The sequence below is a fragment of the Trachurus trachurus genome (assembly GCF_905171665.1).
Source record: "Trachurus trachurus genome assembly, chromosome: 15".
NCBI lineage: Eukaryota > Metazoa > Chordata > Actinopteri > Carangiformes > Carangidae > Trachurus > Trachurus trachurus.
Window position 1 is genome coordinate 22,562,388 of NC_139906.1, and position 114,804 is coordinate 22,677,191.

The following is a 114,804-nucleotide window of genomic DNA, read 5'->3' on the forward strand; positions in this document are numbered from 1 at the left end:
ATCAGCCTGGAAAGCCACAAATACTCCTTTAACCGGTGGAATGAGAGTTTGCTGTAATTAAATGTACAACCAGCACAGTGCAGCAGTGTGGGAAAACCTCAGCTTGTAATCACTGTAACAGTGAAAGTCAAGGAGACACACCTTGTAAACTGATCCCTGAGAATCCTGATGTTCATGCTGAATGCCCCTCCCCTCTCTCTCTTCCCTGCACATTTAGCAAAGCAGCAGGAGAAAGTGCTCCCTCCCCCCTCCGCTCTAAACACCCCAAAACACCCATCTCCACCCAAGCCTGGCCTCTCTCTGCCTTGCCTGTGCTACCTAGCACAAACTGTCACTCCTTTAGTATGTCACAGTAATTCACAGTGACAACAAACAACTGGCTATTCTACGCAGTACCCATGATCCCTCACAGGACACTGAGGGGTGGGGGTGTTGGGGTGGAGAGTTGGACGAAGAGAGGGGGCAGAAGGGGACATTTAGGAGGGGACAGAGAGAAGAGAAAGAGGGCATAGGGTAGGAAGACTAGGGGAAAAAGGCCAAAGGGGAGGGGAAGCTTTTGTCATGTATATAAGCACATTATCTGCCATATCTTCTCAAAAGCCACTTAATATTTCCTTCCAGGTTATGACACCCTGCTGTGCTGCTACACAGGAAAAACACACAGTTAATATTTTTGTGATATGGCTGATGTTATTCGGAAAGGTCACAATGAGTCTGACAATCAATATGGTCCTGTCAGAGGGGTTGATAGGTTAAGGAATAGTAGGCTGGTGACCTCTGACCCCGACGCAAAGAAAAAAAGACAGAGGTGGGGTGAGGAAAGGGGGAGGGGGGGGGGGGTCGCAGTTTAAGTTTCACACCCTTTCTCAAATACAGCTCTTAGTTCGATGTTTTGTACAAGTGTGAGGAGAACTTTCTTTCCTTAAGTACTTAAAAAGTAGACAAAAAAGCCAGGCAGAGAAATAGGAGTAAAGGGAAGAATACCAATAAGTAGAGAAATAGGGATTAAATGGAAATAGGAGGGAGGAGGAAAGGCTGTGAGAAAAAAGAGGAGGAGAGAGAAAAGGGAACATGACCCAAGGTTCAGATGAAGACAAGGCGTAAATCAAAGATGGTGTGAAAACATGGCACCTTTGGGCTCTCAGTTTTTCCTTTCCAACCAAGGAGCCAAATTGTTCTCTGGCAGGGTGCAGCCACTTCTGGGGTTCAATGTGCCAATAGTAATGATCAGTTGTTGTTTGAATGGCATTATTCAGAGAAGCCCAATCAATCAGGGTGTAAATATTAACCAGGATACAGAGAGCTGGAGGGTGGGAAACTCTTTCGGGGAGGAAAAAAGAGGGAATTCACTCACTACATGGTATGACACACAGGACAACTTCTCAACCACAGTGCAAACAGTGACTGGAGAAAGTCATTAACCCTTAGTGCAATTTTACAGGCAGTTCCCACAGAATATGGGGAGCTGACTAAATATTTACAAGGTGTGTAACATGGTTTTGTTCATGTGGCCTATTACCTGGATCTCAAACGAGTCTCTTTTGCAACATTTACTTTGACAAAACCTTTGGCTCCGTCATTTGTAGCTGTTCTCATCATGCTAGCACACCAGTTGTGTATGTGGTGGTCTGTATGCCATGTGTTTTTGACTGAGCCTCCTCTGTACTCAACCATCACTATACTATTATCATACTCCACAACAGCAAGAGCACAGGGATTAAAACCAGCAAACTCTCCCATCTGTATTATGTTTCCTGTGGTCAGTAGTGACTTCCAGCTTCCCACAGTCATACTATTGTCATGACACTTATTGTTATGTGTTATGTTTAGATGTGTTTTAAAAATTCAGAGAAGAGAAGCAGAGTAGAGTAGACAAGGGCTAAGTAGAGTAAGTAGCACAGAGCAGACTAGAGTAGAGTAGACTAGAGTAGAGTAGAGTAGAGTAGAGCAGAGCAGAGCAGAGTAGAGTAGAGTAGAGTAGACTAGAGTAGAGTAGAGTAGAGTAGAGTAGAGTAGAGTAGAGCAGAGTAGAGTAGAGTAGAGTAGAGCAGAGTAGAGTAGAGTAGAACAGAGCAGAGTAGAGTAGAGTAGAGTAGAGTAGAGTAGAGTAGACTTGAGTAGAGTAGAGTAGAGTAGAGTAGAGTAGAGTAGAGTAGAGTAGAGTAGAGAACAGCAGAGTAGCACAGAGCAGAGTAGACTTGAGTAGAGTAGAGTAGAGTAGAGTAGAGTAGAGTAGAGTAGAGTAGAGCAGAGTAGAGTAGAGTAGAGTAGAACAGAGCAGAGTAGAATAGACTTGAGTAGAGTAGAGTAGAGTAGAGTAGAGTAGAGTAGAGTAGAGTAGAGTAGACTTGAGTAGAGTAGAACAGAGCAGAGTAGAGTAGACTTGAGTAGAGTAGAGTAGACTTGAGTAGAGTAGAACAGAGCAGAGTAGAGTAGACTTGAGTAGAGTAGACTTGAGTAGAGTAGAGTAGAGTAGAGAACAGCAGAGTAGCACAGAGCAGAGTAGAGTAGAGTAGAGTAGAACAGAGCAGAGCAGAGTAGAGTAGACTTGAGTAGAGTAGAGTAGACTTGAGTAGAGTAGAGTAGAGAACAGTAGAGTAGAGTAGAGTAGAGAACAGTAGAGTAGAGTAGAGTAGAGTAGAGTAGAGCAGAGCAGAGTAGAGCAGAGCAGAGCAGACTAGAGTAGAGTAGAGTAGAGTAGAGTAGAGCAGAGCAGAGCAGAGCAGACTAGAGTAGAGTAGAGTAGAGTAGAGTAGAGTAGAGTAGAGTAGAGTAGAGTAGAGCAGACTGGAGTAGAACAGAGTAGAGCAGAGCAGAGTAGAGTAGAGTAGAGTAGAGTAGAGTAGAGTAGAGTAGAGTAGAGCAGACTGGAGTAGAGTAGAGTAGAGTAGAGTAGAGTAGAGTAGAGTAGAGTAGAGTAGAGTAGAGTAGAGCAGACTGGAGTAGAGTAGAGTAGAGTAGAGTAGAGTAGAGTAGAGTAGAGTAGAGCAGAGCAGAGCAGAGCAGAGTAGAGTAGAGCAGAGCAGACAAGAGTAGAGTAGAGTAGAGTAGAGTAGAGTAGAGTAGAGTAGAGTAGAGTAGAGTAGAGTAGAGTAGAGCAGAGCAGAGCAGAGCAGAGTAGAGTAGAGTAGAGCAGAGCAGAGCCATAAGTTGATCATTTCCAGAGGAGTGCGGCTCCTCAGTGATCAGTGAAAACAAACAGTGAACACACTGATGAAGGACGAGTTGATTTCATCTCTGTGTTCACATCAGAAGGCGACAGTGAGCAAGCAGCTGCCATCTGGGTGTCAGGCTGCTTGGCTGGTGGGTGAACTGTCTGCCTGTGGTGTGGGGGTCTGTCGGGGGCTGTCGGGGCCATGTGTCCCCTCTGAGGGGGGTGGGGGGGGGGGGGGCACAGGGGTCCCAGTGGGTCTTACAGCCTGTGACCATGATGCCTGTTCTCCTGACCCAGAGCAGCACCCCTCACCCCAAACAAGACGCACGCATCCAAACACACATATTCACAATACCAGGTCAATGGCCACTTGCTCGATCTATTAACACGGTGTTAGCTTTTATATGAGCTTACAATGTTATGAAAAGCACATGTTAGCGAAAGACTGCGATACAATGGAAAAGCTGGTGTCTGGATTCACACTCAGTATCAGTGATATTAATATGATGAGACTCCAATAAAGAAAGACACCACAGAAACACCATCCTAAACTCAACTCAAACACAACATCACTGCAGCTAAGACATGTTAGGAAAAATATGATATATTCAACAGGAGATCAGTAAATTAAAGTCAGCCTTTTTTGTCCAGAATCAGAACAACAACAGTCTGAATTTGAGAAATCCATCACAGACAGTTGAGGTGTGTTACATTTGCAAATCAATGGAAAAACAGGGTCTTTCTCAAGAAAGTGGAGGTTAAGGAGTATTTGAAGTTACTTAAGACAGCTTAAAACCCTTACACTCTAGAAAAAATAGATTAACAATGCACCACTCTAAGATGTATATGAAGGGGACAATGGTACGTTACCACAAGTGCATACATAAGTGCATATACACAGGGCTGTAATTGGGTTTTGAGAGTATAAGAGCGAGTTTGGGCCCATCTGCCGCTGGTATCCGGGCTCTGTGTTTGGGGGGCCACGGGCAGACTGCTGCTGGTGTGGAGTCTGAATAGGTCGGCAGCTGAGCTAAAAGAGCTGTGTGCACATGGCCTCCATGGCTAATCTGCTAATGTATTCCAGAGGTCAGTAGGGTTTCGCACCAAATCAATGGAGGGATTTACACAGCTTTCCTCTGGAATGTGCTCCATCCGCACTCTGCTTCGGGGAAAACATCTACCTCTGCTTTGCCAGGCCGTCCAATTTTCCGCGGCATTTAACTGCAAAAAAGGAAGAGCAAATTTCTAAAAAAGAGAGAGAGAAAGAGAGGTGATCCAGTGAAGCACTCTCTTCCCACACATCCCATCTCTTTTATGTGTTCACAACAGAAAAGCAGCAGCAGTAGGCACAGCTTTGGTGCTGAGATATTTTAAAGCCCCTGAAAAGTAATGACGACTTCCTTCTTTCATCTCATGTTCACCATATACAAACCCATTTATATTCAAGGGTTCACTGACACAGAGATGACTGAGCAGTGATGTAAGGTAGGCTCGAGCCTTTACAGTGCGTATCGGGGGAAAGGTGAAAAAACAGCAGGGAGGGAAGAAACACAGAGAGGAAGGATCTAGAGTTTCTGAACTGCATCTTCCTTGATCCAAACTGACTGTAGTGGAGCATCAGCATCTACAGTCTCTTCACTTTCATTACATAAAGCACGATGGCTAAAAGGCCTCCTTCTCCCTGCAGCAAAACCTACTTGGAGCTGTTAAAACAGCCTTAGTAAATTTTAATATATATAATTTACCAGTGAAAGCACACTGTAGAGGGTTGTGGCGTTACTAGAGGGGAGTGGAGGTGGCTCCCTCTATACACCCTCCCTCCATTGTGGGAGATATTTCTATCTCCTTATCTGTTGTATGTCCGTGTGTGTTTTGATGCAAATGTGTGTCAGTCAGGGCTTGTGTGCGTAGGAATGCACCGATGTTATGCGGCACTCGATCCCTCCTCTCCTCTCTGTCTCTGGCTGTTGGACCACGCTCGGCTCAGGTCATAAATAAGCCAGCATGGATAGAGGAGGACGCCCAAAGCCAGACACCCAGACGCAGAGTACAGGGGCCCAGGCCTTAAATCCAGACAGGCCAGCTTGGACTAAACCAACCCAGACACACACATGTACACACACACACATACAGTACATGCAGAGACAGAGAACCAGGGCGGCTCACTTTCACTGCCCTTAAATTCGGTTATAGAGGTCACAGGTCAGCTTCATATAAATGTGCTCGGCTCCATACACTTTGAAAGGGAGATTGATGTTAAGCTCCACAGCGACTTCTAATGCTATTTTCTCACATATCTGTCTTGGGATGAGATATGCTTTGTGTAACTCCCACATGGAGGGTTGATAAAGAGCAGCGTTTTGTGTAAATAATGGATTCACAGTATATAGATTTTTGGAGGGATGGACCATAAAAGCAGATAAGGATTAAGATCTTTTCGCCTGATATTGCAGATCTTTTAATCTGACAAGCACAGGCCTCACCTCACATACTTGACACGCTGCATTTCATATCACATCATTGTTTTTCTTAAACCACTGAGCACAGCATCACAAGCATTTGCGAAACTCTTAAAAATGCTCACTCTCTCCCCCTCCCACTTGCTAACTGTTGCTATCCTCCTTATCATCGAGCTGATCTGTCTGCAATGGCTGCTGCAATGCTACATGATCTGTTTACCAATACTGTACTTTAGCTGCTGGGTGGAAGGAGAGAAATGACAAAAGGCTGTTTTAAGGGGATCAAAACTGACTTTCACAATTAACCTCAAGCTCAGTTTCAGACTGCAGCAGGCAGGTGATTTGATTTCAGGCGATGGCACTTTTAAACACAAAGTAGCACAAGATATAGCCAGACTCTCTCTGTAGCCTATAGAAATATGAAACACAGTCCTTACTGTATGAGTCACTGTGGTTTCTGAACAAATCAGTATATTTTAGCTGTGCAGCCCCCCTCACTAGTGACTGAAAGGATCATTGTCATCTTGACTGTGATATACAGTATGTTCATCTCATGTGACATAACTTTCGTGAATAGCTTTACAAGTGATGCTTTGATAGCTGTGTCACAGTCTTGTGGTGACTGATGTGTTCACTCACTGATGTACATACAGAAGTGCATCTGAACAATGATGCTATTGCTTAGTTTAAGAGAAAGTTGCTGCATCAAGATTGCTGTTTCCTTTGGCTCCCAGTCTTTTTGCCAAACTAAGCCAAGAAACCTATAGGTTCATATTTATCATACATAAGAGACATCTGATCTAACTCTGAGAAAGAAACATCTGTTGAACTATTCCTTTATGTGCTAAAGTCATTCAAATTGCTCTGAGCATCATCGTCATCTCTGAGTCTCATCTCAAATCAAGTTCATCAACAATCCCCCCATCTTGCTCATCTTCCCCTCTCCACATGACTCACCCCAACCCTGCCTCTTGCTCCAGGCCCCATCCTCCTCATTGACATGATCTCTCCATTCATGTGCCAGAGCGCTTCCTGTGTCCTGGGTGGCAGGGGGTCAGCAGTTTGATAAACCCATAAAAGGCCCCCATGTTAGCCCATGAAGGCCCCGGATGGCCTCTGTCACCCGTTCCCACAGCCCGCCTGTCTGTCAGCCCCTTCTGACTGACAACACCGTCACCCCACACTCTAACATTCACACCCACTCCAACGACATCCACCCCCATCCCCCACCTTACTCCCCAAAAACACACACACATTAAAAATCATTCAGTCTTGCCTGCCACTCATTAAGATGACTGACAAAAGCATTAGCCTCACACTCTTGTCACTTGTAAGTCCACCAGTGGGGCAGAAGGAGGAGGGGGGAGTGTGGGCATAGTGCCCAGTGACTCCACCTTGTCCAGTCATGAATAGGTCTCTTTCTGTCTTTTCCAGACTCTTTGAAAAGGAAGAATGCACCATGCTAAATCTGCCCACAAGAGACGGTGGGCGGTGTAAAAAGGTTGACACTGATGCCACCCTCCCTCTGGCACAATGACACAGATGCTCCTGGCAGGAGTCGAAGGACCACAGCCCTCTGTCTCACAACATCACAGCATATTTGGCATTTCAGACCAATTTGGCTGTATTTCCAGTAGCAGGCTCTGATGTCTTTTTAAACTTTTAATTTCTTATTAAATAACGCAAGTTGGATGAAAAGGCGTCATGTGCTTTTCAGTAATGGCTCAAGGGAAAAGTGGAAGCTCCAAGGATACCATGGACCTGCCAGTTGCAACCAGACTATCTTCTTCTGGAGGAATTTAAGGGGTTTGGTAATTTCCTCAGCGGCCAGTTCAGCAAATGAGCAATCTGCTTACTTTACTTACTTCATTTACTGAGTGAAGTAAGTTACCAAGTGAGGTAATTTAGTAAGGCTATGTGGATTTTGGAACAAAGATGTCTGTCTCAACCAGGGATGTCCTGGCACCTGAATTTTGGTAGCTGAAACCAAATGCAAATTCTCAGTGCGAAATTGGGCACAATAGCAAAAAAACAGTTAGCAGCAGATGTGCAAATAACACGTCCATTCAAAACTGCCATATCTGTCACTATGTAGCCTAAATGAGCTAACATTATTGTGTGTAGGCTATACTGTAGGGTTGTTCAGATACCAGCTGAATATGGTGATGAGTTAACATATTGTTAAAATAAAGTTTACACATGAAACTCACTCACCTGTGTACAGATCCAAAGGCCTGTCTTGGTTGTTTCCATCTCTGGCATCACTTACATAATGGCTCTTCACTTGCACCTGATGATCCGCATCAAAATATCTCCATACTGCACAAGTTGCCTCCTGCCTGTTGCTTAACTGCACCAGCTCTTGCCGCTGTTATCTCACTGTACTGCTGCTTCTTCTCTCTGAGTATCACAACAGCTCAGGATGCTTGTTGTGAAATACTGCCCTTGTCAGCCCTTAAGAATTACATTACATTAGACAAAGACAACCATCACATTTTTAGATTTTAGCTATCATCTAAAAGTTTACTCGACACGTATTTGTAAAGTGTGGCATGGAGGCTGTTAAAGTCATTTTGAAATAGTTGACAATAGAACTCAGTGAATTAAAAAGTGACCATACAAGGGTCCCTACTAAATAACAGGTCACTATTGGAAAGTAATGGGTTAGCATGCTAACTCCAGTGGAAGAAAATATGAGAAGCAAGAGTTAACAGTACCATTCCTTTTAGCTCTTTGTGAGTAAGGTAATGAAGTTTAATGCTGAACTTGCAGTTCCTCTGGGCTGGTAGGTAAAAGGAAAGGCTGTTAATGTTACTTACACTGGCCACTGATGATATTAATGATATAAAGCCAAGAATAGTCCAGGGAGTTCAGATAATTCTCATATAAAAAGGTTTAGCTAAAAACTGATCTCAGTTAACCTTTGTTTTCTACAAATGAGCCACTTAGATCCATTAAGACAATCTTTAGCATTATCTAGCATGCAATGTTGTTTTCACTGCTGCGTGTAGAATTCAGTTGCAGTTATAGTTTCACTGTGCATTTGCCAACATTTTTCTGAAAATGAACTGTTTTCTGTTTATGTTGTGGTCAGGTTACTCATTATAATTTCCAGTTCCTAGGAACATTGTGTTCAGTGTTTTATTTAGGACTGTGTGACTGCATATATTTCAAGCTTACCTTGTTCCCAAAAGGTTGTCTATATTTCCATCAGGGTGGCACTCTACACCGTTCAGGCTCCCAACCACAGCCCGGTACCAAATCCTTAAATTGAGCACCGGGGGTTGGGTCACCCAGTTAGCCAGGAGGCCGGTCCTAGCTGTCTCCAAACACACATCAGTGTGATGGAAAGTCACCTCAGCAAGCCAGGAACTCAGCTCACCCTGTCTGAAGCCAGCTGCTTTAAAGAATTATGAATTAAGGGGAAAGTTATGGGAGGGAGAGGGGAGCCTTTCTGTCAGAAGATGAGATAATCTGGAGGGTCAGCCTTGGACACACACACACACACACACACACACACACACACACACACACACACACAGGTTAATGCAGTGGAAAAATCACAGCAAGAAGTGTACTTTGGAAGAGCCACATGGGGTGTTATCTTAAAAGGATAATAAATATGTCTTTCCCTGCGAATGAGGATGAGTTTCAGTGTCTAGTTTGTGATGGTAATTTCCATAGCAACAGCAACCTTGTTCCAGTGTGGTGACTAGGGACAATGCAGGTCATGCATGACTATCTCTGTCTTTTTCGTCTCTCTGTGTCTTACTCCATCTGTCTATCCAGTGACAGCAATTAATTTTTTTTTTTTTTTTTTTTGGGGGGGGGGGGTAGAAGTTAAATACAAAGTTTAGATAGTAAATCATATTCCAATGTGTATTCTGGTATTTACTGATTTATTTTTTTGTAAAAGACTAGTTTTCCAGCCTCAACTTACTTTACAACTGCACCCCACCCATACAGCCTAGCTTTCTTGCTCCTCTGCTCCCTCCCTCACTTCTAGCTGCTGTATCCTGTGTGGTAAAGCTGGCACCAGGCTTTGAGTGCTTTCCTGAACAGACGTTTTTGATTCAAGCGCTGAAGTTTTTTGGGTTCTCTACATGTGTGGCGTAGACCATCTTCTCCCCTGCTCTGTTTACTGAACAGTAAAATCTGGAGGCCACAGACCGACGCGGGCTCCTCATTCCCACCAGAGAGGAACCCATTTCATGAAGAATAACACTAATAACGTGACCAGAGCCCAAAACACTTCCTTTCCCGCAGCACTGCAGATCAAGTTTTTGTTATATTATTTTTTTGTGTTACAGTTCTGGCCACCAGAGTGCCTCCTCTAAACACTAGCCCAAAATCATCAAGTGCTTTTTCAAAGTGGTGCACTTAGGAATCTCAAGCTCATACCAACAGTATAATTTATTCTAACCCCAAAACAGGGTGGATTAGCCCCTCTCTGCAGCACGTAGAGGTGGGTTAAGGTCCTGCAAGCAACAGATCTACCTTGAAAATATCCTCAGGAGTACAGACAATGGAGGGAACACATTTGAGAACAAGGAAAGGAGATGATGAAAAGTAGAAAAGTATTGATGTAGAAGGTGAGAGAAATGGAGTGAAAGAGATGAAAAGAGAAAGAAAAAGAGGAAGGAAAGACCTGGCTTTCTTTTCCCCAACTCTGGATTCCTGGTTAATGACTGTAATGGTGCTGAGCCTCAATTCGCCAAATGAAACAAGAGGCCCAGCCAGCCCGATGATGTTTATTTCTCTCCATTTTTCATCTTTCCCTTTTTTTCACTTGTGACATAAAATCATACATACACAATCTGCATTTAATTTGTAAGGCAGCTCAATGTTTTCTTCCATTTTTCTCATCTTGCATATTCAGCAAAGTCCTTTGGCTGGAGCGGGGATTTGTGGCTTGCTAACCAGTGAAGGGGATATTTTCTGAGAAATCCCCTCTGCCAGCAACTTTCTTCACTGTGGCCTCATATGTTGACCTGATCAAGCGTCTGTTGAAACACTGTTGAGAGACATTTTGGCCCTGCCATGCTCTTTGTTTGCTAGTGACCAAGAATCCAATATGGATGCTTAGGAAGATGTCAAAGAAAGGAAAAGTGAAATCTTTCTATTTAATGTGGCTCTACTTTGACTTGGATGAGTTCTGGTATGAAGGAGTCGTCAGTGAGTGAATCCCTGATCATGCATCAGCAAAGTCAGCAATAAACTTGCAGAGAGCACTTTAAGCCAGCACATGCACGCACATCCAACACCCCCAGTGGTGTGGAACTGTTTGTGTTCTGTGAGACTGATCAGCCACTGATGGGCCTTGATCCAGCGGCCACAGTGGCTGGATGAGAGCTGGCCAGGCTGCATGCCACGGGGGATTTCTGGGATCAGTGAATCTCTCCTTCTATCTCCGTATGGCTCGGAGGCTTCAGCTTTTAGAGTGAGCATGATTTCTGGCCACGGCCCTTATTTGGTTCGATTTACGGGCGCCATGTAGCTACCGCAAAGTCAAAACCCAGACATGGATTCTCACTCTGCATGCGTACACTGTCCAGGGGAACCACATCAACCGAAGTATGTAATACAATTGTGGTTTATATTGATGTATTGGCTGTTACCTGAACTCTCTGCACTTGACAGTTTTAATGGTTTTGCATATTGTACTGAAGTGTGTTTTTGAGTGTTGACCTATACATTTAAAATATTTATTTTAAAACTCAAAATAATAATAAAATCTACTCACAGTGGGGTTATATTGTTTTACTGTGTATTTACATCCTAACTTATCCTACATAATATCATAAAGATGGTCATCAAACTGTATGCAGGTTATGAAAAATGCTACTTTCCCAACTGTAGTTTTTTTCCAAGCTCCATTTCATAAAGGCACTGTGCTCCACTACCCTTTCTGTCCCCCTCTCCTCATCCATCTTCACCTGGCACCTCCACCAGTGTCCCCACCCTCTCCCACTGTTGTGCCCACTTTTTTTTGCCAGAAATAAAAACATTTGTTCAGTTAAGTGTTTCTGCAAACTGCCCTATGATCTCAGGAGATGTTGGGCAACTGGAGTTCAGATGGACTGATTTCACTTCTGCCATCTGATTTGGAAAAAAGACATAATTTAACATTCTGCACATGAAGGCTAGCAGAAGCTTCCTGAGGTTTCATCATCCAAACCAAACAGTGGCCCCATGGCATGCAGCGCCTCCCCTCCGAACCCCTCGGCTCCGCGGCCCTCTGCCTTTATCGGTCCTGTACGGACGTCTGACTGCACCAGTTGAGCTGAGACAAGGCGCATGAAACATTTCTGACATTTCTCAAATGTGTGGCTAATCAGGAATGGCTGCTCATGTGGGGAGGATTCTCTAAGTGGGGGAGAAAAGGGGGAGAGGGGTGGGGGGTGGGGGGGTGATGCTGTAGAACTGTGTAACACTTTAAGGCCAGAGCACACAATGTCGTAAATGATCTGCTGATGATTGATATATTTTGATAGGTCTGTAGCCTGTTTGTATAATGACAATATTAGTGCATGGGTCATTCTCTGAGTACAACTCCATTATTCTGCATAAGGTGTAACAAAACCTTTTTTGGCCATTTTGGCAATTGAGTACCTACATTATGAGTACTTACTCCATACCTAATCATAAAAAGCATTGTTAGTAGTGGGGCAAAATGGCTTATTAAGATATTATAGGCTATTAGGAGGAAAGATTGTACTCTTTATTAGACAAATCTAAGCGCCAACTGCATTTAGAGCATGAAAAAAGGTGTGAGTAAAAGAGGAAAATGAGAGGCTGGGGATGAGGTGCATCTCGTGCAGACAAGGGAGACTGGGAATACTCGTGTGCTTTTACAGTGAATGCAATTAGAGAATTCATACAAATTTGCATGTTTCACAGACAATGCAGGAAGAATACTGTGAATGTAAGATGCATGGAAAGTATTTTCTCTGTGTGCGGGTGTCTTATACGACAGCTCCATCAAGAAAAACACCATTACCGAGAAACACGATTCAGTTTTGCTGTAACGACTTCTCTCACCCCACTGGAGCTCTGTAGCCTGCATAGGCTGTAAATATCAGCGTTTTTATAATCTTAATTATAGAGACATTTTTCTGTTCTCCTCCATGGGCCAGCTCTCCCTCAGACCCAGCAGGTTGCCGTGACAATGCCAAGCACTCCCCTCCACAACAACAGCAGCATTCAACAGGCAAAGATTTAGAGCTCTGCAAATATTGGCTGGGTTGGCTGTCATGGGCCAGGAATGGGAGGGAATGGGAGGGATAGAAATTTAGTAGGGGAGGGGGGGGGCTGTGTGTTAGGGTTAGGTTGCGTCTCTTACCTCTACCTTTTCTAAACGCCATGAAAATATATTTTCCACATGCAGTAGAAACTACAGGGGACAGGCGACAGGGAGAGGGAAGTTTCCCTAGTGGAGTTCAATGAGACTGAGGCTGAGAGAACAGAAGGGGGAGAGCGGGCGAAAAAAAGATTTAGGTTCCCTTGAAGAGACAGCGCACATGTTGAGAGGTGGGTCGACTCCCACCACCACCCAACAGCTTTACTCTATTCACACTGACACATTAGTATTCTAATGCCAGTGGGAATATGTATGACTGCCTCAGAGAGAAAGAGATGCACAGGACTGTGCCAGAGGAGCAGGAGAAAAGACAATGAAGGAGCACGAAGGAGGGGTAAACAGAAGAGAGACATTAACGCAGTCAAGACCTGGAGGGGAGAGAGAGGAGAGAAGCACTTACACATAGATGGGGTTTTAGATGATGACAACATTTATCTCCCCGCATTCATTTTCTGTGTCTCCATGCCTGCACAGCAACTCTTGAAGACCGGAGGAGCTTTTTTCTCATGCTGGTGCACCCTGGTTCACCTTTACAGTCAGACAATGAATTAATAATAATTAATAATAATTCATTACCACAAAACCTTTGTTCTACAAAAGGTATTTAGGTATACAGTCACCTATTTAAAACGGTTTCACAGTTTTACTCAAGTTCCGCGCTTCAAGAAGCAAAAGCACTCATTCTGTAGAAATCTGACCTCCAAGACTGATGTATTACTATAAACTGGGAAATTAAACTATAACTACTGATGTATAAATGTATAAATAGTATTTTATTGTTCCAGCTGGTTAGGTCAGTCCACTGGTTTCCAACTTAAAGTCTGGTAAAATGATCGATGGGGTTGTGAAAAAGAAAAACCTAAATGTGGTGAACGTAGATTTACTGATTTACAGTTTTTTACTAATTAAACCATTATGGATGTTGAGAGGGAAAACTGCTAACAACTTATAGACACCTGAAATGTGACAGAGGCTCCAATCTGCTTCACTGTATTTTTTTTATGGAATCACGTGGTCATGGTTGTATTTATTTATTTCATTTATTAGCATACCTCTGCATGTGTTTATTTGGTTTCGTAAAATCTTGAAGTATTAAAAGTATTATAGCTGTCAATAAATGTAGGAATACACAGTAAAGCTACAATATTTCCCTCTGAATTATTAATTGTATATTGTACCTATGTAACCTATAGTAAGAGCCAACCACTGGGCATAATGTACAGTAGGTATTTGATATGGAAAGGAATAGAAATTACTTTTAAGAAACAGAAAAACAGTATTTGAGGCTGCATTTGTAGATATCTGTGTAAGCTCTACTTCACTGCAAAGCAAGTAACAATCAAATCTGTTGAGATGTGTTCATTTATGCTTTTGTTCTATTAAAATTCCCCTCCTTTTAAAGTGCACATCACTTTGACAGTCCTATTACACAGGCAATGAATTTAAACTATTTTTCAAATAAATCAGATCTGTTTCAGTCCGTAGGAATGCCTCAACATATGTACACAACAACCTGATGCTTGTGAATATTTTCACCATGTCCAACAGTGAGAGGGATCAACTTAAAGCCCCATGTCAAAATGCATTTTCTATGGCCCCTTAATAACTCAGGCTAATCACTTTAGCATTGTCTCTGGGGGGCACAATGCCTCCCCTCATGTTCTGTATCCTAGCAAGGGGGCAAGGGAGCGGTTTGGTGATGCTGTGTTGAATTTGGGTGACAGGGCCCCAGTGGGAGTGGGCGCCCCCCTGTCCCTTAGATAATCCCCAGGAGAAAGGGCCTGCATTTAGGGTGCGATACGTTTAATCCGGGGAGACCCTGTTCACAAAAGAGCCCGGCACTTCCTCTGGCCTGGGAGCTTCCGCTGGTCCGGGGGGCCTGGCGTGGGTGCCAGTACAAACATAGGCCAATAATACACGTCCACATTAACAATGGAACAAACAACAGATATATAGACACACAGACACATACACACACATGGTGTATGGAGCCGTGAGTATGGCTGGACTCATAAAAACAAACTTGTAAATTCACACTGTCCTTACAGGGAGCCAATCCAAACAAGCAGCCCACGCACACAACGGCCAGCACGAGTAAATACACACACACACACACACACACACACACACACACACACACACACACACACACACACACACACACACACACACACACACACACACACACACACTGTGGGCAGAGGCAGTGTTTACATTCTGCCCCTGGGTACAATGAAACAAAGCTTGCGTGTACTGTAGAAAGATTAGCTCAGTGAAGGACAGAAAAAGAGAGAGATCAAACAGCTCGCTGCCTACAGATAGTTTCGTATTTACAAACAGGAAGACAGCGTCATGTAATAGCTCCTTCAGATGCTACACGGAGTCCCGCTTCACTCAGACATAGTAGATGTGATCAGGGGATGCTGGTGGGTGACGTATTTTCTTCAACTCTATCCCCTGGCAGCATTTGTGTTCCTACTGTTAGGGAAAATGAATATTTAAAAGAGATAAAAATCTGCAAAACCCTTTTTCTTTTTTCCTAAACACATTTTTACCACAAGAGCAAATAGTACTGACAAGGGCAGCATATAACATTTAGAGACATTTATGTAAACAGCTGAGGGTTATTATTCCATATTTCTCTGACATGATTCCACATGTAAGTTTGGATTAAATGTTTGGAAAAAAAGGGAAAACTTTGGGCATCGTGTCTGTTTTTCCTGGTTTCAGACTTGCTTTTCCTTCCCGTAGTATTTCACGGTGACACATCCTCCTTCCTCTGTGGGTCCACTGGCATTTCCATCTGGCCACAATACGTCTGTGCACAAACTGCAGCAGATAGCACTCACTCGCATGGGAACCAAGAGGGGGAACAAAAACTGCTGGTGAATAAAAATGAGCTTGCAGCTACTTACATGAAAACTGAGACTTTGACCTTCACATTTTAGGGCATTTATGTTTTTTGTTTAAACTTTCTAGATCTTCCCATTTTAAATGTTGAACCCCTTCTATACAGTAGGTTAGGGTTAGTCCTTTAGATTGAAGGAGACAATAAATGAACATGGGTGCATCGTTTGCAGTCGTTTTGTGTCTCTTGCATGTCAGCATTGTCATTCTCAGGCTCTTTACTGTGTCTTTGTGTCTCTTTTGTGTTGTTTCTCCTCTTTCCATTTGTTTTGTGTCTCTCTATGATTACGTCTCATGTGTGTCATTGTTTCATTTATGGTCATTTTGTGTCACTTTATGCTGTTTTTTCATATCCTTGTAGTTATTGTGTGTGCGTTTGAGCTCATTTTATGTCTTCTGTCATTGTTTCATGTTTACTGACCTCTCAGGGTTTCTAACTGCACATATTAACAGTCAGTCCACACAGAAGCTCTGACTCAGGGGCCCAAGAGATCAGGGCCCCTTTGATCCCTCAGACTGAACCAGTCCCGGCCACTGTTTGGGCCAGTGTCAGGTAGGCCTGTTCAGTCATCTGTCCTTGCTTACAACAGGGTCATACTCTCCTTTCTCAGTTTTTTGGACATCTGTGATTTCCAGTTTGACAAACTCCACCCATTTGGCACCAACAGTCTAAAAGAAACCACCGAGAGTATTTAAACCATCTCTGTGACTCGGGTCTGACATGAAAATAAAACCCTCTCTCCAGGCCCCCTTATTCTCCAAACGCTGACCTTTGGCTGAACAGTCTTTGAGCAGCAGTGCATGGTCAGTACAGACCTCATATTTAATAAGAATTATGAGCAGTGACACAGTCATATATCAGAGTAATGCCCCGACCCTCCCATGCTGTGTCCTGCAGCATTACAGACTCATTATGAAATAGCCAACGGGTCCAGGCCACTTTCTGTTTTGACAGAAAGAGGTCCACCACAGCACTGGCACATGTCCTTATGCACGGCGTCCACCAAGACTAACTACTCGTGACAGTGCCAGGTGTGTGTGTGTGTGCGTGTGTGTGGACATTAAGTCCGAGGGGAAGCATGCCTAATGTGGGAGAGAAACAGTGAATCCAACATGGCCACTAGCCAGCATCAGTGTTCCCTTCTTGGAGAATTAGCCTGTCAATCCGGTCTAATTTCCGAAGACACAGGCTGCTCTTAAACCAAGGCTGAGTTTAAACTGGACAGACTGACTCTCTCAACTGTTTTCTCAGGATTAAGTGCAGACAAGCAGAGTGAATGTGTGGCAGGTCAGGCAGGACGCACTGGATAGCAGAGCTGCTGCACAAATACGAGTCTAGTCCAGGGTCAAGCTCACATTCTGCTCCTCATCACAAAACTGCATTTGTCCAGCCAAGATCTTAGGGAGCAGGATGTTGACCCAGCTGGGCACAACTTGGCTAAATACCTCAGAAATTAGTTGTTCTGAGCAGGTTTGGGGCTTTGTGTACCTGGAGGTTTCCTCGTCCCCGGTCTGCTGATGATTTTATACCTCATCCTGACATACTGGCATCAACTCGAGGGTGCTTACGGGCAGCGTGCGAGCCCCTAGCATGAATTCCTGAGGAGGAAAATAAGCAACAATGAAGGAATGAGGATATGGCATCATTTAGGATTTTTAATGTTGTGCACATGATGCTATTAGTCATCAGTCACCATGATTAAATTTGATGTGTATGGTAATGTCTTAAAGGTGCCCCGTGGTGTTTTTTGTTTCTGTTTACATTCATTGTTACTCACCAATGTGCATCGTGCATATTCTTAGGGTCTAACAAATGTGTTAAACGTATTTCCGTTCCCCTAAATTGCTTACAATGTTTGAAACCTGCATTTCGTATCCGTATTTGCTCGCCTGCAGTCTTCTTCATCACTGCCTTGGATGGAGTATTTGTTTGCTTCTTGTCTTCTTATCGCCACCTTGACATTTGTGGAATAGTCTAATATCATTAACTCTGCCACACACACACACACTCACATGCACTAGAGCAGGAACCCACCACTCTAAACACTGTCACACTGGAACTCCACATAGAACATTTATTTGAATAATTATCAAGATGAGAGTTTTGAGTGTTTGTTCATGTGATTTCTACCTTAGAGAACCTGGAAGTAATGAGGGATGGTTACTGTGTATGTGATGTCTCTCATACAATAGCTAAGCTGGTTAGACTGAGGGGTGTAAAGCTGGTTGGATCTCTGATGGCATCGAGACCTCTGCTTTCGGTCCGCTCAAATTTTGCAAACATCATCCAAAGGCACGTTAAAAATGACCAAAATCAATTCAAACAACTTAATGGGGAAGCTCCATCACAGTCCTGAGCTGCTGCCACGATCACTTCGACCTGTGTAGTTAAAATATGTAGTTGAAAGCTTGCATGTCTGTGCTTTGAGGCTGGAGGCCTGCCTGCTGACACCAGGACTCGCTTGGCTCAGCCGAGCCATTCCCTGGCTGAGAGCTGCACTGCTGTTGACACTATGTTTGGGGGCCAGAGGCCATTCGCATTTGTGTTCTGCCAGCTCATATATCTAACACCTGTTGCTTGGCCCAGTTCAACAAGTGCAACAAGAGCACTTATCTCTGGGCGTGCTTTGGGAGACATAAGCTTACTACCGTATGTGTAAAAATTTACACAGTTCGAGAGAGCACTCCTGATGATTCCCAGAATCCGGCTGCCTGTGGATTCAGGGTTTGTGCTGCATAATTTACATGCAAAGGAAAGTCACAGGTCCAAGCAGGGAATATGTAACCCCTTTACTCCATTTAACCAAAAAATAACAGTGTCAATATTAAAAGAAAAGCAAACAAAGCTATACGTATTACAGACAAAAACATTGAAAACAAGTCATTATTTGCTTTAAATAAAAATCTTTACAATGTCGTGCTGTGGTAAGAGTCAGTCTGAAGTTTTGGGATGCAATGCAAGCAACCAAAAACCTTTTAGAAAAATCACTGGACATTCAACAGAGAACATGCTCTTCAATTGGCAATGCTGACATAAATCCAAAACCGAGTCTATTCTGAGGCGAGCCGTCACCTATGTGTAGATAAATGCTCCTTTTCAGCTTTGTTATTTAAACACACAGGACTGATGAGGTGCAAAAACAAAAAAACCATGATACCACAGATGATGTGGTATTAAAATGACACACAAGGGTTCTGGTCCTCGTATGCAGTCAAATAAAGCAAAAAGAAGAACAGGAGCTAAACTGAGAATGGATGCTACAGAGTTGAAAATAGAATAAATGCAAATGTGAATCACTGAATGGTGAATGGGTATATACATAGGGTAGATGGCTACTACATTGTTCCAGCCTGTGTAGAGTGTAGCATGGTGAGACTACTAGAGCAACAGAAAGCACTTTCACAGATAGTGAGGGGACACACACAAATACAACAACATAAATAGAAAAACATTGCTGGGAGGTGTGTATTCACGTGTGTTAAAAAAAAAAAGGTGCAGTGGTGTGATGCCGTGTGTTTAGGCGCGGTAGAGCAAGATCCTCTCAGCACAGTCCTGGCCAACCAATCCGGCGTACTGCTGCACCTCCGTCTCGTCGCTGGAGCCCTTGCGTTTGCGGGAATAGGCAGCGTAGGGCATGACGGCTCGTTTGTATAGCACCAGCGCTCTGCCCACATCCTTCAACACTCGAGCATCTCCTGGACACAAACAGGCACACATGAGAACATAATAAGGACCAGTGTAGACACATCAAGCACAAACATTGTCCTTTTTTTTTTCCCTTGCTCATTTTTAACCTCTGAGTGACTTGGCAGGGATACGCCATTATTCCGAGAAGCTGTTGGAGGAGCAGAAAGCATTTTTTCCCCTAAAAGCACTAATTCCAATATGCCTTAAACCTGGAGTCACGGAGGTGCATGAGCAGGCTAGCTCGTTGGCCTTGTTTATGGGGCCTTGCTCCCTCGCTGGCGGGCCAAACTCAGCATCTCATTAGGTCTTGTGTCATGCACTGCCAGCTCCCATCAGACCAGTGAAAACACTGCTAATCTCAAGTGTGCGTGTTTCAGAGTTTCAGAGTGGTTCAGAGAGCTGGATGGAAAAAAAAGGTGAAAAACGATGACCCTCGCGCTGCTGAGACGAAAACCGCTGCCTCCAGCAGTGAGAGGTAAAGCCAAGCTGCCCACAGCTGGCGCCAAGTGGATGTGCAAGAGGAGCACAGCAGGGAGTACGAAGTGAGCCAAAATAACCCAAATATAATGCAAGTGGGTCTAAAATCCATAGTTAACACTAATAATTTTCAGAGGAGTGCTTCATTTGCTGTCATTCACTGGAACTTTAGTAGGTACCGCATGTCTCTCCAGTGAATAACATCCCACTTTACTCACTCTAATTGCCCTCCTTTAATGCCATTTTAATCTCTCTCTTTAGCTCTTACTCCACATCTTTTCCGAGCATTCAGCTTCTTCACCCTTTGCAAAATGCCTAAAATGTAAAATTTATATCGTGCTGCCAAAAAAAGCACATCCTCAACGTACTATGCACATAATATTTCATCCATTCAGCCTGTCCCGTCTGGAGCAATCCTGGCCTGAGAGGAAGCAGATGAAAACAAACCCGGGGCCAGGCCGCGCAGCGGAGTGGACGAGCTTGCCAGGCCTATGGCGACACATCAGTCAAACAGGAGCGGGTTAGATTTGGTATTAATAGAGCTCAGGGCCTCCTGCTCACCACTACCGTTCCCCGTGACAACAACCCATGTGGCTCGCAGCTGAACGCCCAGGTGGTACGAATGATATGCACGTTTTTCCCCTCTGCCTATTCCCTAAAATATTAAGTATGCCGCCAAGTGCCGCCAAATCCCACCTGATCACCCAAACAACTGAGAGGGCAAGATAAGAGAGAAATTTAAATTGGGAGAAAAAAGGTCTTGTGTCCTGTGCCAGATGTTAAAAGGATCGCCCATTTACAGAGCACTCTGCTGCACTCCGACTGGACCCTGAAATTTCATGAGCTGAATGAGATCAGTTAAATTGTTACAGACCTCAAGTATCACTGAAATTGACAATGACTGCATCGGGACAGCAGTCAATATTTGGTCAGGGCAGATTGTCCCAAACGAAGACAGAGGAAAGAAAAGAGCTGGGTATGAAGATAAAGCCCTGAAGCTCTTTACCTCTCACACTCTCCATCTCCATCAATATATTTTCATATTTCAACCAAGATTTTCAAGCCACACTGTGGATTCATGTTTTATTTATTAGGCTCAATTCCCTGCACAGTAATGCCCTAACCACTCTCTCTAAAAACTGCTGAGTCATGCAGCTGAAGAACGCTTGATACAAACTTTTAAATGAAGGAAATCAGCAGTATGTTAAGTCTCACCATGTGGGGAAATGGATTTTAAAAGATGCAAATATGTTATGTAAGTTCCACATGGCCATAAGTTTGGTCCATGAAGAATTAATGTGTCCTGATGGGAAGAAAGTGAAAATATTTAAACGTTGGACGGATGCTTCCTTAATCACTTAAGCAGCCTCCAGTATTAGTTCTATAGTCTCTCCAAGCACCATGTGTCTCCTCGTGTTTTTGGCTGGAACGCAACAGCAGGGTCGGCTCTATCTTTGCAAATGTCCGTGACTGACCGACTGACTGGCTCACTGACAGAGTTCAGTGATAATAATTACATCATTGGTCATCTGAATCCTATGTGACCAAGAAAAATTTCCCATTGGCCGTTGCACTTTCAAGATGAACTGGCACTCGCTTCTAATGTACCATGACCATAGAGTTCGTCATGACCTATTTGAATACAGTATTACTAATTCAAACAAATGAATGCAAACCACTCAAATGCAGTTAATACAAGTATAGCATCAGCCATCTTCTTTTAAGTGAGAGCTACCTGTAATCCAAAACAGTAAAGGTCTGAAAGCTGTTTGTTTAACAAAGACTACTAAATGTGAAAGCACCCTAATGTTCTGTCTCTTCTTACTTCCTTCTTTCAGTCATTTTGTATTGAGTTGAGTTTTGTTTATTTTTTCTGACCATGTCTCAATTACAAAGAAGATCACTTTAATAAGAAAGTTTGTCCACATTTCGGACTGGTACTGAGCGTGCAGACAGAGTGAGAGAGAAGCAAACAGATGAAAAGCTGAAAGGAGCTGACACCGGACAGAACGCAAAAAGCCTACGACGTGGTCCAGCTGCACGCTACATTTTGACCTAGTCTTGTTTATCAGTGTGTCAACCCACTCAAACAACAATTGCGCAAAGTTGAACTTTTCCACTCCAATGCGTGACACTACCCTGAAGCACCGCTGTCCCCCTGTTAAGATATTAAGTAATGAACATTTTACAGACCACTGTGGACAGCAGCGTGTAGCTTTAAGATGGTCTATTAATCTTAACAGTAAAACTGAGCAGAGGCCTGATCTGCTTCTCGATCTCTCTCTTAGTCAAAGCAATCCAAACATCCGTTCCTCACATAAACAACTTTCCTTTTCTTCTTCATTCACTCCGCTGTGCCCCCCTCCTCATTTTGAGGAGCTGCAGACCCTGTTTCCGTCAGGCCCGCCGGATGCTCAGTGACACGCCGCTCTGAGGTCACAGCTTCTCGGTGTCAGGGTTCAAGGGTCGGGGGGAAGAGGAGTGGTGAGGGTCGGCCGTGGAGTGAGAGGGTCAGGGCCGAGGCTAGGGGCCTTGACACCTCGCCACGCTCCTCTCTCTCTTCCCATCTATCTCAAACTTTCTAAAAACTTGCTTAACACCGGATGCTGGTCAAAGCCAGGCCATCGGGTTATGACCGCTTACTATGACCTGGTGTTGCAAATCAAAAATAGGGCTTACTTTTGAAAAGAAAAAGGCCAAAACCATGGTGTGTAGAGTAAAAAGACCACTCACTGACTGAAAGACCTGGGTTAAAGCCCCTGTGTTAGCACACATCCGTCTGGCTGACCTTGAATCTATGTAGCTGACCATGGATTTTGACCCAATGAGTAAAGAGAACAAGAGAATTCCTCTACTTTATGAAGGATATTATCATTATTGTTATTAAAATCAAGCAAAGATTCTTCCACAGTGGGAAAAATGCAGCAGATCTGGAGGGAAGAAAAAACCTGCCTCTGCATTAAAACAGAAAAGACAGAGAGAAGTCATATCTGTCAACCCTCCCCTCTGAATGGGAACATTAGTGCACGTCAGGCTAAGGAGCAGAAAGCCTAGTGAAGAGCACGGCAAAGTGGCTGTGACAGTGAGACAAGATATGAAAGTGTATAATATAAAAGATAAAAAATATAGTGGAGAAAGCAGGTGACGTGCAGGGAAAGTGGTGGATGCTGTCAGGCTTTCTCCGTCTCCTCCATCTAGTCGTGTTTATGTTAATGTCACTGTTGCTGAAAGCAGAGATACTGAGCATCTCAAAGTCAATCAGCTTCATGAGAGATATTTATCTCTGAATGTATCTTTTTAAATGAGACTTGAAAGAGAGACTAAGAGAATGGGATCATTCTGTTCAAACATTTCTGATAGTTCACTGAGTGCTGTTCTAAGTGTGTGTAGAAAAAACACGTAGCGCTGTGAGTCTTCCATGGCGCCTCCTGGACGCACTTTAAGTCCGGGGGTGACTATTTGTGTCACACAGTTTTTCCAAGTGTTTATCCTACTGAACGGGCAATGCCCCTTCTTCTGTCTCCATGCAGGCTGATTATAAGTGTGTGCAAGAGAAGTTACATATGTGCCGGGTAGAATGTGTGTGTGCCTGCGTGTGTACGCACTGTATAGACATTTGTGAGAGGCCACAACAAGGCCCTCGGGAACCTCGATGTGTCAGCAGCTGGCATGTAATCAATGTGAGCCTGCTTTGGACAGAGTTGTGTAAACTTTAGATTAGCTGTCTTTAGACACCTCATTAGGACAGCTCTGTAACCCGGTCACCCTGACAGCCTTAACACCAAACAACACGGCAGCTCTCTTTCACCCCTGGGTGAAGCTTTAAGTTGAAATTAATGGGTGGTTTTAATAAAAACAGGAATTTCTTAAAAGATCCAAGTTTCTTTTGGCTTCTTTTTTTCCAGATCAAGCCCCTTTGTTGTCACTGTTGTTAACATAGTTTCAAAATTCAAAATTCAAATTATTACTGTTTATCAGTGGCTCTTTGAAAAGCAGCCATACAATACATTTTATATATATGCTGAATACTATATTTGTTCAGTTACCATACATCTTAATTTTGTGGCCACTGCTAAATAAATAAATAAATGAATGAATGAAACACCATTGTAGACTGATAGTTCCTACAGGATACATGGGAGTTTCCAGCGCTGTTGGATGCAGCCAGGACTTCCCCAGGACTTAAAATCACATCAAAACAGCCTTTATTTAGACCAAAAACAAGCCACACACTCAGCAGTGTGCCATGCTGATGATGACACAGGCCAGGCTGACCTGGTGACTGACTGACCACTGGACATATTTCTGGACAAGTCCACGCCACAGCTCGTCTGGCAGCGGCTGTCTTTAGCTGCAGCTCAACCCCACAAGCTTGGCAACAGGCCTGAGGGCCGACCATCAAGACAGCGAGCACTGAAATGTAATGACACTGCGTTTGGACAGCTCAGGCCTGAAATAATGTCAGACACCGTCCAAGATCAACAGTCCAACGCTGGAACGGACGCACCACAAGAGCCACAGACACACAAACATACACCGGCCACAGTGAAAATGGCACGGTCTGAGACCGCCACTCTGTCCTCAGTAATTTGTGCCTACTCAGGGATTAAGGCTATGACTGACAGGAAAAGGTCAGACCTACCACTGGCTAAACTGTTAATGGCAAAGTTGTAAATGACCAGTCTACTAATGGTCTTTTAAATGCCCTCGATTCTTTTGGGTGTGGTGCTTTCAACACCATTTGAGTGAATGACACGAGCGGGCCAAGAAATTACAGAAAAGGGTATTTTTTAAAGACATGTGTTCATGTTTAGAGTCTAATGGCTAACTTAATACCCACAATTCTTAGCTCATGACACAACCTGACCCCTACAACAGGCCAGGGGACAGAGAAAAGGGGCATGAGTGTTCAAGAAGGTTTTCTTTCATTAAAGCAGATATCAGCTTCACGGCCGTTTCGGCTAATGCTGCGTTCAAGGCAGGCTTTTGAAACCGTAAGTTACAGCTTCAAGTCACAACTACGACTTGGTAGCGTTCCAGGTAACCCGTAGCTCGTGTTTTTACCATCCTGTTGTCTGTGAAAGTTCCCTATAACGGCCACTCGTAACTTCCGACCCGTGAACTCGTACCAGATCGAACTGGTATATGACTTCACAGGAAGGAAAAACACAAAGTACGAGTTTCTTTGAACGCACCATGAGTTAGCAGCCCCCGCCCTTGTCAGGCATCAATTGGTCCTCGTGCTACGTCACCACATTCACGCGCATCCCTTGGCTGCACACACAGCCCTTCATGCCGTTCTCTCTCCTCATTGGATAACACTTGTATCCCACAAGGAAAATTTTCTCCTCGGGTTACAGCAGAGCAGAGTGACGGAGAGACTCGTGTTTAGGCTGAAATACTTCATGTAAGTGATTGCTGACGGAAAATAGGACTATTTAGGACTTATATTAACAAAAACATTCCACTGATATCTGCTTTAAAGTTCATCACATGTGCTGGTTTTTACCTTTTACCAAGTCCAAGTATGACCTCACTGAAGCAAACTCTTAATCTGCCTCTCTACTTTCATGTATTCCTCCTTTGTCCTCCACCTCTCTGTCAATCTATCTCTCATTTTATTGTACTTCTCTCCCCTCTGGTGCCAGCGTACAGCCACCAGCCTGCCTCCCTTTCACTTCCCATTTAAATAAAATCATTTTTACCACATCTCTCCCTTCTCCCCCTCCATTTTCTACTCTACCCTCTCTCTTACCCTCCATCTACCGCTCCCAGTCTACTTGACAATCAAATTCTTGTCCTCTCACATCTCCTATTACTGTCTATCAGAGGCTTTCTCCTGTTTGGTGATGCAGATTAATGGAGAAGAGTAAACAGGAGATGGCCGGTCCTTGTAAACTCAATCATTCAGGTTACAAGCACTGGCAAGCATTTACAACCTGAAACCACCTAAGGGACAGAAATGCAGAGTCGTCACAGGAGGGTGAACAGAAAGAGATTATAAAAATATGGAGTCAGAATATGTATCACCGGCCATTTACCTCCGCAGAAGAAAATTCAAAACTCTCCTGTCAAAACTTCCAAACTCACATCAACTCTGTCTGGCCCCTGGCTCTAACCCTGACAGCCCAGACGATGGGCGTCTGCCAGTCTACCTTCTGAGTGCGGTTTAGCACCACTGATATCACTATTCATCTAATGACAGCATGGAACTTCCATAACGACGGCACTGGCCCTGCTCTGACCACAGTGAAGGATCATGGGGGGAGAAGACCGTGCGATCAGAGCTGCTGGCCCTTTGTTTACCCCTGTTCAATGTCTGCACACTGCCCTTGGTGCGAGCCCACATTTTTCAGCACGCCATCACGGTGAAACCAGATCAGATGTTAACACAAGGTTCACGGGTTCATCCGGAGCAGCGTGCACCGATAACTGGAGGATCCAAGTCTCCAAAATCCGAGCAGCAGGACAGTATGTTAGTAATGTAATAAACGGAGGCAGCTTCATAAGATAAATGTGCGAAAATGTTTCCTTTAGAGGTATATTGTGTAGGAATTACTCCCATCTAGCGTTGAGGTTGTATATCGCAAGCAACTCAGGGTTTCCCGCAGCGCTTTACTGTTAAGGCGGCCACCTTAACAACAAAGAGCTGCGTGGTGAAAGCGAAACTTAATACGCCCCGATCCGCTCCCCCCCTGCCGACAGGACAGACACCACCTTAACTAACTCATTTTCTGGGGGAAACACTGCAACTCAATCGTATTTTTCATTCTGCATTCACGTGAAATTGGGCAGACAGCAGACGGATGACAGCCGCTGCACGTAACGTTATAAACAAGCCTCTATGTAAACAAGTGGTCCGTCAGCACGAGGCAAAACAATGGCGATGTCGTTTTGTTTACCTGACCCACGTTTTACCGGCTTTCTCTGGACTTCTGTGACTAAAATGACATCTGGTTTGTTACCGACGGCCGTCTGCCCGACTGCAGGTGAATGCAGCATCAGTGTAACGCTCCATTCCTCCTCACTGCGTTACCGCGGTGACTTTTCACAGACGCCACCTCGACCTGAGCCGACAGCTCCGGTGTCTCCGCTGAGTTTCCGTGGTTTCCTACCGTCACGCTGCCACTGAACGTAAAAACATGGCGACACGACATGGCAGCCAGCACCGAGCTTACCCGCTCCATGGAGATATGAATGATATGAACGGCAAATTCAGAGCTGAAAGGAACACTTCAGTTTGTTGATGGGGGCGATTACTAATTAATGAAAAACATACTTTTGAACGAAATAATCGATTTTCATGAATAGATAACAGGAGAAGTTACACAGTGTCTGTTTAAAACAACAGAGTGGAGTGTAGCACAATTGTACCTGCATCATGATCTTGGTTGAAACGGGCATAGCGGGAGTTCTCCAGCTGTAGTATACATCGCTCTATTGCTACCCAGGCATAGGTCTCCGGGCACAGGAGGTCTGAAGGCCGGTACTGCCCCTGGGGAGTGAAAGAGGGACAAAGAGAAGGGGTTACACCTCTAAGCAAATCAATAATCGATAAATCAATCCACATAAAATGCTAACAAGTGTGTTTTATCTGAAAAAAAAGCCAAACAACTTGTTCATCACAATCCCGTTAATGTTTATTATACACTTTTTTTTTTAGTTTTTCACTGTTTGGAGATGTTGTCTTAGGTTTTGAGATTTACGAATGTTTTCTGACATTTAAAGGATAATGTCATTAATCTATAACCCTGCCGACAAATAGTTCAGTGATGATAAATTATCTTTGTCACACCATGTTCACACCACACTAATGATGCCTCGGGGTCAAAGGTTTGACAAGTTGTAAACTGACCTCTGGGTCAGAGAAAGGGTTGAGACCTGGATCAAACTTTGCTCTGTTTAAGTTCTCCGCTTGAACGCTATGCTTCTCTATAGCAGGAGTGTTATGTCGTCTGCAGTGTTGAGCAGGAAATGTAAACACACATGCGTATTGTAATGTGTGCTTGTGAAATAGGTGCAAGTCTGTATTTGACCCAACTTTTTGGATGGAAAATAAACCAAGCTGAACAAAAACAGCTGCGGGGCAAAGAAAGAAAAAAAATGAGACAGGGGTTGAATGAGCAGAAAGGAGGAGGAGGAGGAGGAGGAAGAGCCTCCATTATCAGAGACCTGCGTTTTATCACATGACTCCAAACAAATACAAACTGCTGAGGTCGCTCTGTAAACAAGCAGGCGCCTGCAAAAGCCCCCCTGCACTGTTTCGACATACACAATAATATTTAAAGTTTATGAGACATTAAACTGTTTCATGAGGCTACTTTTTATACACAACTGAGGTCATAAGTGCTGGGTGATTAAACTTGCAACTAAAAGAAAAAAAACAACAACAACACAATTGTCACAAGAAAATTAACAGTACACAAGACAAAGGAAATACCATTCCTCTTCACAGGCACTCTGACCACGACCCATCTATCAGTGTAGGCCTATATGGAAAATATGCAGCCTGCTTTTACATGCAGGATAAGATGCCATGAAAAATGAAAAACAGAGGAATGTGAAGGATACACTGATCTGTCAGGATTTCCCCCTCAAGTTGGGCTCCTTATCTAGAGCCACTCTCTTTCCCTCCCCCCACAACCCAGTCAGGTAAAAGGCCAAAAGGTATTCATACGGTCATATGAAACGAGCCTATACCGAGTGAAGGGAAAGGCTGTGTCGAGAAGAAAGCAACTCAGAGTGAAGCAACAGACGCAAAAACATGCTTTAAGTGCTTCTGCTAACAGATGGCTGCTAGTGGAATGCTACCAATCCGTAGCTGCAGTGGACACACACATTGATCGGATGTTCTCCGTGTCCCAACAACCTAAAGCCTTCTACAACTGTCAGCGCAGTCAGCTTGACACTCTCACACTCTACCTCACCTCTATGCACTCCTTCAACACTGCAGCCAGACACTCCTCTACATATGCGGAGCACACACACCTGCTCACACACATATTTCCTGCCGTGGTCCCCCCCCCCCTGCACCCTGACATTACACCTCAGTTCAACCTGACTGTGCAGAGGGAGAATGGAAACAACAGAAACAGAGGTGGGAATGAAAAAAAAAGAGAAAAGGCAAGGACAGACCCTTGGATAAGCTACTGTTCCATGAAGAAAAGCTGGCGCATTTGTAATAGAAATAAAGAGGATTCCTGTTTTCTGGAGGCCTGTGTTTTGATTCTACAATCCACAATGATATATGTAGTGCTTTGCTGTAAGGTTCCAGCAGAAAGAGAGGCCGATCTAACCAAAATGAGACCCAGAGTCTGCGTATGGCTCACACACACACAATTCCTCAATTCTCCCCCCTGAAAAGAAAAAAGGACAGAGTGGGATGAAGAGTATGAAAGGACACAGCTATTAGTGGTCTGGACAGAGGAGAGAGAAAAGAAGACAGAAGGGAGAAAAGAAAAAGCTTGACTTGCCCACTACCTATCTGTCAGCTTCTTTTTTTTTATTGCACTGAAAGTAAAGACTGAGTTCACCACTGACTTTTTTTTTAATCTTCCCACTTTTTTTTTTTTTTTTTTTTTTAACTTCCCCCAGTTGGCTTGGAGGCCCTGTAATTCACAGCTGCCCCTGCTGCTTCCTTGGCTCATCTTCAGCTCTGTGTTTTCTAGTTCTGCCTCCGTTTGCTCACAACATCCATCTTTCTATATAACAGTCACTGATACCAAACAGAGAATGCAGTAATGGTTTCCCGAAACTGATAATCTTGAGACAGAGGACTGATGAGAAAACATTGGGATTGCTGGAAGTGACACCGCGCTACTTCTACAAATCTCTGTTAGTGAGTGAGTGGAGAGGCCACAGGAGGTGATAATGGGGTAACATATAAATGGCTGTATAACTATATGATAAGGACTTTTGTTTTTTTAATGTGTCCACTCAATTCTATGGAGGACTAGTCGACAGTTGAGGCTTTCCAGACAAAGGTTTAGTCCTCCTCTCATCAGTGGTTCTCTTCCTCCCTTTCTAAACGCTCGGAGCCTCCCCCACCAACCAATCCGTCACCATCCTTCCCTCCTTCCCTCGCTCGCAAGTTCAGACGAACACGGAGGTGACTGCCGATGACTGACAAACGCTGAAAGGCTCGTTTAGAGAGACAGAGGAAGGAGATGGACGACGAACAAATGAGTGGAGAAAGAAGGAAACATGTACAAACTTCGGCGGAGAGACCCGGCCGCCATCAGAGGTGTGAGAAACGAGATGGAGATAGGAAGTAGACGGGGGGAAAATTAGGTGCAGATGAGTAAAGGGACGGTATTTAACGGCAATAAGACATAGATGGAGGAGAGCTGATGGGAGTGATAGGAGCTGACCGAGTGCCAGCGCTGAGAGAGGATGTTGGAAGCGCAGGATGAAGAGGGAGGGTTTGGAGAGAGACAGAAAAGGGGGTGGGGGGTGAGATGAAGACGAGAGGAAAAAGTAGATGAGAGGAGAAATAAAAAGCTGCATTCAATGACGGCCACGTAAAGAAAAAGCGACTTAACAAAATGGAAACTACATTTACAAGTGTCTAGTGTTTCCTATGTGCTTGCTAATGAAGGTGCAGAGGTCACCGCTTATAGGAAAGCAATTTCCTACAGTGCTGATTTCCCAATGAAGTGAACTTTAACAAGACAAGAGAGGAAAATTGCTCAACCTCATTTGAATAACAAGATGTCCCAGCGTAAACAATTACACAACCAGTCAGTCATCAGAAGTAAACAAACCTACACAGGGCTTGACACACAGTTACACAATACTTTGCAGATCTATTATCACTCCGAGTCCCTTGGTGACACGTTATTTTCAGGCCACACAGACTTCACTCTCATACAGATAACTGAGGCGCTGCTGTCAGAGCAAACTTTATTACCAATTCATTGACTCCAATATATAACTGTCACCTTGTTCCTTTCATTCATTGTACACCATTCTCCCTGTTTCTGTCTGGTTTTCTCACACATCTCGAAGTGGAAAGGGATGCCCCCGGCCCCACACCTATGATTTATAGGAGAAGCAATTAATCAGACACATGAATCGGGTTTTGTTTTTCTTTCTTTTTTCTTGCTGCAGCCAAGAAAACCTCATGAAAACCTACACGTCTTTTGCCTCCTGCTTCTTTTCTTCCTCCCTGTCTGACCATGAAGCAGACATGTGAGGTCTGGTCTGCGGCGAGCGGAGACAACTCTCATCAACCGAGACTATCAGCCAAGGCGACTTGAGGCTGTCCAGAATAACGCACAGGTAAAAGTTCAGTCACAGCTTTTTATCAGTTCAAAAGTTAATTAAAACTTTAACATTTTGCTCCGGTAAGGCCATTTTTTTTATTTTTTTTATCAGAATGCATCCTCTGGAGCATAGGAAATGATATGATTTTGCCTCTGGCAACAACAAAACAGGTCTGTGTTGAACAAACAGAGGAAGAGCTCTGCAGTTAGGATGAGAGAGAATTTATTTTGAAAGCCCTTTGAAGGCAATTTTTTATTCTCTGGTTTTCGACTATTAACTGGATAAAACAACAATTATAGATGATATTCTGAATGAATATATATTAATCTACATGCACAAAATAGAAAATGTAAGGGAATTTTTAACCAGCGGAATTGGTATCAATTTAAAGGGATAGTTCAACATTTTGGCAAATTGGCCCAATTTGCCATAATCCCTATAGTTTTAGGAGTAGGTTTAATTGTCGGTGCAAGCTGTTTTTAGAACGGCAAAGCCGAGCCACGAGCTGCTCAGAGCTACGCTATGGAGGCTAATGGGATTTCTTGGTTTCCCTCATCAAAAACACAATCCAACAACTCCAAAACGTTTGTGACCTGCACATTCACCCCGCTATGAGATAATAACGGAACATTATGAGACGGAGTTGTTTTTGAGGCAAATGCAGAGACTGCTTGCCGAAAAACTGCCCCTGACGGAAAAGTGCATCAGCGGTTTTGCATGAATTTACCTTGAAAACAACTCTGTCTCTCATAGCGTGGTGAATGTGCAGGTCACAACTTGTCCACGAGAGCGTTTTGGAGTTGTTGGATTGTGTATTTGATGAGCTTGATGAGGGAAACCTAGAAATCCCATTAGCCTCTGTAGCGTAGCTCTGAGCTGCTCACTACTCTGCTCCGCCGTTCTAAAATAGCTTGCACCGACAATTAAAGGGTAACAAGCCTACTCCTAAAACTACAGAGATTATGGCAATGGGCCAATTTGCCAAAATGTTGAACTATCCCTTTAAATATTCTTTAAAAATCCATCAAGCTAATTTGACCGCAACCTGCTTTCCCCTGTAGTTTCTCTAGCATCTGTTATTATTTTCTATAACACAATTAAGCTGTTATCTTAGGGTACAATTACATCTTCCATTTAAGGATCTCACTTGGTTTTGCAGCTACACTACAGTGTCACAGTTTGGAGTCGTCCTCTCTCTCTCATGCTTGGTGGAGGAAAGACCAGAGGACACGGAGGTGGACTCGTTGTCATAGTGACAGGGTTTCCCTGCCTCCATCTGCATTACTTTACACTCCACATCTGCTGCTGATTTCCTGCTCATATCTCCAGTGGAGTTTTCACCCACCCTACCCCTCGCTGATGTGTCCCTGTGTATGTGTGCGTGCACAAGTCAGGCACTGTACATAGAGTCTCCAGCAGTTTCAATGAGTCTATTCTTGTTAACACTATCAGTACAGCTCAAATCTCCCCAGGAAAGAGCATTGAGTAATACAGTAATCTGCTGGTCAACTGAACACCTATTCCAGTGTGAGACACAGCGGCTCCATGAGTGTGACGTAAGGCTGGTTGTAGAATAGATGAGGTCACCAACGTTAGACTCTGTTTGGCTCTGGCAAAACATATATTATCCAAAAATAACATGCCATACAAAAAGAACTCTGTTTTATAATATGGGTGGTCAAGCATGAACACAATAGTGAATAGGATATTATGGATGTGTGTGATATTGAACATTGTTCAAGCACACTCAGGGAGAAATGAACAAACAGATGAATATGGTCACCGTACTGTATTTGTAGTCTCTTCATTGTATGTTATTCACCTGCTTGTCACTCTGGAGTCATGTGAGCTGGAAGGGCACACAAAGAGGTCTAGTGTGACCCAGAGCGAGGCAGACCTAACCTAGACCGGCCCGGGCCAGCAATCTGACCCAGGGTCACATTCAGCCAATCCAACTCACAGACCAATAAACACAGGCCTTGATCCCTACATCTGTAGTCTCTCTCAGACATATAGCTCTCACAATGCTCCCCCTCTAATGTCTTAAGACCGTTGAAACACACACATTCTGCCCAGACGCGGGGGCACGGCCGAGGGGCCTCTGGCCGCTGACGGACACACGTAAACAGTGCGGCTCACACAAACACAAATGCAGCTAGACAAATAACACTAAAAACCAAGCAGGGTGGACAGAGGGACAGCACCAGTGAAAGACATGTCCAAACAAGCTGTATCTCAGAATAGTGGCCCACACAGACGCACTTTCACCACAGTCTGTGACAATATGTACATATGCATTTGTGTGTGTGTTTGTGTGTGTTTGTGTGTGCGTGTGTGTGCCCCGAACATGTCTGGGATCTGCGTTTGGGGAGATTTACGCTAACTGCTGCTGTTTAAACACTCGGGGCCCACCAAGGCCTTTTCACCCTACTCAACACATTACCACAGGACGACCTTCAAATAAAGCTTCTAGACTGGTAAGTCTCCCCCTTGGGCCCCTGACAACCCCCACAATCCACCCCACTCTGTCCCAGCACTCCCTCCTAGCCTGGCTATGCGTCACGGCTCCACGGATGACAGGTTAATGAGGAGAAAATATTTTTACAGGATCGCATTTCGACTGAGCCCTGAGAACCAATGGCAGCGCTTTTATGGGCATCAGCTCACAGACTGGGCACTTTTATCTCTTTATCTCCTCTGGCTTTACGGGCAGGCGAGCTGTTACGCCTGTCTGACACAGACCACAGCTTACTGACTTGCCCTTAATCTTGGTCTTAAAGGCCCACCTCAAACTTCTAACTGCAAGACCAAACCCGAGGCCTTTCACCCACACACTGAATAAATGTCTAGCTGTATTTGTGAGACCAGCTCAGTCAGCCCAGCAGTGCTTATCAAAAATCTTCCATCAAAAGCAGAAACTAGCCATTTTTTTCAGACAAAGTGGCGCAGCTGCAGCAGGTTTGAAAATAAATAGTGGCCAAGTTAATGGCAAGGCAAACACCTCAGCTTGGCAGCTAGAGGGCTCTGGATCAGCTCAGCGTGACACCATCTCTAAACTCTCGTTTTTACCCTTCTGACCTTCACACCTCCCCCTTGCTCTCGCACTCCTGCTACCCGCCTTCACCCAGCTCCATCCTTCCACCAGCAGTAAGACTGAATCATCTGACCTGACCTCTTGAACTTTGCTCCCTGAGACCCTCACCCTGTCAGCACTCCTCCTAGGGGTGCCAAGCAGTGGCTGCCCTCAGACCGTGCTGTAGCCTGTTAATGATTTGTTAAAAACACAACCATGGCAGGACAGAAGGAGGGGGGAGAAAAGAGATGATGAAGCATAAAAGAGCGGCAAAATTATCAAAAACTTTAAACAAATGTTTCTGCTGAGAGGTGCACTGTTGGTGGTCTCCTGTCGAGCTAAATCAAACAACACTGTTTCTGTCAGAAAGGCTTTAATTTAAGACAGGGGGGAGGGGAGCGAGTTGGAAGGTAGAGAGAGAGGGGTATGCTTTAGCTTATAAATTTCAGAGAAAGGGAGAAAATGAGCCTGGTCGGGTTTGATCTTATTTTGATGGGCACAGGTTTTGATGGGCACATTGTTGGAAGGTAATGCTCCTGGCATGGCAGAAAAATGCCCTCTAAAAACAAACCAAATATTGCTTCATCTGAGGAAAAAGAGCAGTCTAGAGAAACAAGAAGTGGGATGGTAAGAACGTGAGAAAGGCCGGGCAGTTCCAACATGGAACAATGCACTCACCACAGTAACTTTAAACCACCTCTATGTAAACCATAGTGCATCTTAGCATGCAGCTATGACAATTGGAGGAACAGTATCAGGGTCAGTCCCGCCTCCTAGTGCAGTTATAACTTTAGACTAAATCAACAAAACGTGTTGCCGCGTTTTATCTCCGAACGGAATCAGCTAAAGTTTTTTTAGCCCGATCCCTTCTCTCTCTATCAATCTTTCATCCCGACCAGCATGGTGGTTTACTTCTTGAACAGTTGCTGAAAGAAGAATGGAAACAAAAAGAGAGAAAAGGGCTGGCTCTACTGTGCCTGGACCTGCAGGACCTGTGAGGCATAAACCCACTGGTTTCACACAAACACTGTAAACTTTCTCAGTACGACTCATCGAAAATCTATCAACAGGTTTTAACGTTTATACTGGAAGAGCAACAATAATCAGCAAAAAACGCAGAAGAAAACAATGTGCTCATCAACAAATCTAGTGGGATGGCGCACAAACAAACCCTGTAACCTCTCTGGGAAACAGTCACCTGTGGATGCCTCAAACTCACACACTGTCACTCTTAATCTTCCCTGATGTACAACAAGTGACACGCAGAATGTGAGGTCACACACGTACACATAACATACTGTCTGAATGGGCCCCTTCAGTGAAAATAACATGCATGCAGACTCCTGATAGCTGTGGCTTGGAGCCTTTTTAGCATGTCATAACCTGCCGCAGCGTACCAGGAGAGGAGTGGGGGGGGGCTCATCACATTAACATACGCTGCTGCTTATTGATGGCACTGCACTGATTCTGAGTGTCGCTTCTCTTTGTGCATCAGCTGGATCGGGACTGATTTTACTGAGCTGGCCTCAAATCAGTGAGAAAAACAATGAAGGGAACAGGAGACTTTTAGAAAAACACGTGTGTGCAGGTACGTACTTGTGTGTCCTGAGTAAATGAGGTCCGATGCACACGCCTGAGCTTGGGGGCACACTGACATGTATAATGACGTCATGATAATTAAGTTCTTGAAGCAGGTGACAGATGAGCCTGAAGGCACGCACTGATTAAAGGGATACGCCAAAAAAATTTTTTTTCATGTCTGGCCTCACTCCCGAGTCTATGACAAGCAGATAGACACCATCCTTTCGACTGTGCTTGCAGTAACAAGGGAGATACGGGCGCACCCGTAATTAGCTTAGCTCAAACGCTGGAAGTGTATAGGTAGTGTTAGCCTGCCTCCTACCCGAGCCAAAATCAGCATTCAGAAGCTGATTTCATTTTAGCTCTAAACTCTGTAAATATATCACTTTATCAACATTTCAAACATTTTAGGCGAGAAAGTACCCGTTTAGAACAGCAGTGTGTCATTAATTTGTCTAAATACCAGCCGTTTACAATTTTGTTCGGACAGATTCAGCGCTACTCAAGCTAGCCGCTGTGACCAACGCACTTCTGGTTACTTTCACAAAATAAAACACCCGTTGGCCTTTACATACAGAAAACCATGACGATAGAATTTGTGCTTTTACTTTGAAATAGGAAGCTAGCCTACCCTCGATGTAGCTAGCTTGAACCAAAATAAACCGTCTTTGCTTGAACCCTCCGTTTTGACCGATCTCGTCCCGTTACCGGCATTTGACCGCTCAAGATGCCTGACTGGAGAGTTTTGTCAGCTCTGAGACGAAGATCGACCCGCCGGTTTCCGTTTAGAGTTGCTGAAGAGTTTCTCTGATGACTTTAGGTGCAGGCAGGCTAAGACTACCTATGCACTTCCAGCGTTTGAGCTAAGCTAATTACAGGCGATACGGGCTGTATCTCCCTTGTTACTGCACGCACAGTCGAAAGGATGGTGTCTATCTGCTTGTCATGGACTCGGGAGTGAGGCAAGACACGAAAAATAATGTTGCCGTATCCCTTTAAGGCAAATATTACCACAGCAGCGACCGACTGAAACCAACATTAAATTCCTTCAACAGTAGTGTCCTAACAAACTTTTTTTCCACACAGTGGCTGCTGACACCTCGATGGATGCGTTTCAGGGCCGCTGCATTCAAAATCTTTGGCCATGTGGAAACCTGCTGGCTGTTGCTAGAGAACTGACCAGCTCTGTGTCACTGTTTGTTGTTTGTCGGCGAGGAGGAGTTGGGGTTGAAAGGGAACGGAGGTGCAGCTGCTGCGAAAGGGCTCTTTAAAAGTCAGTGAAGTACCACCGGGAAACGAATAATCCTTTTCATCTCGCCTCCTTTTCTCATTTGGCACACATTTTGTCACTCCTGTTTTTTTTTTTCTCTCTCCATCTGCCCTCTTCCTACTCCTTTCACTCATTTTGCTCACTCCTTCATTCTTCCTCTCTGTGGAAAATTTAATGGTTTCCTGGGCTCAGAGCGAGACATTCTTTCACCGTGAACAATAATAACAAGAGTAAGAGCCACTTCACGTAACTCCCTCACTCCCTCACCAAGTGGGTAAAACTGGGTATTCTGTCTGTGTGTGTACGTGCATGCATGCCCCACTTGAATATTGCTTCATCTGTTTGGACCAGGTACTGCCGACGGGTAAAGCCAAGTGGGTGACCGCCTCGTTGGATATCATCAAAGTCTGCTTATTCACTACTTAAAAGTAACTGACACAGACAAGTGCTCACACATACACACATCTCTGTAAAGAAATGGAAAATCACTACAACGTGGCATTAAACTATTACTCTTTGTTCTGTGCAAAATAAAAAGTGGAGACTTATAAAATGAAAGCTAATGAAAGTCTTAAGTGCGTTTTGCGAGCTGCTGACGCTGGACGGTGGGGTTACTGGAGGACAAGAGAATAAGATATTAAAATATAAGAAAAGAAAACTTGAGTTCAAATTCAGGTTAAGGCAGTTGTTTATGGTTTAAGAAAAACATCCTAACGCAGATCATGACAAGTTTTAAGAACAGCTACAGGTATATAAAATATATAAACAACAGCTGCATCCAGATATAGGCCAAATGAAACATGTGGTGATGATGCCAGAATATTTCTGAGCATACAGGTTCTTTCATTCCCTATTTGCTTATATTTGACCACAGTCTTTCCAAACAAGCTACAAATATGCTGCACGACATTTCAGACAAAGATCAACAAGCCAGAGAATCCAGCTCTCAGCAAACCACAAAGTCTCAGTTACTCTGTCTGAAGTCATGAAAGCGGTTAATTCAGATGACTTTTAGCTGCACATGAGAGAGAGAGAGAAAGAATGGCAGGAGGGCCAAGACCTTTGGTCTCATTTAGCCTCCAACAGCTTCACCTTCTGCTCTCTGCAGCTCAACATCAGAGGGACAGGCAGGGCCAGGGAGGGCCAGAGGACCAGGGACAGGAGCCAGGGGCAGGATGTCACGTCTAACCCCAAACCCACCAGCCAAACCAGTCAGGCTCTGTGGGACGCTCCGTCCCAGCTTTGGGAACAAAGAGGAGGGTCTGACACTGGCCAGGCAGCGCCCTGTTCCTGGCTGGACTCCAAGTCTTCTAGGACCCTTTAAGGCTGCTCTGCAGGACCATGTCCAGGCTTTGGCACTGCTCAGAAGTTTTCAACCCATCGCACATGGAGCTGTTCCCCTGGGCATGCAGAGATGTGACCCGGCAGAAAGGATTTTCCTCCCAACACAGAACACAAGAATACACTGAGATGGAAACACAGATAAGAGTCAGTCAACTCTTAAACTGTAGCATCACACAGCCCAACCACAGAACAAAGGAACAGCTCAGGTTGAGGCTTAAAGTGTAAGCTTACTACTCATTTTGAAAACTGTCCAGTTCATCTATCTATGGACACTATATGGAGTCACCACAATACGACTTTAACAATGCTGCTGGTATCAGTTACATAAACAATGCAGCCATATAACTGCTCAGCAGGGAATGAGAGTACTGTATGAACAATTGTGTGAAATTAATTTTTTTAGTATTTCTCTCAGTATATTGTGTCATTTCAAGCTACAACTAACTTGACTAGAATCACAATTCTTGATCTTTTCTGTCCAAATGAATTGAAACAATAAATAATTGTGCTAAAGAACATCAGGTTATCATTGACCAAATATACAGCAGTCCTTTTAATCTTTCATTAAATGATTTGAGTTTTTTCAGATTTATCCAAATTTGCATGCATAGATGCATAGATGGTCCGAATGGATTGTTGTTGTTGTTGTTGTTGTTGTTTTCAAATGTATCCACATTATCTGGGACACAGCAGAGAGTGATGGGTACAGGGAGTTCCCAAAGAAGTTCCCAAAGAAGTGGCAAGTGGAGAGGAGGGGGTAGGTGGGTAGAACGAAGAGGGGGAGTGGTGTTGAAGGAGTCTGAGTGGTGTCCAGCGGGGTTCAAGTACTGGTGTTTTGGTCCTTAAAGAGGCAAGCAGCAGGACTGAGATCCAGAAACCAGTAAACCCCCTACACAATGACAGTGGAGTTCTGTGGCTCCCCATCTTTGAGCCTTGAACAATTCCACAGTATGTCTGTGCATTAATGAACTACTCAGGCTCATATGCAAATCAGACAATAGAGTTGAGGCACTGTGCATGCGCTGAGAGCGCGGGTGTGTTTCTGTGGGAGTGTGAGAGCCCAAAGGTGGGAACTGGGCAACCTTCTCACCCTTGTTCTGTGTTCCTCCCCATGGGCAAAATAGGAAGAAGTGGGGAGGCTTGCGAACAAGATGCCGCAATGGCAAACACACAAAAACAGATATGGGGGGTTGGGGAGTAAATGCCAGTGCAGGGGGTGTTAGGTGCTGTGGTAACAGCGCTCTCAGGCAAACAGCGTGATCAAGATTCAACACACAGACGCATAAAGTGAGCAAACACGTTCACATGCATTCCATACACAGACTCCCAAAGTGCGAAAATGGGCGTTGCACAATGCAAACTCTGGAACAAGATGTAAATGGAGAGATAGGTGTGGCACTTTGCCATAATCCCCAAAAAGACATCACTCTCCCATGGGCACGGACAAGCTCTGGGAACATCTAAATGAAATGACTGAGAAATAGAGGAATTAGTAGATGAATGAGAGAAAGAAGGGATGAATGGTAAACCTTGGCAAAACTAATGGACTTGTTCTCCGTCCTCCTGGAGCTATAGATCTTTAAGTGGTGCTTGGTGTGAATGTGAGCATATCCGTGCAAGTCTTTACTCCTGCGTTCGTGCCCATACATGTACATTTATGGAAAAGTTTCCACAGTACATCAGTTGCGCTTAAAAAAAATATGCTGCTATCTGTGCATGTGTGCCACACACTTCTCGCCTCCAAGTTGCTGTTGCAGCATGACCTCTCCCTCAACCTTTAATGTCTTCAGCAGCCTTGCTCTCTCTTCCTTGCCTCTGCCTTTACCTCCGCTCCATCCCTTTTTTTCCCCCTCTCTCTTTCACTCTGCATCTATACTGGGACTCACTCTATCAGATCTACTGAAGTTTCTCCTTGTGTTTTAACCCTCCTAACTCAAGGTTTACTGTGGATCAACCAGCTGAGAGTATAATGCAGATGGTGTTTATGCCGGAGAGACAAAACATCTCTGGCAAACAGTCTTCAAGGTGAAGCGCCCTTCATTTAACACTATGCCCTTTCATATATTTCACTAAGCTGGATATATTTATGGACAGCTAAATTCAAAACTGTAATACATGAAAAATTATGCAGGTGTCGGCATTCATGTGGAAAGAGAAAATGAAAAGAACGTAGGTAAGCCCCTGTAGAGGGCTTTGCACCTATGATAACAAGAGTAGAAGAGGAAAAAGGGAAAGGGGAGGGTTCTTCCTCTTCCTTTATAAGCAGCCAGTTGGGACTTTTAATGCCTCTCAGGATGGTAAAAGCCTATATGAGATGCAAAAGAAATCGGAGGAGCACCACTTTCTTCCCTTCCCTAGGAGGAGAGAGCCAGTGTGCGGAAGGAGGGGAATAGACTGTGAAAGAGATACTGCATGTAAAAATAGTGTGAGAGAGTGATCAACACGTTTCTTGAAACTGCTGGAGCATCATCCTGATGTGCCAATAACAGAACAGCTGTACTTAACTGCATTACTGTCCAAACCCATTCGATTAAGACAGATGGCCGCCCACCTTGGGCCCAGTTCTGTGCCCAGAGGATTCTTCCTGGTAAAAGGAGTTTTTCCTCCTCCTGCTTAACACTTTGTGGGAACTCTGGTCTTAACCTTACCACCTTAACATGAAAAGTGCTTACAGATAATGTATATTATGATTTGGTGCTACATACTGCACACAACAATGCAGTACAGAATGGACCGTGTGGTGAGGTGAGGCTCAGTAGTGTGAATCATTTAACAGCCACCACATGGAGCAGAAACATTTGTCTCACATAAAATGGGCTTGCACATCAGAATGTTAGCTATACTGTAGATCACTGTGGCATTTTGGGGAGTGGTGAAGGTTTCAGTGAAATATTATAAACAAAGCATGGAAGTACAACATCATTAAGCTTAGTGATGCAGCTAATCCATTCAAACAGGCTGTCATACTTGCAGAAATTAGATTTGTTCTTTGACAGACAAGTAAAACAGACAATTTTCTGTAACCAAAAAATGTAATAAAACTTCAACATTACAATAAAAAACGAAAAAAGAATGAGCATCTGAGCCATTCAAATACCCACCTTGTACCGCATCTTGGGGCAGGAGTGAATGTAAAAGCCCAGGTAGTAGTAGGACAGCTTGGGGGACTGTTTCTGCAGCTGCTTGGTGAAAGCAATCTCCCTGTGGTGGGAAACACATGGACACACCTTTTAAGAGATGTGCTGCAAAGAAAAGCTCATGCTTCATGCTTTCACAAACAGCACACATACTTGTAGACTGATGTTTATTTCCAACAGTGACAGCCCACCCCAGCAACACTTCCCTGTTTGGCAGTCAATCCTCAGCACACATGCACCGCAGTAAATTTCAGGTGGTTCATAATGTTGCATGTCTGTTGCATTTACATTGGACTTTTTTAAAAACTCAAATTCAAGTTCAAACATCTGAAGCTAAGTAGTTTTCATTGTTTTAGTTGCAAATACATAGACATGCAGTTAAGGCTGTGTAAGCCAAAAATGACAGACCAGAACTGATCTGCCGTTTAGAGATGGTTTTCATCACCAAAGACTCCAAGCCAGACAAAGTAAGGGGTAGTTTAGATTATATCAATTTATATGAGAATATTTGAGTATAAATGAGGGTATTGAGAACTAAAATAGGGACTAACAGCTCCGACTAGAGCAGTGCCCAAGCCGAGGAAGTAAACACCCACACTCTAAAAAGGCAGCTTTTCTTGGTCTCATTTCATTACACAAAAACAACTGCCTTCTCTCTATCGGCATTGAGCCCTTGAGCAGAAAAGGAGGTGGTGAAAAAAAGAGGGAGAGAGCGTGTAAAATAAAGATTTAGAACTTGGAAGATTTATACAGCTTCTTCAAATACAGTAAATGTCTTGCTTGCTTTATTTTTCCCCAATAGTTTCTTCCTTAATTGCATCCTTTTACTAAAAGCCTATTTTCCTCCTTTTACCTCCACCGTTTCCTTCACTATTCCATAACTAAATTCCAGGTCCTCTTTCTTCTCCCTTTTTGTTTCACTCTTCCTTCCACCCCTCTGTGTTTCACCCGCTCAAATGAAGGGGGAGAATTCTCTTTCTTACAATACTTAAGAGAGAGAGAAAGAGGCCTTAAAATAAAATAGATGCACTGAAAAATAAGACACGGGACAAAGCAGGCCAAGCCGTGGAGGGGGGGGGAGAGAGGGAGAGAGAGAGCAAGGGGAGAATATAAAAGAGGGGGGTCAAGAAAGAGAAAGGGAGGGAGAAGAGAGGCAGATAGAGCGAGGTGCTAGAAGGTCACCCGCTTGCTGCCAGGTTCCTGGGTTCCCATCCCCTCTCCACAAAAGGGCCCGGCAGGCCTGAATTGGGGGAGGGGGGTCAAGAGAGGCGAGGGGCCCATTCACAAAAAGCCTTGTGCCCCCCTTCACTTGAGGCCTTCACACCCACACCTCCACCCCCATGGCAGCAGCTTGAGTCCGCCATTATCCCCTCTTCAGCCATCTGACACTCCAGCACAAGCCAATTATCAAGCCCTCTGCTCCTGCACAGCTTCGCTCATACTGATGTGCATACACATACACACCCAGACACAAAGAGCCCATAATAGCGCGCACCACGAGGTACTTACTGCAGCCTCGCATGCATGCGGAAACATTTCATTACCAAACACTGCAAGAATAGTGTTGATTAGCCAGATATAAAATACAAACTGAGCTACTTGTGGTGGGAAGACACAGAAGCTTATAACTAAGGAAATTAGCCTGGACTCACACAGAACATGTATGTACTCTAGTACATAAAACAACTACGTGGGATGGCCCGAAAAAGTGTGCAGGATTGAGATGGGACCCATCCAGGCCTTTCTGATGGATAAGCAATCACTAGAGCCCGTTCCATTTCCTTTCCCTCGTCTGTTTGCTCTGGCAAAGGCAGCTGTCAAAAATGCTCCACCGGGATCCCTTAAAAAACTGGAAGTGTACAAAGTTGGGAGCAGGTCAAAGCCAAATGAATTGAATAGCACACAAAATAAACAAAGCAGCAGCCTGCAGTTCCAATCAATGATGCGAGAGGATGCAGCCGCGAGACATCCATGTGCACAGAGCCTCTTTAGGTTGAAAAAACATCTCGCTTAGCATCTGCTCGGTTTTGCAGGTGCAAGATACCTGTAAAGACTTGAGCTTAAACTGCATTTTTTTCCTCTAAATATTATGAGAAACTATACAAGATATAGTAAAAAATTATTAACAAAAAGTTATCACGTATTTTAAAAGCCACCAACCCATTTACGATATGTTTTACTTAGTTTAATAAACATCAAGACATATTGGACTGGAGGCCACATTAACAAAATGCTGAATGTTTAGGACTTGGATCAGAATCAGTAGCAGCACGATACAATCAGGAGGATCCTCATAAGAAAGTGATCCAGGTTGGACACCAGCTGTGTTCCCTACACCATGCTGCAGGCACCTCATTATATGCCTCTTTTCTTCTCCTCCTCCTTCTTTCCTCTGAGCCTGAGGCAGAAGGAGCTGCACTTCTCAACAACCCCCTCTCCTGTTCCCACTGCTGAATAACACGTATACGCCGCACAAAAGAACACAACACACACAGTGCTGTGCTTGTTTTTGTACGGCCGGACACATATATTTAACCCAAACTGTACAACACTCTACACCTGTTTTCCCAGATGACAACAGGGAAAAAGAAATACCCTACAAATCAGGTTTCCCACTGAGGTTAGGTATTTGTGTAAAATCCCCCAATCTTTCCATGTCTTCACATAACCTTTCCATTGCTGCTCTATCGAGAAAAGTAAAGTGAAGTTAAGTGATTTCTGACTGCAGTTTCTTAAGTTCTTTAGTTCACTTGTAAATGGTTGAAAAACTCATGTTCCAGTTCGTTCGAGCCTGCTGTGGAGAAGCACAACTGTCTAATGTAATGAATGTTTGCACAAGTTCTTAAAAGTGTGTGTGTGTATGTGTGAGTGCGTGTGTTTGTGCATGCATTCTGTACAATAAGTCTTGGACAGAGTCAGCCAGGCCAAGCAGACTAGGGAGTGTCCAGACCTGATCAAAGGCCTGGGTTCTGGTGTCTGTAAACAAGCGGGAGGATTTCAGTCCTGCTGGCTCCCTTCTCCAAGGCCTCCTCCACACACCGAGCGCTCTGTTACTCTTGGAGTCAGACTCTTAAAATAATAAGTGATGAGGAGCTGTGTTGCTTGCGATGACCAGGGTGTTCCCTCTATATGAGCTGTCTGTTCTAGCTGCAGCAACGATGCACACATACGTGAACGCTTGCGACTCGCACACAAAACACCTGTACACGCCAACTTTAAAAGCAGAGATCACCCAGTCTCACAACTGCACACATCTGTGCAGAAATATTTTTAAAAGCCTTTCTCACATTATTGGGTTACATTTTACAGGAAACGCCAGATACGTGTGCCTGCAGTCTGTGTGTGCGCTCTCTTATTTCATCTTGGCAGAGAGAACTGTCGTCAGCTGAACCACAAAACAGAGCACTGCCTCGGCCAATCAACTGCAAAGAGGTATTTTTCTCCAACCTACAGTATTATGGCACTTATAGTATACAGTTCTAAGGAGAGATAAAAATTTGGGAGGGGCTGAGAAGACCAAGAGTCAGGGAGAGAGCAGGTTAAGGGGAGGGCAAACATGAGGGAATGAAAAGAGAAGAAGAGGAAAAGAAAGAACAAAGAAATTAGACAAAAAAGGAGAATGTTCAACAGTGGGACCCCTCTTTGAAGAAGCTACATGTTGCATTTGACAAATAAGAGTGTGAGTACTGTAAACAATCCAGATATTGGTAAGAAACAAAAAATATGGCTTGGTTTTATCAAACATGAGCAGTGACGGTGTCGCTGTGAGGGCTTCTCTTCCTCCACTTTATTGTCTAAAGTCTCTACGACGAGTTATAAGAGACCTTAAGGACCAACCTGAGAGCAGAGTAGGAGCCCAGAGACAGTGAGGCAAATTCTGGGTGGTAGTACAAGTAGACGGACGACACACAGGTGGGCAAGATGTCGATCACGCCCACAGCCACGATGCGTCCGTCCAGCCAGTACTGCTGATGGAAGGACCCGTAGCCCACCTCGGGTCCATCCGGAGAGAATTCAGCCTGTGTGGAGGCAAAGAGCGAAAAACAGTTAAAGAGAAAGCGGTTACTGGTGGTCAAAACGGTAATGGTACTCTTGTGTGCAATACAGGTTGTATGTGAAACATATAAATCACAGCAGAATGAGAATGTGGTATTTAAAAGGATTGTTTTCACTCTCTTGCACAGATCTGCTTTCTCTGCCTTATGTACACACACCTGTACTATGGTGTATTATAACCCCGGCTTTTTTCCCCGCCAGGCCTCACGCATTATGTGTGGGGGTGTACAGTAGCCTCGCGTTCAGCCTGCTAATGGCTCCCAAATGTGGAGCGAGAGCGAGAGCAGGAGCAGGGTGGGGTTGGGGGGGGGCGGGGAGGGACTGGTCACAGAAACACTCCGGGAGAGGACTTTTTAATAAAAGACCCTGCATGAGCAAAATCCATTTCACCAGGCGGTGGTGGAGTGTTGCCAAGCTTTCTCCTATATATGTCTGTGTCTGCTCTCTCCATGAGGCATGAAAGAATGTGGGCGTAGGTGTGCACCCGTGTGCCTTAGTCTACCCCATTAATAAAACAGTTAAGTGTTTGACACACATTGAGTTTCTCATAGGGATCCACATGCTGGGTTTTTCAATCAAGTGGCTTGAGTGCTTTTATCACAGAGGCTTAAGACCAGAGGCTTGGGGTTAAGGTTAAAAGTCACGTTAAGCTAGGGTATTGGCTTATGTTTGTGTGTGTGTGAGTGTGTGTGCACGTGTATGTGTGTCTGTCTTCAGTGCATGAGTAACAGGATCCTTCTCTTTCACCAACTTTCATCTGGACCCAGTTAAATAGCGCAGACACTGCTAGTTATCACAACACCAAGAGAGCTGGCTGTCTTATCCAGCGCTGCAGTCTGACCAAACTAAACCTGGCCAAATCCAAATACACACACACACACACACACTCCCTGCAGCTCTATGACCCCAGAGGGCTGAACATCACCAATGGGGAGACTGTGTGCCACATTCCTCCTTAGCACCATGTAAGGTTTTGTTAAGTCGAGCTGGTAATATAAACAAAACTATATCCCTCTGGCTCAGGCGCTTGGACACCCAGGTCTGATTTCCTGTCTGACACAATGTATAGTAGAGTCCATTTATTCTTTTTTTTTTTCTGTGTGGGAAATTGGGAGGGGAGGGATGATTACATCGTCTAAAATGCTCCTCCACATCACAGGACATATGATATGACACAAAGATGATGTGGGTTTACTACACATTAGCTGTAAATGACTGGCAGACTAAAAGGCTAAAAGGAGGGAAGAATCTATGATAAAAATGAAAAGTTATGGGGGGGGTGTAGAGCTGAGGGGTGCTGAAGGGTGACAGACACCACATCTGGAACAAGCACTCTATGTGGCTGTGTGTGCGTCTATGTGTGTGTGTGTGTGTTTGAGAGGCTGGGGGAACTGTCCGTCTGTATAAGCAGGCAGCCTGTTATTTCTTGGCAGCAGCTCTCCCAGAAACACTGGAGGCTTTGTCAGAGGCCCCTCGGCATCATTTAGAGGTTGTAAGTAAAAGGAAAGCAAGCCGAGCTGGTGATCAGTGTGTGTAAGAGAGGGAGATTTTTCTTACCTCACCCTCCACCGTATATACGCTTGAGCACAATTCTATCAGCGCGGGCGCCCGTGCCATTGGAGTAATGGCTGCCTCAGTGTGCATGTTTGTTTGTAAGTTCATACCAAGTCCAAGGCTGATCTTGTCTAACTGACCCGTGCGTCACCCCCAGACGACAACTTAATGGTTGTGTCCTTGCCACTGTGACAACAATCCAAACATTCTCTGGAGCACATCAAATCACCCCAGATCTCTTCCACTGCAGCCCCAAATCGCTCTCATATGGCTTAAATACAGGGCCATTTGAGCAGGGAGGTGGTGTGCTGTATGTTGTTTCAGATAGACACTTATCGGAACAACTCATTATGGAAAACTGTCTGAAACAAGGACCTAGTATAATACGCATGGCAAAAATACAGAGACTGACAGCTCAGAGCTCAGGTATTTTAAAATAAATCATCTAGCTGAAAAAAACCGTGACAAAACTTTAACGGCAACACAAATGCTGTTGTAATCATGTAAACCGCAAAGGGCTGCAACATTTTTCACAGATTATTTCTGCGGTTTTGACTTGTCTCCGGTGTGACAGTTCTAGGACATTATTGTATGTGGCTGAAAATCACACACAAAGAAAAAAAAAAGGGAGATGTGTCATTCAGTGTAATGAAAAAACAGCTTTTTATTTTTCATTGTTTTAGGATTGGCTTTTTTGCTTAGAGCATTTGGACGTGTCAGATATTGAAACAGATTTTGGGAATAGCTGTGACTTTATCCCATTTCCTCACAGCAATCAGTGAACTAGCTTTTACACTGATTTTTATATCATGTTTTTCTTATTTCATATTTCCTTGTACTCTTTCCATCTTCTTGTATGATTAATTTGGCATGTCTTTACTCATTAGACTTTTTTCATGTGGCTACTAAGCATATTATTTTCAAGTAACACTACAACACTCTGCAGACTGGCTGTGATTTCTGGCTCCTTGAATCAGTTGTGCTGAACATGATTACAGTACCACAGTTAACGGCTGTAGATAAGCAGCACATTGAGTCTATTAATTGCTCAGTTGTTATTAATTGCTTGCGGATGGTAATCAGTCACCGTGGGATGAGTGCTTACCACCATGTTGCTACTTTCTTTTCCGCTAGACCTCAACTCTATGTGACTCTATTGTTAGACATGCTGTAGCAATTATGCTGTTATGAATGTGGCACTGACCATCAATTGATGGTCTGAGGTGTAAATGGTATGTGTTAATATCATATTTCAGATAGATATTGTGATGATTTTAGTTGGACAACTAATTTTTACACTTTCACAGTGAGTCATTAAATGCTGGCTCTATTTGCAGGCCTGGGTTGTCACCACAATGCTTCATTTATAGTATGTAAAATCTACCAAAAAGAAAAAAAATTCTGCACCTGATCATATTGTAACTTCTATGATATTTAGAGTCATTGCTCATCACTATAACTAACACATTGTAAACTTGGCCCTCACAATTGTGCATCCACACACAACCACAAATATGCATGGAGCAAGACCTGCAAACAGGCTGCAGATGTAGCTGCACCTGTTATCATGACCATGCAGCAGTGCTCATTTCTCCAATGCTTAAAAAGGATGGAGTGAAATTTGTATTAGTATTTGACTCATTTCCAGGAGTGTCTATTGTTTCATTCTTGATGCAGCTAGTAGACCTTTTCCATTTTTTTGGGCTTATAGATGCAGCATGTACAGTGGTGTCTGTGTCTTCACTAGTGTGTAATAGCTTCCTGCTGCTGTGTATTTCATTTACTTTCCCCTCATCTCCTTCCCCTTCGGAAAGTGAACACAGGGATCGCTGACGGACAGGCAGAGTTGCAGAGGAGTGGCCAAGGGCCTGGGTCCATAAAGAAACAAAGTGACTAATTGGCGAACACCTCTGTTAATGAGTGTTTGCCCCTTGGTTACACATTCGGAGGCTGTAAAGACAAATAAATAGAAACAGAACGAGTGCGTGAACCCCGCACAGCCCATAAAATCCAGAGTTTCTTGACCTCAAGTGCAGCAAGAGACACCTGCATAGCTGTTGCTCATGCTTGCAGGCACTGATATGCCACTGTTTATCAGACAGTACAAATGTGTTTTTACTTCTCTGTTTGTTTAAATGTATTACAAAAACAAAAAAAAACAGGAATCAGGGGCAGCTGATGTTAATTATGAGTTTCAGCACGAATCCTCTGCAATTTTGGTAAAACCGAGCACAGCAACAAACAAACAAGTCAGACAAACCTGGCTCCTAATTAGCTGCAGTTGCATTTTTAAGTATGCTGTTTGCATACATTTGTATAAATGCTGGCTTACATGTGAGCTGATCAACCACACAGTATGCAGGTCCATGTGGTGAGTGTCTGTGTGTGTATTTTAATAGCAGCCTGATTGGAGACAGATGGAGGCCAACACGCAGAGGTAGCTCAGAAAGCCATGCATAACAACTCTGAAATGGAGAGCATTTGGAGAAGACAGAGAGAGAACGAGATCAGAAAAAGGAATAAAAACAAAGTTGGGTGAGAGGAGGCCAAATGAGTGAAGACAGCCCCCGAGCCAGGCTGAGAGGAGGGGACAGTGAAGGCAGAAAGATATGTGAGGCCACGGTACGTGTGCATACGTGTGTGTGTGTATGTGTGTGCAGACCTGTGTAATTCACTGTGCCTGGACGCCTGCCTTGACGAGGTGATAAAAGCTTGTTTCCTATAAACACTAATGATGTTCATTAGTGAAGACCTGAGGGGGCCCACAGGGCAGCAGAGTGACTGTGTCTGTGTGTCTCTGTGTCAGTCAGTATGCGTGTGTGTGTGCTCTTGGACCCCAATCCTGTTAAAGTGGCTGTTATAAGTGCCCATCCTGGGTCTAATTGCTGGTGTAATTATCCTAACCCAACACGTCCACTGGTGTTTCTGAAGGCAGCAGCTCACTGGGCCTGCTAAGTGCTCAGTGATGCCTGACTGCACCTACATCTCACTCACCCTAACCCTCAGTGACCACAGGCAATATGCACATCTTAACTAGGAATCCTCTTCCAGATCGCCATCAACATCCTTTGTATTATAAATAGCTTTTTTTTGTATGTAAATAGATTACCAGGAAGATTTTTTATCAATTAATGCATCAGAAGATAAAATCAAACCTCAAACTTCCCATGGAGTACTTCTTCTTTTTTTTTCTAACTAGGCCAATGGCCATCTGTTCGTCACAAACTGATGCCCATGAAGTTGCCTCATCAGGCTGTAATCTGTACCACACCACACAAAGTGAAGAGTGTGTGGTGTGTCCCATTCTGTCAAGGGCAGAGGAAAAGGACTGATCTGAAGACCTTGTGCTGAACACAGACGCAACGCAATCTGGACACCACATTTCACCATTTCCCTCCCTCAACACCCCCCCCCCCCCCTTTCACTTCGATGGGGCTAAATTAAAACCCCTCCAAAATGAAACAAAAACCCCCTCCTGAATCCCTTAACCCAGCTCTCAATCCAGCTGGAGGGCTCTTGAAGAGATAGAGCAAAGGTGGGTGGGTATAGGTATGTGCTGCTGGGATCTAGCGTACATTTGAAGGAGAACTAAATACTGGAAAGCTGGATATTTTTAAAAGCATTATCTTCATCTATGACAGTGTTTTCCCCAGGGGATGACCTTGTCTTTGTTGGAGTAAATCACTGTGGGTAACACATATGGATGAAAAGAGACATTAAAAAGGGGTTTTATTAAACTGTCAACAGGCCAAAGGAAATACATACCTCTAGTGGTGAATCACAGAGAAATCTCCGGAACTGTGGAGAGAGAGGGGGGGGGGGGGCAGAGAGAAAAACAGTTAGTTCTCTGGGTCACCAACCTTTTTGAAAAGGCATAAATGAAAACCATACATGCCTCCATTGCTGTCCTACATAGTTTATCCCTCTCTGTTTTCTCCTTGCTCAGGTGTCACATATCAAATCCAGCCCCCCACTCACAGAGGGGCATAAAAAGGAAGATTGTATTTTCACAAATGAAAACATTTAGCCTATCAACCACAGCTCACAGTCCAGGGAGGACATACTGACAGCTTAAATATGCAGCATCACTGATGTCAAAATAGCCTATTTCTTAATACACTTTAAAATGCACATCAGATATCAATTACCGGGGGACTTTACGTCTGTGGAAACATTAAATCTTTCTTCCATTCTCTCTACTATTTCCTGTGCTCCTTCTTTTTTTCACGCCAGAGTTGAGAGCAGTGTGTTTACAGATGAGCTGACCAGCAGGACTGGAGGACAAACATAGCACGCTTCACTGTTTAGGGCCAAAACCATTGTATAATGAGAAACAGGCGCAACGGAGTAGTGATGGACAGCTTTACTCAGTCTATCTCACCCTCATGCATGAAATAAATGATGTAAAATGGCTCATAAAATAAGAGGTTGCATAATGACACTGCTTATTAACCCAATAGCTTCCATTAATAATGTGTTGCTTTTTTCTTGGTTTACCTCACTCAAACCCAGACTCCAGCTTGGATTTGACTTATACAGGCTTATTAATGGGAATATATTTGACAGAAACTGCCAATAGTTGATACTTTGAACAGATTTGAGGTATTTCATGACCTCCCCAAAGTTCTACTAATTCACAGTTTGTTTTTTCCTGGAATCTTGTTCTTGTCACAGTGGAAAACAGCACTTTGGAAAGTTAAGATCTACATTTAACAACATGGCGGAAGTAAACTAGATTCAAATGTTGCATATACAAAGCTGGTTTGGGGTTTTGGAACGCAAAGTGTTTTCATACTACATTTTACATGAGACTCCGCACGCACTGTGAAATTCTTGGACCGGCGCAAGACGGACGAAAGCGAAAACATTTGCCAAGAATGTTTTCATTGATCAAGAATGAAAGTCGGGGGTTTGAAGACGATACCATAAACGGCGATCCGGCTGCGTTATTCCCATAACCCGCCGGGCAGCGTCCGGAAAACCGAAAGTAGTAAATGCTGGCCGAGCCGACCACTAAATAATAATAACAAAATAACGATAAAGACAAAACGATATATTTATCGAAAATGGACCCATTAACAATGTAGATTCATCCACATTAATATGAGACTCTTTTATAACCAAAAGCAAACTCCTCAGGGTCTCTTTAAGTCAAATTATAAGAGATAGCAATTAATGTGGTGTTTTTTTTTATTTATTATGCTTAAAGCAGAAGTAAGCAAACCGGTCGTTTTGGCTAACTTCGTTAGTTAGCAGCCCCCGCCCTCGTCATGGATCTATTGGTCCTCGTCCCTACGTCACCACATTCATGCGCATCCCTTGGCTGCACACACAGCCCTTCATGCCGTTCTCTCTCCTCATTGGATAAAGCTTGTAGGATACAAGGAAGTATACAAGACGTTTTCTCCTCGGCTTACAGCAGAGCAGAGTGACTGACAGACCTGTGTTTCGGACCAAACACTCTATGTAAGTGATTGCCGTCGGAAGATATAACTATTTAAGACTTATATTAACACAAATATTCCGCTTACTTCTGCTTTAATTTTTACTTCATGTAAAAATTGTGGGGAGACATGTATATTTTGGGTGTTGGGGGTGTTATGTATGGGTGTGTACTCTACAGGCATGCAAACGCACATCGACATGTGGGTTGTTAAACTGTTCTGCAATTAATGTTACAGTTGGTATCTGCAGCAGGACTGTACATAACGATAAATAGACAAGTCTAAGTTATGTGTAATGCAGCTCTGTACTGCCATATAGTGGTGTGGCCATTCCCTCTCATTACAACAAAGATGCTGGAAAATCCCACAAGCACACCAACGTCCCATGTGTATGTGTGTCTGCGTCTGTACACAGCAGTACAGCTAGTAATAGTGATGACTGCTGAAGGCATGGTTCACTGGGTGGGACAGTCCTGGCTTAGATGCAACTCAAAGTCCTGCCAGTAGCCTGAACTCATCCAAAAGAGTGTGTTTCTCCATTTGTCTGCCACAGCTGATGCGTGTGTTGGTGACACTAATACAGTGTTCTCCAACACGGGGGTTGTTTTGGCAGACGTGAGCTAAAGAATGATGCACTGTCATCTGTCATTTCTATTTTACCTTTGCCTGAGGCAAACACCCAAACAACCTTTGCCTGAGGCAAACACCCAAACAGTTTTCACTGCCTCTTCAAACTCGCCCACTCCAGTTGGATTCTCATCAGAAAAAATGACTGAATCCATAAAATATTAGTTAAGCTACAGTCATAAAAAATAAGAAAATCTATAAAATACAAGGTTCGAACGCAAAACTTGCAGAACAAAAGAAACGACTGGTGCATTGCAACAGTGCACATAGTTCTTGCTATGAGAGGTGTTGTGCTGAGCTGCAACAGACTGCAACACACTGCCTTCACCCCCAATTCAACCCCACACCTGGATGCAGAGGAGGAGAGGGAATAGAATACATACATATCATTTAATGTAAATGTATGAAAATTACATTCACCTGCTGAACAGAAAAAGATTTTGCTCAAATTTCACACTTTTCATGACCAATATGGAAATCAGGCTGACTACATCTGTGAAGCCGACAATGATCCTTGCTCATGCGAAAAAATTCTTATCGAGTTCTCCACCTGTGTAACCAATGCCAGTAAAGTGTAATTTTCCACTCCTAACTCTGCAGTGACTACTGCTTTGCCAGTCAACAAATTACCAACAGCAAAGCCTCCCAATGTGCAATACTGCTGAGGGGCACAAATGAAACTTTTGTTTAAACCTCTCTCTCAAAAAAAAAAAAAAAACTGAAAAAAGTGGTTTACCAACAGCTGCAGTTATTAGATGACATCATTTATAGAGGCCGTGCTACGACACAGGCTGCTGAGAGCCTCCTGTGGACTTGGTAGTAAAGCGTTGTGTTATTTGATTATTTGATTAGTAGTCTACAAGTGTGTGAACTTCAGTGCATGTGTCATGATACGTTTTGACACCTATGAGGACCATCATCATCATCATCACCGGGGGGGGGGGTGAAGGGGCTGCTGGGTAATCGCACGTAGGGGAACAAGCAGTGGAGCACGGCAGCCCTCCACTGCTGCTGTGTTAACCTTGCTCTGCTGGGCGAGGCCGCTCTCCTGGAGCCTGGCAGAGTTGACCCCTCTCTGGTCACTGACAAACAACAGACCACACAGTTCTGACAGCCTGACACAGACACACACACACACACTCACACTCTGCAAGACACACAGACAGTCTCGTATAGGCACAGTCACTCTGGAGCCAAAGACAGTGAGAGAACAAACATGCGAATACAATCTCAGCTTCCTCTCTCCCTCTATCTCTAATACAACAACACATATGCCTGTAAACGGAGCCGAGGCCAGAGTTCCTTCTGGAACGCTCTCATCACCAACACATGGAGTCCATCACTTCCTCTCTAACTCTCCCTTTCCTATAGTAAACACTCATCTGTGTACGATTAGGAGGGCAAGCAGCCGTTTCATACACACACACACACAAACACACACACAGAGACAAACACAAGCTGTCGTGTCTTCACTCACGCACAGTACAGTACATATAAACGCACACATCTGCTTAAACCTAATTGCCACTTAAACCCCTCGTCACTGTGCACTTTACTTGCTCAAACTGCTGTGCTTATTTGAGCGACAAGGTGCTTGTATTCAGTCTCACATTATAAAACAATAAAAACAACCCTAATACAGTGTTTTTTTCTCTTTGGTAAACTTCTGCTGACTAATCTTTGTTTATCTCAGAGTGTATAAAAGGAGTTTCAGGAACCTAGCTGCAAGCAGATCTACAGTGATAAAGCTGCTTACAGAGGCTGGTATTGAATTTTTCATTATTGTGCATAAGCATGTTGCAAATAGCTTGAGGATAATCTGAGCCAAAAGTTATTTTTCCATATACTTCTTTCCCCCCGTTTTTCTTCCATGTGTCTTGGTTGAGGCTCTAGCCATCAAGAAGAGTAAATACAGATTTAACAGGATTTGTATTCCTGAAAATGAATGCCACATGTGCAGGAACTCAGAGTCACGGCTCAGCACAACAGTTAAGAACAGTAAGTGTGAGTGAGAGAGAGATAGTGTGTGTGCGTGTGCGCGTGTGTGTGCGCATGTAAGTCTAAATAATTGCATGTATGTGCTTCAGCTCTGTCAGGGAACCAGGATTGGTTTGTGGAAGGAATAATGTCTGGCTCTGTTCCAGTCATGGTACGACAGGAAATGCATGCATCCTTAAACAAATAAGGCCATTCCGCTGTAGGACATCATACTGTCTAATGATAGTACAATTTTGGCAGGGTTATTCAACTTGCACAAACACACAATCTCTCCTTTCACCTGGCTCGGAGCCAGGTCGATGGTATCCCACTCTCTGTCCCAAGGTAATACTTTAATAGATTAATAAATACCTCTGTAAATACTACATGACCCAACTTCCTAGGTAGCTGCAGCAGGCCTAGAATGGCATGGCACCAGAATGTGCCATCACCACATCAACAATGTGTTTCCCATTTCTTTATGGATGCCACAGGACAATAGGGGGGAGGGGAGGGGGGGTTTGAGCTTCTGGGAAGAGAGCAGGGGTGTTCACCAGGAGCTTGACGGGTAAGAAAATAAAATCAGCAGCGTTTACTACTGTGGGCTGAGGCATGGATGTCATAGTCGTGAGTCCAACTAAGGGAAAAACAATAAGGTTACATTTATTTGAGTGGTAATAATTAGGGCTCAGAAAAGTATTTAACTAACCACAGTGATCATGGAGAGCAACAAGGGATCTCTGAGTCTGATTTTTAAAGTGATACAACTGCAACATGTTGTGAGGCTGATGCCAGGAGGATAGACTTGATAATAATGCTTGAACTGTATATTTGTATCATCTTTATTAAGCCCTGTCAAAATGAAAAGACAGTGTTACACTCATTTCTCTATACCAATCCCTTAGGAAAAGACGTCAAGATGAATTACAACGAATGTGCTCACCTGTAAAAGTAATGGACCTTAGTAATGGATCTTAATTCACTGTGCTTTATAACTACACTACATTCAGTCAGTATCCAACCTGGAAAGACCATCAATAAAAAAAAAAAGAACTTTACTTTCTGGCAGCGCAACAGACAGCACAACTGTTTGTGCAGCTCCACACCTTTTTATTTTTTTTAGATGTTATTCCTCTAGTTCTTGAACCCATCCAATCCCAGTACAGTTATAAACCTAAAGCTGAAACTGCACACAAACACCCACAAACACACTCCCTATTAATAGAGGTGGTGTTATGGCACTAGGAAAGAATCTGCCACAGTCTGCCCAATCTGACAGTTTTTATTATTTATTAATTACCTTACTTTTACAAGCTGGAGAATTCAGTAATTTACTGAGGCCTGCTGGCAGGAGGCTGGAGAGGGAGGTTGTTTTTCCAGCCCTGAGGGACAAAAGGCCCTCTCAGGTTAGTAAGGATGTCCAGCAATTCTGCATCCTGACTAGACTTTATTTTCTCCTCTTTTATTTATATATATATAAACACCGGAGAAAAAGAAATGTGTGTGTGTGTGTGTGTGTAATTTTCGATATTATTTACTGGGCGTTATAAATTAAACCAAATGGCTCTATACTTGGTTACTTTCCGTTTCCTGTTCCCATTCATTCCCACAATAAGTCTTATTCACTAGAATAAACTAGTGAATATGTTGTTATATATTTTACAAAGTTTACAGTTGTGGTTTTAACATTACAAGAAATGAAGATGAAGATGAAGATTACAAGAAAAAATATCAACTGTGCAGTAAAAGCATTTTAATGATCCTATTTATTTACTATGCTTATTAAGCGCTACATCCAACACTCCAAAACCCAAAAGATTTTACGTCAAAACAACATAAAACCAAGAGAAGCAGCAAATTCTCATGTGTACTAGGTTGGAAAATCATTGCAGTGCAGTGTAGTGCAGTGGAGCCCTAAAGTAGGTGCAGAATAATAATCATGCAGTACCTCGCTCTCACTACATTCGCTGGGGTCATCACCATGAATGGCCATCTGGTAGCGGGCGTACAGTGCCACCGACTGCTCAAAGGATGCTGTGAATTGAGGGTCCTCAAAGCTGACCGGCACTAGCCTCACCTTCAAGCACAGGTTGTGGAGGTAGAGGGACGGTAGGGTGGAAGGAGGTTTTATTAGGGTTGACAATGAATGCAAAGACAGTAATAAGAAAATGAATATAAAAAGAAGGGGAGGAAGGACAAGAGGCTCCAATGAAATGGACAGAGCAGGAATCAGTAGGAGAGGTTTTACACAACACTGTTATTCAAGTGTTTTGGCATTTTAGGGATCACATCAGTCTCCTAGTCCTCGGGCCCAGCTGGTAACACAGCTGGTCTGTTTTGAGTTGGAAATTTGATTTAGTGATTTTATCGGATTGCTGTACAAGAAGGACAAATGAATGCAAGAAAACAATGGGATTCTAGGAGACTGAGAGCGTGTTTTTAAAAGAGTAAGATGAGAGGCAACTTGAGGATGAGGCTAGTGCACTGCCCAGCTTTTACCACAGATCACATGGAGAGGACTGAGAACTTACGATTCAACAGTCGTGCGTGTAAGGTCCGGAGCAGCCGAAATCCAGACTCTGAAGCGTCTGAATAGATCATCTCAGCTAGACACACAGACTCTTCTCACACTACAGACTCCTCGAGAAGGTAAACAAAGTCAAACAGACTGCACGCACAAAGACAATTAAGATCTCGTTACCATACCATCTAATCCTGAAATGAAATGAGATTCCAGTTTACACAAAGGGGGCTATCATGAGGGTAGGGTGATTTGGAGGGGGGGGGGGGGGGGGGGGGGGGGGGGGGGCACACAGACGAGGTAAATGTGTGAAGGCCGGGTGGGTTCAGCTGACGAACTGGCCCCCCAAAATTCAAGACTAACAACCCTGCTGGCCGACTGAGGGCCAACTCTGACACCTGGAGAAACACTGCTCTCAACCGTGGCGTATGGAAACATTTTCCCCTCCATTTCCTCTGCCTTTGACTCACACTCTTATACACATACACTCTGTTTTATACTAACATGTTAACGCTTTTTTTTTTATTCATACAGACATTTTGGTTTTTCCCCCCTGAGGCTTAATGTTGCAAAGTTAAAACACCAATTATTTACCAGTTTTTTTTTGTTTGTTTAGATTAGTTTGTTTTTAGTTTGTTGTGATTCAATATTTTTCCAAAGTAAAAAAAAAAATCAAACATCAATGAATTAAAGCATAACTTAATGAGTAATTGTAACTCGATTCATAAAGAACAACTGAAAATAAAGCAGACAAATCAAAAAGTATTACTATGTCTGTTGCATTTGTTTAAAAATATTTTTTAAATCACTCCTAGCACTTAACAACAAAATTGGATCAATGATAAATTTGAATCTATTGTATGATTGAATGATTCAAGTGAGATGACATCCTTTTGATGCCCCTGTGGGTACCCACACTTGTCAGCCCTCTCCCTCCCTCCCTGGGTGCCCCTAAAGCAGGTTGACCTACGCGCCCCCCACCCTCTGACCTGGCTCTCGGAGGGTTTGTCAGGAGGGTCCTTGTGAATGGCCATCTGGTAGAGTTTGTACACCTGGTAGGAGGCGTCGAAAGAGGCTTTGAACTGCGGGCTAGGGGGATTGGAGCGCACTAGCCTCACCTTCAAAAAGAATATGGGCAGACAAGGGTTAATATCAAAATAGAAAAGAAGTGCTGAGAGTAACATAAGTGGAGATTCAGAAAATGAAAAAAGAGGAACAAAATCAAAGAGAAAAAAGGCGTGAAAGAACTGTGAAAAAGGAGAGAGACTGACATAATCTCACCCTCTTGTAGCCAAGAGACATGGAGAGTTTTAACCATTTAACATACAAATTAAAAAAAACATCCAATTAGGTTTATCATTTCATTTTTAGTTGAGTGCTCGTTTTCACTGATAGCAGCGTTATCTTGATAAAACAACAATACAATGGGGTGAGTTATGTCCATCTCCATAGTGACATAAAAATGTAAAATAAAAAACATCTGTTGTCATATAGATTGTGGTAGTTGTCAAAATGCAGAAATAGTCATTAGCCTATTTACTGCAGTGTGTGTATGAACCCATTTCCAGTGCTTCACCATGTCATATGAGGCTGAGGCTTTATCCTTCATCCTGATCATGTCCAACAGAAACTGGAGTGTGCTAATCTGCAAGTTGCCAGATGGATGAATCCCCACATAAATGTTAAAGTCGCATGACAGATTTGAGGTTTATTTGTACCATTTAGGCACAAAGATACTCATGCATTTCTTAATGTTGTCCATGCAGTGCTATGATCAATCTTAAGGCGGATCATAGGAGAAGCCTGCGACAGAGAGAAAATCTGGCTGAGTGTTGCTAATGTCACAATATCTACAGAGGAATTCAACTTTCTCATCCTCTGGCCCCATTTAATTAACCGTCTTCTTCGTTTGGAAGCTTTTGTTGGCCACAGAGGCTTTGCCATATGAATCCCCTGGACGGACAGGATAGAGGAACTGAACCTGGGGTTTGTTTGAGTTGGAACTAAGTGGGTCTCTCTCATATGACCACTTGGCATCCACATCCTTTAGTCAAACAGAGACGTCGGGCCTCTCACAATGAAAGGACAACGCTCAAGTTCGGTCTCTTTAATTTTGTACTAAAGCTAGAGATATATTTTGATAGACAGAAATCCTTTTGGTGAACCAACAGTGCAGAAGATAGTGGACAGCATTGAAATGAAATTTTTACAATTCTCATAACAGTCTTGAAATGCAACACCGGCAGTCTAATGCTTAACCACTTTAAGAATGTTCACATCAAGCCTCATCATACCAGTAGCTTTTGTTTGGCTTTGATTAAAATGAAAGATCATGTTTTCCCTCTTTGTCTTTAACTGAGCCGCGTGCTTCGCTGAACCTAAATCTTTCACTACACCATTATAAAGTAATATAGCAGCAGAGCCGTTGTGATAATGAGAAAAGTGCGGTGACAGTAGACAATACACATGAGGAGAACAGTGGGTGAATAATTCCACTCTCTCCTGAGGCGCCTGAGGGGCTCTCAATCATGTCCTCACACTGCCCCCTGGTGGTGGACAGTAAAACCACAGCTGCATTTAAAGCCCAGGACAGAGGTAACTTCAGGACTGTACACACATCTGCACCAGCCTCACCTGCCACTGTCGCTCATCTCTTTGTTCTGCATTTTAATTACTTCATCAGCGTCCCAGAAAACGGATTTTACAACAAACATGTCATAAGAAAAAAATTGTAAGTGAGCCGTTTCACAGTAAGGTGAGCCTACGGCGCCACCGAGGCAGAGAGATGCTTAATCACCGAGTTTCCTTTTCCTGCCTGTATTTGTTTTCAAAGATGTCACAGGTTATCTTCTTCTCATCAGTCAAATCGTGTGTGAAATATGTTTAACAGATGTGCTTATGGTGAAACTGAGCTACACTGCATTTAATTGCTCTTGTGTAAACATCCATGCTGCGGTGCTGGTGTGAAAGCTTCTTTAAAACGCAGTCAACAGTTGAGAAAGCCAAGACTCAGCATCACACATAGACTGATTAAGCTGCGTATCATCAGAATTATCCTTTTGCCACATATTCTTTAATAAACGCCACGTGCGTCATATGCAAGCATCTCTCAACTATTTCACTGAAAAAATATATAATTAACCTTCATTTGCAAAGGATAACCTTGTGTTTATGCCCACTTAAGTGAAATTGAACCATAATTGCAGGCAAACAAATTAATCCAATTGAAAAGAGCTGACTGGGAGGAAGTGTTGGTCTAGTCTCAGGGGCTGGGGAGCGCAGACAGACACAGCCTGGTTCATCACTGCATCTGGCTCAAATCTTGGTAAAGACCAAGAATGACGTTACACTACCAACCTCAGCTTGAGGCTTTCGCCAAGGATCTTTCTACATCATTCTGCTTCCTGCCAAAAGTTCATTTCCATGTCCTCTCTACCGGCTGAGCTGGGAGCTGTGGTTTTAATGTCATCAGCAGGGTAACGCGACCCAGTTTGTGTGGTGTGCCTGTCATTTGGTTGAGTTCGTACTGGGAAGGGGTGGTTTTTCCACTCTGCCCTGGCCAGCTATCCTCTCAGCACATATAAACACATGGTGAAGTCACTGGGACTAGGGAAGAGGGCTCTGTGAAACCAATTTTTTTAAGCTGACTGAATCCAAACATTAAGGAGACAGAGAGCTAACCCAACAACACCATCTCTTAATGAAAGCTGGAATCGTCATAATTGGCTAATGTTTATTCCAAGTCAAATAAGAGGAGAAAAGAAAGCGCTACTCTGTATTTCTGCTCACCTCAAGGCAATGTGAGGAGTCGTCAGGCAATGACTCATCGATGAAATCTTCCAGGGTTTTGGCTTGGTTGGCCTGGGTGGGAGTGCTTGGGGTAGGAGAGACAATAGAGGGGACCCCATCCACGTGTTGCCTCATCTGCTCTTTCTGAAGACGTCGCTCCTTCCTTAAGTCTTTGGCCTTCCGACATGGTGGACGGCTAGGATCTGCTCCCATCCCTGTAGCTCGAGAGAGAGAAGCCAGAGGAGGAGGGGATGAGCGTGTCTGTGAGGTTGAGAAATTCCTGAAATAGCTCATTAACCACTTTTAGGATGTGAATAAAAACTTTTGCTTTTATGCCTCCTCCTAAAGGAGACCTAACACAGCGGTATGAAAAGTGGTAACTTCAGCTTCTGGCATTGATGAGTCACAAATTCGGGACAGATTTTGCGAGCCTTGCACCGTGGTTCTGATGGATTTTTCCCCTACCCCCTCTGGGCAAAATGGGCTGCCATGTTTGCTTTAGTGTACCCCCTGCCGAAGAAACCAGTCTCAACAGGGAGAGCCCTATGGAAGTCATTTTCTTGTTTCCCTGCCCCAATAGTCTTTACATTACATCATTGCTTAGGAGGCTATAAAACAATATGGTCTGTGGTAGTTAAGTCCAAGCAGTTAGCAGCTAGCTAGTGCAGATTTGTGAAAGGAAGAGAAGAAACAGGGGGGCAGAAGACATAATGAATCCAAAGGTGTCTCATGGGCATTTGATTTGGTAGCTCTGCTCGCCACAACTCAGGTTGCTCCTGACAGAACACACACTATACACTTCTCCTCTTCTCCTCTCTCAACATTGCTAACACCAGCATACAGAGAAGTAACTCGGTCTCTCCCGGTTTCCCTCTCTCAGTCCCCCTCCTCATGCTTCTGCTGCCTCCTCCTCCACCACCACCTCCTCCTGGGCTCTTGCCAAGCCCTCCAGCTCCCCGGGCATCCCATGTCAACAGTTTACACGCCCACATCCTGTTTGGAGCAATAAGGAAACGAGAGCCATTTCCTGCTTGTCCTATTGCCAGCCACCACCATCAGCTCACTGACTAAGTCTCTCCTCCGTCAATGTCACAAGGAAGAGAGGGACACCCGGTCCTGACAAGCGGAGAGGGAAACTCTGGCACTGGCCAAGGTTCACTGGCAACGCTCTGCTTCAGCTGACTCAAGTTTTCGGACCTTTATTGTCGACCCGTAAGGCAGCTCCTACCCCTGTGAACAGTGGGACAAAGTTAGAGAGCTGTGCAGATTTTATTTCAGTAGTTATTATCGCTAGCGGTTGAGTTTGAATTTTTTAGAAGGACTTTGGTTTGATTCTCGCTAGATTACTGTATCATATTCAATAGAATAAAAAAGCTGGAGGCCCTGAACAAGGGAAGCGTTTCCCAGATATAAACACACAACGCTGGGAGTTATAGCTTGGTCAAATGGTTTTCCTGTCAGAATAAACACAGCAAAGTCAGGAGTAACTAGTGTCTGGACTGTGTTCATCACACTGACTTGGCCACAAACAGATCCACCTTATCCACGATCAATCTGCCCACGTGCCTCTCACCCTGTAATCACACGCTCGCTACACACACACACACACACACACACACACACACTTCTCTTTCTCTCTCTCTAACACTCACACAGACACAGGTACTCCTGAGGACAGCGTATGCAGCCATGGTTAAGATAAAGTGTGACAGATCAGTTCCTGTGGAAGACAGATGCTCCCGCTCCAGCAGTTAGCACTTCATAAAAGCTATGACACTCTCCCTCCCTGCTTCCCCAGGCACAAATATGACTCTCACAATCAGAGTAAACTGGCTCCAATTGTGACATACTGCTTTCTTGCATGTAAACACGCAGAGTCACAAAACTAATTTACCGTGGGAGGAGGATGTCGTTGCCTATAAGCAGCCGCTGAAATACTAGCATGAGGTGGATGCAGTGACATTTTATGAGAACGGGACTGTACGCCACCAATCTGTCCACTCAGCTGACTTTAAAATACCATCACTGCTACCATTCTGCTTCCTACAAAACCCACACATTTGGCTCACCCGCCAACATGCCCCCACTTAAATCAATACCACAATCTGCACCAGCAGCATACTGATGAACACAGTTTTTACTTTTCCAAAAAAAAAGCCTGACAAAAATCAACGTTTAGTCCATCTGTTGATTCAACAAAATGAGTCCCGTTTGGGCAATTAAAATGTTTAATCTTGTATTTCATGAATAAATAAATAAATAAATCCAGTTCCCTGGATTCATCCAGACTGATCTTAATTTCAAGGTGGACTACAAATAAATCCGTGCAGGTTTCACCACTTTTGATTTACCTACAAAGCAGACCCCGACACACCTTCCCAAAACACAATGCTCCATATGTCCTTCTGTACATGTTTACCTCTGGCTTTATGTACGATATATGGCAGATGGGGAGCCATGTTTTCTCAAACTAGACCTGGAACCTGCCCAAAGCTATAAAGCGCTTCAGTCATAAAACGACAGGAAAGATATGTCCAGGTGTTTTCTGTTGGAGGTGAATAAGGGGGTGTGGAGAACCTCTGGCTCAACACTGTAAATCCTCCTTGCTTCCTCTTTGCTCGCCTCCTAAAACAGCCTGTTATTTCTGAATGTCTGGGCAGGAGGCGTGTGGTGCTGATACAGGTGGAAGAGCAGAGCGACACTGGCACTGCTGAAATTCTCTGTACAGTATGTTTATACCTGTATCTTGCCTGACTTGTGCCAGCACTGAGCTTCCTGCTCCAATATACAGCCCGTCATTGTCTTTTGACTGATGAGCACGGGTCCTGTTCTCATTAGATGTTTGAGAGGACAAAAAGTGGGTGAAAAGTGGTTGAGGAAACATGAACATTTGTTAGAAGTGCTGCTTCCTGTCTAATGGGAGTTTATTATCTCTTCACGACGAGTGTTATTAATTCATTACTGCGAGTTGACTGTGAGGATATCCTGTACTGGAGAGTTAAGAGGAGAACATGACAGATAAACCCAAACCAGGCACACTCCTGAAAATACTGAGGACACTGCAGCCTCATTCACGAACCTGCTGCCCAGCCGAGTCTATTAAAAGGTGAACAGTGACACCCTCTGGCAAACAATGGTCCTTTAGTTGTTGTAGAGAACTATAGTGGCAGTTTTACAAGTGATTTTCTTCAATTTCACTGAAGCTGCAGCGACAATGTTTAGAGTCACCCTTGCTACACCTTTACAGAATATCAGATATCCACAATGAATAATTTAAAAAGACAGCAGCCAACAGCTACCATGAGGCTACTTGGTCATAGACTCAGGATGGGAAATCATAGAATAAATTCTGCAGATTTCATTGTGGCTATATAACCTGCCTTTTTAAGGGGCCGTTTCTAAGTTGTGGTATTGTAACATAACCAGCATAAGGATCAATAGCTGTTTACTTACAAGTCTTGCCAAGAGTTTCAGCGATTATGTCTGTGCAATTATTACAAGACAAGAGGTCATACACATCTGAGTAAGGCTACGTCTTCAGTGCAGCCTGGGTGCTACAGTGACTCGGTATCGAAAAATTGACAAGACAGTCCAACCGCTAAACTGGAGGAAATGACCAAAGTAGAAGCAAACCACCTCTGGAGACAGTTTGTAAGTGAAGGAATGAAGTTTGATGCTTCTCTCTCACAATGTTTCTCCTAAACTGGTGAGTAAACAGCTGTTAATGCTAACCTTAGTTACCCACCATCATTGTATGAATATACTGTTACCCTTTTATGATCAACATCAGTAATCTCAACAAAATACTGAACGCACCATTGGATAATTGATTTAGTGTAGTTGAGTAAAACTGTACATTAAAAGCTCCATCTGTTACTAGATACAAGACATTTACTAAAATAACTATGTAGTAAATGATGCATTAAGCATAACACCTGGTTTTAAGAATCCTATAATAGCCTCCTCCAGAGAGATTAATAACACTACTGATGATTGGTGTAAGTATTCAAAGCTGTCATTTGCCTACAACTCCATTTATCAGCTGACCATCATGTTCTTGGGACATCTTCTTTCTGCTCTAATAACTCATTAATCGAGTGATATATCATGTGAGATGTCATGTTCATAATGAGGCTGCATGAACCCGCTCTCATTTGCATAACACTACTTCTTACACAGCTGCAACTTAAGACTATTTTCTCCTAAAATCATGATTTTATCACATTACCAAAGATGAAAGCAGACATTTTTGCTTGTAAAATGTTGTTGAGGGATAATGAAAATAGCTTTTGATTATCTTTTTAATTGACTAATCACTGCAGCTCTAATACATTTATAATCATATGAAGAGTTTTCCTAAGTAAGATGATAGTCAGGGGTGGTGTATAATAATCAGTGCATCATTAGCAGGCATTTGAAAGGAAGTAGATTTCTTACCAGGTTTAGGAGCTGTGGCTGATGTCCTTCCATCTGGGACAGACGCTGAAACCTTTCTTGGTGTTTCTGAGTCTGTGGGCGCAGCACCAGCTACTTCCTTCTGAACTTCCGTGATAGTGGGACACTCTGCTAATTCATTTTGAATGTCTGTTACAGCAGGACATTTCACTTCAGCGTGACAGACTATATTTGGTTCGCGTGGACCTGATTCTTCACACACAGAGTCCATTGGTTCCCCTACAAGGCAAAGAAATCAGTATTGTTTACACCAGACAATGTGTTCTACAGAACCACGGTACCATCAGTCTGTGCCCAACACCAACTCTACTTCCAGCCATGAATTTTGATGCACATGTTGATGGATTATCTATCAATGCAAATGTGTTGACAGCTGATGCAAGTTGATTTATTCTTTTTTTGTGGGTGCTTTGGGAGCTAATACAAAGACAATGACCAGACAATGCACACGTATAACTGTCATATGAAAAGATACCATCATCCTGTCCTGTTGGCAGTTCCCCTTTGGAAATGAATTTGCTCATCTTCTTCAAGATTTTCTTGTGGGATTTGGAAGGCTGGAATTTCAGTGCATGACACCTTGACACAGAGCACAAAGGTAAATGTTAACAATGCAATATGCATATTTATGCTGTTACACAAATATCTCATTGACATTTATCATATGGGTCATCTTCATTTGTTCCTTGTTATTTGCTCCTCTCAGTTCTAAATCAAAGGTAAAGAAATTCTGATGGGTAAAATACCATTACCTGATGGTATACTGTGGACAGCATGTCTTGTTCATTATGGGCTTGTAGACATATTTCCCACTTCTGAAAAAGGACACATGAACCCTTAATTGTAAAAATACATTAGCAAACAAAATTTAAAAGGTCCTTATAGCCAGAACACGGCTACTCACCTCCTCCATCCTCGATCTATGAGGTCTTGGTAATCTTGTACTGTCATGGTGTGAGACCACATCCCTGTAGAAAACAAAACACAATACAATATGGGATGGTTATTGCTAAGAAATGTATTCTTAACAATGGAACAAAGATATATCCCCAAGTTTTGAAGCCTGGCTCACAGAGCTCTCAAATACCTTATATATGGAAAAAATGTGATTTGAGTTTGATTTGAGCCATCAGACAGATTCCATCAGATATAGCACACACAGCGGAGAGGACCCTCATGACACCTCGATATCCTGACTATGTTTGAATATTTATTTGTCTGTAATTTTTTTAAGTATATTTTATACAGTCACGTGTGGCCATAGAAACTGTTGTTATAGACTATAGAGTACAGCTTTCACCCTTTGTTTTCTAACCTGCTTTGGGGGAGGGGGGTGGGAAGGAGGGGGTAATTGTTTGGGTTGTTATGTACCTTGATGTTTTGAAAATGAATAAATAAAGTGTTAAAAAAAACACCATCACTGCTTTAAAACATCAAACTGATTACACTTACAATTCTTTACTTATCATCATTATCATTTTTGCACTTTTAACAACAAAACAAGCCTGGGCGAAACAAGGAAGCATAGCCTACATAATTATATGTACATAATTAAGATGTAATTGTAAACAAGCAGCTTGGGTGTCTAGCGGAAAGACCATATTTTGTTTTAGCTTAATCACAGTGGCCCCCAAAGAGCATTCCCACAGTGCTTTAAGGCCCCCTATGGAAATAAATCTCTTATTTGTAGCAACAGCAGCTTGGATCTTTCTTCCCACAACTGGGGTCTGAGCTCCCTGTCTCAACTCTTGACCTTTTCTTCTGCAACTATATACAACAGTTTGCACATGCGCACACACCAACCAAGTCTATGGCAAGATCATTATCATTTTACATCTAAAACAACTGAGGGAACTGGCTGTATACCAGTTCACACAACACACACTTGGTTTGCGACCGAGTATAATGTTCCATGTCCCAGGGGGAATGATGAGCAGTCAGAGTCCACAGAGACAAAAGGCCAACACTGTGTGATTCAATGGTGCGACAGTATGTGACTGGAGGCCCACAGACACAGCCGTGTGACGCCTGGTTTTCTTCAAGGACAGAAAAACACTTTGAGAGGTCTTATCGTCACTACCACTAATTAAGGGGCTCTGCATAGAAAGGAAACATTGAATAAACTACATAGAAAATAGAAATCACAACCAAGCTGAACAGATTGTAAATCATTTATACAGTGTAAACATTTATATTGATTGATGATTTACGGTTTCAAACCACATTAAAACTGATAAACTGACTGAACAGAACATCCTAAAAACTTACAACAGACTAAATTTGGGGAACGATGAGGCAAGCCCAGTGGAATGAAGCTAAAGTCCAATTCAAAAACAACTATGGTACTCAATAAAAAAAAGATAACATTTCTAGAGTACAATACAATGGATCAAATCAAGTGAGCCTGATGTGAGTGCATCATGATACAATCAGGAGCTCATTCACCTGATCCACAGTCACACAGAGGAGGGCAGGTGATGTGCTCTGTTGTGTGAAGTCTCATTTGCTTTGTAACAATACTGCTGATAACATCATTGCTCCAGAGAGGAAAACATTATCTTACCGAGCACCTGTTTGGAAAAGTCAACAGTACAACATAAAACGCTGCTTGAATATACAGTGTTGTAACCTCTCAGTAGGGTTCTTGACTGTTTTCAGGCATCTTCCCATGAAAATAAAAACATTTCAGCGAGGATATAATATAAGGAAATCACAGTAAAAGAGACTGTTTGTTTGATGTGGCTTGATTTGATTGTTTAGGCTGCTCCAGCGGCTTGAAATAATGGCTTCAACTAGTGCACTTTCACTGAACCTTTATCTACAGAGGGAAGCTTTAACCTTTTAACATCATTACTGACCTTCTACAAAAGTTACACACAGAGTTAAAGTCTTCTGTCTTCGGCAGAACCTGCCATGTCCACATGATGTAACATGATTACCACTCTTAGATTAGACAGCAACTCCCGTCTGCAGGCTCTGAGCCCCATCACTCATCGACTTCACCAGGAACTGCCTGCAGTCTAATTTTAGTCAACCTGTCTCACACTTTCTTACCTTAACTGAATGAAACTATTCTTTCCTGCAAAGGAAATCCCTTCCCATCTTCTTACACGGCTTTATTTATAGCTCCGTATCGAAGTCAGTCTTCCTAAAATACAGTCACAATGGCCCAGGATTTCTACAAATGATAGACAGAACACACAGTACAACCTTTTTTACTTCAGTGCCCTTTAAGCTCTGCTAAACCGTCTGCTCCCATTTTCAATAGAACGCTAATAAACCTTCATAGCTGGCGATTGTGTGGTCTGTGTGACCTTTTTGTGCAATTCTGGCACAACAGGGTTTTTGCAGGCTATTGAAATTGTACCCTGAATTAACCCAAGACAGTATGCCAAATTTGGAAATACATCAAGGTTCCTTTTCTTTTCATAAAATATACAGCTGTACAATGGGGAGGGAGTGGAGGGGACTGGAGCTTGCTAAGACACAATACATGCAAATACAGGTTAAGAGCTTTCACTGTTTTAGTAGTTTCCCATTTTCTGAAACACTTCATATTAAATTATATGCTTTTGCAAGCCTGAAATTTATTTTAAAAGCTTCCTGACAAACAGTTATGTTAAAAACCATTCTGTTGTTTCCACATCATCATTTATGATCAAGCTTTTCAAGTGGCATGTTTTTGTTCCTAGCAGTGTGAGAATCATGAGCAAATGTGAAACGATTTTTTTTTATTATTAAATGCTTTGTCTATTGGCTGTATTTGCATTCTTGTTCAGTAGGAAAAAAGCCTTGGCCAACCCTCACAACAACTGGATCAGGGAGAGAGGATTTCCATTACAGCTGGACAGACCGTTTCCTCATCTGCTTACACTCAACCAGGAGTAGAAATGCACCAGCAAATCCATCAAATTAGATCAAATTAGAGAAGTGTGGGCCAAACATGAATCAGAAATTAAGTGTAGCCTATCAGTGTGAGTTTATCTCTGATGCTGCTGAAGTAGCCAAGCTGCACAGTCTGCTGATATCACATACATGTCGTAAACACACCGTCTTGTGTTTCAGCATGTTGCAATCACTGTCTCATATTTATGCTGTGCTTTGGCTCACACCTCGACTCGAGTTTCTATTGTCACCCACATTTCAATCCAGCCACACTACCAAAACTAAGTCAAGTCATAAAAGTATGAAAGAAGTGTTGTAGTTAAAACCGCAGTGCTCTTTCCATGAGCTGTAAAGTATCCACGTTAAAACACTACTGTGACTGACCACACGTTAGCACAATCTGCATTTCCGCAGTTCACATCACACTTGCAGGCCTTGACCACCAGTGTCACAACCTATGGTCACAACACGGGTTTCCCAAAACAGAGAAAGGCATCCGCACTTTCGTTTGTGGAGAGCAACAGCGTTGTTTTCCACTCATGCATCGATTATACACTGTTAGAAACTGAAACTAGCTAGATGCTAATAGAGATGTTAACAAGCCATAATGTTAATCTGCTAAGGTTACAGTGTTAGCCTTGAGTAATTCAATACTGCCACAAAGAATAGCTTTGCAACAACAGGCGCTCAATCCTGTTTAAATGTCTTGTTTAATATTTCATTCTGCGATGGTTTTATTTTCTTTCCCAGGGTGAAACAGATATGCTGGACGAGGCTAAAGGCTAAACACTCAGCTAACTTACGTCAATAAACTGAACACCATCCAAGTAACAGCAAGAGCACGTTAACTAATCTGTGCACAAACTGTCTACTAGAGTCAGTATATCAGATGTATCTCAGTCAAATTTCCATCAGGATTAAAGTTACAGTCCAACACAAAGTTAGCAAGCACTCTTTTCAAAACCGGTTTCTAGTCCAGCAAGTAGACGGAGCTAGCTCGTTAGCATCCGCTAGTTCTGCTGTGCCGTCTGGCTGTGCCTTCAGTAATTCACTGGACACTTACCATGAGAAAAGTTTCCCTTTTCATTTTTACAGTAACCACATCGGTAACCATCATCCCCGCCGAAGTATTCTACTATCGTGTAAGACTTGTTTCCTGCCATCTTCAGTAGCGACACAGCTGACAGCTGAGTCTGCCCGGTGTCCGGGGCAAGTACTGCTGGGTGTCCGACTCCGCCCACAGCCACTACGTCACCAGTGCTGCGTTGAAGACATCTGGGAAAATCCACTGTAGTAAACATCAACCAGTCTTGTGGATAAAATGCATTAGTATTATCAATTATGTCTAGTTTATGTTCTCTTAGCAAATGATTGGTCGAAGGATAGCAACTATTTGAGTAGAATACACTCTACACTTTATGCAAGCCTACACTGAATAGTGGGGAAGGCTCTGTACTTTGTATTTTGTGTTTTTTTTTTTATTCTGTCTTTGTTTTTATTATCTTATTCTGCTTTTATGGTGATATGGATCCCCTTGGGTCTGAAATAAAGATTTCATAATAATAATAGAAGGCGGCCTGAGAAACGCATCTGAGGTTTTTACTTTTGAGACAGATACAGAACACAAAATAAAGAGTAAAGAACTGTACAAAGTTTTTATTAAATCATCTGTGCAAAAAGGACAGCAAGATAAAACGGAACCAAAATCCTGACAAACCACTTACAGTAAATTACAAAAGCACCACGGGAGAGTTTGTATGTAGAAAAATAAGTTAGAAAATCACAGCTGGACCAATGATTTACTTCTGCAACTATAAAAACCGTACCAACCCCACAGATGAGAGAGTTTCACCTGTCACAGTCACACACACATAACGGAATACTTACTTTTTTGCACTTTAACATTATATATATATTTGTCTGTATATTATGTAAGAATCGGTCAGGAGATTGTCTTTTTTATCTCTTAAAACAGATTCTGAAGTTAATGCACAGGTTCACAAAACCAGGAACTTGTTTGTCCAGTATGATTGGCCTCATTCAGCAGGCAGGCTCCCTGCATCAGCATAGGGGATTTACACTGGTGATGAAGCAGCAGCTAAAAAGATGAAGTGCTACTGGCAGACACAAGCCTTTGAATAAACTGGGCAGAGAGCAGTTATCTTGACTCCTTTAGATGGCTTTTTGGTTGAACACCTAACTAAAATGTCCCTGGGGCACAGGGATGTTTTCATGAAGGTATTTCATGCTGCCTTGCTCAGAGAAGTCAGCGACAGTGTGTCCTTCCCCCCGAAGAATCCATTTGGTGGTCAGAAGCCCCTCCAAACCCACTGGACCTCTGGCATGTATCCGGGCCGTACTGATACCAACTTCAGCTCCTGTAAAATAAGCACTGGAGAATTAACTCATTTGAAAAACAGTGATAGGTCAGATCTAATTACAATAGGTATAGTATATTCTGATTACTCACTACAGATAGCATCAAGAAGTAAACCCATGCCTGACACTGTACATACCTAGGCCAAAGCGGTAGCCATCAGCAAAGCGAGAGCTGGAGTTCCAGAAGACACAGGCACTGTCCACCTGCTGCAGAAACTGTTCAGCTGTTTCTTCATTTTCTGTAACAATGCAATCTGTGTGGGAGCTGCCATATTTGTGGATGTGATCCACAGCATCTTGCATGCTGTCTACCACCTCAATACAGCACTCCAGTTCCCCATACTCTGTCCTCAGGGACTTCACCTCATTTGGGCTAAAGGTTAAATAGGATGCAAACCGGGGACCTGCATGGATCTTCACCTGAGAAAAAGTAATAACATTGTGGTTTATAAACAGATGAATAAAACAATCATAAATAAATAAAGAATACTTTAATGACATGAAATAAATGACACTTCCTTTCAAGAGCATAAACATTCAGCAAAATGTATAATATACCCAGATTTTATGTGTAATATTTGTGCCGAATTTTGGAAGTGTTTCTAAGTGTTTCTTACATGTTCTGTTCTCAGCATATCAATGATCTGGTCAAATATAGGAGTTCGCAGTAAGTCTCTGTGGATAAGGAGGGTCTCCATGGCATTACAGGCTGCAGGGTAGTCACATTTGGAGTCTCTGACTAGAATAAAACACAAGTTAGGATATTTATCCAGAAGTACTTTTACATGTGAAACACTTTTGACCGAACCAACAGAAATAGAAACATCAACACATTTTTCCAACTTTAAAAAGAAATACATACCAACATCAATAGCTTTGTCAATGCTGGCATCTTGGTCTACGTAGACGTGACATACACCCTCACTGTGGCCCAGCACAGGAATACCCTTAGCTGCCCTCTGGATGTCACGGACCAGGGTGGACGAGCCCCTTGGAATGATCAGGTCGATCATCTTATCTAGTCTGCAAAGATCCTCAACTTCTTCACGTGTGCTCACCTGTATGTCAAGATAGATTTTAACATATCAGAGATCATCTGAGATACTGTTGTACAATTCAAACTGTGTTTAGATAATGAAGTGTCAGTTTTTACCAGCTGAATGGCATCAGCCACGCCATGAATGGAAAGTGCTTCCTGGGTTAATTGATGTAAAATTTTATTAGTGTGGGCAGCTTCTTTACCCCCCTTCAGAAGCAAAGCATTCCCGCTGGCAATAGCCAGAGCTGACACCTGAAACACAAAATTAAATTTGTGAAAATTAGTTCATAGCTTTTAACTCATTGAGTGCCATTGACGTATATATACGTCAAATGCAGTTTTCTGCGGCTGGTAAATGGGGACGCTGTTGCGCACACTGTGAGTAATTTTGGGGCTTCTGGGATGTGTAGAACGAAGACTGTAGATCAGAGCAAGAAGTGAAGAGGAAGGAGAAGACGAGTGCGATCGGTACAGAGATAAAAAAGTTGGGAAAAGTTTCTATTTCTAGAGGAAAACGACGGGCAGAGCCTGGAACAAGTGTAACGTGGAGCTGGAGGAAAGCTTAGCCACGGATGCTATTAGCATAGCTCCAGCATGAAGTGATCGGAGGAGGCAGGAAAGGTAAACTGATCTAGATGATCAGCACCGAAATGCCGAAGTGAAAGCGGATCGCGGAGTCAGTTTCACCAGTTGCTGTAAACCGACGTCGTGACGACGAACCGAGAGATCAGCGCGGTGCGTCGCTGCCGCGGCCGCGTCCAGCAGAGAGGCTGAAGACGCCATGACGTCTCCCTCCCTCCTTCAGAGACGAGGGGAAGCAGCAGGAGGAGAAGTAGGAGAGGGGAGGGGCAGAGAGGGGGTGAGGGGAGGGGGGAGGAGGGGGTTAGGAGAGGGTGAGGGGGCAGCAACTGCAGGAGGAGTAGGAGAGCAGGCATCACTCTGCATAGTAGGACTCCTACTTGTTGTATTTTAGTTTTTTTTTTTTTTGTACAATGAAAAAACATGTGAAATGAAATTTTCAGATGTCTTACATGTTTCTGAAGCCAAAATTAAAACGGATAAATCACTGTTTGTCTTGAGAGACTCTCTTTCACAAAAATGCATTTTTCTCAGCTTTCTAGAAAAAAAGTGGTCTTTTTGGTGCAACCAGGCTCTATTCAACTTAAGATAAATTAAGAATGGAACAAGGTACAAACAAATGGTTTTTCCCTAGTTAAATAGAGAGTCTCCTCTTTCATTTGAGCTATTTTGTGTTTTCAGAGTCATAATACAAAATATTCTCTTGGTCTTAAAATATTACTCAAAATGCCCCGAAACGCTGGCACATGGCACTGACCATTTTATAAAAGGGCTGGCACTCAATGAGTTAAGGACAAAGTCATGAAGTCTCCCAAACCAGCAGCTTCACTGACCTGTGGGAGACAATCAGGCCGCGACTCAAAGATGACCAACAGAACACCGATGGGAACAGTAATCTGTTCCAGCTCCAGGTTGTTGGCCACCTTGGTCCTCCTCAGCACCCGACCCACACTATCCCTGGAGGCCACAGCGAGCTGACGGAGGCCAATAGCCAGGCTGTTTAGCTTGGCAGTTGATAAACTCAGGCGGTCGATCAGAGCCTGGGAGAAACGACCTTGGAGAGGATACACATTTTAGTTATGAGGAAATATTGACCATGTATTATCCCAGGCAGAGAAATTCTTTATGCTTTCCACAAACAGAGGCAATCTGAATCAGGAGTGAGAACCATGCTCATCCATAAAAAGTCTACTCCCAACACTCCTCATGCCCATTTCCCCTGCTACAGATGATAGGCAGGCCATGACATTTGAGTGACATACAGATGTGGATTAAGGTGTCTCTTTTCTTTGACTACACACCTGATACTGTTGCTAACTCCATGTCTCTCCGGTTGGCACTAAGAATCTCATCTTTCTTTTCAGTGAGCAGCTCAGAAAGACAGCAGATTATCTCTTCTCTCTGGAAAAATAAACACACACAATTTAATATTATGAACACAGATGAGACTCACAGAGTAAATAAAGCCGCTACTACACCAGCTAAACGTAAGAAAATGCTGAGTTAAGCCTTCACATATCAGTAGCAACAAGAAATAGTATTTCACTGTGTCAGAAAAAGAAGACATGTGAAAATACTGATTTGATATTGGTTATGATTCTGCTGAAATCAAGCCTCAAGAAATGTGGACCTTGTATTCACACACTGTTCTTTTAAAACTTCACTTCAATTAACCAAACCACAGTTATGTAATAAGAAACTCACCTGTTCAGGGAGCAGGGAGGCCAGAGTCCTGCCTGCATGCCGGGCCATCTCTGTCTGCTGCTCCACAGTTGGGCCTAGTGTTGTCAAAAACCCATATATCAAATATAAAACCACACACACACACTGCTGAGTAAAATATAATATCCCAATGTTTTTGCACATTACCTGCAGGTTTCACTTCTGAGAAGAAGGTGCCAACTTTCTTCCCCTCCACAATGTCTGTGATGACGTGGCCCGTGACTTTAGGATCTGTGCCATTGGCAATGACAACAGACGTCCCACCCTGCAGTGCCCAAAGGGCTGCTTTCACCTGATTCAGTCAAAATCACAGAGAATACCTTTTTCATCATTCAACCCACTCACTGCTGTTTACACTGTCAGATCAAATATTTTTTTTTGTCATACTGACCTTGGCTTCCATGCCGCCAATGCCAACTCTGGACTTAGTGCCGTAAGTGATTGATTGCTGGTCTCCAGGATAGAAGATATCAATAAGCTTGGCATCATCTGTTCCTGGGGGACTGTCAAACAAGCCTGTTGGACAAAATTGTTTTCCTTTTTAATCCTGTACCGAGCCAAATCAGTCACGCTGATTATGAGCATGGCAGACAGGCCTTCATATAAATGATTAAAAAAAGATAATCAAAGTCCTTTGTGAGCTAGTGCTGAACTTAATTAAACTTGTGTCAATTATTTACTGCAACTAACTGTAAACTCTACAAACGACAAAACAAGTTTTATGAAAATATTACATTTACTTTTCAGTTATTGTTTTGTTGTACAATATAATTATTTTTGGTAAATGTGTAACAAAATCATAGTAAAATGAAATATGTATCTAATAGTTCGATTAATCCCTTTTGGAAACATTTAGCATTAATTTTTCTTTTATGCTACAGTAGATAAAAGAAAAATTCATGCAAAATAAAATAAATCACAACAAAAAAAGTCTTTTTCGCACCTTGAACATCAGACAGAGCAATAAGGAGGTCTGCTTTCATTTCAACAGCCAGCCGTGCAGCTAAGCTGTCATTATCTTTGATGCTTATCACCTGAAATACAAAGAGAAATTTCATTAAGCCAAAAGAAAAACCACTGTATCTCACATTATATTTGTCAGTTGCTACCATGCAACAAAAACCTCACAGTCCCATTCAGTTGCAAAACAAACAACATATGTTCACCTCTTTCCAAAAGAAGATAACACAAGCAGCTCTGTGTATGATATAGTGGCAGAAACTAAGCAAACCACAGTTTCAATTAACAGAGAAAATTTAAAGCACCCGTTAAACTCAAACCATATGTCCAAGAAGTTAAATGGAAGTGTAAAAAACATACGTCCTTTGAGAATGCATGCTAGTTTCAGCAAGCCACCACCACAACTCTGGACAACATTTAGCATTCCCAGTGTGCCCTTCACACAGTACCCACATTTACCCCCTGTAGGTCACTGTTGGGAACAGGGGGTGGAACAACAGCATCGTTGGTGTTGATGATAGGGACTATATTCATCCGCAGCAGTTCATGGAGGGTGCTGTTCAGATTGCGACGTTTCTGCTCATCATGGAAATCCAGATTAGTCACCAGAATCTATAGAAGTGTAAAGAAATATAAAAAAATGTAATCATGTTCCAGTCAAATACGGTCAGCATTGTATTCTTTGTATTCTTTGAGTACATACTTGTGCAGTGCAGGTGCTGTACTGGGTGAACATAGCCTCATACAGCGCCATCAGGCCACTTTGACCAGCAGCTGCACACGCTCTTGCCTCTAAAACTGGAATTGACTAGGAAAAGAAACAATTTAATTGTAATTAAACTACAAGGTTCTGAAATTAATCTGACATTTTTTGCAGATTTTGCATTTAAAACCACTATTCACCATGTCTTTGAGTTGGTTCTGTCCAGAATGCAAGGCCTGTCGAACACTTTGAGACAGCAGGATCTCATGTCTCAGTCTCTGCTTCCCAAACGCCACAGCACCACTGGTGACGATCATCATCTCCCTGCCCTGATTCTGCAGCATGGCCACCTGACAGAACAGACAAAGACCAAAACATTCAAGTTTCATTCATCATACTGTATGTAGTGCCTTCACATATTCTCACATACACAACGCAACCATGATCAACAAAAGTGGTTTGTACCTGTTCTACTATTGAAGCCAGCCGACCCAGTGCCAGACCGCACTCATCTCCACGTGTTACTACAGCACTCCCGAGCTTCACTACAATGCGTTTGGCCTGCTTCAACTCACTGCGATGGGCAAAGGACTTCCCATGGGGGCGTGGGAGGGAGACTGCAGAGAACAACATTAGTCACATTTTATTACTCATCAGCATGCAACTTACATCATAGATAACAACAAGGAGATGGTGATAGCGGTATCCATTTCAGGTAAGATGCCGGCTGAGTGATTACACTTACATTTAGCTTGGGAATACGTTCTGATGGAGACTCGACTGCCATTTGACTGCCAGTTTTTGGATGGCAGGCGAGAGCACAAGGCCAGCCTGGCAAACATGGCAAAGACTGATGGTTGAGGACAGCTGTGATGAACACACAAACCAGTGTCAGGTTACTCTAACAGTGCAATAACCTTATCTGTGATAAGCACCCTGAGGATATGATAAGACAGGTATGGGCTAGAATTGAATTCATAAGATAAAATATCATAATAAACATTATTTATTTGAGGAGTGCCTAAGCTTCGTTGTAAAAACACAGCATCAGGGTGGTCAGCACTGCTCCTCAGCACTGTGTTGTTGCTTGAACCAAATATACTCTATTTACTTGAACTTGACATACTGACCCAGTTAAGATGATGATGTCTGTGCTAAGTTAGTTTACAAACATTTGCAAAAACATTAGGTAAAAAACCAGGGGCGAAGCGATCATCACCAATAACCTCAAACACATGTGAGGCGACTGAAGATAGCAAGTTGGTTATTAATGCTAACAGACTGGAGCTGCATGTTTAGTGTCACTGCTGTCAAGAGGGAAATGCGGCTAGCTAGCTAGCATTAGCAATGACCGGCTACCTCCCTGCCTTGCGGTTATCTCTGACAAAACAGACAGAGGAGACTTTGTAGAAAAAGACTACTTACCAGACGATACGAAAATATACAAACACCACAACTACACTTGTGAATGCACTGCAGAGGACACGTAGTCAGTCAGCCGGACTGGCGTTACTTTGCTGCCACATCCACAGCCCACGTTGGTTGGGAAGAGCATTAACTGAGGCATTCACGAACAACCTCTACGTAGGATATCGGGACGTGTTTGCGTGCAGAGCATGGATGTATTATGGTGCAGAGAGGCAGACTTACGCAAGTGAACTGCTACATACGTAGAAATACTACTTTTGATGGGCGGATACTTCACGTAGTAATGGGAAGTACCAGGACAGGAACCAGAGAGTAAACACATCTACCGTGCGTACTGTATATTGTGATGTATGGGATGAATGTTTTATAATGAAAATGTAAATGACATTCATTTTAAACACAACTGGACTCAAAAACAAACACTAAATGAAAATAATGATATATAAGCTATATATCTGAATTTATCAAATGATCCGTGTTTGTTTGGAAAATAACATGTTATTAATTATGCTGGCTATTTACCTAGGGAGGTAACAGCTAACTGACATTTAATATTGGTGTGGGCACATTTGTACATCTGAATTTACAAAACTAATCTTAACTAAAGGTGCATTTACTGCACCTCATTTATACTTACATTATATTTACTAATGATGAAATTGACATATTGTTGAAATCTCATGGAAAGTAACTTTTGATTACAATTTTCTCTAATGAATCCCTTCGTTTTTTAAAAATCAATTTATTTGTTCATTGAAACAAAAAAATAGGTCATTTGTTTTACTTAATCTAGTTTGTTGGAAATGTGCCATTCCATTGTGTAGTCTCTGGAAAGTCAACGGTGTGAAATGGCTACTGGAAGAACTCATCATTAGTAACCTGACACTGAGGCAGGAGTGGTGTGTAGCCACATGCCAAAAGAGGCCTCTGAAACATTTATGAGCAAGAGGGCTTGGGGAGCAGAGCACACTGTGCTGCCATACAGGTGCAAGCAGAGCTATGGAGACTGTTGAGGAAAGCTGGAAGTGTCCTGTCTGCCGGGATTTCTTCACAGATCCAGTGACGCTCCCATGTGGACACGACTTCTGTCTCACCTGTATCCAGGCTGTCTGGGAAACAGATGGGCCTAATGAAGGCCCTTTTTTCTGTCCAGAGTGTCAGATATTCCTCCCTTCTGACCTCACTCTGGAGATAAACACCAGTCTTCAGACCAAAGTAAAGGACTTTATCACCAACAAGCTATCAGCAGCACAGCTACAGGCAACACCTCCAAGGAGGACGTCCAAATCATCTTCAACCATTCACTGTGACCACTGCATAGAGACACCTGCAGTGGCCATAAGGACCTGTCTGACCTGTGATGCCTCACTGTGCCAGGCCCACACCCTGCTGCACGAGCAGAGGTCTGCCCTGAGGGAGCACACAGTCGTGGAGGTGACGGGAGATCCACTGTCTCTGAAGTGCAAGGAGCACCGTGATGAGCTCAAGCTCTTCTGTATGGAGGAGAAGGTCCCTGTGTGCTGTTTATGTGTCCTGGTTGGCATGCACAAGAACCACAAAGCCTCTCAACTCCAAGACGCTTGTGCACACTTTAAGGTCAATGTCACTATTGCATGTTTTATTTTCTCTGCTTTATTTCCTTTTCAACCGGGGTATTAATTTTCTATAGGTCTACTGTATTTCTGTCTGTAGGTCATGTTAGAGACTACTTTGAACCAACTGCTGAAGAGAAGAAGTGAAGCAGAACTTGCCATCAAGGACTTAGAGTCACTGTACACACAAACAGTGGTACAATCAAAATGACAACTGCCTTAATTATTACTAACATAATCACCTATTGTGTGTATGTATGTATTTAAAGTTTAACAATGTTAATTTTTCATTCCTTAGAAATCCGCTGCAGATTTCAGGGAAAGAATCTCAGACAAGTACAGCAGAATCCGAGTCGTGCTGGATGGCGATGAGCGTCTGATGATGCAGATTATAGATGCAGAGGAGACATACATGACAGAGTGGCTAGAAGCCCAGAGGAGTGTCATGGAGGCCCAGATCAAAGACATAGATAGCCTGAGAAACACCAGCAAATCTCTCCTACAGGACACAAATGAACTAAGATTCCTGCAGGTAGGTAACCATGCTATGACTGTGGGATGTGATAGGATGAAAGTCTACAAATGCAGCTAAAATATTTTCTGTGACTGCAGTTTTATATGAACTGTTTATTCTCAACAGAAAATCACAGCACAGAATCTTTGGTGAGTATATTATTTCATTTTTTCATTTTTTTTGTGTGCCCTATTTGGCCCTCTAATTGTTTTTGGCTTTTACTGTATTGCAGTGAACCTTTGGATTTAGCACCAATCCAGGAAGTAGACAAGGATCTGTGTGACCCTGAAAAACTGAGAACTATAGAAAAGCTGGTGGATGACCTTTCAGTGGCTCTTTCCCAACACTTTCCACGAATGTGGTCATGTTAGTAAAGAAATAAATATTTACCGATCTAAAATCAACCCCCGCATTCTCGTAATGGTGTAGGCTACCAACTGTATGTGTTTATTTGCAGATCTAAGTTCTCCTGCTCTGGACTCCAAGACAGCCCATCCAAAACTGGAAATATCCCAGGACAGGAAGCAAGTGTGCTGGAGAAGGCAGCCTGGCAGTGAGGCTCCGAGCCCCCGGCCATATGACTCCCACTACAGTGTCACGGCTCAGGGGAGTTTTACTAATGGGCAGCACTACTGGGAAGTGATTGTCCAGGAGAAACCCTACTGGCTGATTGGTGTGACCACTGGGCCCGACAATAAAAAATATGGATCCAGTCAGAATTCATCCAGGCTGGGGGTGAACAACACTTCCTGGTGCATCTACCATGGAGACGGGCAGTACCTGGCATGTCACGATACCCAGGAGAAGCAACTGTCAGTGGGAAAGAAAGTCAGAAAGCTGGGTGTGCTGACCAATCTCCAGAAGGGGGAGCTGTCATTCTATGATGCAGATGCTATGGCTCTCCTTCACTCTTTCTGTGTGCAGTGCACAGAGCCTCTATACCCAATGCTAAACCCATGCATTGATGTGAAAGGACTGAACATGCAGCCTCTCACCTTGTTCTGCATTAAGGATCCATGGGAGTGTCTTGTAAACAAGGGTGGAGATATAGAGTGATCTTGGAGGACATGTTGATCAAACTCGATATTTTCATCACAAACAATTCTCCTCTATTTCCATTTTTGATTCCATTAAATTGTATGTTGGGAATCTCAAATATGATGTAAAACATGTCCATATAAAGAATAACCTGTTATAGTAAATAGCTGATAAATTATAGTTTGTTTGTTTTTAGACTTCGCTGTGGTCGTGTAGACATTCCCTTTCCATTGTCTGCAGTTGTCATGTACCAGTAAATATTTCATCAAGTGGTATCAGATACATTGTCTAACAGCCCTTTTGTTCTGTTGTATACCCTAGCTTCTCATGCAGCAGTTTAGTAGCTCTTATGTTTACCCTGGTGTTGCCAGGCTCAGGGAGTAAATGACCCCTGTGTAAACTATTCACTTGTTCTTTGTACAATTCTCCCCTCAAGAACTGACATGGCTTCATCTCACATGTCAGTGGCCCTTCAGAGCTGCTGCCCTGCAGCAAACAATACTCAGTGAGGCTACATAACAGTGACACTGTCTGTCGAGCACACTGGACTTAAATCTCTCTTTTACAGTTTGTTTTCTCGTTGTACATGAATCCACTTTGAAGAGAGTACAATCTGAAAACTGAATCCACCCTAATCTGTCTATATCTCTGTGTTCTTAGTTGATTTTGTGGCTCACCAGAAGAACCAGATACACAGTGGATTTCAGAGTTGAGGATTTTCTGTTTGAAGACAAATGTAACAGATAAAAACCCATTAAAATGATATGACAATGCAAATTTATTCAACAACAAAAAAAAGTCTGATAAAGTGCTTTGTCAGATTAGATTTTTTTTTTCTATAAGGGTTCAGCTAGGGACCATTAAAAGTTACAACTACACACTGTTTACTTGCTCTATTCATAACCGATCCCTTGGCTACAGTGGCTCGCATGTTGCTTATGGAGATGCTGTTTGTGTCTTTGATTTTATCCAGTCCAGGAAATTAGTGACTCGAGTGTAGACACCAGGTTTGTTCTTCCTCCCACACTGGTCTCCCCAACTGACCAGGCCATAAATAACACCGGCATCAGTCTCCTTACAAGTCAAAGGCCCTCCAGAGTCACCCTGAAATAAGGGAACAGGGGCCCAGATAAGAACATGACTCAGATAACTTGGTCACTCAGATAAGAAAGGAAGATTCCTCTACCAACCTGGCAGGAGTCCACCCCTCCCTGCAGGTGGCCAGCACAGAACATACTGTTGTCTAGGACATTGCCGTAAATTTCGCGTTCAGCACATTTCTCCTGGTTGATCAGCAGGACATTGGCCTCCAGCAGGTGGCTGGAACCAAAGTTAGCTGCAGCACAATTAGATAGAGACAGATATAATAACAATCCAAAGATGTATGTAATTCCAGTGTTCACATTAAAATAAAAATCTGAGGTTTAAAGGATCCTTTAAAGTAAAAGAAAAATGGTTTAACCCTTCAGGGCCTCTAGAACAAACTAATAGAATAACAATGAAAATGACAGCTTATATTTTGCAGCCAGGATATGGGAAAAAAGAAAAAAAAAGGCCTTACAATCCTCAGTGGCACCCCATCCAGAAATGGTACACTCCTTCCCATCAGGCAGTGGGGCATCAGGCAGACAGGCTGTCTTCACAAACTGGGTCTCATTGGCACAAACTCCATCAGTACCCTCCAGCCTCAGCAAGGCTATGGAAATGCAGTTCACAGGTGTTACATTTCTATAAACAATAATCTCAAAATACCTCCTTTAAAAATGTTAAAGTTTACATCATGGACTCCCTGCTGCAGATTTAATTCACCATGTCATTACACAGATGGACTATTTAACATGATCACATTCCATCCTTTTTTAAAAATACAGATGTAACATGCTCTCATCATACAGTATTCAATTTAAATTGATGGTACTATATTTGATATCAAATAAGACGTGTCACCTATGTCATTGTACACAGCTTCACTCGTCTCCCTGTAGTTCTCATGTACAATAGCTTCTTCCACTTTGAGGGTTTGCTCTGTGTGTTCTGTTGTATCCCTTGACAAACCTCCCATAACCACCTGCATGTCTTTTTTCTGTTCACTGTCCACAAACACAAACACAAACAACACATGATTTGATAGAGATTTTGTGTGTAAATGATTCCAGAATGACACTTAAAGTTTTTTCTGATCTGAAGTCATTATGATTGTGCTTACATGCAGTGTCCAGCGGTCAGTACCCAGCAGCTGGCAATGAGAACCCCTCCACAGGTGTGTCCGAATGGCATGTTGGTGTTCTTTGGTCTCACTTGTAGGGACACCTGCCAGGGTATTGCCCCAGGAGCGACCTTCAAACCTCCAAAAATTCGTGTAATGCTTTTCTTTGGCTGCGGCTTCCCACAGGATGAAAACTGTCGTGGTGTAAGGGTTGGAAGAGCTTCGGTGGGTGCAGGAGTAGTTTGTGGAGCTTCGGTGGGCCCTTCAGATGTTGCTGGGTTGGTTGGTACTGTGGCAGCTGCAGGTTCAAGTTCTGTTGGTTGTGGCCTGACAGTGGGGGCAACTTCGGAGGGGGCAACGTCGGTTGGCACCTCACCTGGACACACATACAGTACACAAGATGATAGCGCAACTGTTTTTATTAACCATGCTCATAATCAAGAAGCTGCCTGAAGTTTTGAAGCTGACCTGTCGGCTCAGTACACTCTGTCACATCACAGTACTCCCACAGCAACCTGCGGCCTCTTCTGTAGAAACACCAGGGCATCGTGTCTCCATCTGGGTTTCTGTGGCACAGAGAAAAATATGAATGACCAGCGATTTGTAGGTGTTGTTTGGAGTTTGAATCCACTTATCTAGTTTCTTCCTAACCTGCAGAAGTTGTGAGGGCCAAGTCCATCTTTGTCCTCAAAGGAATTGAAAGGATCAGCTCCATTCTCCAGGATGAAGTGAGAGTTCCAGTATAGGCAATCGTCACCGTCATCTGTCTCGCTCACATTGCCGCGATATGACTCTCCATCATCCACGAAGCAGTCATCTGGACCTGAGAAATATATCCCCCTCAGTATTATAACACAACTTATGAGTTGTGATGACATTAACCTGACAAATGGTAAACAGTGATGTACTGTAGGATGTAATATTTACCAACATGGCAGAAACGTCCTCTGAACCCTAGAGGGCACTGGCAGTCAAAGTCATTACCATCCCTGACGCATTGTCCACCATTCATACATGGGTTAGGCTCACACAGTGAATCTTTTGAGATAAACAGTACAGAGTGTGAGCTTAGGAAATAGTATAACAGAGGTATTCTGCCTTGTTTAGATGAAGAAATACGCCTTACATTGTCTGCAGTGTGGGGGCTGGAAGGGCTGTTTGCATTTGCACTCGTAATATGGGGGAGTTGAAGTCAGCACACACTCTCCACGCCCACATCTACCTCTCTTACAAACCTTTGGAACTGGGACAATAACACAATAAATACATTTGGTGTAGTATTAATTCTGCTTTGCTCATTTTCTACTGTACATGTGTGACCAGTTTGCAGTCAAATAACAGGTTGAAGAAAAGGGATTTTCAAACCTTTCTCGCATTTCTTTCCTTTGAAAGGTCTGGGACAGTCACATTTGAATTTTCTCTTGCCTTTCTCCTCACACACTCCATTGTTAAGGCAAGGGTTTGGGTTGCATCTGCCTGGTGGACGAGAAACATTGAGGGAGAAGGATAAGATTTCAATGAGAGATTTCTAAACCAGCGTAGCATGCTCATGTTCATTCTCTTACCTTCTGGCTCCTGCATTTCATAAAGCCAGTCTGAATTACCCTGGTCATCGTCATCGTCATCATCCCCACCAGTGTCCGTGATCTCAAAGAAAAAGTCTGCAACAATAGATTAACGTTAGATATAAAGCAGTGTTGTCTCCCCCATCTCTTACCTTGTAAAACTTGCACACACGTGTGGTGAAGATTCACTGTTGTTTACAGTGAAACACTATGAAGTATTTACCTTGAATTATGTCCTCAAATCTTCCTCTTTTTTTCTCATGTCTGCCTTGTGGCCCATGCTCATGATCATGATCATGATGGCGGTGGTGTTTTTTGCGCTTTTTAGGTTTCAGCTGAAAAAAAAAAAACATTGCCAATGGCAGCACCACAGAAGAAATCGTAATAATAAAAAAGTTTGCTTTGTAGAATTTCAACGACCGAATCTTTCAATCAGAAATATGGACAACAAGCTCTATGGCACTTTATTAACAGCAAAATCCATTATCAAACAGTGCAACATTATAAATAAGAGCCAATACTGTATGCTTGCTTATTGCTACACAATTGCTGTTTAATACATACAGTAAGTACATACTTCAGCAGGAACGAGCAGCACCGCTAATAGGACGCAAAAGAAGAGGAGCTTTAGGTTCATGATAGCAGCAGATCACAGGACATCCAGGAGAGTAAAATAAAGAGTGCTGTCTGACAGATCACGCACACGTTTCTAAACATCTATGTAAGTACACCAACCTTTGAGTCAGCGGGGGTCCCTGGCCGGGGGCCACACTTGTTGCTGAGTCAGTCTTATTGATTTTTAGCTGTGCTTTTGGATAGTTTTGATTTTACAACAATGATAATGATAATAGACATGAAAACGGACCATGAACTTATAATGAACAAATAAATAGTGCAAAATCAACACAACTGCCCTTGCCTTTGAAGGATTTGTCATTTTGAAATTTGCTCAAATGAATTTTTTGAAAAGGCAAAGCATGCACTGAGATTCAACACAAAAGGCTCAGAGAGCATATTTGCAAAGAGTTCGTTGTTTGTCTGAATGTAGACTTTGGATCCAAATACACTAGGTGCATTTATCTCAGGATAAATTACTGTGTGCTTTTCATCTCTATATATTTACAAAACCAGTAAAGTGGAATAGTTATGTCATTATTATATTCTAAATCAAATAGCCTATATCTCAATATTGGTAACCTTGATCTCATCAAAATAAAACTGAACCTTTTCAAAACGATATATGTTTTGTTTGAGAAGTAGAATAAGGTTAACTCAAGACACTTAATGGATCTGTTTCATAGTTTAACTTTGATGTGAGGCTCTGGTTCTAATATTTCTGTACATCTATGTGGGCGCTGGGTTAAAAGTGTGGTATTGTCCCTTCACATGATTCCTATTATTCTCCAGATGCAGATTCCTATTACATGGTGCCACTGTTTAATGTGGAATACATTCAGTTGTTTCAAAAAAGAACAATTAGCAAAGACACCATTTTCTAATGTGGCTATATTTCTAAAGGGATTTTAGACTGTAACTACTGGCTTTATTAAATATTAATCAAACATTCCTAATGCTTTACAAGTTATGTTTATCTTCCTCCTGTTAGATAATTTACCTTGGTGGAGGTTTGCAGATAATCTGAACAAAATCCTGTTTAGATAGCTGAGTGGATGGATTATTAGACAGTGAGAACACTTGTTTATATATTTCAAACATTATTATGAAGAAGAACAGCGATCTGGAAAACCTTTTTTCTTATCAATGTTTTGATTTCTAACTGATGTATAAAGCATTCATAAACAATTTCATCACTGAGGTCCAGGCTGAAATGTGAGCTTTCACTGGCCTAGTGATATATTACAGTATCTGCTGGATTTCCTGCCATGATATTTTGTGCACCCATGGTCTCCAGAGGTTGAATTTTCACTTGCATTACCATTGGGTAAAACCTTTCCCTTATCATGTGAACTAGTCTAACATAAAACATCTTTCCCCATTAGCCTCAGCAGTGTTTTGTGGTTAACTGCTGATTAACAAATGGTGATACACTATGATAAACTATCATTGCAAACATGGTAAACAATACCAGACACAGTTGAGAAAGGAGACAGCTCACTCGCAATTACTTCCTGTAAAGTGTCACGAGGGTTTCTCCACCTCCCAAGGACAAGCAGCAAGTTTCAGTCCATTCATTTCAATTATTGTGATCACAGATAAAGATCAGTTCTTCCCCTCATACTGTAGCTATCTACTGTTGTCTTGTCATTATGTTTTGACCTGAACAAGCAACCTCAAGTACATCCACTGAGAAGACTGGAAGAGTGTATTTTATCTTCTGTATGGTTGGATGTTGATATTAGCATAGCTAAAGCACCATAGAGCCATTAGTGTGGCCATCAACTCCTAGTCCTGTTTAATTAACAAAGCCAGTAGTTAAATTTTTTTTTATAAAGTAGTGTCCTAGCAGGTAACTGCTACAAGCTTTTCGGTGGAGCAACTACTGAGACATCACCGGTTGGAGACGCAACATTACAGATTGAAATAGGCTTTGCATTGGCGCCATTGTGATCATGGCCAGGACACAGGGCCAGGTGGAGGCAGTCTGAGAAGGTTCCTGCACAGAACGAGAACAGCGGCGTCATTTTATCTGCCTCGAGAAACGTCACCAATCCTGCAGGGACACTACACAACACACCAATCCGACAGAAGCGTTTCGTGAAAGGTAGCTGATGTGGCACCCCCCCATGCCAGGCTGTGTACTCCCCATCAAAAAACTCCACGCACCAAGACTCATCCCCCCGGCCCAGCCAGCAGTCCTCAGTGGTGCCTTTGCGAGGAATGCTGGGGTAAGTAACACCCAGCTCCCAGTAGGTCTTCCCAGTCACATCAATCTCCCAGTAATGGCGACCAAAGGTGAAGCCTTGTGAGCTGATGACATTGAGGGTGGTGTCAAAGCGTCCAGGGAGTTCCTCAAGCTGCTGCCAAGTGTCTGTGTAGGTGGCACTATCACCTTGTTGGGAGATGATCAGCTTTGGGTGCGCCGTGTGTGGATCCAGACACGCCTCACTGGAATCTGGAGACACATTAACATGGTTATATAGAGTAGGTGCAATGGGATCATCCCTACAGTATGTTCCCCGGGTCCTATGTTCCCCACTTTGTATGTTCCCCGCTTTTCCCCAAAAGGACCCGGGGAACTGCAATTTTTGTACCCATACCTGGAAGTGGAGTTATGAGTGACTTGGCATATTTTTGCCTATTTTTGAGTGAGAAGTTGAGTTGTGACTTTGAGAGAGAAGTGTAAATGTCCCATTGGTTGGGTTTAGGCAATGAAGAAAGGAGTTGGTAAAGACCAGATAGAGGCTAGACAGGCCAAATAGATAGAGAGTCCAGATAAGTACAGTAAAGAGAGTCCATCGACCAGCAACAGCGGCGAACATACAGTAGGACCCTTTTTTGGAAAAAAGGTCCTATGTTCCCCGGTAATAGTGGGGAACATAGGTCCCTTTTTCAGAGAAAAGGGTGCTGTTCCCCAGTATGTATTGTGACCGGGGAACATAGGACCCTTTTTGGGAAAAACAGGGAACATAAGGACCCTTTTTGGGAAAAACAGGGAATATAGGACCCTTTTTCAAAAAGAGGGTCCTATATTCCCCGATCAAGGAACACAGGACCTGGGGAACATAGGTACGCTCCCGGTGCAATAGTGCCTGTGAACAGTAGATAAATAATGTGTGAACTGACAGCTATTGATGAGTTTCTTGATTATTGGTGTCTGCGAGCAGATGAGCAGAAGCATGTTGTTGGTCAGGCTGAGGATCTGTTCAGCTTTAGCTTCGTCCAGGTTCACGCTGCTTGGGTCAGTCCTGTTGAGCAGGTCCATCACTCTGGAGGAGGTAGACCACGGTTAGACAGATCAGTGTTTGTTTCATTGTTGTTTTGTTGTTTTATTGAAGTCTCATGTTTTATTTATCAGGATTTGGTTCCATACCTGTCCACTGTGTCCATGTCTTTCTGTTCAGGGTATGAAAAGAGAGACTGAAAAAAAGCACAAAAATGAAGATTAAATACATTTTGAAAGCAGGATCTTTAATATGATTTACCACTATACATTTTCTACACACAAATGAGAGGGGAAATACAGAATTTTAAATGATTTGATCTAGTGGAAGTTGCCACTTTCAAGTTTAATCACCAGTGTGTCAGGCTCTGCATCAGTCTGGTCTCGTGCCACAGTGAGTCTGGCCAGGTCCTGCTCTATCTCCTGGATTAGAGAACAGTTCCTCTCCATCAGTCCATCCAGAGCAGACACCGCAGCCCGCTCCTCCATTTCAAGGTGGGAGAGGGTAATCCTCAGGTCCTCGTCCAGAACGGCCTGGATCTCCTGGTATTTCCTGATGATATTCTCCCTTATCGCTGAGGACTTTTTCTGCGTCAGGCACAAGTATTTATGAGTTCATTATGTTGCTCTATCACGTTGTGTCATTATTGTCAGTGTTCTTGGTTCAAAAGGATCTCAAATTCTCAAATGTTATGTCTCTACAAATGCAAAACAATCATGTGGCAAAATTTCAGAACTGACTTGTCTGAACTTACAGAGATCTCTGATTGTCTTGCTGCCAGTTTCTTTAGTCTGTATTTCACAGCTTCTCTTTGCTTCTTTAGACTCTCCTGATGCTTTTCTAATGTGTCCTGTGGAGAGGGGTGTACACATATTCAGCACGGCTCCATTCAACACCAGCCAAGTGGACTGCAGGTGTGAAAATGGCAGCCGCGGAAGCAGAAGCAGCTTATTATGAGACTTGATGTAGGTGGAAATAAAGCAGCGTTTTGAGTGACAGGATTGTGTTTACTATAACAACCACCTTGTCTTTTCTTAAATGTTAATGAAAGGCATGCTGTTTTTTCTGTAAATGGCACAGTCTCATGTAAGGCTTCTGTACCGCTGCAACCCAACCAAGTTGAACATTTTTTCCCATGCATTTCCTCATTGCCATTACATACATGCCATTACACTGACACTGTGCAGTGATGTGGTTCCAAAGGCATCATGTGTGGTCCATAGTGTTTGTGAAAAATAACCATTATTTTTCTTATCATGTAATTATGTAAATCAAGCAGAACTGTTATTTATTTTATATAGGCCCTATATTTATGTATAATATGTAACCTGGATGCCTTGTTCTTATTATGTAATCAAAATGATTAAAATAGTGATTGCATGTTCCTCATTAGATTTATATTAAATGTTATATACTTCCCCTCTCTACAGAAGACAACATAGCTGAAAGGAACATTTGTTTTCTGCTCCATTGTACGTGTCATGATGTAGGATGATGGAGATGTCTGCTGGGAGCAAATTTCCAAAAGTATAGACCCTTTTCTTGACTTGGTCTCATTAAGAATGAATATCACGTACTGTAGAAGACATAAATATGACATAAATAAATCTCTGCAGTGTGACAGTATAGCTGTGAAACTACAGCATGAATTATGCATTACATGGTACAGTAAGAACAATGTGTGTGGGCTATAATATAATGTGTCTTTTCCCCCTGTTTTATTGTTGTTAACTGTATTTTTCATATTTTTAAAGCACCAAGTGCCACCAGGTTTTCATTATTTACACAAATACTTGAGTATAATTTATTTTTCCTTGCCTCTAAAATGCTCCTTTAAATTGTTATTTGATATTTGTCCCATGGTTATGTCCTTTGTAAAACATACTGGTGTGATTGTGCATTTTTATTTGTTAGTAGAAATTCCATCATGCTTTACACCACTGACTGACCACTGCTGACCATTTTCCAAGGCACACAATAGTCTTCTGCCTCATTAAAAGCCCCAGCCACTCTGCCCCTCTTATTCTCATGCTTCACTCTGCAGAGTTTGACACCAGAAGACTGTTTTCACATTCGTGTGATGAAAGGGTAGAGTTGCTCTGTGTGTCCCGTTAATCTGAGTTTAACATGAACGTAAACTACAGCATGATGATGCGTTGAAACCTCCAGTGCACATGCATTCATCATTTCTGAGTAAAGAAGGATGCATCTTGTGTGTAGCAGTTAACTTGAAGCAATACTTACATATTTGTGGAATGAGGATGGAGGTTATGCAATTTCAATTTTACTAATGGTTGATTGAATTTTTTGTGGAAAGATCAAATATGACACAGCCTGTTTGGGGGCATTGTTCATTTCATAAATTACATTTTTTGAGTCCAAATCATTATATTATGTACTAATACTAAATCAGAGGAATACTCTTATATTAATTAATTAATTAATTAATAATTATAAAGAGTTCAATGCTTTGTAGCACTGCTTTCATGAATCCCATAAGACAATGATTTATGAAATCCAGAAGTATAGAAAGACATGGATATTATAAATGGGACAAAACTTAATGTGCGTGCTTCTTGTATAAGTGATTAACTAATGGAAGACTTGGAAATTGAAGCCAAGTCTCACATGTCTTGCCTCAATCTTGAAGAGGTGTAATCATTGTTAACCATAACATAAGACTATTTAATGTTCACAGTGAAGCTTTATCTTTTTGAAGCCAGATTCATATCACAAATAGGTTTTTAATGACTTCCTCCATGGTTTAACATAAATTACTGCTTGGAATAATGGTCAACCTTATTAGTAAATCATTAATAATGATTGTGGCATGATATGGAAAATGGTCAATTATACCTACGATATATGCAGCACATGACTTGTTGCAAATGGATAATGGTCTTTTAGGGCACAATCTGCTATCAAGTAATGTATGTGTACTGTATAAAAAGTGTTATGAATATTAGCATTAGAGTAAAGTCATGTAGCAGGACGTTTCTTCACAGGAAGCCCAGCTAATCAGTGTTTGTATAGAAGCTCCAAAGACTCCATCCCTCTGATCAGTCCTGTAACAGTAAACCAGTCCTCAGATTACCTCTCACCCTGTGTTAAGTCACTGAACGATTGTTGTTTATTGTGGAAATGCAAAGAAGAAAACAGAGAGCAGAAAAGAGTCTGTGGGTACCTTTGGTATAGCCGAGGATCATATGGTTTGTGGTGATTTAAAGCTTTATTGGCTTAGATTTCAATACAACAAATGGCAGTGTGGGTTTTCATTTATAAAACAGTACTTTCAAATACAGTTGCTTCTTACATTATGTGTTTTACCTATTTGTTGGTTACTGTATGTTGGATACGGCAATAAAATATATTAAGATTTGTACTTCCAATACATGTAAAGGGAGAGTCTGTGGCCATGTTTATGAGAGCCTGAGAAGAGAGACGTTTTCTTTTTGTCAGGGTCAGATGAATGTTTGGCGTGTACAGTAGCCAGGGAAAGAAGACTGATGATGTGTAGGTGCTTGGGTGATTCATTTCCATGTAGATCCAGAAAAGAACAGTTGGTGGGTCAGCTGACTGCTTTCCCAGTGCCTTTTTTTTTTTTTTTTAATTCCAAGACTCACTGAGCCGATTCTTGCAAACTTTGGACTAAAACTGTTTCAGCCCAAGCGAAGGAAAGCTGACATATGTTCAAGCTACGAGCATGGACATTTCGTAATGGGGCCATGAGTTTCTACTGTACTTACAAAGTTCCACAGGAATTAACAGCAACAAATAGTAGGAATAAACAAGCAAGAAAAAAAGGAAAGCAGTTCCACTCAAAGCAAAGCAAGAAGTAAAACAAGCGCGGTCAAATCAAATAACATGACCCTATTTATCATTCATTCTCATTCTTTGTCATTTTTGAACATGGAAGAGATTCCCATTCCTTGTTTCCTGTGCAAGTCTAACTGGACAAGTCTTTCAGCTCACAGTCTCAGGAAGCATCAGAGCAAAAAGAGTCCATTTCATGGCTTCCTTCTTTATGTCAGGATAAAACAAACAAAAAAGAAAAGAAAGACCCAGAAGAAAAGGAAATAAACCAAAAACCTACATCTAGATTACAGTTGTTGTGTGCTATCTGAGTGAATGTACAGTATATGCATGCTGCTCTGAGTGTTAGAAGAGCTTGGCCTTCTTTTTCATGTCGTTGCGTTTCCACAGGGGAAGCCTGTCAAACTCCTGGATCTCCATTCCAAAGATGTCAAAGAACGTTTCGGGTGCTAAGTGGCGCTAGAATTGAGAACAAAGGTGGAGAAAACAAAGGAGGGGAGGGTGGGAGGGGAGGGGGGGTGTTTGTGGTTAGCACCAAAAGCCATAAAAAGGGTCAATGCAAAAATGACAAGAAGCAATGGATACCGCACATTCCTTGCTACAATTGTATTTGTGTAACATGCTATTTACACAAAGTAAGAGAAATCCAGTATCAACTGCGGACAGTCAGGTGGAAAACTGATACCTCCAGTCTGGTTCTGTCCACATCCCTGGGCAGTTTAGCTCTCCCTCTACTGGTTATCATGAGCATTTCATAGGGGTACACCTTCAGAAGGAGACACTCATCAGTGAACAGGTCAAACCTACAAGCTAGAAACCAATCTTAAAAAAAAACTTTGCAAACCATTTTTATTCAACAAAGGATAAAATTTGGATATTTTGGTAATTCTGACTGTGACAAAAGAAACACTGGGTGGGAGAACAGGAAGGTGACAGGAGGCTGACTGGGGGTGAGAGCTGGTTTTTGTTTAGGTTGTCGGGGAAATGTGTGGTGACATGGTGTGCACACATTTTTGGTGTAGAAACGCACAATAGATTAGGATAAGGGCAAAAACAGGAACAGAGTTATGCAACAGTCTGTATTTTTAGAGTAATTTAATACAAACTAAAAAAAGATCTAACATCAATAATGTAGGCCAAGTAAATCCACATGGGGATGTTTGTCCTGGAAAACTGAGGTGCTTCTACTTTGCTAAATAACTAATTCCCCTCTGGAAAAGAACAAACTGGCCGTTGGTGTTTTATTGGAAATGCTCAATAATAAGCAACTAGAAGTTGTTTGAGGCCTCTAACCAACTCATATCCACACAGTAATGTGTACGCCCTCTTATATACTACACAGTATATAGTGATATGAGTTGTTTGGATGACAATCTGGGCATTGGATTCTCCACTGTATGCTGCATACAGTATCCAGCCACTGTAAATCAAAGCTATGTGCAGATGAGCATGGAGAAGCCAGCATGCTAAGCGCTAGAGTGACTCGGCAGCTCCTGAAGCAGCATGCTAAATCAGGAACCCAGCTAATGTGAGTCTTTAACTTCCAGTAAAAATCTCTTTTAGCTCCCTATATCTTCCACCAATGTCCCTGCACAACGAGGGTAAATAGAGCATAATTATTTTGATTTCACCCTCATCGTTTTGGGCTGGTCCGACTCTCTAAATTAGCTGCAAAATGTATCCTTATTTACAGGTTAACATGTTCTTATATAAGTAAATGATGTATATAGATTTTGTAACATATATCAGTGTGGATTACAATGGTGTTGTCAGTACAAAAAGAAGAAGATACTTGCTTTTGGTTCCAACATATTAGGCATAGATACTCCCCTGTCCATCCTTGCAAGTGCTGCACGGCCATCCTTAATGTGCTAAAGAATAGAACATACACAAATGTAATATTGTGGAAGGGGACTGCAGGGTTAATGGCATGAACATGTCCACTAATGACAGTGGGCACAGTTTTCACTTAATGGAGCGTATAGCTTGGATAGTGGTCAGTATCTTAGTAAGTATTAAAGATGGGCACTTTACATGTTTTCTGAATGTCTCTATTTTGTTTTAGTTTTTTTTTCATATGGGTTTGAAATCATATATTTAAATGTAACATTTAGCTTGAGTCATAACACTGGTAAACAACACACAGAACAAGACATGAGGCCATGATAGTACATTGCATTTACAGTACACTGGTTCAGCTACTGGGCAGTGCATGTTTTGGGCATTTGAAATCACTGCACAGCATGCCCTGTAGTTGACATCAACTCAACAGTGAGGCAAGCATGTAGCAGGAGTGGGCGGTGTGCATTCAGGGCAAAGTATCTCTTGCAACCCAAGAGCAAGCAAATATATGATGCAAGGTGAGGAAGCATGCCATATGAAAAAGCAGATGAGAGACATACCTGAAACTCTGCAGGACAAAATGGGACAGAAAATGAGACTCACAGTTAATGGTTTTGCTGTCAAATCCTCCCTGCCAGGCTATTAACTACAACACTGCTGTCCCTGATATTTCAAAATGCACGTCCATTTGTGTACATATAGCAAGCCATTTCTGAGTTCTGATGCTGAATAGCTCTGGTGAAATTGGCAAGAGATTTGCTTGGTGGCCATGTTTTAGGAGCAGCTCTCACCTCTGCCTCCTCCACACATGTCACCATAGCTGTTGTACTGGGTGAAATCTGTCGACTGGGGCTGCCGGAACAAAGAAACAAGCATTAGAATTATGACCATTTTGTTACTGAGTTAAAACCAGAAAGAGATTCAAGTCTAATTGCTATTTAATTAGATGGAAAGAAATCGTGTTTTTAGCGTTAGTGTCAACATATACTGAATTTTACAGGTTGTTACATTATTAATCAATGGCAAGTTTGATGCTGTTTATTATGAGATTATTCTGTAGGCATGAGTGAGGTCTCACCCGATGTAGCCCATTCCTTCCATAGCCAGGCAAAGAGTTTGTTTTTGTTGGAGAAGTTGGATCTGAAAGATAAACAAAGTTGAAATTATATTTGGTTTTAGACTTAAAATAAAACAGTGCTACCTGGTTTTGGCCTACTGTTGCAGATTCAGTCAGAAACATTGATGTTTACAGAATTATTTAAAAATCCCCATATATCATAGTGTTATCTACAGGTGTTACACTTATGTTGCGGGACATTGCTGACGACTCAAGAGCATATTAGCTGACAAAGCTGCTCTATACCTGCGTCACAGTTTGTCTGTTTGGAGTCGTAGCGCTGGGCAGAGAGGCTACGTGCATGACGTTCCCTGATCTGTTCTTTTTCCATCTCCTCCTTCAGAATCAGCTTTCCAAGACCAGACTGAATCTAAACAAAGAGACATGTAATTTAGACCACATGGACCAACATACCAAAGCAATATACTATAGATAAGACTATTAAGAAGCCTTACACCTCAGGCACATGATATCCAAAATACGTTGTATATGTACCTACTAAAGAAAGGGCTTATGGTTAATGTAACCACACTGTGTATGTTTGTTTTTGTTATTTCTAACCTTGCTTAGGTGTTCCTCCTGGAGATGCTTTCTTTTCAAGGCCTCTTCTTCCTCCTCTTCTCTGGATCGTCTCCTCCCTTCTGAACCTATGGGTGCTGTGCACAAGCCCAAAAAGTTACATAAAACACATTCCCATACACCCACAAAGACACAGAGCTAAACCCATGCTTCACATACAGTATACTTGTATAGTACAACAAAGATCAAATGCTTCATCCACAGTTTAAATTTAGAGAATGACAGAAAGATAGAGCGGCTTCATTTGACTGTAGAGCAGTGAGGAATACACAGAGAAAATGAGAAATAGGTGGACAGGAGAACACAAATGTAAGACAGAGTTGACGAGACAGACAAACAGAGGGGGGACTTATTGGAATATTTGGCTGGCCTGACATGACAGATGCTTACACCCCATCAGTGATGTCAAGATTTTACTGGATGTCAAATACACAGAACAGCACGATGTAGGACAGACAAACAAAAGTCAGTTTGAAGTCAGTCTCTGTTATCTCTGTCCAAGTCATTTGTGGCACTATTGTGTACGGCTAGTGCACCCATCATGTGCAGCAGGTGAACGCAAAATGGTGAAATTGATGCTACTTGAAGCAGAAAAAAATATGATTGCAACAGAAACCAAACAACGCTTCTGCTTTGTGCAAGCAAAACTTAAAAGCATGTAGCTCCTATGACAGCGTGAACTCAGTGTGAAGCAGGGATGCAGTTAAGCTTTTGGGACAGCTAGGACGGAGGAACAAGAGTTAGGTTGTGATAAAGGTGTCTATTGTACCACTTGAAGGTCGCAGTGCAAGCATGCCCATCAGGAGCCTACTGTACCTAATACAGCGAGAGAGTAGGGCCAATCGCCCTCACTCCGTGAGCTGTCATCCGGAGAGGGAGCATGGGCAGCGGGGAAGGTGGCGGATCTGATGATCTCATCAGCAGTCTTGCTTTGACGTGCTATGGCAGCTGTATCTAGGTTGGTAATCATGGGAACTGTATCTATCAGTGTCTGGGTCACAGTCTCAACCACAGGTAAACATCATAGAACCAGAGGATCGTTGGACTCAACGATCATTGTTGGTTCCTCTTTTAAAATCAAAGCTTTCTATTATGCAAAAAATGCCCCTCCTAACAAGTCACTAAATATTGGATAGAGCCTTGAATCTATTCTTCTCAAACCAGTGGTGAGGAACTGACATAGGGGAAGAGTCATTGTGGTTTTAAGTGTGACATTGTCCACAAGTGAGGAGTCTCAAAACCACCAAAGACAACGTACTCATCTGACTCCTCAAAACTCAAGTATCATTATCCTGTAATTCTCAAAAGCTAGATCATTTAGTTTTCAGGGCTCATTATAACACCACTACTGTGACTTGTTAAGATGGACATGAAGTGCAGTGTAAAATTAGCTCTAGATCAGACAGAGGAGGTTTGGAGACAGACTTCAAACAGTGCTCATACATTGACACTGGGGGGGTGACTACATGGTTAAATGAATACACAGTTTCATTTGTTTAACAAAAGCAGCAAAGACCCCAGCTCAGTAACATTCATTACTCCGTGGTTTCCAACCTGTTTAGTCTGAGGTTTTCTCCACAGCTGTCAGAGGAACTCACACACTCCTTCACTGATTTTTCATCTATAATGTTCCAAATGTACACTACCACTGATTATGTTTTGATGTAACCGATTCAGCATTTAGCTTCATATAATCAGCAATTGCACTTCTACCACTTGGCACAAACTCATTCGGAAGTTTTCTTCACTTATAGCAATATGTTTGGACCTTTACGCTAACTTTTTATGCACTCTTACATAACTGCAACTTGTACCGTGTAGGTGTTACAGCTGATTACTGTATGTGTTGTACAGTGGGTTTTTATGAAATTATAATTTCCATTTATTCAAATCAGTTGATCTAAAACGCCCTCATATCGCTCTCACCTAAAATATAAATATACAAATCAGTCCTGTCTGCTCTTTTTACAGTAAAATAGACTAAACTGTAGAGAAAAAGTACCATGTTGTTTGTAGATGGGTGGTTTTCTGTAGATGTTGCTCCCTTGATCTGAAAATGTTGAAATGTAGACAGAAAAAAACATTTACATACTACACAGTGCCTATATTATACAAATACAATACATATTTAAACTAAAGTCACCCTTTTTTCCTGTGACAGATCTGTATAGTTTTGAAAAAAGAGAGGAAAAAGTAAAACCTGATCCCAAATGAAGTATAATGCGATAAGAAAGAAATACAAGAAAGACAAGGAGGCAGAAAAGGAAGAAGGAAAGAGGGAAAGAAAGATAGAAAGAAAGAGAGAAAGAAAGACAGAAATAAAGAGAGAAAAAAGAAAGAAAGAAAGAAAGAAAGAAAGAAAGAAAGAAAGAAAGAAAGAAAGAAAGAAAGAAAGAAAGAAAGAAAGAAAGAAAGAAAGGGACGAGCAGTGACAGGGTGCGCTCCAGCTCCTACCTGGGAGGTGGAAATGTTTAGGGGTCTGAGAGAGAGGCGGGGTGACCGGCCGGCTGTCAGGCCTGAGCGGAAGGGGGGAGCTCCGGCCACTTGGCGGGTCAGTGCCTCCAGTGAGAACAACCAAGAACAGAACATAAGCAGGGATACTAAAGGGGAACCACAGTCTGAATGGTGCAACACACAGGGACCAACGGGACCAGCTGAAGTCACTTTGAGCGAATGGGAGACATTCTGTTATGTATCCTAATAAATGGAGTTAATGGGGCTGTACAATGTACAAGATGAAGGTACAAAAGCAGATCAATCCAGCAGAGTTTAAAATAGCAAGATTAAAGGCAGTTGCATTATTAGCCATGAGGTATAAAGTCTATTAAGAAGTGAATACTCCCAGCATGCAACTGCAGATTTTTCATTACAAAACCCTTATTTTTATCTCAGCCGTGCAGTTTACCGGAGTCAGGAGACTCATTCTGAAAATGCAAAAAAGTCATCACATCACCCAACATTCAGGGAGCTCTCAGTTTGGATATTATATATGGATTACTGGTATCTCTCAAGTACATGCAAAGCTGCAAACACAGACACAGAGCCTGTCAGTAAGTTTGGCAGAAGCTGTGTTAGTGGAAGGTGAGGGAGTGTGTGTTAGTGAAGAACCAGTGCTGTGCTGAATGGGTTTAACAAAGACATGGGTTTAACCATTCAGGATCACAGTGGTAGCCTCATGAGAAATGGAAATGGATTGAAAAGAACAGATGGGGCATCGTGGGGAGGTGACATGATCCCAGGTGATGGTGGAGATGGTGGATTGCCTTTGGGGAGGTGGTAGCAAAGAACTGAGTGGGGCCCTTACCTTGGCTATGGGGGAGGAAGTGGTGTCTGAAAGGGGAGGTGGGGCGGGAGTCACTATTTCTGGAGCCCACACTGTTACTGCACAGGGAAGAGCAGAGCTTCTGCATGCCTGTCAGAGCCTCTGCAGGGAGGGAGGTTGTGGGAGAGGGGAAATACACCCACGACCAAGCAGCAGAGGTGAACAATGTGGGGAGGAGATAGAAGGTGAGAAGGTGAGGGATAAAAGAAAAATATACAGGAATCAAATGTTGAAAAGAGGAAATAAAAGACCCTCAAATGGAGAGGTAAGGGGTGTTCAAGATGAACAGCAAGAAACAAGGAAGATAATTACACTTCAAAATCAAGTGTTTTAATGGAAAGAATAGCAAACCCAGGAGGAGAGGTTGTATCGTTAAATGTGCAAAATTGACTTTAAGGTTGTTTTCTACAAATTGAGACATTGTACATCGTGTTAAGCCAAAGTACTAGAAGAGAGGGAACAAAATCAATAGCTTTAACACTTAAAGTCAATTTTGTTGAAAACACAGTTGAAAGTGGTAAACAGATCAAAAGGGGAGAAGTGAGAACTTGAAGATGTCGGTGAACTCATCCACAGTGTTTCAACATCTGTCATCTACCTGAGCAGCAAAGATCTCACTGACACACACAGCTAAAAATAAAACCCTGAAGTCATCGCAGACAAATGAAGCAACACAGAGAGCAGTCGTTGTTGAATACGCACCTGGTCTGTGAAAATGCTGTGGCGAACGTGACAGGGTAGGGGTGTAACCATGGCGATTATAAACTGGTGATCCTATGGAGCCCTGACTGGTGGATCTTTGGAGAATGCGTTCCCTCCTGTCATAAGAGCCCTAACACACGCACACACACAGACACACACAAGGTTATTACACTGATCTCTGTGAGAATGTCTTTTAAATACAGCATTCACAATTGACAAAACGCTATGCTCACCTCACTGGGTGGGGTTGGTGACATGTTTCTTGAGGACTGGAAAGAATCAGACAAAAGTCTTAATTAAAACTTTGTCAGAATATATAGATAACATTAGCAGCTTAGGTAGCCAGATATAAATATCATATTAAAAGCCTATAAAACTATAAAACTATCAGCTTTTCTGCTGACCTTCCACATTTTTTTGTCTGTATAGAAGGCACATGCCCTGCTCTTTCTATGACGTACACCTCTGTTCTTTCCTTTCCAATTGCAGGTCATTTATCATCATCAGAACACACTGACGTATCTTTCTTACCTTGTCATCCGGCAAGGGGGAACGCTCCCTCCTGGCAGTGTGGAGCTGGAAGGGACACAGAGGTTTAGTACAACATAAAAGCTGTTGTTAAAACATGAAAGCTATCACACAACTAGTTAATCCGTCTTTTCTTGTGATGTTTTTCCATGAGGAAAAAGTGCCCCTAGAAGAAAACTTATCCCACAACAAAACAGAGGGTTGTTAGAACAATATGCATAGTGGAACTGCATCAGCACAAAGACAGCGTGCATGCAGGAAAGAAACATGCAAGTCTGTGTGTTTACCTCTCCCACACTCTCTCGTCTCTCCTCTCTCTCATCCAGGGAGGTGGTGTACATAGGTTCATAGGTAATGAGATCAGGGCGCTCAATGTCATAAATGGCTTTCACTTTTGGAATAGCAGCTAGGTCTCTGTAATCAAGGATCTCATTGTCTACTTTTGCCTAGGGAGACAAAGACAAACATGTACACACAGTCAAGAGTAAAGGGAGATTACTACTGGAAGTACACAAGGAGCAACAGTTATTATTACAGAGACGGACGAGCACAAACTACTCATTCTCATATAAAACAGCTGTGAGAGATATCTTACATAGATCGTGTGACCCGGTGAGCCAGGTATGCTTGAACCAGGTCTGGAACAAATACTCTCGGACGACGACCTCGTAGGCTGTGAGGAGAAAAATGCACAAGCGGTCGTTAGTCACAACAGCGTCTGTGAGGCTGTCAGTCTTCTGTGATCCACAGCCCCCTGCCATCTGCATATCACCCACCATTATTACCCAAAACACATCACACCATTTGTCCTTTGGATTATATGAGTGATGAGAGAGAGCTGCAACCCCTTCATTAATGTTTCATGAAATACCTTCGAAATACTAATATGTCATCTCATGGTTGCTTCATTCATTTGCAAATTTGCAAAGTGAATGAATGCTTTAGCGCCGTGGTTTTATGCTCTGAAGAACCTCATGCCTGTTTATGGGAAATGAATTGTTTGGATGGCAGCAGCAGGTCTGAAAGTGGTGTAATTAAACAAGCTTTTCACCTAATGGGTAAATGGGGATTTTAGAAAAAAAAAATTAGTCATCTGTGATATTGTGTCTGCTCCTCCAAATGTGTGCACATCTTTGTCTCATGCACCTTTGATGTGAGCATAGTTAAAGGTGTTAAAAGACAAGACTGGATGGCTCCGTATGACACACACACACACACACACACAGGGGGCACTGCAGGCTGTCTCCAGCAGATGGCAGCATACAGTGCATCGTGTCCTATGTACAGTATATGGTGGAACACAGGATGATGCCATCTCATAGCCAATAGCGAATACAGTACCTGCCTTTCTGTTTTTTGGAGGAATAAGAGGGACGGAGGCAATAGCTGTGGAGGAAGGGAGAGGGGGGTTCACAGGACATCACACAGGGGTTGTGCCTCTCCAGCCTGACTCACAGTTCACACATACATCAAAGCGACTATGTCCACATGTAAATATGAACACGAACAAGTATTTCTACACAGACACACACATGCAAAGGCACACACTTGCGCAAAACCGCCTGAATAGGCACACACTTGCGCAAAACTGCCTGAATAGGCAAATTACTCAGACCACACTAGGTTAAGGTTTAACAGCTCAGCAAAGGAGTGGTAACAGCCCATGCAGAGTCCCATGTTGCATATTCTGAATTTCTGTTTTTTTCCAGTAAAACGCTGTCATGAGACCTGAACAGAAAGGTGCTTTCAGTGGAGAAAAAAATCAAGGACAATGGAGTCAATGACACCCAAATTCCTACCCGCTCCCTGTGTCTCTCCTCTGTTCTGGTTGTGTTCTTGCAGCCCGGATGCCAAACTGTCGATCCTGGGGAGGAAGACAGAAAGTGACAACATTTAGCAGAACATGGACAATGGAAAACTTTAACATAAGACTAAAGGTGGTTAATTAATTAATCAGTAAAACTCATACTATAGTCTACTGCCACAGACTCTAGCAACAACTAGAAAATTTCCTCGCAGAAATTTTGACAGTGCCACAGGGGTCGTGATCTCTGTCCACATGGGTATCAAGCCCACGGCCTTAAAGTAGCACTATCGCAAATTCAAATTCTTTGTTCGGCCACTAGATGCGGCCAATGGTGCAGCGTATCAGATATAAACATCCTCATTCTCTTTACATAGCGTGCCATTCAGGAGGTGAAGCTAAGCGCCGGGCCGGCTTGTCTCATAACAAAAAGGAATTCTGCTTTTGCCCCCTGGACCTATTCATTACATATTTCAGTTTTTTTTTATTGCTATGCTGCTGTATTTGCCATAATGCTACTTTAAGGTCAAGACAGACTGTGTGTGTGTTGGATTTTGAGAGTAAAGTAGGCTAGGTGATAAACACCACAAACATCCAAGAGGTTCCTAATAATTTGATGTATAACACATGTGTGCCAGCATGCCCTCAGAGGTTGCCATGGTGATTTTACTTGCTTAGTTTTCACTGAGTTGAAATGTACCCCTCAAAGTCAGGCTTACAACCTGTGCATCAGTGTGTGTGTGTGTGTGTGTGTGTTTCACCGAGACTTCATGTACATGTATGGGAGAAAGGGGTCAGAAATATCAATGAAATAATTGATAAACTACAGAGATAGAGGAGTCCCTATTCATGAATTGGTCTGGTGTGGTGTCTGACAACATAAGAATCAAACCGATGACCATAAGATCAACAGACACATATTGTAGACAGAACTAATCAGATCCAGGGGATGTAGTACAGCCTATATGTGATGTTAATATATCTTGTTACATACATGCAGCTGGAGAGATAAAACAGGTCAGGTGTGAGGCCATCTATACTGCCCTGTACCTGAGAATAGATGTATCTGGTATGTGACCTATGACAGAGTGAAACTTGGAACAGACCTGCTTCACCACTCTGAGCAGGTCTGTTCACTTAATTACAGGTCACATACACTACACACCTACATTAAGGTGCAGGGCAGTATAGATGTACTACCTGAGACTATGAAACTATATTGATGGTATTTGTGATTTGACATGTCTCCTCTGATGAAGTTAACAGGATTACTACAAGGTTTGACTACAACTACTTTAAAGACTACGTTACTACTTATTACAAGTATTACAAGTAGTATACGTTACTACTTATTACAATACTAATGTCAGCAAATTTCCACCACAACTCATTTCATATTAGTGGATTTATGAATGTTGATCTGTTAATGAATTTCAATAAACACAGTGCTGAACCTGACAATTCAAAAGATTTTCATTATGAAAGTCACCACATCTCAAACAAATTGAACACCCACAAGATCTGTTGAAGTGCTCTCTAAAGAGCATCATGACTACACTGCATGAGTGAAGATCTTTTGGATGAATGGTGTTGATCTCTTAAGTGGAGTAGTAGAGACTTACAGAAGGAGGATTAAAGCTGCTCTGTTGGCTTGTCTTGGCCCAGCACTCCACTAAGACACTTGGCTTTCCACTGCACTTCACTTTAATTGCCAATTTGAATTTAAAAAGCCATTTTGTTTTTATTACAGTGTGTATGAAAAATGCAATACACAATAGCACCAGCACAACATATAAGCAGATACAATCATCTTCTTTGCCAAAATATATATTAGCATGCTTAATAGAAATTAAATATCCATTTTTATCCCATTGCCAATGCATTTCACACCCCTAAGCTATATAGCAGCTTCGGTTTCATTTAAATGTGAAAATAACCAAAAGTGAAATAATGAGAAGAAAGGTTATGCAGCTCACCTTGCAGATACATCTCTTCTCCCTCTGTGAACATCTGATTGCACCTGCTGCATCTCGCACAGCTGGGGTGGTAGTGCTTATCTCCTGCCTGGAAAACACAGCGCACAAAACAGACTTGACATCACAGGAAAATGAAGATGAATGCAGTCGGCAGTGAAGTGAGCGAAGCAGGGTCGTGACTTCCAGAAAATAAAGCCAGCGCTTCTAGCTTCTCTCAGCTACAGTATATTCTTTCCCTCTATCAGCCATACTGTTTTAGTCAAGAAGAGTTTCATCAGACCATGTAGTACTGTATATTGGTAACTGCTCTCCTTTCCTTCAAGAACATCTGTTGATGAGACCTTGGCACTGGGCAGCTGAGAGTCAATATGTTCCCCTGATCGTGCTCCACAGGATCCTGAAAACAGCCTGTTCCCCGGTAGTTGATGAGATGAAGTGAGGATCCATAAGAATGTACTGTATTCATAACGTGAATCCATCTAATGTATTCCAGTCATGCTAGGATTGTTCACATCGACACTGACCACCATGACACTTGCCCATTTGACACAGTCAACCTGCTTTCAAATATCTGAGTGTTCCTCTTTGTGATAACCTGCATAATGTGATGCAAAAAAAAAAAAGTCTGACAGCAGTGGCACAGTTTCCATCCGCACTGATGTGGTACTTTACATTCAGAGTGCTCCATTATAAAGTGTGACTTTGACCAGGAGTGATAAATAACCAAATGAAATTTCGCCTGCTGTATAACAACCCTCAGTAACATTTTAACAGGCAAGTGGCCACTCAGAGATATGGAGCCACTGACTGACGAATATTTGCATTTTCTTTTTACTTTATCAAAAACATGGCTACAGCAAGAGCATTATAACACTTCCTTCCCAATACTGTCCCTGTGTATTCAGTAAAACGGAAGTTTCCTCTCAGAGATACTGAAGCCACTTCTGTTCCATTAAATAGCTCCCTGTTTCTCTCCGTCTTTAATGGCTACATTAAATATCCCTGAATTAATAACCCATTTACATTGCACTCCCAGAGAAGCCGACAATATGCAAACCTGCCAATGTCTACGCAGTGTTTGGGCTGGGCCTTGGGTCAGTGATTAGGCTATCAGACAGCCTAGTGTGGCTTTGGCCCCACTGATCCATTGGCAAGAGCTCAGGGGTGTGATGCTGAGGTCTTTTCCTATTGTCATAAAGGCCTGCCTTAGTGGTGGATTAATGTAAGCCTGGTCAGCTGGCTAGCAGTGACATTTTCATACCATTAAATGACACATAACTCAGTGTCTGATTGGATCATTGTCTGCAGAACAGACAGGCTAGCACTTGTTGGAGAGACCAGTGAAAATGAGCCAGAGTGAAGGGCAGAAATGTTGATAACATTGTTTGCGTTAGCTCAGCTCAGACAATGGTAATGAAGTTCAAACAAGAGTTTCATAACAGCTTCCTGACATTACAACATTACTGAATAATGATCACTTCCTAAATGCCAGATGATATTAGGTGTTTTATGTAATACTTATATAATTTGAGGCAAAACGACCTTAGTTGAGTGTTTGCAGGCATATGTACTGGGCAGAGTTGGAAGGACCTAAAAATCTGCTAAGAATTAATCTTTTAGTTAAATACAGTCATGTCAAGAGTCTGTTTGGCTCAGTGCTGAAGAGATTACACTGGAGATTATCAAACTGCATTTCACAATTTCACTCCGATGCAACATCCTCTGTCTGTATGAGGACCAGAATGCAGATGTTACAGCTGAGTGCCAGAATTTGTTAACTGTGAATGTACCCCTATGCACAATATCTAAATCCATGTAACAGAAAAACCTAGGTTGAAACTAAACTCAAATTCAATTTATAGGATTTGTTCCCTTGGAATTCTTTCAAACTTACCTCAGGCCGAATTCATATGAAATCCATGATCAATATCAGACTCAGAAGTCACTTTACAGAGGCGTATTGTGACTAGCACATCAAATAGTCATGTGCACAGAGAGACATCTGCCTGTACTAAGGAGCCAATCAGACAGCGACAGTTGGGTGTGTGTGCTTGTGTGTCTTACCTCAAGCACCTTCCCTGTGATGAACTGATGACACGCCTCACATTGAACTCCAAAATGGATCTGGTAGTCCTTCTCACAGTAGGGGGCACCATCCCTGGGAGAAAAGAGACGGACATAATCACTATAGACTTCAAAGTGAAATTTCATTGTAATGTGAACTTGGTCCGAGTCTGAGTTTGAACAGGCTGCATGTAACTACAGCAGATGTGAGCTGCTTACTTGCTGATGTACTCCCCGGTAAGCACTTTGTTGCAGGCCTTACATTTGAAGCAGCCCAGATGCCACTGCTTGTCCAATGCTAGAAGAGCCTGTCCGTTCTTAATATCTCGACCACATCCTGCACAATCTGTGAAAAGCAAAAACACACAAAGGTTAGTATTCTTGCAACAAAAATGATATATAACTACACTAAGTGAGCAAGTAATTACCAGTAGACCAAATGAATATTTGCCTGAAGGCTTGTGTCATGTAAGAACACTCACTTTAATAGGCTCACAATAAGGGGATAGATTTTTACATGCCAAGAGAGACATGTCAGTTCTGACCCAAGACACTAGATGGTGATAGAGTGTAACCAGCAGTGTTGTGACAGCTGCCTCCTTCTATCATTCACATTTCTCCTACTGTGGCTCTAAGAGCTCCATCCATACCCAAGTAGGATACAGAGACTCTAAAAGTGTAAGAGCTTGGATACTAAATGAACAATCTTTGTGTCATCTCTTCTTTAATGAATAGAGGATGAAAGCAACACAGAACCCACTGCAACCACAGGGGACGATAACTATGTGAGGCATAACGAGGCTGCGATGATGACGTGAGGAGAATCAGCATGCCTTATTTATAGGTGACCTTGTCTAAAAGCTCTTCAAACGCCGATGGAGAGACCAGTGGAGGTAAGGGAGAGAGGGAGAAAGGGGAGAAGAGGGAGGAAGAGGAAGAGAGGAAAGAGAAATAGAGAGGATGAGAGGAGTTGGAAGAGGAGGGGTTTTCAGGGCTTCACGTTCCTTGTTCCAGAGGAGAGGAAATGCATGGCCATGCATTATTTAGCAAGACCTGTCTTGGTGTTATTCATAAAGGAACACGGCTGGTCGAACACGGCTGCATTTCCAGAGAATAAGAGAAGAAAGGTGGAATAACTCCCTGAAGGATCCTTCCCCAGCACTCAGTCTTCAAGCTTTTCTACGTTGCAGGAGAAATCCTTGGACACTATTTTCTGTTATACTGTACTATTATGTGAAAAAGTTGTAGCACCAGCTTCAAGCACTTTTACACACTTACTTAACGATTGACATTTCCACTTCCTGTATTTCCTCTTGAAGAAATAGATTTGACATTTTGAGAAACGCTCTTATATGCAATCTTTCTGAGAATGAGAGAAAATTGATACCACTCTCATATTTGTGCATTATACGTTCAACTGTTAGCTTCACGGCTGCAGGAAACAGGAGGAAACAGCTAACCTGGCTCAGTTCAAAGTTACCTAAATCCTCCTCCAAAGCTCTGACTCTTTGTATCTCCTTTGTTTGCACTATTCAACAACAGGATGTAAATACATACTATGTTATGCCAATCAGCTGCTGTCAGACACACAGACTTGACACTAGCATCGTTCTTCTCAGCTAAAAACACACACACAAAATGTTAAACTATTTAGCTACACTTTGAAATATTCGAGCTGTCTTGTGCATAATTCAACACACATTTAGCTAAAATTCTGTCAGGCTTGTTTTGGTACCTTGTGACACTTGGAAATTAGGTGTAAAAAGTACAGTATTTTTGATTTGAACAAAGTTGTGTCTAAGTAGGTTGTTCTTAGTAACATTCACAGTCCCAATATTTCTGAATAGTTTTTTTTTTTAAGTCTTGAACAGATTTGTATATTTTAGTTGGTGGTCTGTTAAATTTATTATAACTCAGTAACAAACATTACATCAGAAATGACTGCTCAACAGTAACATTAAATGTCAGGCATGAATCACACATCACTTTTTTTCAACCTTTCTTCAATTAATGAACTCTCACTTTAACTTCTACAGCAAACTGTGTTTAAGCAAAAATATCATGTGGCAGTAAATGCCTTAGCCCCCCTTGTGCATGTGTAGTTTATGGCTACTTACTGCTGGAGCCTAGGATGTCCTTTGGTCCTGGAGACATGGGCTCGACACAGTACTGACACAGACAGTCCTTTCCGTTAAAGGTCACCCTGTCCCCTGCAGGGAACGGTCGTCTGCAAGCGGGGTGACATCAACAATCGGTCAACAAGACATGAGCTATGGCCCTGTGGCAAGTGTGTGAGTTTATTAGCTGTGGCTTGCAGGTTGTCTGACGGGGGCCAAAGATGACAGGGCCTGATGATGTGGACGTGTGTCAGCGGCGTCCATCTGAGGATGCCATTAATCAGATGACGCAGACGTGACACACAGCATGGTACTGTACGCTGCTGGTAACTGTCTGTCTATTACTTCACATGCATCTGAGCAAAAACGTCATTATTACTGTATGGGAAAGTCATACGTAAATGGAAGAAAGTAAGACCTAATAAACTCTACAGTGAAGCACTGGTGTTTATTTTGATCAGAATCGATAAGTGTAATGGAAAACAATGAGAAAATTCAGGCCAATTTTGGCCACAGAAATGTTTCAAGTACAAATTGAATCAGGAAGACTGAGATACTATCTTGCCTCGTTTCCCTGCAAATGCTCCTATAATGTTATTATTGAACTTTTGCACATGGGCACATCCATAGCTCTGCATTTTCTCAAAACAACATCTGGTTTAAAATGCAATTATTAACTGCACTTCTAAAACTCATGAGAGTAAAGTTTCTCCAGATTGATATGTAGTTTGTCCTTTTTAATAATAGTGGCACGAAAAGACTGGATGTCTTACTTGCAGATGGTGCAGACGAAGCAGGCCGGGTGGTAGGTCTTGCCCAAGGCAGTGACCACTTCCCCCTCAACAAAATCCCCACAGCCATTGCAGCGGGTGCCGTGCATGCGTTGATAGTCCAGCGTGCACAGATAGTCTCCATTCTTCATGAAGAAGCCCCCCTGGGCAAGGTCACAGCCACACACTATAACAGACAAACACATTGACACTCTGCAAGTCAGGTCATACAGTGCTCTGTCCATATAACACATCCAAGCATCAACCCACCCAGCTCCTCCACGCATCGATGACTTTGTTAAGACTTGTTAGTCTGTGTAATCCTGAGAGGCTCACTGAATGCATGAAATGGAAGCTGACTAAAAAAATCTTTAAAAGTTACATTTTAACAGCTCTGGGTGTCCGGTGTGAAGGATAATATAAAATCTTTTCATCAGCAGTGTTAACAGTTGCAAAAAAATCTCCAGCTTGAAGCGACTCCCACTGAAAGGACTTTGCATTGAGGGCCTGACTGAGTCAATCAATCAGCACCACTTTAGCAAGGTCTTTTCATTGTCAGTGTGGATGTAGACTGTTCCAATGCACGAACAATTCTACAATTGTCCAGCCCAGGAAATAGCCTTAATCTGTTTTTAAAGATAAATGGCTCTAAATACCCTATACTACATTGTCACTCTCTGACAAGCTTCCTTTCATTCAAACATAACCCTGTCATCTAGACAAACATGAAAGACTAAGGGCAGAAATATAAATTAGAGAACAATTTAGAGCGAGAGGTATTTTAATGTTGGTGTAACATTGTTATTGGGTTTCACTATTGATGAGATGTACATCTAAGTAGATACTACTTGGATTTTCATTTTTTGGCTGGTCCATCAAAACACACATTAAATTAGCATGCTTCGATTATGTATCAGCTTTTGGTTGGCTATTTTCAGGTCACATTACATTGTGTCAGCTTTTCGGCAGGCAGTCATATTGTTGTAAAGTAATACTAAAAGTTAAAACCAAGCAGTGCTGTGAGGTTGTACTACTTAGCTGCAGCACTTTGAGCTACATGCTAACATGCTAGAAATCTCACAGTATCACGCTAATGTGTAACCTCAAAATCTGATGCGCAACCACCCAATAGCTGTTGACTCTGCACCAAAGTAGTGGACTGATACCAACTATCCTGTTTCATGTTTACTGATGTCTTGTGTAATTATACCATATCCTAGAAACCTCATGTCACTCCCTCTAAAACTTGCATCAAGCAGCATGAGTTATTGCACTGGGAAAAAACATTGGAAAACATCAGTAATAGTTCTTACTCCCTCTTGATTTTTCTGATCACATGTGCCATGCAGTTCACCTCCTCCCCAGCACCTCGGGGAGAGCCTGGGAATTTAATAGTCTTTCGGAAACACCACAGCTAAGAGGGAAAATATTTTGATGTTTGAGATAGCGGCACCTAATCATTCTTATGCAACGAGCCACAATAAATCCAGGGGATGAATGGGAGTGAGTGAGGGAAAGAATCAGATTTAATTGCATTAGGGCTCAGGGATGATGAGATTAGCTTGTAAGCTAACTGAGTCGAGAGAAAACCAGCAGCGTAGATCTGGTGACCTTTGACTCTGATGGCCAACCACCTCGGCTTTTCAACAGATGCATGCCATTACATAAAATGCCTTTTTGGAAATTAAACAGGATGACCTAATGAAACTGAAATGAAAGTGAAATCATAGAAACTGAAAGGTTTCATTTTGATGCATTTCATGGGATGAGATAAACACAAAAGAGGGCGATTTGGGATATGTCTGCCAAAGTATTGTAGTTGTTAATAGCTTTTCAGTGTCAGTCAGTAAGCTCAGTCAACTTGGCATGACCACAACTCTCACAGTTTGGAGATTGACAAACGCACACATACATTTAGATTACGGACTAGGACAGTGTGTCTCCTGGCTATTAAAGCTGGCTTCGTGTCTTCTTCAACTGCTAACTCATGCAGACACACACTCACATACAATTTTAACACAGACAATTCTCTAAAGGCATGCATAGCCACTTGTAAAGGACAGAATTAGGTACTAATCTCAGTGTTTGCTTGTGTTATTCTGGGCCCTTAGTGAACTAAACTAACTCCATGACAGTGTTCCAGTCACAGATTAACTACAAGGGAAGGTTCAGCCTACAGTAGTAGTAGTAGGCAAGTCTACAGCATGATGGTCAGATGTGAGCGACTATAACGTAATCATGTCAGAATGTCAGAAATCCATCAGTAATGAGGCTAAATGCAGAAGGATTTGCACCATGACTTATCACAGCAGTCTGGGTGGCGCTTTGTTTGAAGTCTGAGGTCTGAGAATTGGACGTGAATTCTGCCACCATGGCATGTAGCTATTCTCCTTATTAGAGGGGGATGCAAAGGACGTTGTGGCCTTTAGGGGCTTACACAACTTCAATCCAGTTGGATGGGACGTTTTTTGGCACAGCCTTGGAAAAATAAATTATTAACTTGCATTTTATCTTAAGGCACGTCAGTCTCTCTACCCAACTATCATACAGCCATACACACATTACAGAGGTGGACCATATGTTCACCATTAACTGAATGAAAGCAAGCAAATGTCATGCTATTGTGACAATATCAGAACAGCAATGAATTTTAAAACTTCACACATTGCTGCCAATTTTAGTGCAACTCCCACATTCTCCTTCTATTCAGTAAAACAAACTACTGTCTAAACTGTCTGATGGCTCATTTTTAAATTCTAAACATGTTTACTCATTTACAAAAGACTTTTCGTCATATTATTAGGGTGATCAAGTACAGCGTAAGCCTGGGCTTCACAAGCAGTGCAAGTGAAACCCATTCAACTCCAGATATTCCATTACAAAATAAATGTCCAATTACCAATTGCAGCTTCATTCATATTTTCATTAATCAACAGCTGTGGCACCATACCTTTACAGGTGAAGCACTTGAGGTGGAAGTGCTTGTTCTGCACCCGCAGCACCTCACCCTTACATGGTTCCCCACACTTGTAGCACTGAATCAAGGGTTTCTCTGATGGGTGGTGGTGTGTATCCTGCGCATGAGCCACTGCAAGAGAGGAGACATTAGTATTACTATTGAATTGTAATGTTGATGAGTCATCATGGTCGCTGGATATAGCAGTCAGTGCAATATCTGTAACACTGCCTCTTTTCTTTCTTTTTTTTTTTTTTGAAGGATGTGTTTATCCGAGGACATGCTTTGCACAAGGACCTGAATCTGCAACATCACACAGACACCAGAGATAAAGAACAACTGCTGAGAGCCTGTCAGGGTAAAAAAAAAAACCCAACAACATTAAGCAGAACAGCACAACTTGGGGTTCACGTCCCAGATAGGCTCTCTAGAGAGCAACAGCCTAAATATAGTCTGCCTTGATCAGTGAAGGATGGACAGCCAAAATGCTGAGGGGAGCAGGGCTTTGTAAATGGCACGTTAAAAGGGTACTGATGAAATCTCTGTCACTCACTACTTTATTTTTCTTGTGCTTTCATCTTCAAGGAAAATATCATTTAAATTTATGGTCCATTTCCTGTCCGTGACTGTGTATATTCCCGGCACTCATCTATCCCACTTCTTTGTCACCATTTATGAAAAGACAGTTTGATGATAAACAACTTTAGTTTACGGGTGTATCAAGGTACCAAAAACATTGAATAAAACAGCATAATTGTGTTCTCTTGAGCTACAGTATACACTATAGGCCTACTGCCATAAAGTATTCTTCATGGAATGTTTACAGCCTTGGTTTAGTGTTTTATCACTGAAACTGAAATATCATTCTAATGTTAGTTTTGATCAAACACTAAATGGACAGATGAACAAAGTGATTATAAATAATCTGGAATAGAATATCTGAACCAAATTTCATGGCCATGTCAAACCATTAACAAGCTGCAAATGTCAACCTCATGTTGGAGAAAAAAATCCAGGGGTCACAAAAGTCGGCGGGCTCCATCACTTGGGAACCATGAACGTTTTTTGGGCAGATCCATAAAACTACTCTGGTTTCAGTAGTGCAGATGTACTGTATCTGAGGAAAAATTTAGACATCACTTTCTTAATGGGAGTATTTTGACAACCATCATAATTACACAGGACAGAGCAGCTATTATCAACTTGTTTTATCTCTAAAAGCATTATCCAGTGCTGTTTAGAGCCGTGTCAGTCTGTGGCCCTCCTCAGTTAAAAGTTGGTCTTAGACATAGACAGACATTTATCCAGCATGACTGTATGGGGCGTAAACACTGCTGCAGTGCCGCACTGCACACAGCTTATCAGCTATTCTGAAACCAGCAGATTATTTCACATTCAGGAGCTTTAACTATCAAGGCAGCCTTTCTCTTTCATCCGCTCATTTCCTCTTTCTGTCTCTTTTTCAAACAAAGACACACACGGACATAAACATGCACACACACACACACAACAGAATACACATTAAAGGATCTCTGCTCCTTCTGCTCTGCACTGAATTATTAGTCTGCAAGGCTAAAATAAGACACCACCAAAAGGAACAGAAATAGCATTATGACCAATCGAT

General features: G+C 42.7%; 6 protein-coding genes across 10 annotated transcripts; 1 reads left to right on the top strand and 5 right to left on the bottom strand.

The window, feature by feature from the left end:
• Positions 1–18,661: 18,661 nt before the first annotated feature.
• ate1 (arginyltransferase 1) lies at positions 18,662–71,232 on the bottom strand. 4 transcript variants are annotated; one of them, XM_083988204.1, is made up of 12 exons: positions 71,087–71,232; positions 67,043–67,106; positions 66,891–66,953; positions 66,614–66,717; positions 66,121–66,357; positions 61,684–61,898; positions 57,322–57,450; positions 51,091–51,123; positions 45,553–45,734; positions 41,680–41,779; positions 27,420–27,540; positions 18,662–19,576 (listed from the first exon to the last, which is right to left on the bottom strand). In XM_083988204.1, the coding sequence occupies exons 1-12, from the start codon at positions 71,184–71,186 to the stop codon at positions 19,398–19,400; spliced, it is 1,527 nt and encodes a 508-aa protein (XP_083844330.1). In that variant the 5' UTR covers positions 71,187–71,232; the 3' UTR covers positions 18,662–19,397. The 4 variants fall into 4 exon arrangements, with proteins under 4 accessions (XP_083844330.1, XP_083844331.1, XP_083844328.1 ...); XM_083988205.1 differs by lacking the exon at positions 57,322–57,450 and adding an exon at positions 58,884–59,012; XM_083988202.1 differs by having other exon boundaries at positions 61,684–61,904.
• A 432-nt stretch (positions 71,233–71,664) lies between these two features.
• LOC310998213 (delta-1-pyrroline-5-carboxylate synthase-like) lies at positions 71,665–79,008 on the bottom strand. Of its 2 annotated transcripts, none has more exons than XM_083988152.1 (17): positions 78,831–79,008; positions 78,151–78,272; positions 77,871–78,022; positions 77,606–77,755; positions 77,406–77,510; positions 77,162–77,314; positions 76,686–76,776; positions 76,134–76,258; positions 75,890–76,034; positions 75,725–75,798; positions 75,322–75,421; positions 74,854–75,074; positions 73,556–73,693; positions 73,265–73,460; positions 73,020–73,141; positions 72,540–72,822; positions 71,665–72,401 (listed from the first exon to the last, which is right to left on the bottom strand). In XM_083988152.1, the coding sequence occupies exons 2-17, from the start codon at positions 78,245–78,247 to the stop codon at positions 72,220–72,222; spliced, it is 2,334 nt and encodes a 777-aa protein (XP_083844278.1). In that variant the 5' UTR covers positions 78,248–78,272; positions 78,831–79,008; the 3' UTR covers positions 71,665–72,219. The 2 variants fall into 2 exon arrangements, with proteins under 2 accessions (XP_083844278.1, XP_083844277.1); XM_083988151.1 differs by having other exon boundaries at positions 77,156–77,314; positions 78,831–79,007.
• A 188-nt stretch (positions 79,009–79,196) lies between these two features.
• LOC310998215 (tripartite motif-containing protein 14) lies at positions 79,197–82,594 on the top strand. Its single transcript, XM_083988154.1, has 6 exons — positions 79,197–80,429; positions 80,526–80,621; positions 80,724–80,957; positions 81,066–81,088; positions 81,172–81,305; positions 81,397–82,594. Exons 1-6 carry the CDS (start codon positions 79,833–79,835, stop codon positions 81,993–81,995), a joined length of 1,683 nt encoding a protein of 560 aa, XP_083844280.1. The 5' UTR covers positions 79,197–79,832; the 3' UTR covers positions 81,996–82,594.
• A 137-nt stretch (positions 82,595–82,731) lies between these two features.
• LOC310998214 (hyaluronan-binding protein 2) lies at positions 82,732–86,478 on the bottom strand. Its single transcript, XM_083988153.1, has 13 exons — positions 86,326–86,478; positions 85,972–86,083; positions 85,749–85,844; positions 85,549–85,659; positions 85,310–85,426; positions 85,111–85,221; positions 84,835–85,006; positions 84,652–84,749; positions 84,184–84,559; positions 83,925–84,067; positions 83,539–83,673; positions 83,168–83,313; positions 82,732–83,081 (listed from the first exon to the last, which is right to left on the bottom strand). Exons 1-13 carry the CDS (start codon positions 86,383–86,385, stop codon positions 82,914–82,916), a joined length of 1,845 nt encoding a protein of 614 aa, XP_083844279.1. The 5' UTR covers positions 86,386–86,478; the 3' UTR covers positions 82,732–82,913.
• A 1,744-nt stretch (positions 86,479–88,222) lies between these two features.
• On the bottom strand, positions 88,223–91,620 carry LOC310997787 (putative E3 ubiquitin-protein ligase TRIML1; the record flags this gene model as incomplete). Its single annotated transcript, XM_083987579.1, has 6 exons — positions 88,223–88,821; positions 89,493–89,635; positions 89,740–89,786; positions 89,944–90,177; positions 90,345–90,440; positions 91,540–91,620. The coding sequence occupies 6 exons, from the start codon at positions 91,618–91,620 to the stop codon at positions 88,223–88,225; spliced, it is 1,200 nt and encodes a 399-aa protein (XP_083843705.1).
• Positions 91,621–92,916: 1,296 nt separating this feature from the next.
• Positions 92,917–113,312, bottom strand: LOC310998055 (actin-binding LIM protein 1-like). The gene is made up of 25 exons (XM_083987938.1): positions 113,175–113,312; positions 110,228–110,411; positions 109,455–109,564; positions 107,557–107,683; positions 107,338–107,431; positions 105,274–105,361; positions 103,293–103,357; positions 102,835–102,879; positions 102,089–102,166; positions 101,781–101,939; positions 101,497–101,541; positions 101,199–101,234; positions 100,966–101,095; positions 100,246–100,365; positions 99,396–99,500; positions 98,944–98,991; positions 97,758–97,895; positions 96,924–97,018; positions 96,609–96,732; positions 96,324–96,385; positions 96,037–96,097; positions 95,806–95,813; positions 95,200–95,274; positions 94,089–94,169; positions 92,917–93,862 (listed from the first exon to the last, which is right to left on the bottom strand). The coding sequence occupies exons 2-25, from the start codon at positions 110,374–110,376 to the stop codon at positions 93,749–93,751; spliced, it is 2,157 nt and encodes a 718-aa protein (XP_083844064.1). The 5' UTR covers positions 110,377–110,411; positions 113,175–113,312; the 3' UTR covers positions 92,917–93,748.
• Between the last annotated feature and the right edge of the window lie 1,492 nt (positions 113,313–114,804).

What these genes read in the sequence shown, in the direction of transcription:
- ate1 (XM_083988202.1), bottom strand. Translation starts at nt 71,186, where the DNA reads ATGGCAGGAAACAAGTCTTACACGATAGTAGAATACTTCGGCGGGGAT. An exon ending in AGCCACAGCTCCTAAACCTG is followed by an intron (nt 61,905 to 66,120) that starts GTAAGAAATCTA and finishes CTCTCTCTCGAG; the next exon opens with CTACAGGGATGGGAGCAGAT. An exon ending in GCGAATGTAGTGAGAGCGAG is followed by an intron (nt 51,124 to 57,321) that starts GTACTGCATGAT and finishes CTCTCTCCACAG; the next exon opens with TTCCGGAGATTTCTCTGTGA.
- LOC310998213 (XM_083988151.1), bottom strand. Translation starts at nt 78,247, where the DNA reads ATGTTTGCCAGGCTGGCCTTGTGCTCTCGCCTGCCATCCAAAAACTGG. An exon ending in GTGACCTACAGGGGGTAAAT is followed by an intron (nt 76,777 to 77,155) that starts GTGGGTACTGTG and finishes TTTGTATTTCAG; the next exon opens with GTGATAAGCATCAAAGATAA. An exon ending in TGACAAAGCTATTGATGTTG is followed by an intron (nt 73,142 to 73,264) that starts GTATGTATTTCT and finishes GTTTTATTCTAG; the next exon opens with TCAGAGACTCCAAATGTGAC.
- LOC310998215 (XM_083988154.1), top strand. Translation starts at nt 79,833, where the DNA reads ATGGAGACTGTTGAGGAAAGCTGGAAGTGTCCTGTCTGCCGGGATTTC. An exon ending in ACGCTTGTGCACACTTTAAG is followed by an intron (nt 80,430 to 80,525) that starts GTCAATGTCACT and finishes TTCTGTCTGTAG; the next exon opens with GTCATGTTAGAGACTACTTT. An exon ending in ATCACAGCACAGAATCTTTG is followed by an intron (nt 81,089 to 81,171) that starts GTGAGTATATTA and finishes ACTGTATTGCAG; the next exon opens with TGAACCTTTGGATTTAGCAC.
- LOC310998214 (XM_083988153.1), bottom strand. Translation starts at nt 86,385, where the DNA reads ATGAACCTAAAGCTCCTCTTCTTTTGCGTCCTATTAGCGGTGCTGCTC. An exon ending in AGAGTGTACTGAGCCGACAG is followed by an intron (nt 84,560 to 84,651) that starts GTCAGCTTCAAA and finishes ATGTGTGTCCAG; the next exon opens with GTGAGGTGCCAACCGACGTT. An exon ending in ATGGGGTGCCACTGAGGATT is followed by an intron (nt 83,314 to 83,538) that starts GTAAGGCCTTTT and finishes ATTGTGCTGCAG; the next exon opens with CTAACTTTGGTTCCAGCCAC.
- LOC310998055 (XM_083987938.1), bottom strand. Translation starts at nt 110,376, where the DNA reads ATGAAGAATGGAGACTATCTGTGCACGCTGGACTATCAACGCATGCAC. An exon ending in TCACAGGGAAGGTGCTTGAG is followed by an intron (nt 105,362 to 107,337) that starts GTAAGACACACA and finishes TGTGTTTTCCAG; the next exon opens with GCAGGAGATAAGCACTACCA. An exon ending in CTACTCTCTCGCTGTATTAG is followed by an intron (nt 97,019 to 97,757) that starts GTACAGTAGGCT and finishes GCTTGTGCACAG; the next exon opens with CACCCATAGGTTCAGAAGGG.